Source organism: Echiichthys vipera (genome assembly GCF_963691815.1).
Source record: "Echiichthys vipera genome assembly, chromosome: 7".
Lineage (NCBI taxonomy): Eukaryota > Metazoa > Chordata > Actinopteri > Perciformes > Trachinidae > Echiichthys > Echiichthys vipera.
This window is the reverse complement of record NC_139832.1, coordinates 21,738,115-21,874,057: the sequence shown is the minus strand read 5'-3', so window position 1 is coordinate 21,874,057 and position 135,943 is coordinate 21,738,115. Positions and strand designations below refer to the sequence as shown.

The following is a 135,943-nucleotide window of genomic DNA, read 5'->3' as shown; positions in this document are numbered from 1 at the left end:
CCTTATTATAAAACCTGGAATGGAAAACTCAGTCTAGCTGGGAGGTTGTGTAAGTTTTAGACAATGTGTGCAGTGAGAGGCCTTTTTCCAAGGGAGGGTACTGTTCAGGGTGATGTAGCCTACTTTCTAATGCAAAAAAAAAAGTTTTAATTTCCTTTTTAACTTCCCTCCACAGTCACGTTGCTGCTCTTTAGGTTTCAAAAGGATTTTTTATTTGACTTACCTGATGTAACAACAGTGCACTTCTACATTTTGTTCCAGCAGGTGGTAGTGTGGGCACTACAGCCAAACCACCCTGCGCACTGTTGTTACATTGGAGCTGTAATCTCTTAGTAATGTTTTGGTTTGGTTCAGAAATGTTCTGAATTTTATCTCCATTTGGGAGATCAGCAGGTTCAGTGTTTGTCCTGCCTGTGTGTCCTAACCCTCAGTGCCAAGGTTATCATGTTCTTCCCAGGAAAAGCCACATTCTTGTCCGTTTTTTCAAAGTTTATTAGAGTTCTGGGAAAATGTGTAGCCTTCAGTAACCTTTTTCTGTTTCCTTGAGCAATGCACGAGGCATAACACATGGAAACACCTACACTTGTGTGCAAGTATAATAACACAAAAATATCATGAGAGCCGTCAGTTTGAACATTTTTCTTTAGCCAACATTAATGAGAAGTCTTCAAAGTGTTCTGAAAAAAGGAAATATGAACGACTACAATCCCATGACAACTGCTGATAAGGCCATGTAATGTGATCAAAAGCTCTAAATGCTAAATGCACCAACATTGAACTTGTATGACACTTGTAAAACAATTAACTATCTGAACCATAAATTAATTTATTCCTTTTTTATTAATTTATCAATTTATCAGAAACTGGTCATGGGATAGAACTATGACTCGGCCCGGGTCTGGACTGCAGACCGCCGTTTGGTGTTGTCTGCTCAAGCAAGATAGAAAGTCTTATTGCTGTTCCCCTGTCACCTGCAGGCCCGAGGACAAAGTCACATTCTAGGCCGTGCTGTGAGCACCTGTGATGTCACAGATCAGCCACCTCACACGTTTGGCTTTCACCTTGACCGCTATTCCGTAACCTTGTCTGTTCCTTCACCATAAATCTTAGCTGACCTTGCACCTGAGCCCCAGGGCCTGGTCTGTGTGTGCACACTTACACTTGACGTACAGGTGTTTGGCTACCCAGGTGGCGAATTATGGGATGGATCGAGACTCTCCCCTGCTAAGGAATGTTGGGAGGAGGAGTGCAGTGAGCGGCCAGGGCATGCTGTGACAACCTCCCACACTGAGCCAAACTCTTTGGCTCCTCTCCTCTCATCTGTTATTGCTCTGTTTCATTCTCCATTTTCTGTTCTGTTTTTCACTTCCCTGCTTCACCAGTGCCCTCTCTTCACCCTTCTCTCTTAACTAATCTCAACTTCTCCATCTTTCTCACTTCCTTCTTCCTTGTCAGTTGTGTTCTCCCATTTCATCCTCCCCTCCTCTTCATATTCCGTTCTGGCACTTTCCCGCTGATATGATGGTGGTTAATCTAAGCAGTATCCATGGAAATGCTGATTTATGAACATCTGTATATGAGTCTGGTATTTCTCATCTCCTGTCTTACATCTTGCTAATGCCTTTTCTTCCTTCAGTCATAAACCAGTCAAAATATGGCCTCCTGTCTTTTAAACATAACTGGCTCTGTTCCTTTCTGAAATTACTGCAGTGCCAGAAAATATGCAGAAAGTTCAACATTTCAAAATCCATACTAATGACTTTAACTGGATTATGAGTGCAGTGGCAAGTTTTCCTTTGTGCCATTGCTGCTGGTTAATGAAGCATGAAGTTGAACCCTAATGTGTTTGCCCGTGAAGTGCATAAAGCTACCTCCCAAATAAGAAAAAGCCAAACCAAACTTCTTAGATCTCCCTCTCTTGACCTTGGTTCGTTCACTCTTAATGTTGCTCTTCTTCCTCAGGTCTCTTTTTCTCTTCTCTTTGTTTAGCCACGCTGCGTGTGTAGAGAGCAATGGCATGTCTTTGCATGCAGCCCTTCCCCTACAGGAATGCAGAGCAAAGGAAAAAGAGAAAGAGGACTTCAAGGAAAAGAAACTGATGGGCAAGAACTAGAGATATCTGGTCCACCTTTTAAAGGGCTTGATGCATTAAAATTATCTCTAAAATGCAATGTATTGTCCAATCGACAAAGGTATGACAGCAGCAATGATAAAAACATTGGTGCTTAATGCAGAGGCTGTATGTCAGGAGCACCCTGCAGAGAGGAAGCATGAGCACCTCCTAAAGGCATAATAAAAAAGTCAAAATGTTGAACCGAGTCATTAAATACAGAAGTAGACTCCTGCTTGCCAAGTTTAATGCGGCATATTTTGGCCCATTTTTTGTCTGCACGTGCACAGACATATACACTAAACAGATGTTCCATACTATACAGGTCAAACATACTCAGAGATTTATGCAGACACAGTCCAGTTGCGATGGAGGGTAAAGAGGTGAAGTTGGTTCTGGGGTCTAGCTGGCTATTTTGCCTTTTCTAGAATGAGTTATTTCATTTTTTAAGAAGGGGAGGGTGGTAGGCCGATGTATGTTTGCAATTATATATATATATATAATATATATATATATATATATATATATACACACATATACAGTATATATATATATATATATATATATATATATATATATATATATATATTTAGCTGTGGCAGCAGAAACAGCTCTCTTATGTCCAATTGAGGAGGTTGGTATTGCTGGTGGGTCGCAGGGTTCAGTGTGCGCAATGTCTCCTGGCCCTGCTGACCTTTTATCTGGGCCTATAGAAAACTAAAGACCTTCAGTCTGCACTGTTTTCACTGGCTAAGACCTTACCTAAACTTACTACACCACTCCCACACACCCAGAATGCAGCGCCAACTGAAGGTCTTACAGAGCAACTTGAAACTGCTCTGATTTTTATTTATTTTGGTTTTTAACACGGTTGGCCACCTGAACTGTCCGTCATTTTGATCCTGTCAATGATTGGCTGGAGATTTGCTTTGGTAGGGCAGAGACTGAGCTGTTGCCAGGCCCCAAGGCGCATCTGCTGCAGTTGTGACTCATCTGCTGCTGGCCTGGATCAGTGTTTTCTTTGTCTTAAATAGGTGGAATGTCCGCTCACTTTCAGACCCAACCTGTTGGGCCAGCCATCCATCTCTCTGGGCATGTCCTATTCATTTGGACAGCGTTTCATGTTTTTATATGGCTCTTGTTGTAGTTTGAAGAGCAGTGTATCTTTCCCCGCATCAGTAGATGGTTAAAAGTTGCGACAGTTATGCTCCTGAGTTTTTAGCATACCAGTATAGCACATTTCTTTCAACATAGTACCGCCTCCTTACTGGTGCTTTATTACATCAACAATGTAATGATTTGAATGACTTTGCCCCCATGGTCTTTATTTTCCTTGTGTTATCTGTTGGTCTGATCAGTTATTTATCATGTGCATTGTTATTTAATCAGATAAATGCTTAACACATCTGGTAGTCGGGCCAGTGACGTCACAATGTTTCCATGAACTGCTCCTCCCCGCTTTTTAATGTGCTTTCTAATTAAATCTGGGCCTTTACTGTCTGTCTCCAGAGTGGGTGTCTTTTGATGAGGGTAGTAACATACTTGAAGCAGATTGTTGTTACTGATGAAAGACAAACAAATCAGTCTCTGGGCTTACATGGTGTCGCGTGTTCATCTAACTGAAATTTGTTATTTTTACGTACATTATAACTTTATAGTGAAAAAGAGTTAATTCTGCCCCAAAGTTCTAATGTAACCCTTAAAAATGTTTCAATGCCAGCCCAAGTATCCTAAAGAGAATTGCTTGTACTTTTTTCTCCCCCTTGAAGTGCTCTCTGTAAAAGGCTGGCGTATATGAAGTGTCAGCAAACATCTGGTTTGGTGAGAGCAGGTGGCAGATGAGTGATGCCATGTCTTGTCTGCATAGTGAACATGACTGTGACGTTAGCAGAGAAGAAAGCATGAAGGCTCTGTCCTCCAGACGATGGTATGAGGCCCTTGGTTTCCATCTACGTCAGACATTGCGTAAGAGGGTCCACCGAGCTGCACATCCCCTGTTAGCCTGCAGCATAACGCATAACAAAATACAGGTGTGACTGACCTGTATAACCAAATACAAGGCCACTTTAAGTTAAAAACCACCTGCTCTTTTAACTTCCATCCCAGATTCATTAAATAGCACATTGTCTACTCTAACTCAGCATTGAACGTAGAGGCCCGGGCCAAGCCCCAGTGATCTTGAATGGATGTTTTCTATTTTCAGTGACCACATGGATCTAATACTTGGAAGCAACTTAATGGAAAGTCCTCTGAGCACGGGATTTCCATTACAGCAACAAACTGCTTTCTCTTGGGTGGTCACAAGTAGCATATGAGTACTTAATGTATCAACTTTCTGATTAAGAAATATGTTAACAAAATTACAAAGCGGACCAGAAATTTGGTGACCATTTGTACAGTACAGTTTTCACAGGCACATTTCAGTTTCTATAAAAAAATATAATAATTTAAAGCATGGGACTTTTTATGCTCTAAACTATATAACATAACAACCTCACTGCAAATCACTCTCACACCTGGACACAGGTCCCTGTATCACCAGCTCAGCCACTCACCTGAACAGCCCCTGATCACGCTGCTCACTTATTTGTGCACACCCCCACCCCCCTCTTTGTACTGTTCTCTGTATTCTTTATGGCCCCGGCTCAGCAGGCAGATGCTATATTTAGCTCCAGGGGAAAAGTCAGTGCCCTGTTCTGGTCTCTCTCCCCCTCACCCCCTGCTCCTCACCAGCAGGAGCCACTCACTGGGCCCCTGGATCAGCCACCACCACCCACTAAACCCCTAGTATGGTAAAAAAGGAGGGCAGTCACTCGTGTAGGATGTGGGTGCACAGAGGCGCCTGTCAGACCGTCTCTCCCCTTTTGAGTCTTCCAGGTCATTTAATAGGATCACATTTAAACATATAAACAGCGCCTCAGAGGGTCCAAAAGTCCACAGTAAACATGTGTCTGCAGACACAAATAACATGCTCCCATACATACAGTCCTCACATACAACACCCTCACAATCTCTTCTATCTTCCTCAGTCCGCGACTTACACCCACCCACATATGAAGAGTGCACAGATCCCATAGATGTGTGTGTGTGTGTGTGTGTGTGTGTGTGTGTGTGTGTGTGTGTGTGTGTGTGTGTGTGTGTGTGTGTGTGTGTGTGTGTGTGTGTGTGTGTGTGTGTGTGTGTGTGTGTGTGTGTGTGTGTGTGTGTGTGTGTGTGTGTGTGTGTGTGTGTGTGTGTGTGTGTGTGTGTGTGTGTGTGTGTGTGTGTGTGTGTGTGTGTGTGTGTGTGTGTGTGTTACAGCAGCCAGCTGGTCCAGTATTTCTCACATCTGCAGCTCCACCTTGGCCCCACAAGTTTTGTCTGTGACAGAGAGGAAGAACAGACTTGTTAAAGGAGACGGTGTGACAATGAGAGGGAGAGGCAAGTAAAATGAACCAAGAAGGTAGGATGAATGTGTGAAGAGAACAATTGAGGAGAGAATAAGAGAGGACGTTTGTTGAGAGGCAATAATTAGAGGGAAGAAGGGCAGGGGACCGTAACACAAGCTGTAATCTTCTCATGAGTTGCTTGACTCCCAATGTTCATTTCCTCTTATTCATTTTGTGCTTAGGTGCTATATGCTCAGCTCTCTTGACAATTTAATTAGAATTCACATATTACTCTTCAATTACACTATATGAAACTTTTTAAGTTACCGCCTTTGGCTTTCAAACAGGAAATGTTTGATTCCCTTGCTGGTTCCTCAGCTTTGACATGTTTGAACAAGACATGACTGCTGCCAGCCTGTCATAGTTGGACTCCAGATGATGTTCAGAATCTACACGTGGAATGTCGCCCCACGGTCCCTGCGTGCACCAGTCCTCACACCGAAAGAAGGCACGCACCGTGACGATACACACGCTTTTAATTGCAGGTGTAAGCTGCATTGTAGCTGTAAACATGCTGAAAGTCACCGTAGCGTGGCATAAGAATTATTTTATCTAGAGTTGTATCCTCTATTCAGCTTTGTTCAGTCTAACGCTTTTCCCTGTTTTTCCATGTTTACTGGCACATTACAGTGCCCCGTAAAAGTATGGATACAAACAACACCGGTTTGGAAAAATAATCTTTACTTTTTCTGGAGCTTTAAACCAAATTTCATTAGCAAATCTCATCAGCTTGCTCATTTTCATTATTTGCATTTATAATGACAGTATATTTCTAGTATTGGGATGCTAAGAATATTTACATTTTAAGTCCAGTATCTTTACTGTAAAAGTCATTTTTATATAAACCTGTTTTATTGCAGGCATATGATGTAGCAACACCTTTTTATTCCATTGTAGTCCACGGTTACTAGCTGACCACCTGTTGCTACATTGTAACTACACTTCAGGGAGACGCATGAACCACGTCCACATGGGCAGACATTGACGTCACCACAGCCCGCCCAACGAGCCCTCTCCTCTCCTCTGATTGGACGACAGGCGGCAGAGAAGGAGGGCCTTTCTTAAAGTTGACAAAGTTTTTCCTTTTTGCTTGTGTAGCAAGTCGGAGCTTCAGCTAGATGCAAAACCTGGTGTGATTCGAGCTCACTACACCTGGATACTCAGAAGCGGAGATATTCTGACATCACATCTTTATGTTTTAAAACTATGGTCGGAGATTATTGCTCCTTTTCTGGAGATAAGACGGACATGCACTCTCAGAGAAACTCCAAAAACGGACTAAGTTGCAAAATGGTCCTTCAGGCAGTCGGAAAAGTACTAAGGTAAAACTCCGCTCTTACTCTAACTTGACAAAAGTGGTGTCTGCTCGTAACCTCGGAGACGAGTCTGTAAATGTGACATTTTTATATATTTGAATGATGGACCGAGAGAGCCGCATTAAACTTTACTTCTGTAAATAGAATATGTCGTATAATGTTGCTTTCTCCTTATCGACTGTTTATATTTTTTCCCGACGTCGCATTTCATCTTCAACGGTTTTATTACAGTGTTACAGACGTTCAGTTATTTCTTTATTTTTGGTAATGTTTATAAGCTGGAAACGTAAAGTTACGTTGTTGTCATAACGGTAGTTTATGTCTAAATATCTTTATATACAACCCAATTTGAAAGATAAGTAGCTTAGTTGTCTCCTCCCAGCAGTAATTACAGAAGTATTGGGACCCTCGGGTTCCGGGGTCACAGCAATTAACCAGCCCGTGGTGGTAGGGGACGTGGAGCCTGAACGCCTCATTCCTCTTCCTGCAGCTCTCACTAACAAGACTCAACAAGAGCAAGAGAAATGTGACACTGTCTCCTCATCTAGTCCAATACATTATTTAAGATGGCCTGTTAACGTTTTAGCATAGACAACCCAAAGAGAAAATTATTTTCATTTTGGGGGGGATATGAAATGGATAAAGGAGCATCCCACTGGCTACATTATCATCTGAAAATTGGGTGAAATAGACTAAACACTATTTAGGAATAGAGCTGAATGAAACATCTGATTACAATTGTCTTTTTTACTATTACCATGCGTTTGTATTTTTGCCTTTTTTTCCTCTTAGTGGAAAGCATTTTGACCTATATTTGATATGAAATGTGACTGAGCAGTCGTAAGACTTAAAGAATGCATGACCCAAATAGGAATGTGATTAACAGTGTGTTTGTGTGCCATACAAAGTGACACAAACAACAACCCCGGTCATGATTAATCCCTGTGGAGAATGGATGCAATTCAAGTGGAAATACCCATGTCACAGCGATGGCGAATAAGGCAAATATTTAACCCAGTTTACATATGTGTATTTACCCTGTATGTGTCATGTGCAGAAGACATGCAAGCATTATGAGTGTGTTCCTCCAGGGGACACACTGTCCTGTTGGTGCTTTGGTTTCCTCTTACCTTTCAAGTCTGGGGACAGGTGTGTTTTCAAGCAGCAGCCCAAAGGGTTCTGCATGCCTTGAAACTTATTGTCGTCTTTGAAGATGTGGAGAGTGATGGTGAGGTGAATCGCCACCATCTTAGGATCTCTTAACAGATTGTAAGCAGGATGTAATGGATGCAGCCGAGGGTGTTATTGTACAATATGTTATGTCTGTTGCAAGACCTGTGACAGGTTGAGACAAGTTCTGCTGCTCCTGTTTTACTGGGAACTCAACCGCCTCACTTAAGAAATCAGCTGGTTATCATGGAAAAAAATGCACCTTTAAATTATTTGCCTGGGAGGTACTACAGGACACAAGTTTGACATCTTGAGGAAAAATTGAACAAAAAAACTTCATCAAAGTTAACAAGGATGCATAGTTTGGGGTTTTATACGGGGCTGGGAGCACAGTAGATCTGTTTATAGCTCCACTCTCCCCTTCTATTGAATGGTTGAATGCCCTTGGCTTGGATGCAGGTATAAATACTACACTGGAAAATATAGCTACGACAGCTTTTAACAGTCCCTGAGAATAAATATGAAGCCGTGTGTATTTTTCAAAATTGTCTATTTCTTGCTCATATTGGCTGCTTGTAATGAGGAAAAAAATCTACACTTATCATTTGATTCAGTTACCGTTCAGATGGACTGATTGGATCGATCGGACTGTAGAGGGTCTCATATCCTATCCTTCCTATCGTGCCAAATCAATGTCCGGGGTAACTTCCAAGAAGGTTCCATTTGCCAAGTGCTTAACCAGCAGTTCGGTCTTATCTCAACCCAAAACCCCCTTTCCTGTCACACGTGCCTTGTGATGTTGATGAGGCTCCATTATAGTGCTGGTAGGGGTCCTTGCATACTCTGCAGGCCTGAGAGCCACTGAATAGGATTTAGCACAGGATGACAAGGGAAGTGGAGGTAGGCAATCAGCTGTGGTCAGTAGTTGAATTAGGTGTGCGTGTGTGTGTGCGTGTGCGTGCGTGCATCGTGGCTACAATTCTCATTTACTGATTTACAGTGCTGCCATTGATGCTACGGATTAAGTGGTGGCAGCTGTGTCTTTTTTGTTTTTGTTCCCTTATCTCTTCACTCTAGAACTAAAACTGACAAGTATTTGTGCATCTGTTCACATTTTAAAACTACATATCCAGAGCAGAGCTGACAGAGCAGTTACTGTAGACTTAAGCACTGCAAGGCAGAACCTCTGGTTTAGTCCATCCTTAACTCTGTCTCCTTTTAGCCCCGTAATGGCGGCTGTGGTTTTGCTTTGGTGTGCTCAGGCTGCGTGCTTTCTTCTGTCTGTGGTTTTTCAGGGAAAAGAGCCATTGAGTCTATTTAATTTGAATCCTGAAATAGATCAGGAGGCCAGGCTTGGAGAAAACTGATCCACCTCACCGAAGCTGCTCTTCTTACAAAATGGCAGAGTTTATCACTCAGTTCTAGACTTATCGGCTTAGATTGGAACAATATCCTGTTGCTATTGACGTTTTATTGCAGTTTTTTTAAACCCTGAACACTGAGAACCACACAATGAAGGGAGCAACTTCCTGACATGCCATTGATTATTTCTCTGACTTATCAGTTGGTTGTTTGAAGATCAGGTCAGCCAGAGGTGTTTGATTTCTCTTGTGTATCTGGGCAGAAGACCTCTGATTGGTGACGAGAAGCATATCTTTGTACCTTGGCGCGCCTCTTCTTGTTCCAGAGAGATAACAAAAACGTCCTGTAGCTGAGAGAGAAATCTGCTGAAAATTAAATTCTCCTCTGAGATGAAGATTTCAGATACAGTATCAGTTTACCCTTCCTAAATTGTTGCTTTTTTCAGTTGCATTCTAAGCAAATGTCCCAGGTCCCTAGTCATCTCAGAGAAGATGGTAGACTACTTTTGCCCATGCTGTTCACCCTCACAGGTTGCATTAACTGCATCCATATGACAATAGTTAGATTCCTCTGTGATTTAAAAGGCCAATTCAAGCAACAGTTGTGCAATATAGGCTTTGGCAAGGCCTCTGGTTTTTAAGTCTTAGCATGATCATCAGTGTTGATGGATCCATGTTTTGTTGTTGAGATGAAGTATGAAAAAAGCCATTAGCATTTTCTGAAGTTTTCCTCTTTTGGAGCATTGGTGTGTGTGTGTGTAAGTGCATAGAAGGAAGAGTGAGCTCTTAAGAAGCAAATTGGAGTATTTTAGAGAAAGCACTTAAACTAATTCTCCAGCATAGCTCTGTAATGTGGCCTCAAGTGATTCCAGGATTAATTGGAACCAGGTTCTGGTAATGAGACAGGCCTGTGGTGTACCTGCCAGAGGGCTGCTCCTCTTTACCCAAAGTTTATTCAATATTTAGCAAACAAGCCGTCAGCTAACATACAGCAGCTGATGTATGCGCCAGTGCAAGGCCAAAGAGATGTATGTCTGACACTTAAATCAAGACTGCGTGCACACACAAGGTCTTGTCTGACACACACGTGCTCGCACAAATGCACTCTCTCAGACCAGACAGGACTCGCTTCTTCTGGATTTTCTCGAGGTCTCTGCCGGGATCAGGCTTGTGACGCAGCTGTTGTGACCAGCTGGGTTAGCTGTGAAAAGGAAGAGTGCTTCACAGCCAGAGATGTCTGTTAGTGTGTGTATGTGTCCATGAAGTCACAGGTGCCTATGTGTGCAACATAGTGTGTTAGTTGGGCACTAGTTCTGTTGTACAAGAGGGAAGATGGTGAGTGAAGACGGCAGGGGGGTGGGGGAGGTGGCTGGGAAAAGTGAAAGGGTTAAGAGAGCGGCTAACTGACAGAGTTGAGCAGCTGTCAGGTCAGTCGCTTATCAGCTCTGTAGCACTGACCTTTGTTTCACCTGACTATGCAACCCTTTTTCCTTATTGTTTTTTTATTGCAGATGAACAACAAAATGTTTGTCTTACTGCTTCCTACCTTCACCGTCTACTTAAAAAGCTCAAAAGACATCAGTTTTGTGCACATGATTTTCTCATGGCTCCTTGTAGACTTGTGTTACTCCGCCAAGCTCGACTTTTCTGGATTTTGAGTCTGTATCAGAGACTGGTTCCTGGTGGTGCCAGGCTGGCTGTGGCTGTCTCCCTGGCTCAGAGACATATGCCTGGCCCTGGCCTCACTTCCCCTCCACTCCTGCCTTCTGGCCTGCCCTGATCTGTCACTGATCTGGTGAAGGAGAAAGAAGCATCTGCTGCCTTTTATGGCAAAGACTTGCCAGGGAGAACTTTACCAAGAACAGACAAAGCTGTGTGTGTGTTGCACGGAGACAGACTATGTACGTAAGAGGGGAGGAGTGCTGGCAGAGAGGAAGTTTTCATTATCCTAAAATAAACTAATGGCTCCAGAATTTCACCTCCCCTTACCACACAAATGTTCACAAGAGGTGGGGGAGGCGTTTGTATGGAAAATGATGAAATTACAGAGGGAAAGAGGCAGGAAATAGCTCAGTGAAGCAGAATGTTTTCAGAAGGAAAGGAAAGGGGACAGGGGGTTGGCGAAAGAACTGACTTGAACCTTTTACAGGAGCTGAAGGTTTTTTTTCTGAGGGGCTTAGCAGAGCCTTTGAAAAGTTGTGAGAGCTGATGGTGTCTGTGGAGGAAGCTCCTTCTTCGAGATAAGCTCTTTCACATGACAGAACATGTAGCTTACAGCTCAAAACCACACAGACCACATGAATCTGTCTGTGCCCTCATGAGCAGACCTCATGTCTGTTTTGGGGGGGAGGCAAACAGCGATACGGAGAATGAAACGCATGATAAAATGGGCATTGGAAGGAGCCTAACGTTAAAATAAATAAACAAATAAAAGGGAACCATCATTAAAATGTAAGACGATTAGAGGTCATTGAGTGAGGTAATTGGGAATCTGATGGGACAGGATGGTAATTTGGAACAGAAAGATGAAGGGAAAGGGCAGAAAGAGATGAAAGCAAGGGCAAGGATGGAACTGTGAGGCCTGAGGCCTTTGAGCCTGAACAATAGGCTGTTTGGACAGGTGAGCCTGCAGCCGGGAAGAGGAGCAGGCGGATAGAAATGCCTACAAGTATAAAGAATGACAAGATATTGAAAAAATAAAAAATTAAGAGGGAGGGAATGAAAGAGCAGAAACAGGAGAAAAGAGTTGAAACAAGCGCTTTTCACATAGAGATGCTGCAACAGCGCCGCAATAAAGGAATGCCGCGTCTTTGTTAATTTTAGGGCTGCCCCAAATTATAGGCAGACCAAAATTTCAGGAAGTCATGACACTCACTCACTGTCAGTTTTTTTTTTTAAGACGGCAGGTCCTCTAGACGTCGTGGTTAGACAGTTAATAATTGATAGCCAATCATGTAGGGAAAAACGTCTAAAATGGTTGCCCCCAAGAAGGTCACATGCAAACTTTGCAAGAAAATCTTCACCTATCGTCTATCACTTGTCCACAAGGAACATGACCTACCACCTAAACATATAAGTAACCTAGCTACCTGCCCATATTCCCACAGTTTCCTTGCTGAGTTCTTTCTGACACATTCAGAACTAAAATTTGAAATAATTTGCCGGTGTCATTAACAGGCGGCAGACTCTGCGCACTTATATGGTTATGATCATGTTGAATTATGTTATTTAGTCGCTGAGGCTTAACTAATGACCACTGGTCGACCAAGAGAATCCTTGGTCGGGGGCAGCCCTAGTTTATTTACATAGACCAAGCAAAGGCAGTCCAGTTGGGGTTTCACACAGAAAGACGGCATTCCCGACACAAAAGAGACGTCAGCTTCTAGTGTGAGTGCATGTGTGTTAGCCGATCTGCACTGTTCATCAACCACTCCAAGCCGACCTGACCCACAAACTTGTATTATATAGTAACACAACTGTCAGAAGAGAGAAGGACGGAAATGAACTGCAGCGCCACAGCACCCGTTGTGTGTGTGTTTGAGAGAGGGGAAGAGACTGAAGAGTATTGCACGCAATGTTTTTGTAGGTATTAATCACATAGGCTACTCTGAACGCTGCTTTGTCACTTTTTGACCCGTGTCATTCCGCGCTGCCGCTTTCCCATCCACACCGACGTTGGCTCTGTGTCTACTCTGTTACCGCCTTAAAACCGCAACACATCTGTCCCCCTATTCTGTCGCTGAACAGTTCAGCAATAGCCCTGCAACAAATAGGCCGTGTGAAAGTGACCACTCATTAATAATTAGCCAGCAGTGTAATCTGCAGTGTCCTTGGTTTTCAAATGAGGCCAAAACACGCCGAAGAGCTGCCAGAGCTGAATAACTTGATGAATCATTACCCAACAATTGAGAACCTGAACACTGTTGTATGTGTCTGTGAACGTGATTGTGCAAGTGTTGGTCCTTTCAGATCCCAAAGGCAGTTTACAGCTAAGCATTTCTCCTGACAGCTAAATTAGACATTAGCAGACATGTAAAGGGGGAAACTTAAACATTTACAAAGTAAATGGCTGCTGGCTCTGTATTCATCCGCATGTTGACATGCCTTCCGTTGTTTGCTGAGGTGGAAAGCAGGGCGATGCTTCCTGGAGAGGGGAATTAAGCTGCAAAGGGCTTTTGAACACTGTGCTCTGGCCAAGGGGCCTTGCGCCTCACAATCCTGTCATGTTTTATAAATGTTTATTAGTTCCCATGGATATAAGCTGGGCCTGTGTCGATCTACCTCCTCTCCTCATTCCTTTCTCCCCCTCTGCTCTCACCTCCCTTCTGCTCTCTATCATTTCTCTCTAAATGTATTTCTAATATCTTTGGCTGCGTTTGAATTGTGAATATCTCACAGAAACCAAAAGTCATTGCTTCTTTCTTGTAAAGTCCACTGTTAGTCGCAGCAGAGCCCAAGTGAAAGTGAGAAGGGTTTCGGCAGCTGCTGAAAAACAGTGTTTATGTTCCCCCGTCATTAGGGCTGTTAGAACAGCTCTCAATGGTCCAGGAGCTGGAGCTGCCGTCTTCTGGGAGTGCGACTGGGAAGGAAAGGGAAACGGGAGAGCCAAGAACACATGGCTAGATCATTGTGTTTAGACAGAGGGTGTGGAGAGAGGAGGGATGAGAACATGAAATTGAGGGAGTGCGTGCAAGAGAGGCGGAAATGAGGGTCAACAAAAGCACAATAAATTCAAGGAGCGAACTGAAACTCCCCTTTCCCTAAGCAAACCCAAACAACGGTAGCAGAGCAGAGATGAAGCGAAATAAAGATGAAGGGATGGAGTCATTACAGCGCGAGGAAGCCTCGGACACAATACTGGAGATGGGAGATTGTCGTGCAGTCGATTACATTAGTCCCAGATTGTCCCAGACAACTGTGCCTCTGTTTATATGTCTCACTCATGCATCAAGCCTTTCAACCTTTGACCCCAGATTGCACTGCCTCCACTGATGCAGACAGGGAACGGGGGCCGGGGGAGGAGAGGTTACAGCCCTGGAAGTGCAGGAAGAGTGTGATATGACATCCCTGTGCTAAATCTAGCAGTAGAAGTGCAAGGCACTGCAGACGGCTGTCTGTGGAAGCTATAGACCTAACATTAGGTCAGAGATCAGAGTTAGGGGTCAGGTACAGCAACAGAGGACTCTTTGTTTGGTCTGTTTACGTTGATTTGGAAGAGTTTGTAAGAGTTAAGAGATTTGGTTGTCTTTGTTTTACCTCTTGTACTTGAGTTTTACTGCAGAGCCAACTTTTAGCTCAGCTACCTTGATAACTGATTGGATACTATTTGTTTTACAGTGGCATCGTTTAGCAAATATATTTCTTCCCATTATTTACAGTGTCCAATTAAACAATAAACATACCATTTGCGCCACTTTTTGGCACTTCTGAAATCTTGCTTTGTAATTCCCTTTATCATTTATTGCCTGTATCGAGTCCTTTGCAGCTCTCTAACCTTTCCTCTTTTCTTCTGCGTTGCAGGAAGTCGAAGACGAAGCCAAATGGAAAGAAGCCTCCAGCAGAAGAGAAGAAGCAGTACTTGGAGCTAGAGTACACAAAAATCCGTGTGGTGGACTTTGACCTCAAGGAGCTGGTGGTGCTGCCCAGAGAGATAGACCTCAACGAATGGCTAGCCAGCAACAGTGAGTGATGGCTATGGTAGTCAATAGGATACATAGAGTAGCTCCAACTGTCAGACACTTGAGCTGATAATGAAGAAAACACTGCTGTAGCTACTAAACCTGCAAGCAATTTCACATGGTCATTGTTATAATGTGAAAGGTGCCCATTATCTTATTTATGGCATCAAAATTCTTCTCAGTGTGTGCTCCAACTTATTTAATATTTTCCTCAGGGCTTTGGAATTGTTTTTCCAAATCGGTATGCACTTGCCTGGAGATGACGAGATGCTGCTCCTGGAGCTGCAACTCTGACAGTGCCAAGCCCTTTAACATGATCCAGGCCTAGGCTGGCACAGCGTCAAGCCTGTTCCCAATAACACCACACCGCTTCTTTAAACACCATCCTTTACTGCCAGCTTCACTGCGGTGTTTTAACTCTTACTGAAATCTATAGTCGTCATTATGAGCATAATTTCTGGAGTTTTGTAAACTCACTGTGGCCTGGCTGCTTGATCGATCTCAAGAGACTGTTTATTTTGTCTACATCCCTGACTTTGTTTTGGTTACGTATCTAAACCAGGTGTTTGCGAGGGGGGAAAAAATATTTTAGAGCTATAAAGTTTTGTTAGATAAAACAGATGGAACTTGTTTTCACAAGTTAATGTGTTGAAATTGGAAGTTTTGTAAGCCGGCTTGTATCTACTCGTATCTTCCACTAATTGGGCTTTAGCTTGAACACAAACAATAGGGCTGAGTAATGTTTTGATTAAATAGTTTGTTTAACCAAATCAATAATGATTGGAGCCTTTTTCATTCTTTTTTATTCACAAACCAAAAGTATTTCCACAGGATAGTTTCCCAATTAGTAGCTACTTTATTGTGCAGGAAAAGAGCAGATGGGCCCTGTAGGGTTCCTGTGGAGCAGCACACCTTTTACATTGTCCTCTGGTTCTCTCATATAGAAGGAGAAATAACAATGAAAGTCACAGCCTTCCAGCATGATGCATGATTATCTGCTCAACATGACAGACAACCATAGTCCAGTTTTTAACAAATTGTAGCCAGATCAGTAAGGCTACTGCTCAGAGAGGTACAGTGCAGAAGCCTAATTGTTACTGAAATTGTTCTATAAAGGGTTGCCTACAGCATTCATACCTCCCATTATGATGAAATAACATTGGGACATAATAAGCATCAACAAAGGTCACTGGAACAAGTGAAAACATACAGGTATAATAACACAGTCAAGCATTACAGAAAATGACAGAAAAGTGCGGCTCGTACCAGTGTAGTATTTCAGCTAGTTATGCTTATGTTGACATCCCTTTGCTCTTAACAGAACTCCCATCAACGGTGAATGAACTTAAAGTGCACAAAGCTGTTTTTGCTCAATATGTTGTTGCAAGCTTTTAAGTAAATTAATTGTTTGCGAAGAGAGGCATACATTTAAGGAGGGTCACTGTACCAGAGAAACTCTTAAGTCTGCATATGTCGAACATGCAGAACATATGTTTTTGACTGTGAGATACATTTCTTCTCACTGAATTCAACCCAGATTTTCATAATGCCTTGTTTTGCAGCATAGAAGGCTGTGTAGGAGTTTCCCTTGTGGCAGGAATACCTGTTTTGGTTTTAAGTGACTGGAGCAACAACTTTGCGAAAGCTGCAGCCACCTCCCATTATTTTCATGTTTTTGCGAGGCTCACACGCTGTTGAAGACAGTGATGGATTATTGTGTGTGTGTATATGACTGTGATCGTCCCATCGATCACAGTGACATATACACTGCAGAATAGTACTGTAGGTACGTCCTCCATAGACCAACGTGGCATGACACACACAGTCCTCTTTTATTTTGTGGCAGTGTTTTAGTTATTCACAACATTATCGTACGAAAGTATTAGGATGTCCTCTCCATGGTTTATTCTTTTGTATTGTAACAAATAACACTGATTTACATGCTCTGAAATCTCTGTTTTCTTTGCCACAGCAACAACATTCTTCAACCTTATCAACCTGCAGTACAGCACCATCTCAGAGTTCTGCACTGGGGACACTTGTCAAGCCATGACGGCCTGCAACACGTAAGATATCTCCACTGCTTTTGGTTTATTCATTGCTAGCCTACCGAGGCCCATTAGTTTATTTATCAGAAATTGGTTAATTCATTAAGGGATGCTTCCCAGGTCACTAAGGGACAACTCACAACCCACTTACTACCTACACTTTACTTGAAATGTGCAGCATGCAACTTCAGTGCACTGCATGCAGCAAGCTGTTCCTTTACCTCAGAGCTGTGGTACATTAAGTATGTACATTGTTACTTTGTGACACGTGCGTCTGTGCTGCATGTTTAAAGGATAGATATGTAGTTTTTCAAGTCTAAGACTATTAGGCTTCAGCCGTCAGTTACACAAATCAAGTAGGTCTTTTTAGTAATTCATTCCCTCTTTATCTTAACTACACACAGCGAGAAAGCCACTCTTTTTAATTTTTGTTGAGTGTAAGTGTCACTCTGTCTATGTCTTGTTAATGCCTACTTAAGCTATGGAGTCCAAGCATGTTGTTGACCTGGGTTCAATAAAAACCTCTTAATCCATGTACTTAATTTCAACCGTTTTCTAAAAGTATTGTTCTTATGATACAAAATGGGGAAAGAAATAACAAAATATTTACACAGAAAAAATTATTAGAATATGGTTAGAAACTAGTGTGCATTCCGGGAGACATAGCTTCAACTTAAACAATTAAGCATCCACAGGTAGTCTGATCCACTTCCCAAGGTGAAGTCACGGCCAGCTGTAATTCACAATTGGTTCCAGTTGAACCCACTGCAATAGAACTGCAGAGCTGCTCATCTTGGATAAATCAAACATAAATCAAACATACAAAATGTAAATTATCCACAGTTTTATCTCTATTGTAGAAAGGCTCCAACACTGAGTTCTCAGGCTGTTGTTTGTGCCGTAAAACCCCACCAAAAAGAACGGTGTTTACCAGTCATGAAGATGCTAAATGCCACTCTCCATACTGACTGATAACATCATTATTATGGGAGAGATGCACATATTTGGAGTCAACAAAGAATCTGGTTATATGTGAATCCTTTGGATAGCTTTTATTTCCAAAGAAATGGGCAGACAAATCTAGATTATTTAGCTGTTTTAACCTCTGGACCTCAAACACTTCCAGTGCAGCTTCTGCATTAGGCTTAGTTTGTATGCAATCTGACCATTGAGCAGAACAGCAACAGACTGAAGACATAGATGAACCTGGTGTAGCTTCACCTGTGATCCCCTGTGTTTCTTGCTGCTATGCTATTGCTGCTAGGATTAATTGCTGCCTAATTAATTAATTACTTAATTTAAAAAAGGTGGTTAATTGCTACTGTGTGCAGTAAAAGCATACCTCTGCCGTAGTTAATGTTAAAGGATAATCATAACATGGAGGCCTATTCATGCCATGTTAACAGAAGGGAGGTGACGTGCAAGCATTTATATAACTAGTTTGCCCTGTCAGGGCGGGGTGCTGTCTTTCTGTGTGAGCCCTTGTCTTTGGAGAGAGGCCGACATTCTCACTCTGTATACTGAAGGCTGGAAAAACCTGATTACCCACACTTTTAGAAACCACAACACTCAATTCACAGCTCTCAATGCAGTCTAGAAGTGCAGTCAGTGACTTCAGTGACATCAATGACAAACAACACCATCATTGAGAAATGACAAACAGACTGTTTGACAGATTTGCTGTGAGAGACAAACTCGTCACGAGTTAACCTCTGTCAACAGTGGATTTTTCCACTGCTGTCAACTTAAGCTTCTGCTACTAACCCACACCCTGAGAAATGGAAGACGCAGATGTGTATTGCCCGCGGTGTGTGAAGAGTGGGGAGAGTAGTGCAGATTAACATGTTTTTGTTTGCACTGTCTATTGACCTGTGAAATGTCTTAAAAACACTTTGCTCCACTCCAGATTCAGTGAAAAATGTAAATGTACTTTTGTCGGATTTAAGTGCTTTAAGCTGCGTTTCTAAGGCGATGTCCAACATTTATGATTGTACCATCTCCACTGCCCACTGCTCGGCACCCCACCCTTTCCTGCCCATGCAGGACCTGGCACCCGTGCCCCCCTCTGTGGTGAAAACTGACTAATCCGCAGCAGCAGTGCCCCTGAGGGCAGAGCTCAGCACTATTTTTGGAAGAAAATGTTTCCATGAGCTATGGGGGAACGAACCATTTGGTAGCTATTTAGACCCATTTTGTGTGTGTGTTTTGTGGGGTAATGTCCTCACAGTTCATTAAGGTTGGGTTCTTATAACCGGCTCCAATTGGGATTTGGCTTGTAAAAGACAGATTGAGTGTCTTTATAAACCCATTATCTATATTTCCTCTTTAGCTCAATTGCAAACATTCAATCTATCTACCTGGAGTTAATTTTTGTTGTTTCATTGCTTACTAACAAAAAACATATATATATATATATATATATCTTGTTTGTCCCCACACTGCTACCATTCCCACCATAATGACATTTCATGATATGATGATTTCCTCATAACTTAACCCCACCCTATAACCTCCAAAAAACACTTTCTCTGAGATGACAGAGGAAACAGAATAACATCCGATAGATAAAATAAATAAATGAAAATAATACATGAAAATGGAAAATAGCATCAAAGTATTATCACATGGCTACAAACCCAATTCATCCTGTTGCAAAACAATTGTGATAAACAATTGACAAAAACTATAAAATAAGATTACGTTTTTAAATGTTACGTAAGCAAAAGCTTCATAAATTGGATAAAGACATTTTTAAAATGTATATTTGATAAAATCCTATCAAGCCCATGAACAGAAAGTAATCCATCCTCTGTAGCAGTGCTTTATACTGTATATGGTATAGTTTCATCATGTCTGGGTGGGTATGTTGAATGGAGAAGAACTAACACTTGTAGTTTAGGCAGTCTCTCCCACACACAAACACAGTCTAGTCCTGAGTGAGTAAGTGTATTGTAAGAGTCTGGCCCTGGTGCTGTGGTCAGTAGGCCTCCTCTTGCAGGGTCAGTTATGCGGAAACTTTACATTCCTCAAGATTTGTAATGTCTGCCCAACTGCCTCCCAGAACCACAATGCTAACAGTTGCACCTGCATGCACATGTATTCTTTTCACCATTTCATCATCTTATTAATTGACCTTTGCAGCTGGCCTTTTGTCTCTCTGGTTACCAATCCTGTTTCACTGCCTCCTCCCTGGTTAGCTCATTCATCTGTTTCTAAGGTGACTGCTGACCTGCTCACGTGACTAGCTCTGCGCTGCTGATCTGCTGTGTGACATTTCTTAACTGTAGACCGTCCTACAATTCAACTATTTGGGTCACCCCCTTCCGGAAACGTTTGATCAGCAGCGGAACTGAGAGGGGGGGGTCGGTGTCCTGTTAACTCCTGTAACAGAAGGGGATTTGGCCCAATTAAAGCTCCGGGGCACAGCATTCAGAAAGTCCACTGGAAACATGATATCTGCATAAGGATATGTCAGTATGAGACGGGTTGTAGTGTCACTAGACCGTATCTTCATTTAGCTGCGTGTCATCCAGAAAGTGAGACGTCAATGGGAGTATGGGTTTTCCCCAAGTGAGGAAATAGGGCCAGGTGACGCCAATTATGTCTCACACGTCACCTGTAGGTTGTTGTTCTTTTGTGTGTACCTTGGAAATAGACCTACTCCTTTATGTGTCTGAACAGCTCCTACTCCAACCACAAGCATTCTTTATAAAACATTCATTATGATTAATTGAAAGTCACGTCAGTTTTTTTTTCAGTTGTGTAATATTATCCTGTTCCTCAATGATATGTCTTAAATGCTGTTTTGCAATGATGCGTGGCAACAGGGATTGACATGTTCTCTTCGTCTTTCTCTTTGTAGAATATACTACTGGTATGACGAGAGGGGGAAGAAGACGAAGTGCACTGCTCCACAATATGTCGACTTCGTAATGAGTCTTTGTCAGAAACTGGTCACAGATGAGGAAATCTTTCCTACAAAATATGGTGAGTAGTATCCCTATGATGGTTTCTTGTCTCCTGGAATGAACTGATGTTGTGCTGCTGCCCCCTGCTGCTTCACATGGATAGAGGAAATGAGTGGAGGTCCAACAATAAACATTTGAAATAAATTATAGTGATACTATTAAGGGCGGGCGGCGGTTAGCACTGTTGCTCACAGCAAGAGGGTTCCTGGTTCGAATCCGGGCTGTGTGGAGTTTGCATGTTCTCCCGTGTCTGCTTGGGTTCTCTCCGGGTCCTCCGGCTTCCTCCCACAGTCCAAGGACATGCACGTGTTAGGTTAATTGATGACTCTGAACTGCCCGTAGGTGTGAATGTGAGTGTGAATGGTTGTCTGTCTCTGTTTGTCTCTATATCCCCTGGGATAAACTGGCGCCCTGTCCTGGATGTACCCCGCCTCACGCCCAGGTCTAATGTTATTCAAAAGACCTGGGGTTGGACTTTTAGTCATTAAATGATATGACTGATGATCTATAATTTCCTTATTGGCACACATCCCTATTAAAAACACATCAATGTGCCACACTGCGTGACATTATTTATTATTATTGATCAGCATTCTACACTGTAATTTCTGAATAGCAGACCACTGCCATTACTAACGGACTGTTGCTATTGATGCAGTTGTGATCATAGACTCATTTGAATCACTCATTTGACAATTTTTAAATGAGTAAAATATTTTTTAATTCAATATTTTGTGTCATTATCGATTTCTTTAGTAAGTAGCTGTGTAATAAGCGGGATAATATGGAGCGTCACTTTGGGCTCTAATTCGCAGTATTGACCGGCTCGCTCTACATTATCCCTTATTTTGAACATGCTCACTGTGGTTTATGTTGAGTTGATGGAAAATACTCCATCCTGATGCCGGCTGAAAATAGTCCCCAACAAATTCACTAAAGTGCAACGGAAATCACTCCGCTTCTTTTTCATCTTTAACTTTATCAGTTTCATACAGAAAATATTTAAGGAAAAGACTAACACGATGATTTCGGTGTTTCGCAGGATTTGTTGATAATATAAAGAACAACACCAGCCTTGACCTTCAAACTCCGTAATGGTGTTTCCTGTGCCTAATCCAGTCTCTCCTGTCTGATTTTGTTTCCTTTTTCCTCCCTTCAGGAAAAGAGTTCCCCAACTCCTTCGAGTCCTTGGTAAAGAAGATCTGCCGGTACCTATTCCACGTGCTGGCTCACCTCTACTGGGCGCACTTTAAAGAGACGGTGGCTCTGGACCTGCAGGGCCACTTGAACACTCTGTATGCACATTTCATCGTTTTCGTAAGGGAATTCAACCTGGTCGACCCCAAGGAGACCTGTATCATGGACGACCTGTCCGAAGTCCTTTGCACCCCTCCCCCGCCGCCCGCGCCCACCCCAGCCCCTTCCGCCCCAACCTCAGCACCCTCCCCTTCTTCACAAAACCATGTGACGGAGAGATGAGCAGGGGAAGCGGTGAGACAGCAGCCCGGGGGGTGATAGAAGATAAGATAGAGGAGAGAAGGAAAGACAGCCTGGTCCCCTACCTCGGTGCCAGCAGGACTTAGAGACCTTCCACTACCCTTATATTTCGCTACGACACCAACCAACCAGCCGGAAGGAAGGGGGGGAGGGTTTTCGGGAGGGGGGAGGGGGTTTGGGGTGGCAGGGAGGGGTTTGTCACGCCAGCAGGAATTGGCGTGAGCGTTCCTCCCAGGGGCAAATCCCTCCCATCTTCTCTGCAATTTAAACTAGGAACAAAAAAGTATGTGTATGTTTTATTTTTTGTTTTATTTCACTTTTATTTTTGTTGAAGTTTTATTCAGTTTTATTTTTTGTTTTTGTGAGGGGGGATGCAGTGTTTCCATTGGCCCTTCACCTCTCTCTATCCTCTACCTAACATACAGTACAGGAAGGGGGCTCTGCTTTGCTTCAACCTACTATTGTACAGTGTTGTTAATGTGTGGAGAAGAGGCGTCTCTGCTCACCTGCCGGCTCGTCCTTCCCCCCTCCTGCAGCGGCGGGAGGCGGCCTGCAGGTGCACGGCCACTACCCTGGCCAGTAGGGAGCCGCGTTACTGCCTGACGGGGAGATACTAGCCAATCACTGTTTGGGTTGTTTATGCGGGGGATGATTAAAGCGCTTCCTACTCAGGACCTGAGAGAATACGTCACTGCTGCCAGAGAGAAGTCACTCTCTTAAATTTCCATTCTCTATCCCCTGTTCACCAGACTGTCCTTCGTATGACAGATGTTGATGGTGTTTAACTACAGTATAGTCACATAATCACCCGTTGTACCTCTAACAAACATGTCCCAGAGTCTACCTGTAGAGGGCAGCAAACATGAAGAAACAGGGAGACAAAGAAGAAACTCTAAAGATTGTATGGTAGATATTTAATCTGATCAGAGTCGATACTTTTGAGTCAGACTGGTGCCCGTTTGAGGTTGAATCAAGAGTTGTTTGCTGGTTTTCGGCACAGCAGCAGCCCTGTGAACCACCACCAACACCCACTTCAGCAACACAGAAGGACAAAGACATGAGGTAATGTCTGCAGGCCCAGTGAGGCAGAGATAGAGACAGAAAGAGGGGTGGGAGTAGATGGTGTGGAGCTGCTCTGCTGTTTAACAGTCGCCAGTACTCCCAGTGCTAAACAAAAAAATCTCCACTTCTGATTTATTTGTTTTTACCTGTCCCTTTAAAGTTAGCTTTTTAAAAAAGATTATCAGAGGAAAACTAGTTCAGAAATAATAACAATAATGGTATCATTACACATTGTATAGAAAATGCACAGTCTGCTTGGACTTTACTGTACAAAGAATCGCAAGCGGGTTCTGTCAGACATAGCCTCTGTATGGAGGAGGATTGGGTTTATAATTCTCCTTTTTTTATTTATTTCCTTTTTTTGCAGGGTTCTTCAGTTCTGGCTCTCGTTTTTATGTATTTTAATTATTAACTAAGTTAAAAGCAATTTAATATTTTAAGCTCTGCGGATTATAATCTAATAAAAGAGAAATGCCACCTTGTCTCTGTGTCTTTTGTGTCAGTGTGTTTGTGTAAATTATGCAAGAGGAAAGAAACATGAGTTAACTGTGCAAACCTCATAAACACAATGCTGTTTTTAAAGGGGAACTCCAATAATTCAACACCTGTAGGAACTGTTGTGTAATGTCCTCTATGACTGGGGCTTTGTGAAGCAAAGAATCCTGATGGCATGGGGATGTCATCAGGGTTTGAGTTTCATGAGTACAGATTTGTTAGTTTTTTTTTATTTTGAACGTGAGAAAAGAAGTAAAAGAGAATAGAGTGATTAAAAAAACATTTTTTGGTGAATAAATAAACCAAAGTAGTCTACCAACAAAGTACTTGACCAATTTAACATGTCCATAAGGTAGTGAAGACTATACTTATTTAATACTACCCCTTCCCCCCACACTATGATTAATAATCATGTATTGACTTCCATTTTTAATATTTTACTTAATTTAATATTTAGACGTATTGCCCATTTGATGCATATTCATAAACATGCTAATACCTACATTTTCCCCACATTACATTATACATTATATGCGGTATGTATGTGTTATACATTATATAACACTAAACCTGTGTTGCCAGTTTGAAAGATGAAAACATGCATCGTGTGTTTTTGGTGAATGAATGTGATTGAATCATACTGGGGACTAAAAGTCAGGCTAGCTAGGCCCCTGCTGTTTAAAATGTATCTGTTGATATTGGTTTATGAAAGTTTATCGGGATTGGCAGAAATTCCTAAGATATGCCTGAGGTCATTTGGAAACTAACTATTAAACCTGTCCACCAGAGAGCAACGACAAGTGCATTCATCTGTAACATATCGTGCACAGCAGGCAACATATACATACATAACTAAATAGCAATAGGAATTTTCTAACTTTAAAATATTGATATCAGCTTCAAACTTCCAGTACCAATCCTCTAACTTTATGCAAAGGCGATGCTGAGTGGTTGGAGTGTGCCTTTTAAATCATGTCATTTGGTGTCTCCATCCACAACACACTTTACATGAAGCATTCTCCTTTATTGCTTTAAGATACATGAAGTCAGTCTTAATTAAATACATTAAAAAAAAAAAGATCAAATACATTAAAACTGGACTTTCTGTTCATCCTGAGAGCCAAGACTCTTTAGTCTTATAACAGTCACATCTCATCATCACCAGTGCATTCCGTCTTTGTGCATTGCCACACTGACCCTGAGTAAAAAGGCTGGTAGATGTGCGCATCTGACTGAATAGATAGTCGTGAAGTGGATAACTGATTACAGGTACACCGTCATAATTATAAAATAAATATTATTTTTTATATTTTGTCATTTAACTATCCCCAAACTTTGAAAATGACTTCTAGTATAAAATGCTTGCATGGACATGGATTACATAGATCACTAGTTCACTAAGTCTCCATCCTGGACCTGCGGACCGTCGCGGTGCCTCGTCGCCTTCTCACAGTCGCCCGCAAGGTGACGCCCTCGTTTAGTTTAAACCGAGCGATGCCACCTGCTGCATCCAGTTTCCTGGCGCTGCAGCATGGAGTCGGGACCTTCATGGTGTTACCGAACTTGGAGTAGTCCACCGCGTACATGCCGTCCTCCTCGGAGACTGTGGGCACGAAGCGCTGCCCCCACAGGATCTCCTCCGAAACGTAAGAGGTCCTGGCCTGCATGGTGATGCCCGTGGTCTCCACCACCCCCTCCAGCACCGCGATCACCTCGATGTCGTCGTGCTGCAGGTCAAAAGCGGACATATCGTACAGAGGGCTGTCCTTGTCGATCACATGACAGATGATGAGTGGGGACACCAGGAAGATACCATTGGTGCCCACTGGGTTGTCCATGTGGATGTCGATCTGGTCCAGAGGCACTACCTCACCCTCCTCGGTGGTGGTTCTCCTGACCACCTGCAGCCGCACGGAGGCGCTGATGATCATGCTTTTCCTCAGGTCCCCGATGCGGATCATGAAGCACAGCTTGTTGTTTCGGACGGAGATGACTGCATGCTTGCTGAAAATAAGCGTCTCTGCGCGCCGATTGGCCTGCGCTGTTTTCATGAAGATGCAGCCGAGCATGATGGCGTTGATGACTAGCCCGACGATGTTCTGAATAATTAGGATTATGATGGCAGAGACGCACTCCTCCGTGACCATCCGGCCGCCGAAGCCGATGGTCACCTGGACCTCTATGGAGAAGAGGAAGGCAGAGGAGAAGGAGTGGATGTCCGTTACGCACGGGACAAAGTCGTGTCCTCTCTGGTCCAAGTCGCCGTGCGCGAAGGCAATGAGCCACCAGATCATCCCGAAAAGGAGCCAGCTGCACAGGAAGGACATGGTGAAAATGATGAGCGTGTGGAGCCATTTTAAATCCACGAGAGTGGTGAAGACGTCCTGCAAGAATCGACCTTGTTCTCGGATATTGGTGTGCGCTACATTGCAGGTGCCGTTCTTGGCGACGAATCGGGCTTTCCTTTGTTTGGCCTTGAACAACTTTGGCTGCAGAACATCCTCAGCCAAACGTGTCAGCAGGTAATCCTCAGGAATGAGTCCTTTCCTGGACAACATAGCGATCCCATACTATGGACCCACAGCCTTTTGGCTTTGAAGGTTCGCCTGTGCCCTGCTGAAGGAAAAAGTACTCCCCTCTTTCCGGGTGCCTCCTCAGCTGTCCGGCGCAAGGAAGGCGTCTTGTTGTCGTCCGTTTTCTGGAGGTATGTGCGCGCCTCACGTTGCCTCCAGATCAGGCGCTTCACAACCGCGAAGTCCCAGGAGAAGAATCTTCTTCCAGCTCCGCAGCTGCCGCCGTCACTCACGACACCCACCGACCGAGCATAGATGCGCCACACCGCCCCGTCCCATTGTGAATCAACCCCACCGGGTGTGCGCGGAAATTCAGTGAGATGTGAAATGTTGATGGAAGGAGTATCATGGGCCTCTGAGCTGAGTTGGATCACCTTCGGGTGAGAAAGCAGGCTTTAGTGGCGCAGTCGCGTCTGTGCTGACTTCGCCACTTCACCACAGCTCGGTAACGTGAGATGGAGACGGTGTGAGGTGGAGAGGTAGCCTACTCCCCCCCTCTCGCCATCTCAGTGGTGCCCTTCCTCTGATTTTCAATGAGAATGCAGGAGTGGGCCCATTACGCAGCCTTAAGGCCACAGGCAGCTCATAGGCTGCTGAATATATAATGGGTTAAATATAGGGCACTCTACTGTAGATTATCCTCAGACTGGGCTATACACGTTATCGCCAATCAAAGTGTATCTATACACTTTGATTTCCATGAATAGCAAGTGAGCTGTTCAACCCAGATTTAGATTTTCTATTAAGATCCAGTCCTCCCTCTTTTTCATACCACCCATTGGAACTTTATTTTACAGCCATGCTTCTCTGGCATCCATATAACTTTCTAATGTCACATGTCAGTCCTGGCTGCAGTAGGTACCTGCTCCTCCCATTGTGACACCCCTGAGTATATGGCGATGATCACTGTGCTGTGTTTCTAGCTTTCTGGCTCCCTGCCTGTCTGGCTGGGTAGCATCGTGTATTCCTCGGCTCTTTTTAAACCTGTAATCCTCTGATGAATCATTTGTTTTTGTACAGGTCACAAGTCTCACTCACACAAGCACGAATAACGTCACATTAGTCATCATCCCAGTCTTTTCCCCAAACAACCCCAACAAAACACACACATGTAAATGATAATTTATGTTTTATTAACAAAGATTTTTTTTGTATGTACAAATATTATACAACATGGTTCAAAAATAAGATGAATATAAATCCCATAGGACAATTGCACTTTGAATGTCTTCCTCTAATGCTTTCTCTCTCTCTTCTTGTGCTACTTGTCTGCTCGCACAAAAGACGTGAAGACGCTGTCCTCCTTATCCAGCAGGGCCTGGGGCCTGTCGGACTCCAGGATGATCCCCCGCTTCATCACAATCACCAGGTCGGCATTCAGGATGGTGTGGACACGATGCTGCGCGGCAGAAGGGAAGAAATGACTACACTGAAGAGCCCAGAAAGACATCAACATCTCCAATCTGCACCTGTCACTAATTCAGACAGACAAATCCTAAAGTAGTCTTTTAAAAACAAAACTCAATGATTTATCACACATATGTCTCTTTGTACATCTGCTCAGTACATATAACAATATGAGTTCATAAGAAGGATATACATGTGTATATATATATATATACTGAACATTTATATATAAATGTCTGTCTGTTCTGGCAGTTAAATTAGGAGATGAAATAGAAGGTCTGGTTCAGGAAAAATGTCCAAATACCAGGGCTTACAGTAGCTTTTCCAAGTCATCTCAGGTTGCCCTTTCTTTCTCTTGAATAGTTTATGTGAAATAAGTAAAGAGTTATGACATTTTAATATTCATGGATGATCTTTTTGATTAGACCTCAAGAAATAACCGTAAGGATCCAAAATTGCCTTGGAAGTCTGGCATCAGCTCTGATTTCCCCTTTTACTTTTTCTCTTACCTTTTTAATTTTCAGCAAATTCCTACTGAAGTAGTTAGAAATAGTTTTGTTTGTCCTAGCTGCATCTGTTTCCTGCTTTATATATCAGTTTACAAGAACTGCATCAGCAGGACGAGGATCAGTGCTCTCAGGGAAATGGGAGAGCTGTAAACCCCTGGTGTGTGTGTGTGTGTGTGTGTGTGTGGGGGGGGGGGGTACTCACTGCTATAGTAACTACTGTGCGGTCAGCAAAGGCAGTCATCACCACTTTCTGCAGGATGCTCTCCTGTGAGGACAGGGGCAGAGGGAGGGGAAGTTGACTTCAATCGAGGACAAACACAAAAGTACACATGGGAGAAAAGAAAGAGACATCCGTGCGGCTAAACCCTGTTGAAGCTTATTTTTTAAACTTTCACATCTCTTGTTCCTCATCTTGATGTGCCTGACTGAACGCTCGACCGCGTTTACCTCGGGGGCAGTGCAGCTGCTAGAAATGTCGCTCTTTGTGATCGATCATTCAGAGGAGAGGGTCTTAAGTAAGAACGTTGACCCCCTCAGGCTCAGAGTATTTTCCCTCCGTTTCATTCATTGGTTCTGCCTCATGCAAACCTCCTCCACTCCAGCTTTCTTTTTATCTTCCTCTTTTTTTCAAAATGCATCTGTTAAAGGTGCTATCCGGGACCCAACTTTGATTAGAACACACTGTCACTCCCATAATGACAGATACTAACAGCTAACAACTAAAACTAAACTGATATCAACATTTTCTATTAATGTTCAGCTGAGACTCATAAAATTCAAATGTTCTATCTATAACTTTAAACTTCAGATATATGTCGATACATTTTTAGATGATAAAAGGTCAAAACACAGACTGGGTCTCTGGGCTAAGTGGCTTTCTCTTTGTTTCGTAGATGAAAATGACGTACAGTGTTCTGGTAGCCAAAACAAACATGCACGCACACACACACACACACACACACACACACACGCATGCAAGCACGCACACACACACACACACACACACACCGTTGCCATGTCGATGGACGCAGTGGCTTCGTCCATGATGAGGATGCTGCTCTTTCTGACGAAAGCTCTGGCGAGACAGAAGAGCTGTCTCTGACCCTGACTGAAGTTTTCTCCTCCCTCTGTCACCATGGCATCTGAAGGGGGAAAATATATACCAAAAAAAACCCATAAAATACATAAATATGAAAACATTTTCAGTATAAAGATGTACAGACTTTAAATGGCTGCTTTAGACTTAGACTTTAGGCTTATTCGTTTCCATTCATATCATCAAGTCGTAGTAAATTAACTGCTCTCCAGTGATGTGCCAGTTTCCCCTTTTGGCATTTTCATCTCTATTGACCAGTTAAATAGTACAGAGTAAGTCAGGAACCAAGGGGTAAGGAGAAAGGTTGAACCACTGTATTTGCAGGTTTATATAAATATATATATATAAATATAAAATAATAAAAATGCCCTGCATTAACATAGACTCCCTGCAGTTAACTGTGGTCTGCTACCTTATATACGTAATTTTACTTGAAATTAAAGGGCCATTGAAAATTAACCCCTGGGCTACAGATCAATATCTTAGTTAAAATTTGACTCCAATGAACACAAACCAAAGCAGTGAGTGGCTGAGTTTCAACATGACACACACCATCGCACATACATTTGTCACATCAAATGAAGCAGAAATACATCAGGTGACACGAGCCTTGGCAGTTCATTATTCCAGCAGAGTAGTCAGGGGTCTCTGTTGTTTTTATAAAGAAGTGTATTGGATGACAGAGTTAGAAATCACTGAGTGGTAAACTGTAAACCGACGGCAGCTAAAATAAGACACCGTGCAGAGGAGGGGAGGCCCAACGCATCAGCATACCAAGCATTCATGGTGTATGTAGGTTAAGTCACTTGAAGAGGAGCACAGGGCTCAGCTAATATCTGATCTGATGGTGAGACTGCTGCACTCTACGACTATCAGGGCTCCTGTGTCAGAGCTCGACGTGAAGTGATCTAAGAATAAAAGTGTGCAGGATCGGAGCAGCTACACGCAGACAGCAGCTCAGACGGAGTTAAAAGATTCATGTGTTCTGATACAGCTGCCTGATCTTTGTGATGAAACACTGGAGCAGCTGACAGGTGACCACAGAGAAGGAGTGACTGATATACTGTACACATCATTGGCAGTTGATGTTTATAATATACTGCATCTTTTGCACATCACAACTTTGCCTTGACATAATCTGTAGGCTACAGTATACCCTCAGAGCCTTGGTTTGGGTATATGCTAACATCAGCATGCTAACATGGAAACAATGATGTTAGAAATAAAGTTCATTTTTACCATCTTAGTTTAGCAAATGCTAATTAGCATTAAACAGCTGAGGCTGATGGGAATGCTCTTTGCAGGTCTTCGATCATGAATTGAAGCGGCGGCGGAGAGTTAGTAACATAATGTTATTGATTGAGTATTGATTAGATTAATATGGAATAGGGTTAGAAGTAAATAAACATGATGCTTCTTCACAATCTTTTTGGGACAAAACTTGCTAACGTATGTTGTACATATTTACAGCTTTTCTAGTTTTTTCTTTGTTGTTTTTTTTAACATATATTTACAGCATGTTTAGGTAAAAATAAAGTTCAATTCAATCCAATGCAATTCAATAAAAATGAGCTCCTGAGGGACCAAAAATGCCTATCATGGCAATCCAACAAATAGTTTTTGAGATATTTTAGACCAAAGTGAGGGACTGATTGAGGAACAGGCCGACATTAGTATCCCCATAGCCATGCTTCCAGGCTGGCTAGAAAAGAAGAAACTTCAGGGAGAGACACACACACACACACATTTTTCTCACCCAGGCCTCCTGGAAGTGATTTAACAACAGGCTTCAACTGAGCGATCTCCAGAGCTTCCCAGAGCATCTCATCTGTAGCTTTCATCTCTGGGTCCAGGTTAAACCTACACACACACACACACACACACAGAGTTTTTTTTAACATTAACATAAGATCAAATGTCATTCTGATCTTTCTAGCTCTTATTTATTTGAAGTAGTGTGGCTTATGACTAACGAACATTTCAATAAATGACAGTCAACTTGAGCTATATTCACACCACATTCATTTGTTGACCTATTTGAGCGGTCTCCTCTGCACTGCTGACACATCAAGCATGTAACATGTATTATAATTTTACATGATCTGGCTGACTGAAATATTTCAAAACTACAGTCTAACAGCATCACACAGCTTCCTGAAACTTCTCCTCGTCCGCTCTTTTCCAACATGACAAAGCTTTTATGGTCACTGCCGCTGAAATCTAAAAATAAACCCTCTTCGGTGGAGCTTTAAAAGGAATATCCTCTTATCTTCGAACCCTCAGGTCTACTCTTGTTTCAGATAAGTGTAGTGAAGTGTCATGTTCCTGGAAATGTTCTGCGTTGTCTTCCTTCCAGCGAAACTCGATTATCGACAAATCTAAACCGAGTCGTCCTGCTGGTTAAACTGATGGTGAGGTGAAGTGCATCGTACCGGATGGCACCGCTGAACAAGAAGGGGTCTTGCAGAATGATGGACAAGCGAGACCTGAGGGTCTGCAGGGGCAGCTTGGCGATGTCGATGTCATCGATCACAATCCTCCCTGTGAAAGAAAAAAACAAATCGCACGCAAACACATCACACGTGCAGCAGACTACATTACGAGAGCAGCAATGTTATTTCTTACTATGAGTTAAATGTAAGAGTTTACTGTACCCTCAAACATGTCCACCATGCGGAAGAAGGCCAAGGAGAAGGAGGATTTACCACTGCCTGTCCTGCCACAGATCCCCACCTGAAACCAAACAAGTCAGAATCATCATTATCACCGATATTCAATCGTTCGTTTATCATATTTTGCGATCTTTGTGTTTTGTTTCACAGGTTTACATAGTTAGCCTACCTTCTGCCCAGGGTTGATGTGCGCGTTGACATTTTTGAGGACGGGCTTCAACGTGGCATCGTATCGGACGCTCAGATTCTGGATCTTGATCTCTCCCTCTCGGGGCCAGCCGTCAGGGACCTGAGACACAGCTGAGACACACACAGAAACATCAGTGGATTCTAGTTTTCATCTTTTTTTTTACTCCTCATAATGGTTGATATTTGTTACCACTACATTTGTGATCATTGGAGCTTGGTTAAGATCTTTTTAAAGATTGCTTAAACCAAACCACACTGGAATCATGCATGTAGTGGATTACTAGGGGCCACTTTATTAGGCACACCTTGCTAGTACAGGGTTGGAAAACCCTTTTCCCTTCAGGACTGCCTTGATACTGTACTTTGTGGCATACATTCAACGAGGTGCTGGAAACTTTCCTCAGAGATTTTGGTCCGTATTGATGTGATGGCGTCGTGCAGATCCACCACATCCCAGAATGCCCTATTGCACATGTGTCAAACTGATCCAGTAAAGGGCCCCTGCCCTTTTGGATTGAGATGTGGTGACTGTGGAGGCCATTTGAGCACAGTGCACGTATTGCCATGTTTAAGAAACCAGTCTGAGATGTTTTGAGCTATGTGACATGCTGTTTTATCCTGCTGGCCGATGAACAAACTGTGGTCATAAAGACACCGTCAGCAGCAATACTCAGATAAGCTGTGGTGTTTAAACAGGCTGTTGATACAAAGTAATGGATCATTTCTTTCATGTTGTTTATGCCAAATTCCGACCCGTCACCGTACCATCTGAGTGTTGCAGCAGAAACCAAGACTCATCAGAGCAGCAATGTTTTCCAATCTTCTGTTATCCAGAGCCTGTGCCAACTGTAGCCACATTCTTGTTCCTAGCCTACCAGTGGCACCTGGTGTGCTGCTCTGCTTCAAGGTTCCATATGCTGTGTGTTCAGAGATGCTCCTCTGCATACCTCGAGTCATTAAAGCATTTTCACCCAAAGTACTACCGCTCACTAGATGTTTTTTCTTTTTTGGATTATTCTCTGTAAACACTAGAGATGGTTGTGTGTGAAAATCCCTATAAATCATCATTTTAAATATGTGATAAAACAAAATATGCCACATTCTCCATTCTTCTGTTTTGAACTAGCAGATCGTCATGAACATGTCTACATGCCTAAATACATTGGGTTGTTGCCATGTGTGGGATAAAGTATGAGCATTACGATACCCCTTTGGTTGACAATGATTAATGTGGAGTAGATGTAATCTAACCCCATCCTCCTGAGTGAGGAAGAAATCACGAAAACCTCAGACAAGAAACCGGATATGATTTTTTTTTTTGTGCAACTGTTGAAAGATGGTTTAATTTAAGAGGGAACTGAGACTGTGTTGCTTCACTCACTGAGAAGTCCCTCGTAATTCTCTGGTTCAGTTTTGAGCAGGCCGATAATCCTCTTGACTGAGCCAAGCTGTACTTCCATGTCTGCCAGGTTACGCACCATCCAGTTCATGTAGTTGGATACCTGATACAAGGAAGGAGGAGGAGGAGGAGGAGGAGGAGTACATACAAGTTGGGTTAAATGTCACCGTAGACACACACTTCATTAGCTCTGTGACGCATTTGTCAGGTAGTCCAATGTTTTTGTGCAACAGATAAGATCTAGAAGAATTTTCTCAAAATTTAATTCTACAGTTTATCTGAAATTGTTATAATCAACAAAGATTTGAGACACATGGATTTCCACTGGATATAAATGAGATATAGAGAAAGAAGAAAGTTTTACAAACATCTTGTAATATGTAGTTTATTTAAATACATTACCCATTTCTAAATAAGAACAAATGAGAACAGATTTTTTTCATTATGACATTTAAAGGTAGTTGTATATTTTGCTGCAAGAAAAAGAAAATGCTAATTAGCCCTATGATCCATCCCAAGATGTTCTCTATATGAATCTCACCATCTGCCTCCCACAAGTATGTAAAAGACAAGAAATGGTTAAACTACAGTGTTTATGTTACAAGTGATATTTTCAAAAATTTACATTTTTCGCCCATATATATGTATATGTTTTTATTATTCAATATAATGAGATAAATTCTTCTTCTTCTTCATAATAATAATAATAATAATAATAATAATAATAATAATAATAGTAATAATTACCAAACTGCGACAATTTCACAACTTTAACCGTATGTTTTAAAACTAAGACCACAGTGGGTCATATAGAGGTATGTATGACTAAAAAATATAATTAAATACACTAACGGCAGAACAAAACATTTTATTCTAAACTGGGAAATGAATATTAAATGTTTGGAAAGGTTTGGTAATTATGTTCACTACAGTATGTACAATTCAGAGCTAGAACGTGTAAAACCAACTATATTGTCCTTATAAAGTGAGGGAAAACTAGCTATAAAAGACACAAAGTCTCACCATGAGTGCATACGTCAGTCCCAGCCCCACCAGACCGGTGGACAGGTGGTTATAAAGAGAGTTAGTGATGGAGGCTACAGCTGCCACCAACACCACACAGGCTCCAATATACTCCTGCAGATAGACACAGTGTTAACTTTACAGCAAGACGATCATGCTCTTAAGGCCAATAAAATAAAAAAAGGTCCACCATCACAGATCTCTTATTGTCACACGAAAAAGCCAATACGCTTTGTGTTTCCTGCGCACATGAATCCATAAACATCTGAAGGTTTTTTTCTCTTCTGCTGCAGTGAAACATTAAAGCCAAATGAGCTGTGCGCCGCATGTAGCCGATAATTAAAACAGCACATGAACATACTGTAGAATGTGATGCTATTAAAGCAATGGAAAATTCTGTTTTTCAGGATCCCAACAGAGGGAGCCAGCAACATCAACAAAAATGTGCACCAGCTGCTGCCTGACAAACAGTAAACAGGACTGATGTGAATGTCAAAGCACTGAACAGGGGATTATCATCATTACCATGCGGACCTCCAGCCAACGGTTGGCTGCTGTGAGGAAGAGAGATGCGATGTTGTTGGCGTCAGTGAACTGCAGTAACCTCTGTCTGAACCTGGGCTCATATCTGCCGAAGGAAAAAGACACGTCTCATTTATGATGTACAGTAATCCTCTGCTGATATTGCTAGTTCAGTAAAGACAGCTGGACCTGTGACAATTACCTGAGGGCTCTTATTGTGGTGAGACCTTCCACTGTCTCAGAGAAGTGGCACAGTAAAGGGAGCTGGGTGCTGTCTTCCAACTGCTGCAGGTCCCTGACCAGAAGACAGAGGACACAGTGGAGAGGGAAATATCAACTGAAGCAAAGTTCAAATAATATCAAAGATCGTGCACTTGGAGTGGGGATGTCTGGTTTACCGGATGTGCACATGGATGGATGATGAGACAATGGGCCCCTGGGCACAGACATGTAAGAGGCCCCCTACACTGTCTACGTAGGAACAAGACACCCAAATCCAAAGACTCTTTTAGTTGTTTTGTAGTCATTTTGGGTCTCTTTGTGGTCTTTGTGAACTTTTATGTAGTTTTATGTTGTTTCTCATTGTGGTCACGTTTACGTCTTTCTTGTTTTGAGTCTCAGTGATTGTTTTACATCTTTTTTTTTAGTCATTTAGCATCTTTTTGTGGTGGTTTTGCATCTAATTTTACACATTTTATGTTTCTATGTCTTTGTTTTGTTTCTCTCTGTGGTTATTTTACATCTATTTTTATTTATTTTGCGTGTTGTCATCAGTTTTTGTCTCAATGTGGTCATTTTGTGTCTATTTTCAGATTTACCATCTCTTCGTGGTAGTTTGCATTCAACGTTGTGTATACATGGTCATTTAGCATTTCTTTAGCCCTATCCGGACGGGATTAGTGTTACGTGGGGACATGGGCTAAAATAGTTTTACCTCAGGACATCTGTAATATAAATGGCCGATTCGCACAGATATACAGAAATACCGGTCTTCTACCAGAGGTGGGAGGGGTTAGACGATTTACGCACATCACCTCCCTGTCGCCATGTGCATGCTACCGAGCTTCCTGATATCACAAAACTAACTAAACATGAAACAGAATTGATTATCTAAAAAAAGTGATAAGAGTGCCTCTTCATATATGATATGTGAAAATATCATATATCATTTATCATAAAAATATGTGAAAACTCCATATTTTGACGGGATATGATGGAATATTTACATACATTTTTACAGAGGGTCCTGTTCATAAGGGAATAGTTTTACCTGAGGTAGGACATTCTCCGTAATATTTACTGACATGGTGCAATTAGATAGGACTAAAATCTCTGGTAAAAATCTCCATCTCGCCGGACTCACCTGGAGGCCACCCGGAAGTATTTCTGGATGAAGTAGCAGGCGATGGCCAGCGGCAGCAGGGCAATGAGGAATACGGGGGTCACGTAGGAGATGACGCCCAGAGCGGACACACATAGAAGGGTGGAGCGGGAGAGGCACTCCAGAGTGGTGGGGATGTGCTGGTCGATTGTGTTTGTGTCTGTGGAAAACCTGTTGAGGATGCTGCCGAGCGGAGTTGTTTCAAACAGCCTGGAGGGATGAAAACGTTTCATTTCATTTAACAATCTAATCTGATTAATCATTTCATTTCAAAACGGCTACATTTTCCCAGATTACATTCGCCCTAAAATCCTTAGAGACCATAATTACATTTTAAAGATGTCCACATGTTGACAATAAGACAACATTAATCTGTTCAGGCGTGCTGTGCAGTCAGCTGGTTGAATGAATTATTTCATGTGAAACACTTTTGTTTATTTAGCTGTGTAAATGAGTGCATATACAGTAAAATGCAGGTGTGTTGTGCGCATGGAAGTGATGTCTCCTAGGTTTTGTGTAAGGAAAGCAGATGGTGCTCTGAGTAATGGGGCGAAAAAATGCTTTTAACTGAGTTTCCTCTATTAAATGATCTGTTTCAGCGCACACACACACCAACACACACACCAACACACACACACACACACACACACACACACACACACACACACACACACACACACACACACACACACACACACACACACACACACACACACACCTCATGGGGGCCAGGATGATCTTGTTGAGCAGGTCGTGGTGGAGCTCCTTGGCCACTTTGAGGCCGGTCCACTCCACAGCCACAGAGGTGGCCAGACACAGGACGATACACAGGCAGCACAGCACGCTGAACACTGATAGATACCACGAGTGACTGAAGGCACAGCCCTGCGAAGAGAGAGAGAGAGACATGACTGTAACTCTGGGTGTGTGTGTTTTAGAAAGTGAGAGAGAGCAGGGGTTTGCTTGTACTCTGAGGTTGGTTGTCTAATGTGACAAAAGCCATTCAAATGGTTAAACTTTTGTTTAGAGATATAGGTGTCTCTATTTCCCCCTCAATTTGCCCCCTACTGTATGTCTAAATTCTGTTTCTAACCTTGTTTTAGTTTGTAAGTATCCATACATGTTTAATTTGGATTAAATAGGTCAAAACTCAGTTAAAAATCTATTTAAATCAGGGCATTGATGTCACGTTGTCACCTTTTATCTTAGCTTGACATGCATTTTATTTTGGCAGTGTTCATGTGAAGCACTGGAACAAATCTGAGTATCCTCGACACAGACTGTCCCTGAGATCACAAGCCCCCAGCAGAGCCTGAGATACAGAACATTCAATAAACGTGAACCACAGTCTCCACCCCACACCCAATTTTAACCATAGAGGCGGCTGGAGAGATGGAGGGAGGTGATGAAGGCGAGAGGAGCAGTGTGTTCGGTGGAGCAAGCAGTATTGGTAGATTATATGGAGTAACTACATGGAGGTGATGCATTGTGGACTTGGATGATTGGACACTAAAGAGAAATGTGGCTATAAATCCCCTCTCTTTTTGCCTGAACGATAACTTTTGAAAATGAATTTTAAAGCAATAATTTAATGTTTAATGTGAAGATATAGTGGAGTAACGGTGTCTTGAGTCAAGAGTCAAGTCTCTCTGTGTGTGCCGAATCACAGTTTCTCTGTTGGCATGTTAGTGCCAGTGTGAAAAAAACCCCGGGATATCACAGAAAGTGGAACAGTCTGTGAGAGCCATGTGGAGGCAACCCCAACACACTTATTTCAGTATTTGGAGTACAGCTCCTTAGAGGAATGAAGCTTTTAATAGAATGCACTTCAGATGTACAGTATACTACAGTATTAAGTCGTGTCAAATCAATAAGCCTCAGAGGGCTTTACGTTCTGTATGGCACGTCTATGGTTAGACTTCCCTGGAATCCATTATATCAAACAATTATTTCATTTATGATGTGAAACTATGAATTTGCATTTTAGTAAAGTAAAATTCTTAAAACAGTAAAATTCTCACTAAATCTGGTATTCCTAACTAATAAAAGAAAACACACATGAATCTAGATGTAAAGTTACGTCACAACCAACATTGTATTACTCACAAAATGATTGACAGGTGATTTGAAACACCAGACCGTTTCAGTATTAGCAGATTGTTGTTTTGTTTACGACTTCAACATTTGGCTGGTGGACACAATTATTACTCTAAATTTAGAGCTTAAATGCTTCAATTGTGGATGTAAAAAAAGGAAAAAGGCACTTCAGTTGCTCATATAAATACAGACTTATCCCCACCAGAAACATAAAGAATTTCCACTTATGTAATCCTCTTTCAGTTCCTTTATTTCCAGACTCTAAAAGAGACAGAAACTCTGCAAATTAACTGTCGACTTTAAGTGAAGTGAGTATTTGTTTCTGCCTGTGCTGTCAGGCAGCGGCCAGGCACTTACATGCAGTGTCAGTAATGTGCCAGAGTTGTGTTTGATAGTAGAACAGGACTTCTGAGTGTCCCCCCATGGATTAATCTACAGCACACCGCAGATTAGATAAACCTGGCAAAAACACACCCGACCTCAGCCAAACATGCCCTTGGCTTTCAAGTGACAATCTGCTCTTCAGTATACATTCAGTGTGTGTGTGTGTGTGTGTGTGTGTGTGTGTGTGTGTGTGTGTGTGTGTGTGTGTGTGTGTGTGTGTGTGTGTGTGTGTGTGTGTGTGTGTGTGTGTGTGTGTGTGAAAGAATTGGATGAGAGATGACTGCACTCCCCGTTTCAACAGGAGGACACAGTGTCACCTCCCAGTCTTTAGCCTCTGTGTGACTGTTCGAAATGTGACTTGGCTTTGCAACTCATAGAACGGACACACAAGCAAAACAAAGACACACACACACACACACACACGCACACACACGCACATACACGCACACACACGCACACACACGCACACACACGCACACACACACACACACACACACACACACACACACACACACACACACACACACACACACACACACACACACACACACATACACACACACACACACACATACACAAATTGTTAATAATAGAGCAGCAACACTGGTCCTGAAACATGATGCCAACAGCCGGTGAACGGTGCAGCTTAACCTTCGCCAGTATTGATATTGTATTTCTGAGGTCGAGTGTGTGTGCAACACTTTCTTTCACATTCTCTGAATATGTGTGTTTTCTGCGTGCTTGTGTGAGTGAGTGCCTGTTAGAGAATATATTTAGGAAGAGGTCGCTGACAGACTGAACAATGATCAAGAAGTTTACGTATGTGACAAACTGTCCGTCACTCACATACACACATGCCTCTATCGTCATATTATTTTAGCTCATATCAGTCATGACTAAAAGCCTAAGAGAACATTTCTGCAGGTATTTCCACCAATCTACATGAAATGAACCATCTTTACATTTCCTAGCAGCCCTTTCTCTGAGACTCCATCAATGCATTTTTGTTGTCTCGAGCATGCAGATGAGTTCAGCTAGAGTTGCTTCAGGGTGCATTAGTGAACACTCCATCTGGAGCTGGCAGTGTCTGTGTTGATGTTTCAGGTCAGCTCCACTCAACTGAGACTCAGGAGATTTAGTGAGAAAACTGTTATGTAATTTAATTCCAGAATGGTCTCAGAGAGTGTTCGTTTTAAAAGGGCTGAAACCCTTATTTTCATAACCCAAATGAAAGTGCTTGTGTAGTCCTACCAACAGTCAAAACCTAAAGATATAGTTTACTATCACATGTTACAAGTTTCACAACTTTTGACCTCTAAACCTCTCAATTCGTCTTTTTTTAAAATATATTTTTAAGAACCAAAGATGTAAAAACAATCCAATATTTCACAAAAGTGCAGAGATATAATTAGAATTTAAATGTGTGTTGTAAAACCTAGCTTTTCCTCTTCTTCACTATTCCAATAATCATCAAATGAAGAAATAAACAAAGTCAATCTTCACTGAAAAGCTACAAGTAGAAAAGTGTGTGCCTTTTTTGAATGACATAAAAGATAGATTTATGCCCCCCTTAGGCAGTGACAATCAAGCAGGAACAACTTTGACCCTAAAAACAGAGAGGCCACATAACAATAAATCACCTCCATCAAAAACTGTGCCCTCCAGCCACTCACCTGAGCGATGGTACAGTTACGAGTTGTTGCTACAATTTTGGCTGTGATGACGTGCGACGTCCAGTGTGCCAGCCAGTAGTCAATGGCAACCATGAGGGTGTGTTTGAGGAGCTGTGACAGGAGGAGCAGGCTGAGCAGGAGGACCCCGGCGGAGGACAGGTAGGTGCCACAGGAGTGCCAGGGGATGGTGGCACGCTGACGCATTCCCTGCGACAGGTTGTCGTCATCGTCACTCTCTACAGATTCCTCTGGGATCAAGACAGAGATGAGTTAGAGAGAGTGTGAGATTTAATCAGGTTAATATATTGCATTTTATACCGTTAATATGTGACTGTGCCTTTACATATTTTACATAAAAGACTATTTCTGCATTTAACTGTGTTCTCCTCTGCTGTGACTCTCTGACATTTCTAATATTCCTCTTCCTACTCTACTCTACTTCTCCCAAGATATTCCATTGTCTTCTTTTTCTATCTTTGTCCTCTATTCTGACACAATTCTCAGATTTTGTCCTCCTGTGTCTGTCTCAAGAACCACTACAGGAAGAGAAGAGGAAAAAAATAACAGAAAGAGAGCCAAAGCAGTGGAGTAACCACAGAGAAAGTATGTTACAGGCTACAGCACCTATATTTATGTTCTTCAACACCAAGCAAATGCTCATTCCCATGAAAGGTGGGTTTTTCATATAGGAACCATGAAACACTGACTGAGGTTGCCGCAAGCTTTGGAGCATGAAGCTGCACGTGGGAGTCTACAAGATGGTGGCAGAGAGGAAGCAGGACAGTAGAAGAGCAAAAGAAATGACTGGCAGGACGTATCAGTCGACTGCTACCATCATCTACTGTGCAATCATGCTGGTATTGAGGAGGTTTAGAATAGCAGGGGGTTGATGAAAAAGTGGGGAAAAGTGAGAAAAAGAAACTGATGGATAATGAGATTCTAAGATGACGGGAGAAGCTGACACGACTGCGGTTTGCTTGCAGCGTCACAATGCCACAGACGTCTCTGTCCATGCTCTCTGGCCCAAACCTGTTTGATCAAACATGGGTGCAACACCTGATGCCGGAGCCATCGCACAAGTCCACTCAGGGGTGCCACCAGCACACGGGAGACAACACAGAACACAGATAAAGAGTATAGCCACTGCGCCTTAGCCCCTACCACTGCATATTCAACAGCAGAGACACATAAAGGATCATTTTCAGTGTTTAACCACAGCAGGAGGCTGCGAGAGGGAAGGTGGTGTCATATCTGTTTGCTGAGAAAGTCTTTGAGAAGCCAAGGCATGAGACACCAGACCCAGTAGAAGGATTTAACACCCATGCAATGTTTGCTTTTACATAGGATAGAAGAAAGAAAGAACAAGGGACAAGAATGATACGTGGATTTCTAGTCATTGAAATCATTGCAAACATTTTATGTTATCAAGTGTTAGCATTAAAAACAAACCAATGATCATGAATTTTAAAGGTTCCATATAATGCTAATTCTCAGGGTCATACTCACATTTTGGGTTTCCACTAGAATATGTTTCCATGCTTTAATGTTGTTTAACACATTGTTTTTCTCATTCTGTCTGTATAAAAATACACAGACAAACTTGATGCAGACAGTGAATAGCTCATCTCATCATTACTCACTCATCTTCAACCGCTTATCTGGGGTCGGGTCACGGGGGCAGCAGCTCTAGCAGTGTACCCCAAACTTCCCTTTCCCGGGCCACATTAACCAGCTCTAACTTGGGGATCCCGAGGCGTTCCCAGGCCAGTGTGGAGATATAATCTCTCCACTTAGCCCTGGGTCTTCCCCGAGGCCTCCTCCCAGCTGGAGGCCTGGAACACCTCCCTGGGGAGGCGCCCAGGGGGCATCCTTACTAGATGCCCGAACCACCTCAATTGGCTCCTTTCAACGCAAAGGAGCAGCGGCTCTACTCCGAGTTCCTCACAGATGGCTGAACTTCTCACCCTATCTCTAAGGGAGACTCCAGCCACCCTCCTGAGAAAACCCCTTTCGGCCGCTTGTACCCACGACCTCGTTCTTTCAGTTATGATAGTGAATAACTGACAATGATAACAGCCAATGAGAGGTGCTGTAATTGACGTATCATGCGCATGTGTCAATAAAGTTTCTATTCCAGTTTGAGCAAGACTGATGGCCTACTGTGTTTTTATTCCTCCAGAATTATGTTTTCGGTCCAGCACTGGTAGGCACGCAAGAATCGCTGCACAATTCAATTCTGCCAACACACCTTCTGTTTTAGCGCCTGTCTCTTTAAGCCCCATTTCTACCTGTATATAGTAAAGTTGTGACATCACAACTGTACAGGAGTCTTGACGGCCTGTTCAAACAGTTTCTGAATAAGGGCTGTGTGTAACTCTTTAGCTTGAGCCTTTTGATACTTTCATAGTATTTACGTAGCACCTTGGCCTGCTTTATAATATATAAAAAAAATGGAAATCTCACTTTAACTATATGGGACCTTTAATGTGATGTAAGAGCAAATAGACACGAAAGGAGAAGGGACATTATCCCTCACCTTTATCATCATCAGTATCTACACACATTATAATCAGCTGAAATCAAAAAAGGACTTACTGCAAACATAAACACATGTAATCAAGCTGTTGTTTCTTGTGACCTCTCACCTTCCTCATCCTCTTCGGTCCTGATGGCGTCTCTGGAGTACATGGCCCTACGCAGGTTCTTCCTCTCCAAATCTGTCATACTCGCCGCGTTCGTCTCCTGGAGGACACATAAAGAAAATCATGAGATTCTCCCCACAACACTAAAGACTTTAGTCTGGTGAGACATTTAACCGTCCATCCAAGCAGCACTGGATTGTTTGCACCTCTCCCGAATCTAAAAACTGTTAAATTAACATAAAGCAAAGATTTAAGGTTGTTAGGACTCATTAGCACTTTGAATCCAGTCCAGTCATTCAATCACCGTCTCAAACTCCTGGTCCTGTCTGTGCATCAGGGTTTTCCACTGCTCAAAGAGTTCTGGCTCAGAGTTCTGGATGTCTTTCAGAGTCCCTTCAGCCTGGATAGTGCCGTCTTTCATGGCAATGATCTATTTAAAAAAAATACGAGCACACAAAAGCAGAGAAGAGGAGAAGATATGCAATCATTAGTATTAGCTGTTTTAGTATTATGCACTCTGGGATCTTTGTGAGATAAAATGTCTGCATTCACAATGAAACAAATCAATAATGCAACATCACAAATGGGCATTTAATGTGACTATTAAAGTGTAAAAGAGTCTGTAAATATACCGTTCATCCAGGTGGTTAAGATAATAGCTGCAAATATCTCTGCATGCACGCACGCACGCACGCGCACACACACACACACACACACACACAGGTCTTACCCAGTCTGCATGTGGTAGATACTGCAGTTTGTGTGTGACCAACACCACCGTCCTCTTCTCCTCTTTCAGGAACTTGAGGATGCCGTCCTGCATCAGATGGTCACTCAGATGAATGTCTAAGGCAGAGAATGGGTCATCCTATAACAAAAGACATAAACAGATGTTAATAATTAAAGTCATTAGTAAGTATAAGTATTTCTTTATAACATTAATAATTTACAACTTAATAAGCAACAATCAAAGTCTGTAAATGAACCTCCCTTCGTTGTTATTTTAAGAGTTTGTACTCAAGAAGTCAGCTTCATCAGGGCTGCGCGGGTTTGCTTTGATTAGATTGGACTGACAGTGGTGCACAGAAACACATGACTTTGATTGATGGTTTCAGTCATTTTTCAAACAAAAACGCCCCAAATTCATTGGTTACATCCTTTCAGATTTGAGGCTTTTTTTTTTTATGACATCGGGCTATAACGTCAAAAACGAACAATTATTTACACTGTTCAAGAACCTGTTGACCATTTTCTAATTTATTAGTTGTTTGGTGAATGGTGAAAAACATCGATCAGTGTTTCCCAAAGCCCAAGATGGCGTAAACTAGAAAATACTCCCATTTAAGAAGCTGGAAACAAAGAATTTTGACTTTTATTCTTAAACAAGTACTTACATTTAATAGTTGACAACTAATTTATCTCTATACAGATCAAATATGACATTAAATTTAGTTTTTGACAGCTTTAGACTTCAGTCAGACAAAAAAGAGACTATCATTTTTAACATTTCAAAGACTAAACGATTAATTGAGAAAATAATCGGCAGATCCGTTAGTAATGAAGCCCTGGTTACAAACATGAGTGATTATCAATAACTGAGAGGCAGTTAAATCACTGCGGCAGGAACTGGCCTTTTCAAACTGTCAGTGGAAAGTTGCATTGAGATTTTCAGCCCTTGCAGCTAAGCTTAAGAGAGTGTGCTGCTATTTTTGTCACGTAGGAAGGCATTGGGAATAGAATCACATCTGAGACTTTGGTGAAGCTTCAAAAAACAACTTTTCACTGTGACTATTTATAGACTGTCTGCTAACAAGGCTAATTTAAAGGTGCAATGCGACAACAGAAATCGTTTGTTTGATCAAAGCTGCGTGTGTGAAGACAAGGACTCACCAGAAAGACCACATGGGTCTGTTGGTACAAGGCTCTGGCTACGCTGATGCGCTGTTTCTGCCCCCCTGACAGGATGATACCCTGCACCAGAGGGAAGAAAACTTGAAACTAGAAGGTTGTAATACAAAGAGGGTTACATCCTTAAAATGTGTCTGACACACGCTCCCCAGAGTAACCGCGGTTTGTTTCCTGCATTACTCGTGCATGAAGAAATCCAACATGACAGTGCTTTGGCTGAACAAGGTCAGTCCAGCTCCTTCCACACAAATGTCAAATCCTGGCTGCACATTAATGATGACAAATGATTCTTCAGTACAGTGGGAGCCACAGTGGGGGCTATTATACATCCAGAACTGGAATATAAAAGGCCACATTTCAAATAAAATCATTAAAAAAGATGTCACTGTGATACTGACCCGCTCCCCAATCTCTGTCTGGTCCCCCTGTGGAAGGATGTCGATGTCAGGCTGAAGAGAGCAGGCCTCGATGACAGCATTGTACCTGATGGGCATAAACGGAGGCAGAATACAGATGAGTACAGAGAGCAGCTGCTAATACCAGCCAGAAGGAAACTTTGGGCTCGTTATTAACCTCTTTAGGGTGACAGTCGAGACAGAAAATTCATTTGAATGCTACATATACCGTATGTTATATACCGTATGTGTGTATCTTTGTTGCTTCTGTTGACATGTATGCATAACACAACCCATACAGTTCTGAACAGAGTCACAATATGAAAACAAATAAATTACTTTCAGAAGCCACTGTGGTTTAACTTGAAAGATTTTGCCTTGAGCACTGAATCAGACTCGCTTCAACACACGGGCAGACACAGAATAAAGAGATTAGAGGCAGATTCATAGAGCACAAAGACAGAGTGGGAACAAAGTGCAGTCGATCATGTTCAGATTTAGATTAATTGCATGTTAAAATGTATCGTCATTTATGTCAATTCCATTTAGAACTACCCACATCACAGTCTTTAAACTGCAGTAGAAACAAAGCCACACTCAGTTGGACATGACAGGTTGATAGTGCTGTTGCTGGAGCTATGAGAACATGGTGACCTAAAAGTATGGGGTTACAGGCAAGAAAAGGTTGATTAATATTAATGAAGTTGGATATTCTTGGTCTGAATATAATAAATCACAAAGGTACATGCATGGATTTATGAATCCATAGTGCCAAATGACAATGAATATTTCAAATAAAAGAACTAGCCAAATCTTTTGGAGGACAGTGTCTGAGCAAGTCTCTCAGATGCATGGCTACAGTTCACAGTACGTATTAAATGCACCTTAACCCAAAAGCCTGCACTGGAAAAGGAGTTCATAGAAAAATATTGTATTAATGTGGCAATGAACTTATAATTATAAAATAAATGTTGATTCCACAATGTAATGGCTTTAGTACAAGGACTGCATTTGATTGGTTCCCTGCAAGCGCTGCATACGAAGCTCCGGGAGAGTGTACCTATGTTCCCGGGTCCTATGTTCCCTGCTTTGTATACAACTTTGGAACTTTGGACCTTTTTTTAAAAAAAGGTTGCGATGTTCCCCGCTGTTCAGAGAAAGGGTCCTTTGTTCACGGGCCTGTTATTTTTCCCGAAATCAGTGCTGAATTCCCCCGCCAATAGGACTATGTAGACCATGATGTAGACCCTAACACTACCCGCTAACCCTGACCCAGCCTTAACCCCTAACCCTAACAAAATGCTGACGGGGATCATTGGACCCGGGGAACATAGGGATGAGCCCAAGCTCCGGTAGGCCTCAGACGCCCAGGAAATTAAAGGCTATCGTTATTCTTCTTATCAATACAAAAGGGTGTTTTAACTTTGCCTTTATTGTAGCACAAAATTGGGGTTTCTAGTTTAAAGTGGTTGTTTCTTGCTTTGGACAGTAGTCAGGCTGCTAGCAGTAGGCTAGTCATCTTTCTAACAATATAAACAAGTAACCAATCGTCAGTCAGACTTGGTCTACTTCTTCATATGAAAATTATCAGATAGAAAATATGTTATCACTGTTTCCGTTTGTTTGGGAAAAAAGGCAGTGTGTCCTGTGTATTTGTTACGTAGCTCTAATGTTCAGTTTACAACCGTGCTAGCAGCTTTGTGAGTCTGTACTTAGCATGCTTACAAGCTCACAATGAAAATGCTGACATGCTAATGTTTAGTAGGTATAATGTTTGCCATGTTCACATCTTAGTTTAGCGTGTTAGCATGCTACAAGCAGACTATTTTGCTTGTTGACTAAAAATATAATGTGACATAAAAAGATTTAAATAAAGCCAAGCTATAAACACGGTCACACATAAAGGCAAAGCTGTAACTCCAAAGACAGAAATGATGTGGCAGGTGCAGACAAAATATACAAATTATTAACTTTAAAAGTTGAATAATGTGTGCTCCAACCGATTGCACATAATGCCTGCAAAAGCATGACTGACGCAGAAATGAATGTAGGTGCTAACAGCTTTCACCCCCAAAGCATTTTTTTTAAACACCTGGTGCTACAGCCCGAGAGTGAGTAAGGTCCTCAGGATATTACCAGAAAATAAACTGACAGCAGAACAGGATGGGGGGAGAAAGAGAGAGAGAGATGTTTGAAGAGAAAGACAAAGGAGACAGTGAGGAGAGGCAGCAAAGGTTGTCTCTACAATAACACACACAGCGGTCCATTAGACCCAGAGCAAGTCCAGCCACAAACATAAATCCAAGCAACTGACCTGGCGGAAAGACAATTTGTTGTTAGGATGAAAATTGTGAGTGTCAGTAAAAGAGGACGTGTACACACATGTTCTCTTTTACTGATAACCGTGAAGCGTGCGTTTGTGTTCATGCAGGTGAAAACAGCATGCTGCTGAGCCAGGAGTGAAACTGTAGACACTCTGCACAGCGATAAGACACCTTGAGCCCAGACAAATCCTGGCTCGAAGAGTCTCACTGTTAACACAGGTTATTTAGGAAGTCAACAACTTGCTTTTTTTAAATAACACAAACTATTGACTAAATCAGGCATTAACCTATTGAATTTACCAGTGGCCTCAGGGAGCAGGAAGATTACTGGCTCTATTTGGCTTAACATCTTGGCCTGACAACACATCGATTACTCTGTTACAATGAACAACTCTGAATGTCATTTTAAACGGTGTTCTTAGACAGCTAGTTTTACTGCCATGATTGGTGTCACCGTGACAGCACTCAAGCACCAAAGTGAAGTTCAGTAATAGATGTAAGGAAGACAGCTTACACACAGTGGTTACTAATGATAGAGTACAGTGTGAAAGGTTCTGTTCAATGTGGAGCACACCATCAGTTTGCACTGAAACTAGGATGTTGAAATGCAACCTGGACAAACCTACTACGTAATGCACTCCATCTATCTATCTATCTACCTAGTTACAACTAATGCAACATCTCATCTCATCTTCATCCGCTTATCCGGTGTTGGGTCGCAACTAATGCAACAGTCGGCCAATAAATCTGTCCTTTATAAAGGTTATAATGTTCAGTTTTTGCTGAGACCGTTTAAGAGGAGTTTATGACTTTATGGTCATGGTGCAGTATGTGGTTCTGTTGGAATGTGAACTAAGAAGTATTTCTGATATTTAGTTTACCACACTGATACTGTATCAATGGAAGTAGACTGAATGGACCTGAACTGAGTGAATTTGACGGGCTGTTTGTCACCTGTTCATCATGAAGAAAAGGTGTCTAGCAGCTCTTATTTTTTAGCATGAAGAACTGAACTGAAATGTCTTTTTACTCCTCTGCTGCCCTTTCCTTCATTAGAACTTTCCTCACTTTTGTGTGTGCATAATGAATTAAATGCATTTCTGGTTGTTGTGTGCTGGGGGCTTTTACAATGCCAGCCAATCCAAACCAGCCAAAGAATTGCAATGTATGTGGTTTCCCCATTTATCTCCTCTAATCTCTTGTCATCCCTTTACTTTTTACGATTTAAATAAAATAAAATCATAAAATGCCCAAGAAATCTCAGGTTAAATATGTTTTCACTACTTGTAACATGCTCTCATCAACCTACCTATCAGCAGCACCTGTGGAGAAGCTCCAGACAACAGACATAACTTTTGGTTTGGTGCAGGTATGATGTCTCACCTGGGTTTGATCATGGGCATCTCAAAGGTGATGTTCTCCACCAGTGTCGCGTTCAACAGCCAGGGCTTCTGGGAAGCGTAGGCCACAGCGCCTCTCTTCCTACCAGAGGTTTTAAGACACATACAGATGTGTCAAACCATCAGTTCACTCTGTTTAAATTTGACTTCTAAATAAAGTGTCGCACAGAGGTTAAGAAAATCTCTGGACCACAGGGACTCCTCGACCTCAGAAGCTGGTGATGCGTAATCAAAACCAGTCCATAAACAACTGGTCCAGAGATCATTAGAGACTGTGGTGTATTTGCCAAGTCAATATGAGGCTGAGGGTTGGGAGTAAATCTGTGAGCAGAGGGAATATCTTGTTCCTCTTAATATGCAGAATATTTCTAGATAAGCATGGCAATTGCTGTTTGGCTCTGCTGATAATGTGATGCGTCTCCATGGAGACCGCCTGGCGTGTGGCATGCTGTTGTCTGAGCTCACCTGATTTCTCCGTCACCTGCTGCATCTCTGTCTGTGGGACTGCAGAGAAAATGTCAGACACAAAAAAAAAACATGAAATAAGCAATACTGTTGCCTCTGAGATGAGCAGATTATTGACTCCTCTTTCATCCTGTAATGATTAACAGAAAGCAAACATACTAACCCGGATACTATTCCCTCACTATGGCAATCATGTCGCTGCTCAGCAGGCCAACCACTGCCCTACATGAACACATCTATCATTAGCTGTGATCTTATCCTTCCTAAAAATAACACCCAACCACCCCAACCCCCTCCCAATATTTCTTCCTGTAATTTGCTGATATGGAAATAAACATCAACCCCTTTGGACTCTAACATATTCAGTTCCCAGAGGATCTGATTCCTCAGTCTGAGATTAGGACGTCAACACAGGGTCTGTGGCTGGTGGGATGTTTGTTGCTGTTTACTGGTATCCTGTTCATCTAGTGTATGTCTGCCGCTGTACAGTAAGCTGGGCTATAACTTATAGAGGCAGGGTGTTTGAGGTGAGAAAAGAAGGATTTGTGTGTACTTCAGAACATGTTAGAAACATGCAGACTTATCAAATAAACAGAAAGATTGATCTGACTTTTTATTTGTAGTGAGGTGCCAGAACTTGAACCATGTGGTGAATATTTAAAGGGACTGCTGATGACAAATAAAATCATTTCGATTGTCTGATTAGTGCAGGGAAATTCAGTTCAATGAAATTAGTTGATTTCTTCCCTCTTGATTTTCACTGGCTTGTATGTTTTTGAGCAAACCCCTTTCATCCTGAGAGGAGACAAAGACTTACTAAGATGGACTGGGGGTTGAGGTGACATACAAACAAGACTGTCCCAAATATAAGTTTTTAAGCTTCTGTACAAATCAACAGCGAATATCCGGATATCTGTTGGTGGCGGCCGGAGAGGGCCATTGATGGTGAGCAGCATGAACTGGGAAGAAAACAGTCAGCACCGCAGCAGAGCGCACTGGCATCACACACAGCCGATGAATGTGTTTACTTCATTAAACTGCCTTAGAAACGGTACCAGGCTGTTACACTATAACAACACAAACCTTTTACACACATCAGACTGATCATTTATACGTGTCTTAGCCAGACATTTCTCCTTTCTCAGCTGAGATGGATGACACAGCTCTGCAGTGTTTCAGCACTTACACTGTATAAATTAGTGGCCTGCTGACTTCCTCTGCTCAGAACACCACTGGGAATTTCAGCCTGCAGCTTAATAATGCTATCAATAGACAGAGCTAAAGGTTTCCTATTTAGTCAGTGTCTGGTCAGGCAGAAAGACCCAGTGACAAGACACCAGCTGTCAAATGTTTAGTTCACATACTGCTGCTGCCAATGCAGGATGACATGGATGCCTTATTGTGTATGTGTATGTTTGTGTGTCGATCTGTCTTTAATCCAGAGTGAAATATCAGTACATGGCATGGCCAGTCGAGTTACAAATAGAAACCATAATCCACAGTGATAAGATAACTCCACTATTTGCGTTAGCTAAACCAGCGACAATTATGAACTGTCAACGGAGCTTTATTTGTAATAGGGATTAATAGTGTTCACTTTTGTTTAAATATTCATGTAATCCATGCTGCAAATATTGTTTTTTATGTAATCTCAGAACGTCATGAAGGTAAAAAATAAAAATGCATGATGGCACTGGCTGGTATGTTTAGATTTGGGTGCTTGAGCTTTTTTCCTTTTTACTCTGACTTACCTTTCATCTCCCTCAGACTCCAGGTTTGGCAGGCTGCATGAAAATACAGAAACATATATATAAATGGAAGTGTAACTAACAATTCTGCAATTGTTCCATATCAAAAGTTACAAAAATACAGTGTAAATGTCCATAGAGCAGGGGATATTTATGAGGTCTGGTTATGTTGTTTGAAAAGGCTTTAAACATATATAAACTCTTATTTTTAGAATAATTAAATGCCCCAAAGTGCATACACACACGAACATTACAATTCACATTCAGACTCCTAACTCTAAAATTCATTAAGATCTGATTGGCTGTTTGGAGCTTGACACATGCTCAGCAGAAGCTGGGGTGTATTTTTAGGTTTGCCAAGTTGGCACCTCTCTTGTCCAGAGAAGGTGACTCTGATCGCGTGTGAGTGCAGCCACAGAGCGAGGGCTGATTTACACCAAGTTACTGCAACAGCTTTAAGATCACAGCTGTTAGGAAGTGAACTGGTGGCTGACATTAAAGAAGCTCTGACATGTCATAAACATACACGTAAACACAACTATGTGTACTGACTGTGTAAAACTAAATAACTCTGGAGTGAGCGAATGTCAGTAACCCTATGCAGGAGGTGTTAAATTTAATTTAAGAACTATAATATTGGGTGACCACTTGTGAAAAACCTATCACATACGTATGTAATGTATTTAAACATAATGTTATGTACATTTTTGTGTTTAGTTGTAAATGCATTTATTTATCATTTATATATATTTAATATTTTTTGTTGACCATAAAGTTTTACTTTACTAATTTTTAAAGAGGTGAACAAATGTGACAGGAGAGGCCGATAAACCATAAAAACTCGTACAGTCGACCTCCTTAAATTAAAGTGTAAAAAAATAATTTGAATAAATATATACTGTGTGTATATATATATACAGTATATATATATACAATATATATATATATATATATATATATATATATATATATATATATATATATATATATATAAGAAAAATAGGAGATTCACAAAATAAGAAGAGCAATGCAGTACTGCTCAGGTGTCGATCATAAAATAAGAAGAAAGGAGAGAAAAAAGACATCTCATTAGAGATTGTTATTGATTGCTTTCCCCATCCATGCATCAAGGTATCACAAGAAATACATGGTTTTCTAAAAAGGAAGGAATTAATTTGTTGTGAATTCATTTGAGATTTAAGTTTGAAGGAGTTAGAAGTCATGAAGATTGTGGGACGGCAAGGAGCAAGAGTCCATAATCTAATCCATAATGTAAAGACCACAAAAAATGCTTTAGATATTATGTTACAATTTTCTGTCAAAGTCACATAATTTAACATTTTACAAAATGCATTTTGGATTTTTATTTTTCGTGTTGTAATTGTGTCACTTGTGAAACAAAATTCATATGTGTTTTAAAGAAGAAGCTCCGTAGTGAAAAATGTGGTGTGGTTACAATATAAAATGTCAGTTATCACATTGACTTAGGAGGGGTGGAGATTTCAGGGATAAACCGAGCCATTTCTAACAACACACAATGAAAACACTGCCTTGATCATCACCCAATGACACTTTAAAGACACTGTAGCCTGAATGGACAGCTGATTGTGTTTATCCTGCAATCATCATAAAAACGGGGTAATCATGCCGGAGATGATGACTTACAGCTTTAATCTCTGACTGGAGCAGCGAGGGCTATTTCCCCCTCACCTCAATCAACACCTTTGAGGACTCGAGGTTACATTAGGGGAGAATTCACAAGGGAGTCGTACAAAACAGTTTGTATCAGCAACGAGAAACTCAAGTCTAATCATCAAAGCCAGGCTGAGGAACTTCCCACAGTTTCTAACTGTCTTCAATTAACTTAAACGTCCATCGTTAAAACTTAAAGTCCCCTCCTGATGACAGGGAGTAATGGTGCATGTTCATTGCGATGACCACGCCTGATAATGACTGATAATGGACTTGGACTTGGATGGACTTGTACTTATATAGCGCCTTTCTAGTCTTTGACTACTCAAGGCGCTTTCACACTACTTGTCACATTCACCCATTCACCCAGACATTCACACTGATGGCAGTGGACATCTAATCTAATCAGTCACACCACATTTACACACCCATGCGCAGCACAAGAAGTAATTCGGGGTTCAGTGTCTTGCCCAAGGACAATTCGACGTGCGGACTGGGGGAGGTGGGGATCAAACCCACTCCTCCACTGAGCCACAGTTGCCCTATTCGCCAACAACCCCATAAAGAAGGTATTATCTTAACTTGCTTTTCTTGATTTATGACAACATTCTTTACAGTGAAGTGCACGTTTCACCCTCTGGTTTGGGAGACAGTTAATTAAGTTAGCAGGTACAGTTTGATGTCACAACCTCGCTATCAAATCTGGCTACTCTGCCCAGTTATGAGGCTCTAGACCTTCACTGCACAAAAGACATCCAACCTGCACTGCTTCGACTGGATACGGAGGTCAAGATAGAAATAGTCATCCACTTTAACGACAGAGAAATCCCAGACGCTCCTTGCTCTGTGCCATATTTGGATTGGGAGAGCAGAGGGACCATGGGAGCAGGCGGGTGAAGACGGGTGGTGGGTAGTTGCAGATTCCCACTGATTGAAATGACAGGTTGTGTCAGGGATGGAAATACGGTATTGGAAAGATGAGGCCCTTTGTGGCGACACACAGGTCTTATTTCAACAAAAACAAATACGACTTGTTCCTGATGATGTTGTCATACACTGCTGTTATTGTATTGGTTGTTTTTTCCTTTTTCCTTCAATGTAGCATACTGCCCCAAAGTTCAGAGAGAAGCAAATAAAAGAAGTGACACTACACTGATAATGAGGAAACTGTCAGAAAAAAAAACATTTGCAGAAAGTTAATACTTGATATTGGAACCAGTAGTTGACTGAAAAGTGAACCTAGTGGTGGGGTTGTTTTTGTTAACTGCTGTTTCCAAAGGTCAAACTGGAAACTTTGAGACAAGAAATCCTTCAAGTGCTCAGAAAAATGGAAACTACATGAAAAATGGGCAACTCAATCTTCTGAGGAAGATCATGAGATATGATTAAAAGCTCCAAAGCAGCTTTTAATGTCAATTACAATTGACAGTAAAAATAAATGATGAAAAATGATTATTATGATTCCAGATGGATGAGGAGGTTCGCATTGACCTCAAATGCCACACAGTGTGTCTTGCAAAAAAAAAAGTAAATTACCCTCCTGGGGAGACTGCTTTGTCAAGTAACCAAAATAGCGCCTATTGGTTGATTATATAAACACATGGAGCATGGTGACCTCAGGTATAGCACTGAAGACATGAACAACATCAGCTGATCAGTGACAGCTGACTCTAAGAGCCACCAATCACAGTCAAACAAGTCAACGAGGCCATCGTAATGAATCTGACCAGCTTTGATTGCTGTTTACTCCTGCAAGGCCCACGCTGAACTCATTCATCTCCTATTGCCTTTTGCTTTATGTGCATTTCTTTTCTCACTGATGTGTACATGCTGGTTTTTGTTCTGTGCTGAATGTGTTTGCAGACTCAACGTTCCTTCCATGTGTATCTGATTGAAATATAGCACAATAATAAACACTATGGAAACAGAAACTCATCTTAATGTGTCTGAATGCTTTAGGAGGGCAGAGTCCACATGACCGAACCAAAGTGTCACCCTGGGACACATGATAAGTGAGAGTGTTGGTCACTCGGCAGGGTGTACAAACTGACCTAATAACAGAGGGAGTGCAACCCGGCCCAAGCATCTGGGAATGTGTGAGTGTGTGTGTGGCTGCGGAGACCGTGATAATCAAGTAGTTGGAACTAAAGTTGTTGTTGACAAATGGAGACTGATATCAACGCTATCCCGGGGAGGTGACAAGCTACACAGATGTAAGGGATAGAGGCTAATGACTCCCAGAATGCATGAGGTGAAATTTGAGTATTCACTTTCAAATGTACTCTGCCTTTTCATTTCATTGCATATTTAGATCACATAAATAACAACACGCTGCTGGATATGGGCAGGCCTGGATATGGGCAGGCCTGGATATGGGCAGGCCTGGATATGGACAGGCCTGGATATGGGCAGGCCTGCTGCCTGTTGGGATACTTCCCCATCTGAATTCGACTAATTTTGGGTCAGCGGTGCATGAAAGGATGCTCACGTTCATCTATACTCTATCTATCACCACAAAAAATAAAAGCTGCAGTATCAGCCCCATTTCACTGACCTACAAATCCATTTATGTTATACTGCCATGTCATAAGGTCTGATTTTGATGCTAATTGTATTGCCTTGTCAGGGATGTAGAATGTATTGCTGCAAGAAAACCCATTAATAAAAGCTCCCTGACAGACAAATTATCAGAGAGGCTTAAAAAACAGGAGGCCAAGTCCCTCACAGACTGAGATGGGGAAGAAACAAATCCACCGGAGTGGTGTGGGTCTCCATGAGGGGCAATTCTTTTCAAATTAACCTTTAACCTTTGGATTGGATTCATTACAAGAAGTATACTACAGTACATGGATTTCCCTGAGGACACATGTATTTTATTGCTTTGTAATTGAATGGATGGAGAGGTGGCTGATGTATGGATGCGACTGTTGTATAGATAATGTTACTGAGTCCAGCACTTCCCTGTTCAATGTATTCTCATCAACAGGTTTGTATGATTTAGGATTTATTTTTATGAACATTTGTACATAAAAATTATATGACATTCTATTTAGCTGTGACCCATATGTGGTTAAGTTTAGGCAACAAGGGTGACAGTAAAGATAAGGTGCCACAGCAAATTGGTTAGATTGAGCGTTGACTTTGTACTTCCAGGACACAAACACCACCCCCCCGGTGAAAGTCCTGTGTTTTGGGACGCATCCACCATCCCGATCCTCCTCCCTCCCTATGTAGATTTCGTCACTTTTACAATGTCACCTGATTTCCTTCTTTCCACTGGATAATTTAAACAGGTGAGTTATATAAAAAAAATGTCCCTGTAAAGTTCTTATGGATGGGGAAATTAGCTATAGAGAGAAAAAAACGTTGTTTTTTTTTGTACCGAACTGAAACATGTTTACTTCTGCTGTAAGTTTTTGAAACTTCCACGTTTGCTTAATTTTATAGCCATGGAGGATGCCGCGTCGGGAAAACCCTTAAACGCACTTTTAAATATAGAATAGAATAGAATAGAAATACTTCATTGATCCCAAAATGGGAAACTTGCAAATATTAGATAATGAGAACAAACAATGATTAGCATCATACTTCAGCACCACCAGCAGCAGAAAAACTCAATCATTCAAATGCAAACAGTGATTAAGCGTTTTAACTGAAGTGTCAGAGTTGACTCACACAGACACAAAACCATAAACCTGTAACTGACCTGTTCCACGCAACTGCTCCTGATACTCTCTGCATCTCTCCCAGCGCTGCCAGCAGCAGAGACGATTTCCCACAACCCACCTGGCCCACGATCATAGTCAGCTTACCTGAGAGGTTTGACACGAAATGAAGAAAACAGTCAGGTGACAGAAGGATACTGGATAGAGAAACAAGGACAGGAATTGAGGAGACAGATTGTACATCTCACTGACGCTCACCAAAAGGAATCTGGATGTCCACATTTGACAGTGTTGGTGGTCCATCGGTCCAGGTGAAATAACCGCTATGTATCTGAGAAGAGCAAAGCACAGACTCATCCATATATCAAACAGAGAGAAAAAAGTAAACAGCAAACATGTCATCCATCCAAAATGATGCAAAGTGACAGTGAGGCAATAATTAGTTAATGTGGCCTCATTCTTATTCACTTTATGCACAGGAACGAGGACACTGGTGTGAATCACTGCAATTTAAACATTTCCACGCTAAATATAAAGCTCATTTCATGAAAATCTAATCAACAGCATCTCAGATACTAATAACAAATGTCAATGTTGCAAATCAGAGACATTTTTCAGAAGATTTTGAGATTTATTTGATATATAAAAATAGGCACAGTATCCAACCTTATGTAGATGTAAACAAAGGTCGGGGAATGCTATAGAAGTCCAAACATAATTCTTCTTTTAATTTGTCACCCAACGGTTGCTATCTATTTTAGATCATATTAAGTTAGTCCCATCTTTTATCTTTAAATGTTATTTGTAATAGTTTATGTAGATTTATTTTTGAGATCTCGGTTTCACACCCATGGCTATGATAAGCATTATACATGGTTTTAATGTGCTTTTTTGGTTCATATTCATTTTTAATTATTATCATTATTTTTTTGCATTCATTTCAATTACCCAATTAACGTGAAGCTTTTCTTAAACAGCTCAGTGTATTTATTAACACATTAACACACTGACCAGCTTTGCCTCAATATTCCCACAGTCTTTACAGAAAAAAAGTACTGTTTTCTCTTTTAATTGGAGAATCTCATCATTACACTTTCAAACTTCTTTTGGATTATTCAAAACCAGCAGAGGAATGTCAGCATAACAGGAACACCATACAATGCATTTATTGATTTTTGTCTCTCATGCAAGAAACAATCTCTAAAGGTCAGAACCATACCTGAAGAGGGTTTGCCCGTATTAGCTCAGTAGGTGTTATTTGAAATGAGTGACCTTTAATAAAAGGTCAAATGTTGAGAACTGTGAGCGCCATGTGAGCCGCCTCTAATTGTTACATCATCACTGCAATTTTGAGAAAACCTGGAGGAATGTTGCGTCTTGTTTCTGACTAGGCCAGGTGGCATTGGACAGAGCACGACATATCCTTTACTCTCTCTCTCACCTTGATACAGATGTCTCGGTCCACCTCCTGGTAGGGTCTGTCGCCCTCATGGTCCCCGTGTGAGCTGTAGTTGTTCCAGTCGTCCCTCGGAGGGCGCTTCCGGTTCACCACCTTCAGAGGCTTGAAGTGTTGGGACAAAGAGGACGATGAGGATGAAGGGAAAGGTTTAGAGGATGACTAGAGAATGGTTGTATAACATTAGGGGCAAAGGAAAAAGGGGTAAATGGGTGAAAATAATAGAAAGATGAGTAAGGTAAAGCAATACAGCCGTGCAGCAGCAGCAGGGGCTATAGTCAGAAAGCATATGTTGTCTAAATGAAGCCAACCCAAAAATATGTGTAAACATGTCTTTACCACAGCCTGATATCTATTTTGGTTGTGATTGCTGGAGCCAGAAGTTAACATGGCTCTGGGCTCCTGTTCGTCTCCAATCTCATCGCTTGAGAAAAACTCGCTGAGCTTCTGTACACTGCAGATACAGAAAGAAACAGAGAAAACCAATAACTGAGGAGTAAAAAAAGGGAATAGAATCAATACGTATAATGAGCTCCAATCAAACTGATGGATCGTGTATGCTATATTCAACCACAGCTGACATGCACACAAGCAACGCAGACTTGAGCTCACTTTTATTCATGTTAAGGAAACATAATTAATAACAGCATCCCTGCTGTTTACTGTCACATTGTTCATTCAGTGAAACAGACTGGAAAATCTATGTAACAGTTTGCTAAAAATTAGCTTAATTCGGCCGTCACACACCCTACATTATCTCTACATGTCTGAATGAAATCACATTTCTTTCTTCTACTTTGCTACCTAAATGAGAACAAATGCTTCCCAGGCAATCTAAATCGAATTACTAAATCAGTGCTGAATGTCAGATCTGACATTGGGACTCATTTCCTTCAATTTACTCTTGTATGCATCCGTTAAGTCTCATGGATTAACTTTCAGTATACAGTAGAGAAGTTCAGGTAACATGCCACAGTGAACTCTGTGTGTTAGAGCAGTGGATTCAGAGTGATGTATATCATCATGACAGCATTATGAAATCACAATTTATTTTTTAAAAGACACGGAAAACATTTACAATACTGCCTATTTCCCCCTCTATAAAGAGATATTTTCTCATTTTTAGGTGCGAAGATAAACTGAACCTACACTGCAAGCTTTTTATTATCAGTATTATTATTTCTGGAGTATTACAAAGTGTCAAATCACCCACAGTCCCAAAATAGACATCTCCAAGGATCACAGGCAGCTTCCACATTCAAGAAGGAAAAGCCACCCCAGCTAAAATAAAGCGCTTACATCAACATGGTTGTATTACGTAGCTGATCTCCTAAAGGATATAGAGAATGTGCACTTTTTTATCACCCCAATTCACTACAGTGATCATTTTCAAGACACAAAGATGGAGATGATTGGATTTAAACTAACACGCTGTCATCGCCTTAACAGTCTCAAGGAAAAGAGGGCGGCTTCATTGACTTTATGAGACAGCCTTAGAAGATGCTTTAATCTTTTATAATAAATGTAGAGATTTTGCATCAAGAAGGCCTAAATAAAGCCGAGAGTTTGTCATTCACAGAACAGCCTAATATGTAAAAATCACAACTTAGAATTTCATGCCTTATCTTATATGGAAAGTGAATATTTAGTGTCCCCCTCCAAAAAATTCAAACCCCTCAGACTAGAATGTTTTTTGGTACCAGGCCTTAAAAAGGGTTTAATGATGCTGTGAAAACGGCCCGTTTAACAATGAGAAATTGGTCTATTATCAAACCTGCCCCTGGTGGCCACTGGGCGAACTGTAGGTTTTGGTACTTCTGCATAGGATCAACCAGGAAATCACTGTGGAGGGGGTCTTGCTTTGGCCCCACCCACCATCGCTGCTTGTTCCGCAGTCAGTCGCTATCTGAAGCTAAAGTTCAGGCTCAGCGTCATTCAGACCCAGACTCTCTTGTGCAGCAAAATTTGCATCTAGCAGACATGTTAGAATGGTAAGTGTAGTGTGTAGTTAGTGTCTTTCATTTGTTTATGTTAGCTTATAAGCTTGTAACTGGCGGTGACTGACACAGCTACGATGACAGTGAAAAGCCTGCTCTGCAGTGACGGTTTCAGGGTTCTTTCTTTGCATATTAGACAGCACTTTGCTTTTGAGTCTTTCAAATACCAAATCTATTCCTATCTATCTGGATCCCAGGTTTTAGGGAAGTGCACATACATCTCCCCCTTAAGTAGAGGAATGTGAAAACACCTCTCTAGTGACACAAACTTGGCACAGATACAAGTCACTGTAGTTAAGGTCATACATTTTAGAGGACAGAAACTGAAGAAAGTCATATTTTTGAATGGAAGAGATCTATTTTGCATGTCTGCAGTAGCTCACATGAACCCTTTTAATGCCTTTCCCTTCAATATTAATGTTAAAATTTGTTCATTTCATGTGTGTCATGTCAGCAGATGTACATATTTTAACCTAAACTATGATAAAAAAAATCCAACCTGTAGTTTTAAAGCAAATAAAGTAATATTAATACCGTAGTTTTGGTTTGAATTTAAAACATTAATCATGTGTTTAAAACTGTGACCGTGGAGCATCAAACAGTGTCCGTATGTGACGAGTAGGGAATGAAATCTGGTTGCAGTGGATCAGAAACGTTGATATTCAACATATCTGTGGTTTGCAGAAAAGTACGACATCATTTAAAAAAGGCCAATGCCGACGTTTTATTCTGGTAACTACGTTGTTGTCTTTATTATTTATTATATAGTTATATTGAAAGCACTTTCAGGAGTCAGCTCCTGTTGTGTTTTAAATTGGCTATAGAAATACATTTGACTTGCCTTGACAGGTTGACTTAATGACTTGTGCAGCATTAGTAGTGGAGGGAGATATATCTGTAACCCTGCAGCAGCCTCATCACACCAGAAATCTTGACTGCCAGACTAATCGTGAAGCTAATTACTGAAACAAATTCCAGTGCCAGAGACAAGTGTACTTAAACAACAGGGAAATGAAGCACTTTGTTACGCGAACAAAGGCTGATCCAGTAATGCAGCTGGTCCATCTACTGCAGGAAAAGGTTGAGTGTTTCGTCTAATCATGCTGTTTTCCACCACCCTGTTTACTGTTAGTAGCCTTTCTGTTGATTTCAGAAATGTTCTAACCAATAAACATTCAAGTCTGTATTCTTTCTTATTAAAAGAAATCGACATAAAGGTGATTTATCTCTATTGTAAAAATATATTTTAGTTCTCACCTAACAAGAGCCTTGACGGTGGACCGCACCACGCTGGAGAGCAGGAAGAGGGGGGTGACCAGGATGTGAAAGAGGGAGAGAGAGGCAAAGGCCACAGCTGGGGACAGATCAGCGTCTTCAGAGATGTGAACATGAACAACAAATGTCTGCAGGATGAGAGGGAGGACAGAGTGGCCGAGGTTAGTGTCAAAAGCATGGATCTAGATCTGAACCATTGAACTGTTTGACTGGCTGACGGTCACAGAAGGCCCGTTCAAGGTTAAACCCCATCAAAGAGAGAAATTAGTCTTTTTTTGGCTGTCAGCATCACGCTGTTGTTGAACTTGTTCTGTCAAGAGTTTAATGGGCACTGTAAAATCAAATCAAAGATGAATCACGTGTCTGGCTTTTATAATGGTCCCTCTCCTCTGTATCTGTCAGACTTTTCTAATTTGTCTACAGCCTGGAAGGACTTCTATAAATACAGTCGAGTAGTTAGAGTGGTGCTGAGCCCTCCGCTGTGTCACTGTGAAATGTCACTGGACACACACACACACACAGGGGGAAAGTCAACAGGATGCTCTCTGCTCCGTAACTATTGGCTCTGTTCATAATTACAACAACAACAAGCCTCTCGAGTGAAGCATATTGAATAATGTAATTTCGTTGAATTAACGGTAAAACTATAATTTCATTTAAACTTACCGTCAATACAGCTGCGATGGGGATAGCGGCATTCATGAAAACTGAAAGTAGAAAAGAGAACGGGAGATGTGAAGCCGTTTTCCAGGACTATACCTTTTTTTCTATGGCTACCATGTATTCTCACCAAAAAATCAACTCACAGGTATTCTGTAAAATATCTACAAATTTGCTGTTTCATTTAAATGGAATGATGAATTACTGCCCATTTTTTTCTGTGGTTCTCAAATGAACCGTACTTTGTCATGAAGTATAGTTTGTATGATCTAAAAAATGCATGGATGTAAAGACAAATAGCTTGTTACTGCAGTGGCAGTGTCGTCTCAGCTTTGCGTAACTGGCGAATAAACATCCGTTTCTATTACTGTCGTGTAATTGTTCTGTTCATTTTCGCGGGGAAAACTGTCAAGGGTAAAATGATGATGGCTCACTCCTCTTATCTGTTTGCAACTATTGATTTTAGATTGGACAGAGTCTATTACAGGACTGGAGTCATGCAGACTTGAGTCCTCGTTAACCTGGAAGAAGATAAGGAGGACAAATAAGTAATGAGTGACCATATTAAGCAGTGGTGCGTAAACGGGAAATGAATCGAAGTAATATAAACTATGTTAGCCAAGTTACCTTCACATCCAGTCATTTTTATACTTATGCTTTGAATTATGAATGTTGACTGATTGTGGGGATTTAATAAAGTTGGAATGATAAAAGAAACATGCTAGTCAAGTAAATAGAGATGTGATGTGAAGCTGTGTGCCTTGTGTTCTCCTGAGGAAGAATCTATTTTTGCACCTAATGAGGAAGTTTAAATGTGAGAGAGCAAAGTTCAGTGTGTGGAGGAAACTAGATGCCTTACTGGATATGGATGTGTAAAGAGCAAAGGCCTGCAGGCTGGTGAGCTCTTTGACCCTGGTCTCTTCAACACTGTCACAGAAAATTCGTTCCCAGGCGTACAGTTTCAATAGCTTGATGCCCCGGAGCAGCTCATTGGTCTTCTTTAAACGTTCACTGGAGTATTCCTGCAAGTTGAAAAGGGAAACTTTGATTAAACGAGCTTAATCCGACACACCAAGGACAGATAAACCATAAGCGGTGCTGCCAGAGGGCGATACAAGTGTAATCACCTTTGCTTCCTGGGCTCAATTGCCAATACGAACATCTATAAGTCCTCAAAGCAAAGTGTTTTTCCCTGGCAGAAAATCGTGCTCCACAGCACAAGGGCTAAAGGGAGCAGTATGTTTACATTTGACTGGACTTAATGAAGAGCATTTACAGTACGTAGCAGTTAGAAGTAGCAGAAAGGCAAGATGAGCATATCTTGGGCCATTAAAAAACATTTTGTTGTCCTATTCAGATAAAAACAAGGTTATATCCCAAGGAGATAATTATGTGTTGAGGTGTCCTGTTAAGTGTGTGTGTGTGTGTGTGTGTGTGTGTGTGTGTGTGTGTGTGTGTGTGTGTGTGTGTGTGTGTGTGTGTGTGTGTGTGTGTGTGTGTGTGTGTGTGTGTGTGTGTGTGTGAGTGTGTGTGTGTGAGAGAGAGAGAGAGAGAGAGAGAGAGAGAGAGAGAGAAAGAGAGAGAGAGAGAGGCATGTTATAGCTAGTATTGACCAACACTGTTTGCCAAGCTCTGCATCATCTCTTTGAAACAGATGCAGCTCAGATCACCTCACACGTTGAGGATACTAACTACTTTAATTTCAACATGTGAATAGATTGTTGGTAAACAGGAACTCTGTTGAAAACAAGCTACTACTTTAAGTTTCTCTGTGATGTACTGGAATAAATAGTTCATAAATTCCAACATGATTTTACAAAGAGTCTGCAGCTAGGCTCTAAACTCTGGAAGGCTCTAATGCTCATTGCCAAGTATTTGACTAGCCACTAGTCTGGCTAAAAATAGATCAAAAATAGTCACAGGCAGACAGTACGGCATCTCTGTAAAAGAGCCAACAAAATTACTTACCAGGGTGCTCTTTTGTGTTTGGGAGAGCTTGGTGGCCACAAAGTATTGTACAGGAGCTAACACAGCGATGACGGTCGCTCCAATCAAGGCACTGATTCCCAAGAGGTAGTAGAGCAGGATCACCCCCACAATAATCTGGGAGTGGCACATGTAGAGAAAGAGAGCGAGACTATAGTAACCTTGTTGAGAGAAAAATCAGGAATACAAGATGTCCAATTAAGCAACGCTCCCCACTGACCGTATGAAAAACCGTATTACCACATTGTTACAAGCAATGACCTTGAGCACAACGACATCGGCATTCATACATGCAATATGTCATGCCAGTCATAAACAGTTACCTTTGTAACCCTTATTTATGATTTGTGCAAAGAGAATGAGAAAATGACAACATCCTTTAGAGACATCAATATTAAACTGCATTTACACTGTCTTTAATTTTTTGAAGTGAAGGAACACACAGATCAGCACATTTCTGCAAGGTTCTGGATTTTAACTTTGCTCCAACAGTTAAATGAACAATGAATTAAAATAAGGAAAAATTATCCATCCTACATATTTATAAAAGCTTTTTTCATCTTCCACATACAATAACTCTCTCTCTCTCTCTCCCGGTTTACAACAGAGATGAGTCGTGTCTCCACCTGTCCTTGGCTCCTTTCCAGCAAACCCACTGTCTTTGGCATCATACTGAACGCATGCCGTATTCAGGAATCCCCAGGACACATGCAACCAGATGGATATGGATGTGACATTTCACACTCACACACACTCTCCTTCATCTGTCACAGTGTGCCGCTGGGAGCGCGGTGGGTGATGGGCGGGAGAACAGCAGGATGTGATTTGAGTTCCTTTATAATTACTCTATAAAAAATGTAAACACCTTTAACATTGACTACTTCTTACGTATCAATCTTGTGTAACCATGGCAATTTAGCATGATAATATACAGTTGTGGAGCCACCGACGCAGTTTCTGTCAGCTTCTAACATGCTGTGAAAATGATCTAACAATGAGCACACTGTATGCTAACAGGGTGGCAAAATACAGTACAGAGCTAGTTACTGGAGAGAGATGATTTGGCAAACAATTCCTGTTATCATGTATTAGGAGAGGTGAAAAAAATGGAGCTAATCTCCCAAAATGTCAGTTCAGTCATTTGATTAAAAAACATGGGGATTAGAAGATGCTGTAACAAAGTGAGCCACAGAATACGAATGACGCATCTGAGATCCACGGGTAAACTTCAAAAGCCCACTGATGCGTCCTATCAGTGCAGGAGCCGAAGGCATAAATACTGAGCACAATGGATTTATTCACAGTTTGGGGGAGACAGGTGGGAACAGGTGGAGAATACAAATGCAGCTCAGACCTCCGAAGAACCATTAGCAGGTGTATACTGCTACTGAAGGGTATAAAACGCAGCCATAGCTAACTCGACATTAGTCATGAAGATGTTCAAGATCTCAAGGCTCCCATCCATTCTGAGAGCCATTCAAAAGAGCAGCTCATCTTTCTTTTTGAAATACCTTTACTCCCATTTTTTGGGGTTAACAAACTTTAAACAACAGCAGTAACAATACGCAAAGTTTGAATGACAGTAGGAGACCTGCCCTCCCTAAGGGGGCCACACCTGACTCTACCCAAGATTTTATTGTTCTGTTTTGATTTGTTTTTTCTGTTTTTTTTATTGTTCTTCATATTAATATGTTTATCTTACAAATGTTTTAATGTTTATATTTTAAAAAATAGCTAACTTTGAAAATCAAAATGTGCACTTCAAGGTGCTTCATGTGAATTTCTGCCAAGGGCCCCAACAGACTGTAGAATCGCATCTGCACAGAGGAGGCGGTAGTGTCACAAAGCGCTTGTGCGAGCATGAAGCCGGCACTTTGTATTTGGAGTAAGCAGTGAAATTTGGGCACAATGGCACAAAGAAAGGCTCTTAGGGAGCGCGAAAAGGACTTTGTCGTTTGTGAACGTCACATCACTAATGTTCAGAATGTGTGTGAAGTGGTCATCTGTCTTTATATGTATACAGCATGGTCCATGCCTTCAGAAACTGTCAAAATGTTACGAAAAATACAATACGGCAAAGGTTATCAGTAGGTGATTATGTCAGATTAAAAAAAAAAAGTATGTGGTGCCAACACAGGCCATAATAAATCAGAGGAAATATCAGGTGAAACAGAACATAATCTGTGTCATGGTTCTTTGATAAAGCATTAGAACATTGACTTTACTGCTTGTTGCAAAAACTGATTTCTGCTCAATAAAACATCGTCCACCAGCAACAAACTATTGTACGAATGCTAAAATATCATGTGTCTGATTATGTTTACATGTCTAAATTAATTCCCTCTTTTAATGACTGTTCTTTAAAGTATCAGTTTATACTATTAGTATTCAAAAGTCATGTTGTCACTTTCACAACAGCTGTTGTTCTTCTGAGTTGTGCTAGATATTTCTGCTTTCCCAAAGTTTTGATTTCCATGCACCTCCACTGGCATGCAGACATAAAAGAGAGCAGAGTGAAGAAATATATAAATATAGAATAGAATAGAAAGAAATAATGACAAAACATCCAATATCCAGCTGGTTTGGATATTGGAATTCATTGAGAACTGGTCACTGGGGAGAAAGTATTTTTATGAGTAACCAGGATGGTTGTTTTCAACTCCAGTTTCCCCTGATGAAGTATATATATATATAAATAAGAACACCTATTACACTGTACCGTGCAATCCATGGGACAACAATACAAAGCGTGAAGGTCATTGTTAGCAATCTGCTGCAGGGGATCCTTTCAGTCCATAACTCCCACGGGGGCTATAACACCTGACGCTCCTTTCTCAGCCTGTCACATCTCTGTATACAATCCTTTATGTCCCATATGATTGTGAAGTGAGCATTGCCCTATACTATGAGCCTGATGAGGAAAGACAAGGCACGGCAGGATATACTATAATAAAGACAACACGTAGCACAGCACACAACAATCCAACGAAAAAATGCACTTTTGAAAAATGTAACATAATAGAGCAACAATACAATAAAAGATCAATGTAATAACAGCAGTAATAACATGAAATTATACCATATGGATTGATAGCTGTGCGTTGAGGGATTACGACATAGCTGCAGAGCCGATGCACGTAGCTGACATATGCCTACTTGAAAAAGGTATCTAGAAGTGGTGACTATGGCTCTTACAGAGATAACACACAGGGACCGCAAGAACTCAATACTTGATCGAGACAAACAAGTTTCTTACCTGTACAGGCATGGCCCACAGGTTAGGACAGAGGAAGAAGAACCACATGAGCTGGTTGGTATCTATGGCAACCAGGTTACAGATCTGAGCAACCGTTAACTCGCCCATGGAGATGTTGGAGGTGCACAGGCGCATGATCTTGTTGTAGATTTTTGTCTGGGGAGAGGACAACCACATTCAGACTAATGCAGACAAACAGTAGAACCTCGATAAAGGGTTTTGGTAGAGAGAATTTCCTGTACCTGAATGGCCCCTCGCAGGTTGATGCCTGTTTCAATGGCCACATAGTAAGAGGCCTGTAGGAAAGTCCTCTGAAGGAGCAGGGCGAAGAAGAGCAACACAGCCAGCACATATGCATTCTCCAGAAACTCCTTGGAGGAAATGAAATAGATTCCCAGCAACCTCATCTGGAAGCACGCACAGATAGGGAGAGGGACAGATTGAGGTATCGACCAGTTTATTGTTACAAGTCAAGCACGGATCTCGGCAAGGTCAAGCACATGCTGCAGGATTGAAATTGACTTTTGTCAGGGATGACTTCCAGCTAAAATTGTTCCTGTTCATAGGGGAACCATATGTTTTGATCTATTATCTATCTCTATTTTAAAATGTACCATTCCCATGTCACAGCAGGCTAGAACATTGTGTGAAAATCAAACCAAAAGAAATGTAGCCCTCAGAGTGTATCAAACTGCAATGTGGAGTGTGGGCTGGAAACCAAATAGGAATGCGGCTCAGCTACAAGAGACGGATACAGTGTCTCCCTCAAAGATTAATTAATTCTGCATCAGGTAGAGATCATTCACCGGGAGGGATTCAAATTATTGATTAGAAATGTGCCTCGACTCCCCATCCACTCATCCTTTTTATCTGGTTTATGTCTCATTCCACTGCCATTAACACATTCACTCTCTGCAGAATAAGACCCAGAAACACTGTCCTCCTGTAGCCTTTTCATTTCAAATTAGGGCTGAGTGATTTGGCAAAAATCTTTTTATATCTCAATAACACAATATATCACAATATGGCTTTTTTAAATAATGCATATGAAAACAATCACATTGTAAAGCCTATTTTGCATACTGTGAATTAAATACTTGACAAATTAAAAGTGTTTTCTCATTTTATGAAGAACTTTAGTGTGAATGAACATAACAGGTTCAAGTGAAATTATAGAGAATATGTATATATTTATGCATTTTTTCTTTCTAGCTATAAACTGACTGTGTTTACATGCATGCTCACAAATACTGTGCTGTAAAAATAAACTTATATTGATATTCCGTCAACATATTTAACACCAGCTTTCCTGAGAAATTTGAGTTAGTGTGTGCTTTTTCTGAAAAGGATGATGTGATTCTATATCACGATATATGATTTCATCCTGATATGATTCCACAGAAAGACGATAAATTGTCAAAATCAATTATGGCTCTGCCCTAGTTCAAATTGTCACTATTTCACAAACCCAGGTCTATTTTCAGTCTTCTCTCCAAACTCCTTGTCCAAAGCATTTACTTTGAGTGATTGGCAAGTCTTTTAAACATTTTCCAATTAACTTGTGATATTCCACTGGCTCATGCGGGTTTGACTTTCAAACAAATAATTGAAGAGTTATTCTTACAAAGAGTGGCTGTCTGATATGGCAGTCTGCCCTGTGTGGATCTGAGACAGTAAGTCTCATTAATATTTGATAAGGATTAAATTAGTACACTATAGGGAGAGAGGGCATCGTCAATGTCTCATCCGACTGTAACAGTGACATTTGAGCGGCAGGAGGAAGCCGTGTGCCATGTCTGCTGAAACTGTCTTTGTCTGTAACATTTTGTTCTCTTAATATAACTGAAACCCAAACTTTACTTGTGGAATTGAAAATTTAGTACGTAATGTTGAACAAAAAAGGACTCACGTTGTTAAAGGAATGAAAGGTTGAAAAAAAAAACAGCAGGAAAGGAAAAACATATTTAGAGAAGCAGTTGAAGACTGGTTTGTGTTTGCAGATAAAATAAAGTTTGACTGCCAGATTTTGGAGAAACTTACAAAATTGAGGCAGAGAATGAAACATCAGCTCTGATTACTACCTGCTGTTGAAACATGTTATGTCAAATGTCATAAGGAAAATAGTAGGATGAAGATAATGCATTCTGGGTAACGGGGGGGGGGGGGGGGGACTAGATAAGCTTTTGCTTCTCCCGCTTTCCCTTTCAGCCATGTGAATTGTATGATTTAAACTAAGATAAAGTGTGATGATGACTGATCTAACTGACATGCCCGAAATAAATAAAAAAACAAAACAAAGATGAGACTATAACCACTATGATACTGCTATAATCATGTAAAAATCTTCAAATGTGTTCAAATATTCTAAACTCAAGGTTTACTTACTAACTCTTGAGCTTATGACGGTATCCCACAGCCTTCTTCAGGGATTGGAGTGCTTTACGGATGTTATCACGAATCACTAGCAATAAAGAAGGTGACATGCTTGGGACCTTTGTATATATTTTTAGAAAAAATGTTTTGCCCATTGAAAAAAAACAGTCACATTTGCTTATGAACCACAAACTATTATTCCCTATTTTGCCTTGCGCTGCGCTGCGTTGCGCTGCGTTGCGCTGCGTTGCGCTGCGTTGCGTTGCGCTGCGTTGCGTTGCGCTGCGTTGCGCTGCGTTGCGTTGCGCTGCGTTGCGTTGCGTTGCGTTGCGTTGCGTTGCGTTGCGTTGCATTGCGTTGCGTTGCGTTGCGTTAGGTTGCGTTAGGTTGCTCTGCGTTGCGTTGTGTTATGTTATTGTGTGCATGGCAGTACGGTCGATGCCTCACCGGCTGCTGAATGGTACCGTTATCCTTGCTGATGTGATGGACGATGCCAGAGATGCAGAGGGGGCCGGCGAAGCCCAGCAGGTCAGCCAGGAAGCGGAATGTGATGCTGAGGATGAGAGGCCTGCCGAAGGCTTTCCTTAAAGCCTGCCAGATGAACTTAGGGCCCTGGGGTGCTGTGCACTGAGGCCTCTGAGGGTATACAAAGAAAGTGGACAAAGGTGGAAATAGATCAGCATGCTGAGTGAATAGGGATGTTGAATGTCATTTGCTGAATACAGCTTATCAGCAGTGACATAATTACAATTATATGTATTTTAAAAGGATTTAGATTCTTAAAATATAGAAGAAGGTTGCTGTTTAAGGTAGGATTTGGATGGTTATATCTTTGCACAACAATGATTTCATCAATTTCTCTGTGGAGCTCAACTGGCAGCACAACAAAAGAAATGAAACTAGGTTAGACAATACAGCCTGCTAACAGAGCAAGAGAAAGTAATTGCTTGAACATAAAAGCTGAATCGACACCATAAGAATCTTTCCAGCACTGCAACAGAAAACGGAATTAGGTCAAGTTCGGGCTTCCATCCTCCCCACTGCTGCTGCATCATGGGATGTGGAGATAAATGGTGAGCTTCACAGTGGAGCTCAGTCAATCATGGTTAACTGAGTATAACTAATGATGCTGGAAAACCATGACACAGAGGTGCAGAGGATGAGGATTAACAGTGAACAGTGAAAACAAGCTGAGGGTTCTTAAATGACATCAAATGACAACAGAAAAACTTACGTCATTCAAAATCACTTTGAGAATGAAATAGGAATTAAATATTTTTAAGGCAGACTGGAGGAGCAACTGATCTTGATTTATAATATTCAAAATATTATAACTTCACAAACATCACAACAGCTTGGTTCAGTGAGTTAGCAATGATCAGAGGAAAACATCTGGACTGTCACGCTGCAGTAAACACATTTTCACTGTGTGTGTGTGTGTGTGTGTGTGTGTGTGTGTGTGTGTGTGTGTGTGTGTGCATCTCTGTGAACATGACTGAGTCATTCACAGAACTGTGAGAACAGACGTGACTGTTATGTGTCTCTATTTTTCCATTTAAGATCGTGCTGAACCTCAGCCTTCATACGACACAAGTGTCACTGTGCACGTCACACAAACAAACACACACACACAAACACGCGTACGCACGCACGCACAAACACACACACACATCCTTTATTTCTACCTTGGGTTCAAACGAGAAGGGAGAACATTTCATTCTCACACACGCGAATGAAACTTGCTTCCCATGAAGTGCATTGCTTTCACCCCCGCAGGGGTCGGGATGTCGACTCGTTCACAGTAGAATGGGAATGACCCGTCGCCTTCAGGCTCTCCTCTAAACGCAACCCCTCTCTCCCTCCCACCACCACCTCTCCACTGGGATCTCTCAATCTCTCTCATCCCTCGCTCCTGCCGGAAGGAAGTGGGGTTGCGTTCACACCGGTCACACATGCAACAGTGACGAATCTCAGTGACCTCCCAAACACTGGAAAAAAATGACCCTGTGCAGGAGGTCGTTCACCTTTCACCCCTGACACGTGCTCCAAAAGTGAGAGAGAGAGAGAGAGAGAGAGAGAGAGAGACAGAGAGAGACAGAGAGAGACAGAGAGGGAGAGAGAGAGAGAGAGAGAGATAGAGAGAGAGAGAGAGAGTGAGAGAGAGAGGGAGAGAGAGAGACAGAGAGAGACAGAGAGGGAGAGAGGCAAAAAAGAAACATCCCTAGTTTGGACTACATTGATAAGACTGGAAGAACACCGCCTTTGGACGAGAGCACTGTGGATAAATACAGAAGAGACATAGGTGGTTTCATACCTCTACCATACATAATGTCTGTTATCTATGATTTATGAATATCTGTACAAGCTAATGTATCCGTTTTGCAAAAGAAGAGGAAGAGCTAAAAATCATAAATGCTTCCTCCTATTTTAATTTATAGGAGAAGGTGTTGTTTGACTTAATTTATAAATGAGTAAATGCATATGAGAGCATATGAGGATAGTTACCTTTTCAGGCTATTTCGAATGTGCTTTTATATATTTACCCATAGTGACTTAGATGTTATCACACACCAGATCCTTGTTGTTGTTGTACTAAAGAGCATCCATCCAGCTATTTTCTATAGCAGCTTAGAGTCGTAGGGGACTCAAGTATCCCAGCATGCACCAGATGAGAGCCAAAGTTAATCCCACAACAGGGAGCCTATCATAGCAAGAGTTTCCAGTTCATTCAAACTGCATTTCTTTTGACTTTGAAGAGAAACGTACAACATACTTTTGTAATATGGAAATATGTTTTTCCAAATAAAAGGTGACTCAATGTGACTGAGGTAGAAAGTATACGCATAAGCATGCATGTTTAAAGGCAGTGTGCCATTTCAGCGTTTACACTATTGACTAGCCATCTCTGTGACGTCTGAATAGAGTTAAATGGTCCCAGTTCAACCAGAGCTCAGTCATCACAGGTCAGAGATCAACATATTTATTGAGAACAGCTGTATCAACCAAAAAAAGGTCTGATTCCCAGATCACTTCATGCGTATGTCAGATGGACCAAAAGACATTGGTTCTACAGTGCAAACACAGGATTTATTAAGACAGTTAAACTAACAAATGGGCTCAAAATAAAGTGAAGTGGGTCATGAGGAGCCAAACATGCTGCACTCCAAGCTCTTACATAAATCTCTAAATCCAAGTCAACACATACAGAAAGAGACAGCAGTTGCCTTTGATTTGGTCTTTCAATCTGGTTCAATCAAAGCTCTTTAACGCTTCCCTTCTGACGGAAAAAAACTAGAAAGTCATATAGAGAAATACTCAAATATTATCACTTGCTTTTTCCAGATTTTCTTTCCAACATGCAGATCATGTTCTGTCACTTTCTGTTGCCATCTGCACCAGTGACTCATTCATCCTCAGCTATTAAAGTGTAACTCTGGTGAAAATGGACGTATGAAGATAATTTAAGATAAGCCATCAAGACAGTTTTTTTCATTGATCACCTATTAACAGAGAAATCCCAGAGAGTCGCTAACAGCCAAACATGGCCAACACTGAGAATCTCGGGGCAGAGCGCTAAACTATTTTCGCCGGAGTTACACTTTAATTCAGCACCAGTGATGCGAGACACAGAGTGATGCTTTTGATTTCTATCACATCAGTTACAGGATATCAGATCAAACACATCTCCCACATTTGAAAAGATCGGGAGAAAATGTTGTATTGGTTATTATTACAGAATGAACAGGAGCCTTCCACACATGGTGGAAAATTGCGCAGCAAACACTCACGTTTTTCTCGGCGCACTAACCTTTTGATCTTCAAAGGCCTTGCGTAGCTTTATGTAGTTGGTGAGGGCTCTCATGGCGATGGGCAGTTTGCCGATGACCTTGAGGTCGATGGGTCGTCTGTGAGCAGCGGTAATGAAGGTGTTCATCCACCAGTAGGTTGCTTTGGACAACAGGTTGACAAAGGGCTGCAGGAAACGAACACCCAGGTCCTGGAGGTCCTCAGGGGGCTTCACCTCTGGGGGGTCAGCGAAACACATGTAGCGCTGAAAGGTTATAAAAGGGCAGAAGGAGAAGTTTGATTTATTATTCGGCGGTGTCATCTGCAGTGGCCTAAAAAGAGCGTGAAGATAAAAAAATCCAACCGACATTCAATGAAACATGAACATTATATGGAGATAATGATTATGATTTTCCTCATACTGCATTGGAGAGCTACAACATAATGGACATGACGGTTCAAAGCACTCTTATTAGTGGAATTAATTATAGCCGTGAAAAGATAAATGGTCTTCCTCGCATATGAATTACTGGTTGTGTGATGTCTCTATAGCAATTGATGTATCGTGACAAAGCTCAACATTTAACACTTTTACACTTTAGACAGAACAAAATAGAACAAATGTGATGCAGTGGAATTCAGCTTCACAATATATTATATGAAGACAGTGAAACAGAAGTGGCATGAAAGAAGCTTTATGGAAACTAGGTCAGTGACTGGCAGATGAATTAGCACAGAACACATCCAAATACTGGATACTATTTATAAACACAAATTATATTTATTTCATTTAAGGTAGTTCTCTTCATATCATGTTTTCATGCTTTTGTTTTTAAATTGTGATTTGCAAAGTCATGTTTTGTAGCGCATTAATTAGTTTAATTTGATTGAACAATCAGAAGGATTAGCCATTTCTGGTGATGGAAACCAGTCATAATCATAATCAAATAAAGAGATTATTGAAAATCACTTAAGTAATATGTAATTATAGCAATCCATTTATAATGCAACAACATTTTTTTGATTGTATCAACAATTGAATTCCTAAGACGGGACTCATTGTAAATGTACTGCTAAATTTAATTATTTAGACAGCAACTATCCAGTAAAAATACTGATCTTAAACAGACTGCAGAGTGCAAGGCATGATGGGAGAATCCCTTCTTTGCTGATCCCCTAGGTGAGTCAGATTCAATAACAGGTGTTTGCTCAGTGCAGAGGTTAACAGAGACAAACAGAGGGAAAAGTGTAGACCAGTCTGACATTATCTCCATTGTATTCAGTGGGGATTAGATCACTGAAAATGTCAGAAAATGTAATAATCAAAATGTAAAGCTCAAAATCAATTTTAAAGATGGTTGGTCACCTTTCAGCCACAGTTTGGAACAGGCTGGAACAGACATACACACACACACACACGCACACACACACACACACACACACACACACACACACACACACACACACACACACACACACACACACACACACACACACACACACACACACACACACACACATACACATGCGAGCGCACGCACACACACACACACACACACACACACACACACGTACAGTATGAGCCAGCTTGCAGCCTGAGGCTCTTATTATCGGTTTCATAAAAGCTGAAACATCTGGCCTTCGCCTTCAGGCCATAATCTTTATTTGTATTTGTCTTGAGAAGTTTGTTTCTTTGTTCCTTTATAAATGTGGTTTTAGCCATGCAATAGCAGCACAGCCTTAGGAATGACAATAAGCCAGAAGTATTACTGTGAAATTTTATGGATCAAACCAAATGGCTTAAGAGATCCCCAGACATTTCATCTAGTACTACCATGAAGTTTAAATGTTTTTTCTTGGTAAATTTCTCAAGAATTATTAAATGTATTGTCATACATTGTGTCCTTCACATTGAGAAGAAAGATCAAACATGTAGCATAATTGAATCCAATTCTATTTAAATCACCCCTGGGCATCTTTACTGATCACTAACCACTAGAGTCATTTGGGTTTCAGACTGAAAGTAGGAGAGGTGACTAACACTGAAAACAGGCAACATTCACACACACACACACACACACACACACACACACACAGACACACACACACACACACACACACACACACACACACACACACACACACACACACACACACACACACACACACACACACACACACACACACACACACACACACACACACACACACACACACACACACACACACACTCACTCTTCCCAGGATGACGTTGATCTCCACAGCTAGCAGGAGTCCATAGAGCAGCACCAGCAGTCCAGTGATGCAGTAGCGTAGCTGCCTGGGGCCGATGCCATGCTCGGTGTACTTGGCAAACTTGATGGTCTTCATGATGAAGGCCAGCACCCAGTAGATCAGCAGGGCTGAGGAGTTTTAGCCAGGATCAGAAAAAGACAGCAAATCACTGGACGAGCCAAAAAGTGTACGCACGCCAAATGTAATTTAATGTTTCTCAGTTTGTCTGAAACTGAACTCTGCACCCCAGACATACATCTTTTCCTATTTTCACCCTCCCCTTCTCATTTTTCTCCTCCCCTCAGATGTCAGCAGCATCACCTCAGCAGTGTGTCTGTCAGCTTTCAAGGTCAGCACCTTGAATCTACTGTATATAGCGAGTAAGTACATTCTTGCCTTTACTGCACTGAGGAGCTTTTAATAGTCACATCATGTCAGTTTAGAAGGTTTATCAGGTTAAATATTGAAAGGTTGATAGTGAAAACAGGGGAATGTTACAGTGTGGGGTTCCAGGTAAACAAGATCATTCGCTCTTTTACAGAGTTTACTTCTTCGGTATAAAGAGAATGTATACCGTAACAAATTGAGCAGTGGCAAAGACTCAATTTAGGAGATTAATTCATGTTCAAGCAATGATAAACTCCCTTCCCTCAAGAGGCTGACTGATATGGAGACTTAAAAGCCCTAGGCAGCTCAGGGTCATGATGGGAGTAGTGAGTTAAGCATCGAGAGCTGAACACAGATGAGTTAATGATGCGTGAGGAGAAGAGCAGTCGAAGAGAAGCAACAGGGCGATAATTGCAGAAGAAAACATGGATGCCCTAATGCATCTCTTTTTAACATGAAAAACACATACTATATCATTATGGGGATATTTTATCATAGTGTATTAATTCTCACAAGCCATGAAGGGTGCAACACATGCAATAAATCTATTCATGTTGTTAATCCAAAAAAACTGTGCAGATCTTTCACCAGACAAACATTTTTCTAATAAAACCGGATAATTAATATCTACCCAGAGAGGTAGAATTACGCTAGAAGATATTGCCCTAAATCATTTTCCAATCCTATCTGCATGTAATGAACCATTCATCTGACTTGGTTTATAATTATATCATCTTGAGGAGCTCATGCAATTTGAATCTACTGTTGGTCTCACTAAGAGTCGAAAGTATAGATCATCATCAGGAATGTTTTCACAAGATTGAATCAAATTTTGATGCTGAATGTAGATGACAAAGAAAACATGTGAATGAACAATACACAAAAGGATAGCTGAATTTAAGAATGCTGTACCTAAAAGTAGTTTGGGGAAGTTGGAGGTCTCAATGTTATGATAGTAGATAATAGAGGTGATGCCAGCCAGGAAGGCCAGAGCTGCAGGCATGTACAGGTGAAGATGGAGGGACTGGCTGAACCTGCAAATGAAAATCAGAGGAGGAAAAAGCACAAAATGCCCGACAAATGAGAGAGGCCCTTTAGCTTCAGTATGAAAAGACCAGTGAAGTGTTGAGTTGGAGAGCTCTTCTATCCACTTCAGTTACAATCACTTATGTGCAGTTATCCGCCTCCTGTCTGCCGAAATGGCTGATAAACAGTAATCCTGAGTTATTACTGAATCCTGTTATGCATGGACTACATTAGGCAACAACAGGATGCACAGGCGTAGGCAGAGAGAAGGAGAGGATAACTGATAACAAGGAGATGGGTCCTCTGTCCAGCTAATTCTCCCTGTTTCTTATGCATAAAACGTGTGATTGGCAAGTCATCATTACCACACTATCAAAGGGTTTATGAACTGTTGCTGAGTTTGAAGATAGAGGAGGTTCAAGCATAATAGAAATAGATACTTTTAGATTGTAGTACATATTTACTGGTTATGTGTGGTTAGAACGGCTCAGTAATAATTTTTCCTGCTAACCAGCTCAAATTAGCATCTGTGACAGCCATGTTTTTTTTTTTTAGCAACCATGGAAACAGCAACACGTTTGCTAAAAATGCTTCTTCTGTACAAACTATATGATATGTTAATTTAACACTTATGTCATCTGCGCTCTTGTTCTTGTTGGCCATTTTGAAAAAAAGTCATAGACGGAGCCAAGGATGAAGGCCAACGTCCCCCCTTGGTTAGCCTAACGTTAGCTTCACTTAGATTGCAGCTTCTTTTTCTCCAGAGTTTTCTTTTTTATGAAGCCTGTCATTTTAATCAAGAAAAAAATAATTTATCTGCGAGCAATGACAGATAATAAACAAGTCCAAGTCATGGCCACAGCTATAGACGGTAGAACTAGCTAGTTGGCAAATGCTAACTAATTTATTAGCTTATTAGCTATTTAGCATTTTGTCTGATTACAAATCAGTAGTTTACAGTAGCAGATATCTATTAAGTAAAGAATATGGCAGGGAAACTGTAACCTTATAATAGAGGCCTATATCACAAAAACAACTTATTTGGGTGTCTGGTTATTTATTCTAATATTTCAGCCAAATTTACTTTTTTAAGAATGTTTTAAAGCTTTTATGCTAATGCTATTTGTAAATATATGGTAAGTCAATTATTAACTAACCATAGTATAAACTATAGAAATATATCTTTAAAACGGTTTTGACAGTAGAAATATATATTTCATGGTCGGCATGAAACTGGACTCACTGGTGACGGTGGCAGGGAGGAGGACACTGGACAAACTGCTGGACGTTATGGACAATGCCAGCCACCCCCTGCACACCGTCATCAGCACCCAGAGGAGCCTGTTCAGTGGAAGGCTGCTCCTGCCCAAGTGTAGGACAAACAGGCTCAAGAACTCCTTTGTCCCTCAGGCCATCATCCTCTACAACTCCTCACTCGGGGGAGGAGGAAATAAAGAGGACAGAAGGGAAGGAGTGGGAGCCACTCACTGTGCAATCAATAACTACTCTTATATACCTGGACACTTATCTTCTTTTTTTGTACAATAACTTTATCCACCACTTAAGTGCAATGATTTAATCTTACTGCTCATTTCTGTCATATACAGTCATACAGATATTATGTTATACATTTTCTAACCCTTACCATAACTCTTTAACTAAGAGTTTATTGTTTACCGTTTATTGTTTTTAATACTTTCTGTATTTATTTAGCTAAAAGTTTATTGGTTATTTTATACTGTATTGTTATACCTCCCTGTGTTTTTGTAAGCTGCTGAAAATTTAATTTCCTTTCGGGAGTCATCCCAAAGGATCAGTAAAGAGAAGTCTAAGTGTAAGTCTAAGTCTAAGACTAAGTCTATAAACTTCAACATGAGGCTATTTGCTGCAGGCAACTTGGATCTTAGTGAACTAATACGCTGGTTTAGTCCTGTTTGAAATGGTGTTTTTCTGAACAGGCTTGTAGTATTGCAGGGTAGTATTCTCTAATGAGTCATTACTGAGCAATTATGGAGATGAAGTTGATGTTCTTTATAGTTAGTGTTCACAGAGAGTGTTAATTGCCACTTATTATTCACCTGCAGTTGTCCCCGGTGTAAAATAGCCTTTGATTAGATTGCTAACAGCAATACTCTGAGGAACGACTCTCCAAAATAACACCATTTTTTCTCATTGTTGGTTTTGTCTGTCAACATCGATTATTGTAAAATAAACAAAACCTAAAGGTGAGTAAAAAAGTAAATAATAATAGGCATATATTCAATAATGTTGTAAATTCTTGCTCAAAGCTAATAGTCACATCCTCACAGTCAGGAGTTCATGACAAAAACATTACTAACACTGATTAGTTAGTGTTAGATTAGTTAAATTAACATTAAACATACCCATCAGAGACAATGCCCTCTGCAATCTCACAGACCAGGATGAAGAGCAGGACAAAGGTGAGGAGCCAGCGCAGGTTGTGACCAGGAAAGTGAAGCCAGGTGCTGTGGTGGATGTGGACCTTTGAACTCTGGCTGCCCCAGCCTAAAGTTGCGACAGGAAATATGTGTTTCAAAAAAAATACCCTGTCAGAGATATTAAAATACAATAGAGACTTCGGAAATAGAAAGATAGATGAACATGACAAAAGCTGTTTCTTTTTTCTGGCTTTAAATCTGCACTAAAAAACAAGTGTTGGTGCTTTCTACTCCCAGTGCAGCCTTAAATGTCCTGAACTACATGATAAAGTGCTCAGATAGTGACAGCAGGGCTGAATGAAAAGTAAAAGGATGGGTCTGCTGTGGCTGGCCTTAAACCTCAATTCAATTATTTAAGCTCTTATTGTGTATAGAGCTTCTTTGTCCTTCATCCTTGGTCAATTCACTACGCTAGATGTTTGTCTCAGCTCAGACTATCATATAACAACGATTCAGTCATCAAAGTGCAATTAATGCCATTAATGCGAGTCACTGGTGTCATAAAACACATCTCTGCTGCTGAGATTATGTAAATGAGTCATCTGTTGTTGGCACCTTGTTGGACAGTATATCTGTCCGACAAGTGTTGGCACAGGCTGGAAATCTCACACTGACACATGCATGCACGCACGCACTCACGCACACACACACAGTTCAGTACCTCAGACAACATTTCTCACTTGTTTTTAATCAGTTTATTGACATTTGGCGAGAAGCAGGTAATCAAACTCACTCGGGGTTGTTGTTTTGACAATAGTTCATCAATGAATCGAACAGATTAAGTGATAATGAAAATAAGTGTTAGCTGCTGCCCTAACTGAGTTACAATAATGCTCCTCACTGACTGCTCGTCTTATAAAAGTGTGGTGGTGCATGTATCCACAGCATCCTCTTACGTTGGTAACCTTGATGAACTCATGAGCCAGCACTGTAATGAGCAACGCATTACAGCTGCAGGGCAGAATGGAGCGCAGAATAGAGATTATAAGGTGGACATAAAAGCTTTCACACCACTGAGGTTAGTCTCTGGTGACGATGTTGTTGGGCAAAGCAAAGCAGTACAGCTCAAGGTGACAATGCAGAAAGAGGGGCCAGGTTATCTCTGGTTATTATCCTCTCATTTCATGCATTTCCATGAGAGAGGTTTAGGTTTGACTCACATTGCCTTTTAAGTGTTTTTGCCTTTCCACTTTCAGTCTGCTCATTAGCATAGTTCATCTGAATTTCTTTGCACAATTAAAGAGGGAATGTGTTAGTATGTTAACACGCTAATTAGCAATAAACACAGAATAGTTGAAAGTCATTATAGTTAGCAGACATTTGGTCAAAAAATAAAGATGACATGATTAACTGGCTTGATGAAAAGTTAAAGGATCACCCGAGTGATTACAATTCATCTTGAGAGGAACATGTCTGCACCAGATTTCATGGCAATCCATATGATAGTTGTTGGGATATTTCAATCTGGACCAAAGTGACCCAACGATGGATGGAGAGACCGATTTTTCCATTGTCATCTAATAACACTTAAATAATGACAAAAATGAAACTGGAAATTGAAGTGTGTGAGAATAGCCTAAAAACCTTCAAATCACAGGTTAACAAATCATTGGAAATGAGGTACATGACATTTTATATGCCTGTGAGGTTCAAAGACAAAGAAAATGGAATGAATGTGTTTATCATTAGAACAACAGGAGCACAAAACCACTGTCAAACCAGTTGTATGAAGTTAAAAACGTTTTTTGTCCTATTTGAAAAAAGGTACATGTGCACACAGAGAGGGCGGATGATGAACATGCAGGTGCAGAAATTGTGCATCGACGCAGAGCTGTTGTATTACACGCTGATGATGACACTAATGGAATGGCCAGCAACCAGGAAGGTAAGCAAAAGAGGTGCAACCTCATACCAGCATGATGGCATCTGGTTTCTTCTGCAGTACATTCAACTGGAGTCACATTTGCTTGCTGCTGAACAAATGTCTCCTTATGTCCTACCATACTCAACAGACTCACATTTCTATCATTGACTATGGGGCAGCCAACACCTACAGAGATGGTAAAAGTGAGATTTTCATGTTGTTATATTTATAAAGCAGATTGAGGGGATTTATAAATACCACAAAAGTCTCAAAACGCTCAATCTACAGAGAAATGCACACACTATGTATTCAGAAAACAGGCCTTTAAACAAGCCGTCAGGACTTCTGTACGGTTGTGATGTCACAACTATACTAGGCTTAAAGAGCCACTACAGTTGTTTACGGCTGCAATGTTGGTGTAGAGATCAAGGTAAAGGCCAACCGCGGGGCCTCTGGCTATCAATCTAAACTGAGATTACCGTCTTTAAGTGGCTGTAGCAGGATCCCTTTTTAAGACTAAGTGAGGATATGAAAGTAGACGATCTAAGGAATCTATTGGTACCAAGCATGTCCAACTGGCATGGCCATTTTCAAGAGGTCCCTTGACCTCAAGATATCTGAATGAAATGGGTCTCCCCTTTACAGCTACAGTATATGCCCGCTTTATGATAATCCCAGACAGTTTGGGGCAAAAACCACCAGTTTTTCTAATGCAATGTAAACTTGTTATTTATTTATTCTAAAATGGTGTTTTTGAATATTTCTACATACAGTACCTGGGTCTTTAAACAGTCTTGAATGGTATACATTTTGTCTGACTAGAAAGCTGAGACTCTTGTGAATAGAATGAGCGCAACTTCATTCATGTGTGATGATGTTAGGGCGCACTCACACTTGGCATTCGTACTGTGCCCAAGCATGATGTCTAAAGTCCAGTTTGTTTCACCAGTGTAAGTGCAACTGTACCATGCATAGACACGGCTCGCTTCCCGACCCTGGCCCGGTAAAGAGAGGTATGAGGCTTTGGCACGGCATGGTTGCACGTGTACAAGAATGAGCATATAAGTCGGTCCTGACGTCAATACCTATTGACAGAAAATGCAGCCAAAGGGTTAGTGGAGGTCTGATGCTGCTTTACTTTCTCATGGTTATGAGAGAATCTTTTCTTTAAAAAAAAAGCAATTCTTGTAGAAATCTCCAAATGTCAAAAGGGTTGGATACAAAAGCACAGTTCCCCAAGGTCTGGGTGACTTGATGTGGTATGTTGGAGGGATTTTTGACAATTTTTTATCAATTCTCGAGTGGTAAAAAAAAAAAAAAGAATGATTTTGCACCCCCTTAAGGGACAAAGCGGGGTCTATGGTGGGTCTCTAAGGGTTAAAGTAGACATGAGTAGTGGAGCCAGAAATGACAAATGAATGTTATTCTGATGTGTGTGCACATGCACATACAGTACTTCATGCCACCTCTACATCAATCAAGTCAATGCCTCACATGAGCCACCCCAGTTATAAATATGAAAAGCCACAAGAGTGATATGGAGAACTCAAAAAAGTGTTTTTTTATAATTAAAGCATTTAAACATGTTCTAGTAAAAACCAAAAATACAAGTATGAATCTGAATATATGCCTAATATTGCCCCTTTAAAGTGTATACACACTATGGAAAAAAAAGCATTTACATGTTTTTTTCATTAGTCTGATACAAATAATCACTTGCTTGATAGTTCATTATTCACATGTAACAGTAAACAAATGTATAGAGAGAAAACTAAGAAGGGCACATCATCTGTGTGTGTGCTGGTTGAGTGATCTATGCATGGAGGTGTGGTGTGAAGAGGCTGAGATTCTCACCTCCCAGCGACACTCACCGATGAAGAGGATGGGAAAGGTGATGAAGAGAAGGAAGACATGTGGTACCACATTGAGCGCATCCAGGAAACAACCATTGTTGAGAACACCCCCGTCCACGTTATAGGCCACTGAGTTATTCTCATTCCCACAGAACGCCAAGGACATGGTGGAACCGGGACTCTGCAGGGAACCGGTTAGAAGAAGAAGAAGAGGAGGAGGAGGAGGAGGAGGGTCAGAGACAGAGGAGAGACAGATAGATTTTAAATAGAGGTCTCTCAGAGCATGTCACCTTTCGAAAGGGATCACTGATGGTATTTTAATTCCCAAAGTGACCTCCTTCCTGCTCCCTCTCGAATCCAGCTCCCGACTATCAGATCCAATGAAAGAGAGGAGTCAGAGGGAGAGAGGGAAGGAGGGAGATGGGGGTCAGAGGCAGTCACAGTCTAGTGCAGAAGCAGCTCTCTCTCCTCCCTGGCAGATTACGCTGCTTTCCCGCCCATGCTGGAGAGAAACATCTGTAACCCGTCCGACTGCAGTCCGGAGACATCCTTTTAAAACCGAAGCTTCACTCGGCGCTGCATAGCTCCACTGGATTGCATTCAGACACACTCACACACGAAAAGCATGCACACACAGCTAGATCAGCGGTGGCATTCTGCAGTGCACCTGCTATTCTTGTCTATGAAAGTCGACCTTGGAAGACGAGAGCAGAGGAGAAAGAGTGTGCAGGCGAGCTGGAGGACTGAGAGACACTAAAGGTAGGGGGGGCGAAGGCAGGAGGGAGCAGTGAATGATAAAGAGAGAGCGAGGAGAGAGAAAGTGGTACAGCTGTTGAGAGAACACTGCAAACGTCGTACACAGGTATGTGAAGCATGAGCAAGTGCTCTAATCTCAATCCCAATACCACATTTTCAGGAATTACATAACTCTCTACCCCTCTGTCGTTTATTACTCTGGTTGGCATTATATCTACAACAAGAAAAAGCACAGCAGTGACTGAATATCTATGCTGGAGACGTGAAAAATAGAGAGACATAATATATTAATGAATTCCTGGGACGAATGCACTGTGTGTCCGGTCCCACTGCAGCCAATGGCAGCCGGCTGGCTCAGAGGGATCAGCAAAGAGCCACATGGGAACAGATTTTTATAATCCATGTATCAACATAGACAGACTCATGGCCTTTTCTTACTGGTTAAAATGATTTATGTTTAATGTAATCCACGCCACGGTGACCTTCACATAATAAGAACATGGAGATGAGCTCAGATTTAATGAGCAGTTTACATGCACAGATACAGTATGTCTTTAGGTAGCATAAGAATACAATGAATGATAATGTATTCAACATTAATAAGTTGTTATCAAAATGTGATCCTAGGATTGCAATACAATTGAGACCCACACTTATAAAAGCAATAAAAAAATAGTTTAAAGAGACATTCCATTTTTCCCCATTTAAATGTCTGTTTGACTACAGGTTTGCATTCTGCATTCGACGATGTCCATTAAACGTCTCTGAGAGACACATTGCTGCTGTCATAGCTCTTGACATTAAAAATAAAATGTTAAGTAGTATGTCTAAACAATGACTGTAGATGCTATTTAGTTTTCTATTACTGTGCACTGTAATAAGCAGTGAAAACATAAATACATGTGGTGATCTCCTCATGTTTAGTCCAGGCAGGATGGAAAAAGGTTTTGATAGAATTGCACCAATGGTGGCTGAAAATGGTCTTCATGTTAGGAAAAACAGCAATAGACCTAAATGTTAGTTAAAATGTTGGATTGTTGGAATGTTTGGATGCTGTCATATCTCTTTGCAGAATATTCTGGAGTTTGCAAACCTGCAGACAGAACAGGCTTCTTGTTATTATACTATACTATATCTAGTATTTAAAAGAATGAAAAACACCAAAGTGTTATCTTTCAGGAGGCTGTTGGAGGGGAAATATGCAGGTTCCTTAAGAGACGGAGTTCCAGGTGCTTTATTTCAACACCCACCATGAATAGTCCCTACAGCAACTGCAGCCATGTCCTCTCACTTCCCTTGAAACACATTAATTATATTCTTTCTCAGAAGACCTTACGTACACCAGCTGACAGTAAACAGTCGGGTAATGGGGTTTTTGAATCGATTAAGCCAATTTCCTCAAACAACTGGAATCTGCTTATCAAAATGGCACAATAGATCACGGACAAACCAGATGTCATGTCAGCGGGGGTTCTTAACCAACTAAAACAGAATGGATTTCATCAGAAACATACTGCCAGCACCAGTGATGCTTTATCATGAGCTGTGTCTGCATTATTATATATTTTTACAGCCGGGGAATCTGACTGAGCTTTAGTTCTGTGGTGCCCTACATCACAGATAAGCACTGCCCATCACTGGATTGCCTGGGGAGACTCGAAGCTCCAGTGTGTGTAGAAAGAAAGAAAATAAGTGCAAGAGCACTCACAGAGACCCTCAGAAAAAAAAGGTTGGTATTATTGGCTGGTGGGGGTTACAGCAAGGATGAAGAACAAGGCATTCCTGAAATAGTGAAATATCAGAACAGCCCCAAATAGAAAATCTGCCACTGTTATGATGATTTTATCTGTGGGTATAAAGTGAGTGTAAGAGGTGAATTATGAATCATGCATTGGTCTGTGTGAATCTATCTAGATCTGCATGGTTCATATAGGCTATTCAAACATTTTTGAGTGGTGGTGGGTGTGTGGGGGGTCTACACGTGCTCCAACACATCCTATAGGAAATGCTTCCCATCTGGCTGTGGCAATGTGTTAACACAATATAGCAGCCCAGCCAGCAACACACCCAATACTTCACAGTCTCCCATAATTCGCCCCTAGAGGGGAATGAATCCCAGTGATGTATGATCACATTACAACACACATACACACACACACACACACACACACACACGCACGCAATCCTTAACTATGAATTAAAATGACTTGTACCATCATTAGATAGACCTTCATGTGAATCCGACGCAGGTCTGTAAAATGAAAACATGTCGCTTATGACCCCAGCGGATATTAAGTGTGTAACGGAGAAGAACTTCTTGCAGTCATCAGTACAAATGGGCACATGCCTTGCAGTGCAGCTGCTATTCACAGCGAGAGTATCAGTATCAAGCGTGAGTACAGGTGACACCCCCAGAGGCACTTACCGGTTTATATCGTGAGATCATTGTGTGTCCGCGGCGTTTCCCTGACTCCAAAAACACTCTTGAATACTGTCACATCCGTCTCTTGGATGCTGAAGAAAGAAAAGGGGTCAAATCTGCCAAACTGCAGTCTCTCATGTGTTCAGAGTTCGGTCGACTTCTTGCTGTCCCACTTTGTGTTTGACCATCCAACCGCAGGCGGCGGTTTAAGGGTGGAGGCAAGGCGCTGTCCACGGTGCTGAACCCGGGCACCGAGGAGGAGGAGGAAGATTAAGTAGAGCTCCCACCCAAGGCCACCTTTGGTCTCTGTCATGAACCGTCAACCGCAGGGTTACAGTAACAAGGGGACGCTCAACCAATCACACACCAGCGGTCGATGCAGCGCCGAAAGTCGCAGCAGACAGCAGTCACGTATGTCATCATGGAGCGGTTATATAACACAGAAGTGGTATGCCGCACAGCGAAGCAAGCGACACACATGAACATTACATGATGTATTATTTTTCTGTTTATTTAACATTTACATTTACCAAAAATAACTTTGATTAGCCTTTAGAATGTGATCTAGGCCTATCTGATGACATTTAGGTTCATTAAAAAGCAGAATTATGAACACAGCTCTGGCATTCAGTGAGGAGTTTGATATTCAGAAAGGAGCACTATTGCCCCCTGTGGATATTTAATTACAACACGTTATGGCTTCCCATGTCTGGAGGAAATTGATGCAGTGTGGAGGTGAAGGCTAGAGTGGAGGTGAAGGAAAGACAGGAGAGTGATATAATTTACCTCAAGCCACAGCAAATAAGGAGAATATTGTTCATGAACCCATAAAATTACCTAAAAATGGGAATAATGGGAAAACCCATATAACTTAGAAACTAAGGCTTTACATTGTGTCAGTCTGACGTAGAGTCGGCTTAAAAATGGATTTAAACAATGATAATAATGAGAAGATTCCTATTAAATGGACCAAACTGATACCAGAGATTAAATGAGAACCCATGAAAGCACACAAACCTACACCAGAACCTATATTTTGTTTTCCTGAAAATGCTTCTTTTTGCCCCCACCGCAAAACGGACCTGGTAACGTGACATAATAAAGCAAAGAAGAGGGAGCAGACAATCTGTATGCACAACAGAAACTCTATTCTGTAAGTGTGAGTAGTCCTTTATTTGTGCACTGAAAAGGCAGATTAGTGAGCTGCTATGGATTACAGTTTGTATGTTTGATCAGCCCTTTACTGACAGATGAGACACGTGTCATGGAAATGATCAGCATGGCTGTGTGGATCAGCATTAAGTCAACCACGTGCAGGCTTGACAGAGGTGAGTCTTAGCCAGCTGCTGAGACTAGAAGAACGTTCTGCAAGAGAAGAAAGAAGAATGAATCAACAACCTGTAAGATAAGAATGACAGTTACAACAAATAAAAGCTGTTAAAGCTGCTGTGCTTTGTTACTGGACTGCTAAGAAAGTTTGCATTAGGAAAACACTTTTTAAACTGCGCTTGCTTCAGTCACTGCACGTTAAACATAACAGACCAACACACATGCAGCACTTAGAAACACAACGTAATCAGGGCTTAAACTGAGCCCACGTTTTCTATTTTTTGAGGAATTGAAACTGCAAAACCCACTTCTTTTTAAACTTTATCGTAATCCACCCTAAAAATAACCCTGATCAAACTGTAGAGCATGTGATTTTTTACTATAGCAAAGGAGGAATCCTCCCGACAGTACCACCTGTGTCACTTAGTGTCAGTGTACGTCAGAACATGTAACAGTCCCGGGGAACAACATCAATCAGAACAACTGCTGAAGGCTGGCAGGAGGCCTCTGCTTTTATGTGTGGCCGTGACCTGACGACTCAGGACAATACCACAGAGGCCACACATGTACATATGTGTTTATATACGGCTCACTGGGTGGGGATTTGGCAGATATATAGTGGCATGGGTCATTGATCGTATTAGCTGTACATGTCTTTACTTGAATTGCACGGCTGCATCGTTGTAAAGCAATAAAGAAACTTCACCTCAATGCATTTTTCAAATAGAAAAACTACATACCGTATACGTTGTATGCATGCTAGCGTTTCTTGAAAATAGCCGAGCTGTAACCGCAATATATAAATCTGACAGTTTGACAAAGATGAGGGGAAACAAATACCAAAATACTCTGCTCGTTTCTTCTGATTGACAGGGAGACTGTCACATGTGCTCAAGAAAAACAAAAACAAATACCACACCAAAACATCCCCTCTGAGGCGTGCAGTGCAGAGGAGGTGTGAAGACTAGGTATTACCAGGACGAGGGTGAGGTAGGAGGAGAGGGAGGGCTAGTGCTGAAGCAGGTAGCCATGTCTGTACAGTGTTGCACTGCCTTCAAACACCTTTCTGTTCACAGTGGGACTGACTGATGCTGACTTAGGGCTGCATACACGTGCACACACACACAGACACACAAGCCACACTGTCACATACTGTACACTACTGGCCCAGATTCATTCAATGATGTCCTCAATTATCAAAAACAAATGCACCAGATGTCCATTTGAATAATGATACAAAAGACAAAAGGAAAATAACATAAACAAACATAACATATAATCAGGAATGCTTACACTTCATCTTCATATTCTTTCGGAGGGGAAACAGCAATCACAACATCAATCCAGTCCTAAAAGGTAAAAGCAACATTTTTTTCACTTTGCACTTGACTGACTCAATAGAAAATATGAAGCCTGACTGTATCTGCAGGTGTGACAACAACAAGCACAAACAAGCAATCAAGGTTGAAGGGGTTTAAGTGGAATCAGTAAAACTCTCTGCTGCTGTAGCAAGTAGGGTAAATAATATCTCTCCTTGACTCAAGCAATACATTTCATTTTCCTTTAATCTGAGTCCTACCCCTCCACTATGCCAGGCCCGAGCCAGAGAGCTTTGTCCCTCAGTCAATGTCGCATCAATCAGGATCTTCCCGTTCACAGCCATGAGCTCATCCCCCGGTACGACGCCACCTACAAACAGAAACATCAGAGATGGCTCACTGACAAACATATTTATTCACAACAGGGGCACACAGAGAGGAAGTGCCCGAAACCAGCTGCAGAGATAAATTTAGTTTGCGTGAAGAGACGCTCAAACACTTACATTTCTAAATCAACTCAAGTAAACCATAAGTAACAATGTATTGTGGACATACAACCAAAAGGCTGCATCCAAATTAGCTAGTTAACAAACGTGTTATATCTGAAATGTTTTCACTGAAACTTGATATGCCCTTTTTGCAGTGTTCATAGATTTAACTTGACTTTTGAATATGAAAAATGAACCGACCGTGCTTATCTGCAGCGCCACCTTCGTACACAGAAGATATCACCAACTTTCCCAACGGAGAGTCTGCACCTCCCTCAAGAACAATGTCGAGCTGTCCTGTCTGAAGACCAATGGGAAAAAAACATCAACACCATCATGTTTATAAGGTTCAAGTCAAGATTATACTTTAAAAGTGATGAGTGAGATCCCTCTAAAGTGAGCTATCTGAAGTGTAGGCAGAAGATGCGGTCGGTACCTTTTTGATTCTCAGCAGTCTTACGTCCCGCCCGTCTATCTGGTCCGAGGAGAACTATTAACAAAGACAGGATTGACGAGGGGAAAAGCACAACGCAACACTCTAGTTGCTTAGTAAGTGATAAAACAATAAATAAAGGTGTCACCATAAAGGATGGCTTTGCACTGAATACATTTAGGCTTGGCAAACAAACAAGACTTCTAATATACCCTTTGGGAGTTATTAATCATGGCTTGTATAATTTATGAAGAGAGGACTGCTGCTCTACAACAGTTCAGTAGTTCTTATCTTTCTTTATGGAAACAAACAGGAAATATATCTTATTTACATAGAAGCTTTTTTAATGAGCCTAACCTTAAATAATAACCTATATTTGGTTCACCATCAAATGTAAGCTTATATAGCTATTTACAAACTAGCAGGTTTGAATAACTTCCCTTGTGAACCCGCACAGTTAATGCAGTTATTATGTAATTTTTCAACTGTTAAATTTGTCTCAATCGTTGTATCTTTGGTTTGACATAATTCACAATGGCTGCCATGGGATGAAAACAGTTTAAAACCTTTAGGTATGTTAGCTGCTGTTAACTGATCATCATGTAGTGGCAGACACACAAGGTTTACAAGCAGGAACTAAGACCTGTTAGCTAAATACCACTTTCATTTTAATCCTTATTCTACCAACATATTTAAGATACCAACTGGGGTCCCTGGGGACCTATTAAAACCTCATAGACTGCAATTTAGTGCTTTCGAATCCCAAAACATTGGTTGTTTTTTTTAAAAACCCTTATTAAAAACAGAAACATAAAACAATTGTGTCATGTCATTAGGAACAAACTGACTGACAAAGTCATGACAAATCGGAATAAGTAAATCATTTGTGAGGTATGAAAAAAAAGTGTACCTCTAGGGTCTGTGGGCACCCCAGTTGGTAGGATGAGGCTTTAACTGCATTTCTGCATTGTTGTAGTGCTAACAAGATCAGGCATACAATACCATGGAGTAGGGATCAAAATCTTCCTCATATTTCTGAAACCCCTGAAAAGAGAATCAACATGCAATTCATTAAAACGGATCAATATGTCAACAGGGGGTTAACGAAACTAAAGCGTCTCATTCACATCTCAATGAATGTTAGCTGTGTAACAAGTCACCGAATGAAGTGCCGGTCAGATTTCCTTTGACAACCAGTTGTTGATATTATTCAGAATAAATGGAAACCATGGAGACACTCAGAGTCACCGATTCAAAACACTGAGGCTTTCAAATTCACGCACGCACACACACACACACACACACACACACGCACACACGCGCACACACACACACACACACACACACGCACACACACACGCACACACACACGCACACACACACACGCACACACACACACACGCACACACACACACGCACACACGCGCACACACACACACACACGCACACACACACACGCACACACACACACGCACACACACGCACACACGCACACACGCGCACACACACACACACACACACACACACACACACACACGCACACGCACACACACACGCACACACACACACACGCACACACACACGCACACACACACACGCACACACGCGCACACACACACACACACACACGCACACACACACACGCACACACACACGCACACACACACACGCACACACACGGACACACGCACACACACACACAAATCATTCCTAATCATCCCGACCAAAGACGAGAGCTATTTAATAAGGATGGAAGGAAACAGAACAAAGGACATCACATTTATCTAGCTACGATGACTCAGAGAGCAACTTCTTTCCCCGCAGAATAAACACACATTAATCTAACTCTTACATCCCCTTTTGTTGAGCACACACTCAACATTGGATGTGAAGAATGAACCCATATATGTTTTTATTTGTTGTGGCTTGAGACAGCTGTTGATATCAGCCCAAACAATCTTACGAATATGATATCTGGAATAATATAAACAGTATAATGATTTCTAATGATATTATCTGTCTCTACGCTTGACAGGAAGAAGTAAAACAGCCATATTCTTTACTTTTAGAAATACACACTGGGCGAGGAAGAGAAACATTACAACCACTTGGAGGGCTATGCCCCAGTTAATATCAAAACCAATAAGAGCAGTTACAGTTTTTTTGGATTGCTTTGACCTGGTTGAAGAAACTGGTAACCTCTCAGTCTTCATCATCACTCTCTCAGCAGAGCAAAAGACACCTCTTGCAAATGAGTTAACCCATTGTCATTGCTTTGACACACTTCCCGCAACCTTTTGCAAATCAGTTAACGCAGATGTCATTCAAGCAGTCCAAACTCCACTGCTTTAGCTGTGGTAACCAAACAGAACATACTGTATATGTTCCCATCTCTTAGACACTTCTTGACCAGTTTGAAATCACTGAAGCACCTGTTTGACACTGCTTCACAAAACTTTTCAATTTGCAATCAGTCTGCAGGCTTCCTCCATACTCTCCATTTTTAAATCCTATGGAGGAATTCTTCAGTGCATGGAGATTGAAGGTTTACGATCATCGCCCCTATGACCAGATGCCCTTGATCGATGCAATGACCGCTGCTGCCCAAGATATAGATGCAGAGGCATGCCAAGGCTGGATCAGGCATGCAAGAAGATTTTTCCCTAGGTGCATGATGAGGACATGTGGCCCATTCGTCAAGAGAGAATTGACTAGAAGAGATTTTTTTCTTTATTGTACAGAATTTTTATTTTCCTTATGTCTTACACAGTGATGGATGTTACTGTATTTTTTCTTTCATACTATATATGTGCTTTCTGTTGGAATATTTAATTTCTTAGCCACAATCTCAAAAAAAAAAAAGAATGAATACTGCATTCAATAAAATTTGAAAAATCATTGTATATGGTTCTGGAATATATGTTTTGCAAGAAAGCAAATTGGCACTGATATGTAAGCTGCTGACCAGTAATGCAGCACTGATTCACATTGAGAGCTGAATTTTGTATTTTGATGCCCCTTGTCTAATGACTGATTGGAAGCGCTTATGCACTTGTGTGCAAGTTGTGTTGTTTGAGGGCAAAATTTGCTTTTGGTCCATATCTTAAATGTTTTGGCGGAGGTAGAGCCTTTTGCAGGCAAAATGAGTCATTTTGACCGTTGGTGCCACGGTTTAGGCCTTTGCGTTAACAGTTTTGAAGAATGTGTATTTTGAGTCGACTACTGCGTCAAAGCAATCAAAAAAAACTGTAAATTAAAAAAAGCCCACTCATGCATACGCTAAAAGAACTGGACCTAAAGGCAGGCCAAGTAAGGAAGAGCCATCACTGAGGCTCCAGTCAACCATGAGGAAACCTGATGTGACTGAGAATGGAGTTCTCAGTCACATCAGGTGCAGAAAGAACAGGAGAAAAAGCACTCCAGAGTAATAATACATTAATAGAGCTACTGATAGGTATGGATTACTTGTTGTTTGCGGTTTGATTTAAAAGACGAGTTGAAAGGCACCATCCGTTTCAGCATTTCCGGAGGCTGAAAAACAAAACGAGGTAGCAGCTTTTAGGGTACAAATAAAAATAAAACAAACCCTCACTTGTATGCTGGAATTACTTCTATATATAATACATTGGAAAGAGTAAATTGTTGCGTTTAAATGCCCTCTCTGGTTGAGTTAAGTTAAGTTTCTTTTGCTTCTGAACCCACCCAGCAACAGGGATGGCTTTGGTGAGAAGTGTGCACCAGTAACCACACCCAACAGTGATGTTACAGTGTACTGACACACCATTGAGTACACTGCTACATCACAGCAGCAATTTGAGTCGACCACACTATACAACTCTAGGTATAAGCAAAGAGAATTCTTTCTAACAATAAATAAAAAATGTTAAATAACACCGTAAGCACATCAATATCATAAACATGAAGATTATTGGTCCAATTTACATAGTTAACCAAAACCAAGATATGTGTTGTGATTATATGAGATTGGCTCATACATATTTTAGCTTTGTCAACAAATCCCATGAAAAGATCAAAATGAATAAGACTGTCAAGACGTCCCTTTCCTGGGGCACTGAGACCCACCCCCATTGGTTCCTATTAAAGATACAATGCCTTACAAACACAAAAAGGTCACTAACAAATAGTTTCACTTTTAAAACAGCAGCTGGGCACTATAGTTTTTAAGCAAACAGGACACAATAGTACATTTGTTGGGGAAAATTTTCAGTCGTGGCTTGATAGTGGAGCCTGCAATTCTAATCCAATACACTTCAATACACCGTCAAGTTACTCACGGTCCACTAGCTGTTCGTTCTGAGTGTGTGGTGAGAAAAAAAATCTGGTGTTCATATGCAGCCCTGGCTCTGTAAATAGGAATCAAAGTGGCTTGGTTAGAGCCACGCGGCATGTCTGTACTTGTGTACAGGAAGGGGGAATGGCAGTGGATGTATAAAGAGAAAGACAGTGGGAGCGAGAGGAATGGAAAATCTGGCACATGCTAAGGTTCTGAAGGAGCACTGATGAGAGGCGTGTATTTCTTCTAATATCAACAGTTTTTCTCCAGAATAACAGACGGATTGTGTCTTGATTTAAAATAAATTACAGTGCACATATTCATTGTCATGAAGGAAGATGATTGATGTGTGTTTAATAGTTTTTGGACAACAATGAAGGTCCAATAGAGGAGCTTTTGGTCTTTTCTTGGGATTTGTTGATAATAAGAAAAATATAAACTATTAACATTCTCATCCTTAAAGTTCTTTGGCCCATTTCTCCAGGCTGAGGAAACACAGTAACCAACAGAAATTGGATGTAAGCACTACAGCATATGGTAAGCCACTCCTCTTTGATTTAAATATTTAAAGCAGCAGTGTAGACCACCCTGAAAAAGGTATACAACATGTCAGAGAAAAGTAAATGATTTATAGCATCCCCTCGTTCAGCTCCTATAGTCAAGGTGCCTCTCAGCGGGGCATTTCACCTTCCGGTGCTGCTCAACTGATGGTAGAGGGATGTGGCTGTGCTCTCAGGTATGAATATGTGACTCTATTAATGGAAGTAAATGCCAATGCTAATATGCCCAGTGTCATAAGAGCATTTTGATAGAAGGGAGAAATGGCTCCCCTGTGTGATCTAATAACCGTAGATTGGCTTTTCTGCTAAACAGCTGGAGGAGTCTGTAAGACTCACCACGACTGGTAAAAAAAGAGGCAGAGATTAATCCGCCACCCTCACTCAGATGATGGCCCACTGTGTCAGATGTCTAAATGCTTTGTGACCTTATTACACTGAATCAGGGAAGGTTTGTGCAGGGAACAGATGATTGCAGTGTTTTGTGTTTCATACCAGAACGTCAGACCGGTGTGCAGATCTGAGTGGATCTGGTCTTTGGGTCTGAGACTGCGGAAGCATGACGGGTTTAGACATGACAGGGGCCATCTGGCGCCTCTGGTTGGGGGGACTAGGAGCTAGTTGCTATTGGGGAACAGTTGAGTATAAACAGTTTGTTCATTAAATAGTGGTAGGAAATGGTAGGAAATGTATAAAAATCATAATTTTAACTAAAAGTGGAAGGTGAATTTGCAAAACTCAACATCAGATTTGCACAGAAGAACACTCACCAAGGAGGTGCTTGAAGCAGAAATATGACTGGCATGGGAGGTGTTTCTCATTACCTGAACCACAGTGAAACAAAATGAATAATTCCACCCTCTGGCAAAAACAGTGCACTGAAGGAATATCAATGCAACACACTCCCAGGCACAGCCCAATTTCCTCAGATATCACAGCACTGCCAAGGTTTCAATGCATAGCCCGCTAGACAAAGTGTAAAGGCCCAAACAAACGTGAGCAGACATATTTAAAACCAAAAAAATCATCTCATGAGGAAGAACATGCTGCTGCCATCACCACTACATACCATGCAACACGCCATTCTGTATATCAGTCCACGCAGCTACAAGGCAGACATCGATAACTAGCTGCATTGTTGAATGCCTTTTCCCTCAGCTAGAAGTAAATTGTAAATCAATGAATACCGAATCCTGTCACACTAATGCAGTGTTTTGCTCTATTTCATGCATAAAACATCCCAATATACAAAACATGACATGCACATAAACCTAAGCATTAAAAGAAAAATGAGTCATGCAGCCTTGAAAATGCATTAACTCTAGGAGCGTTAGCGGTTGAAATAAGGCAATAATACGTAAGTAAGAGTAAAAGCTAGTCCATCAATCTCATATGAGAATTTCTAACCTTTGGACTAGAAGGGTAGGACAATTCACTGGTGTTGGATGAGTAAATCCCTCCTCTTGGGAGATAGCCTCCTGTCTCCCACTCGCTCCTGTGATCTGGAGGACTGGGAGAGTGTTGGAGGTGATGTTGATGGTGATGATGCTGGCGATACCCACTGAGGGCTCCGACTCGATCTTCTGAGTGTTGTGGGGGTGGTGGCGGAGGGGGAGGCGGAGGAGGCGGTGGCGGAGGGGGTGGCGGTGGAGGAGGCCTTGGAGCAGGCTGAGGGGAGGAAGGAGGCCACGAGGACTGAGACTGAGAAGGATAGTGGGAGGAAGGTGGGCGAGGGGGTTGCGGATGAGTGTGAGGCTTCGGGTGAGGCCTGCGTCCCTTGTTGGTCAAGGTAGACGGGGCGGGGGGAGGTTTTCTAGCGTTGGGTGGAGATGGAGGCCGCCGCTGGGGGGATGCTCGAGTGGAGGGAGGAGAGTAGTTGGGTATTGTGGGATTCAGTTTGGGTGAGGGTGGAGGGAGAGGCAAGGGAGGGGGAGGCTGGCTCGTGCTGGGCTGGGTGGGGGCCAGCCTCTTAAGAGGGCCCCTCAGGCTCTGATCCACGTCATCCAGGTTTATGTCATCCAGATCAGTGGTGGCCAGGTGGAGGCCGCCAGGGAAACGCTTCACCTTTGGCTCCGAAGCAGGAGAGAGCGGCGGGGAGAGCTTAAAGTCACAATGACATAAAAAACGACTTATTTCACCTCATGTGCCAACTCTCCTATTGACCAATGAAACAATTCAGGCAATTACCGGGTGGTAAACGCACATCCATACATCCTCTACAGCAGACTATAGTCTCATTCTGTGTTCTTCTTTTATTCTACATGGACATGTTATCGTTTTAAGACACATGTTCTACGGTCACTGGAAGAAGAACATTTGGGCCAAAACAGTGTCATGTCTATGTAGAGTCAAAAAATGGGAATGATCTTTATAAGGAGTTTCAAAATTCATAAAAAATTCCCATTTTTACACATCTCCTGTAACTTTTTTTTTAGTTATAAGAGCAGGCAAAAAATAAATACATAACTACTGCCTCACCATATGCATTATATGAATCATTTAACTTGAAAATATTGTACCCATCTAAGAGAGAGAGAGAGAGAGAGAGAGAGAGAGAGAGAGAGAGAGAGAGAGAGAAAGAGAGAGAGAGAGAGAGAGAGAAGAGATAGTGCCTGAATTCTGAACCGTCCTTCCCCACGTCATTTCACTATGTCAGGGGAGGTTGCCTTTACGCTATTATCATTAATGCTATGATACTGCATTAAAACTCTATTAATCTTCTTGCAACAGTAAAAAATGGCTTATAACATCACAAGAAAACATTTTTGGAGAGCTCTGAGTGCAGAGAGGTTTTGACAGAGGAGGTCTCACTCTGTACCTCCGGGGATTCATTCTCCACACATGATATCTGCTCCAGCCGAGTCTGACAAAGACGCTCCACCCAGTGTTGCACTTTCTCTGACTCCTCCAGGTCTTCTCTCTCTGTCTCTGAGACCTGGCACAGTGGCAAAGCCGCACAGCATCAGACAATAGGAATTAGCCACACGCACGCACATTTAGCAAGTCTAGAAGAGCCGCACGACTAAATCATTTAATCCACATTCAAGTTAGCAGAGCACTAAACTAGTGCGCCTGCTCTTCGGATCCAACAGAACAGAAGTATAACGGAAGTAGCGTCGATCATCCGAGTAATTTCAAACGTGGAAACTGAACTTTTTTAGCTCCATGTGCCACTGAGCAGCTTTCATAACATTGAACGGGGCTCCGCCTCTTTACTGAACTGTATCCAGTGCTCTGAATACATCCATGTTTCAGACAGAGGGTGAATACAGGTATATTCAGACAGACAGTATGAGAAAAGTCATTTGTTTTTTTAACATTAAAGCATGTAAATATGTTCAAGCAGCAACCCAACTTAAGTATGAAACAGCAAACGACAGCCCCTCTTCTCATACCTCCTGAACCAGCCGATTGATCTTCAGTTGCTTCTCTCGTTCTTGCATTTCTTCCTTCTCCTTAGCGAGTTTCAGCTCAAATTCCATCTCCTTCTTGTTCTTTCTCTGCTCCTGCAGTGTGTCCGTGTTGGATACTTTCTTCTTTTTCTTCTTCTTTTCTCCTTTCTGAGGTATCATTAGTTTGTCAATTCTTTTTTTTTTAAAAGCAGGGGAGAGACAAATCTGCCACTCCAAACCACACAACATGGCATGCAGAAATAACTAGTGACACCACACTTTGTGTGAGTTATTTCTGAGAACAAAAGCTCTGATCTCAAAAATGTAACAGCCACTTTGAAATGATGACATAAGAACCGCTTATCTTTCCTTTGAAGCCACTCTTACACCACACTGAACTCGGGCAGCTGACAGTACCTTGCGGAGAGACGGCAGCTTTCCCTCATATCGATAAAACCAGCCAAATGCTATGGATGGAGATGAACACAGGTCACTCTCAAAAGTTTCTTATATTAGATCCAAGGATGAAACACTGGCTCGGCTAACTGCAAGCGATGTGTCTATTTGAAAAACCATTAACATTACATTAAAGAACCACAACACAGCACTCAAAGAGAAGAAGGTAAGAAACAGATTAAGCCTGCTCCATTCAGGCATTATGAAAAACAACTACATTTAATACTAAAGATTAAAAAAACTGTGATGCAGAGACAGCTTTCAACAGCTGGATTTTGGTTGTGTATCATTAACTTTCAGCAGCATCTAGCAACTACATCTCCAATGGTTACATTTTGGTTGTCAAAGGAAATCAAGCACTAATCTGTGTGTACGCTGGTGTGCACAATCATCCTCAGACAACAGTTGTGACAATGACAGCTGAGGCTCCAGACTCACTTGTCTGTCCAGTTCTTCCTCCTTGTCTTCCTCTGAAAAGGAGCTGGCTTCTTCAGCTTAGACAGGCCATAAACAGCAGCACAGCACACAGAAGTGACAGAAACACACAAAGAGAGCGTGCGACAGAGAGGACGGGAAATAATGTGAAACCAAGGCAAGAGTTACTTCTTCAACTCTGTGGTTCCAGAAGAAAAGTAAACGTGTAGGTTCAGGAGTAAATAGGATTCATGCATTTCAGGAAGAATACGATTGCTGGTGCTCTTACGAGAACTCTTGGCCTTGGTGGATTTTGTCTCAGGTGGTGCAGGTGATGGGCTCTTTGGAGGGCGGGGGCTCTTAGGGCTCTTGGGCCTGTCTTTGGCTCCCCAGTCCTCCTCCCAGTCTCTGCTGTGCTTCTTCTCCACCGCCTCAATCCTACAGAGGATGTCAAAACAAGTGAGAGGTGTAAGATATTTTACATGTGCCAAAACAATACCGAATTGGCACTTTATGGTCAATAAAAACACAAATGAGTTGCATACTTCTCCATCTCCTTTTTATAGCGCTCTTCTTCCTCTGCAGCTTTCTGAGAGATCTCCATCTTTCTCCTGTTAAAACACATGATGGATATGCAAAATAAAACCCAGCATGCTTTCCGGCAATAAATACAGAATATATGACTTCAATGTACTTCACGTTCAATCTAGTTTATTGCTTCTAGTGAGAGAGTCAACCCTGCAATATGTGATATGCACTCCCGTTATTCATCCCCAGATATTGCTGGCATCAAAGTACTGCTAAATCTGAGCGTGCCCTCTGAATTTACAAACGCAAGAAAGGAAATTCAAATGATTTAGTGAAGTGGACATAAATCTATATAGTGATGTAACAACAGAGCAATATCACAAGGTCCTCGGTGAGATGGAAAATCCTGTTTACACCTGATCTATGTACATGCATGTTGTGACGCATATGTCTGCATGTTTGTTCACACATGATAAGCGCTCTGTTCTCTGTTGTGTTGTGGTGTAAGGAGATGCACTGATCTGAATGCATTTAAGGTATTTGAATTTGGGGTGACAGTGAAGGTTTAGATCTACAAAGGAAAATGAAATAACCAAGCTACTGTAAATGCAGAATTTGGCACGGACTGACCACTAAAGGCTGCATCTAAAATGCATAGAGGGACTTTTGGAAAAGGTCAAAGAAATGTCAGTCGACACCGTTGCTATTGAGTGATGTCTTTTATTCTCAGATTGATTTTATATTGGTTTTCCCCTACCTAATTAGACAAGCTGATCCTTCCAGCTCAAAGTGGATTTTTGTGTTGAGATGTATCAAAATGTCAGCCCATTTCCATGAACAAACACCTGCTTCAAGTCAGTAAAGCCTTTATATAGGTTTTTTTCAGTTAGTGATCTCAATTTCAAAGTGAGGATGCAGTAATTTGTTGGGTAGCCAGAGTTGAAGCTACTTAATTTGTAGAGCGACTTTAGAGCAGAGCATGCACTTTAAGTTTGAAAGTGTGTGTATATCCACAATTTTTTTCATCAAATTAATGTCATTTCATATTGAGTTAAACCATGTGTGGATACATCAAGTGATTTCCTAAATGGTCTAATTTAATGTGAAAGAGGCTTTTGTGCTGTTCACTCACTGCTTCTCCTTCTGCTGCTGCTCTTTAATGATTTTGTTGGTCTCAAGCGCCACCCTCTTCTGGTGCATCAGTTCCTGCCTATCCAGCTCCCTGCGGGCCTCCACTGCCAGGCGCTCCTCATCTGTCATAAACAGCTCCCTGCCCTGAGAGGGTGACAACAGCCAGAGACAACAATCAAGGAAAGGCATCGTGTACAGCAGAGGTCCTCAAACTTTTTGGCTCTTGAGACCGACGGCAGGGAAGAGTTTTTGTTTGTTGGTTGTTTTTGTCACATTACATCTTTTAAGCCTCACTCACAACCTGAGAATCATCGATCGTAGTATATAATTACTATATATATATATATATATATATATATATATATATATATGTGTGTGTGTGTGTGTGTGAAATACACACTTGAAATACTGTATTGTATATGGTCCCAAATATTAGTGTAGCAGGGTTTCCTGTTTATGTAAACATGAATAAATAGATGCATGAGACAGACAACAGGGGAAAGAGTAAATAAGAGGGGACTGCTTGTCTCAGTTACACAGTCGCCGTCACTGAGTCCCGAGGCAAACAACCTGCTGAGTGACATGATTGATGATAAATGTTGCCCCTGCAGACAGCTGGGCTGAGGTGCAGGAAAGGTAATGCGATGTCCTCAAAACCAAATTGGTATATTAACCGGTGCGGTGTGGGAATGCAAAGGGAAAAAGCAGCAGTGTGTTATCACACCCACAACAGATGGTAAGAAAGTGTTTTAGATTCTGAGAGAAATACTTTTCCTTTGGTTTTTCTTCTCAAGCGATCACAATCACTATATGCACAACTATTTGTGCTGTTGTTTTGCCATCACCACAAGCTTTACATTATTATATTTTTCTTTGTGTTTTATCATATTTGACTGGTTAAAAATGCGACAGTACATGAGAAAAAACATTAGAGTTATGATTGAGCAGCAAAATAGAACATACTATTAGAATGCTCTTTAAATTATCATTCTTTTCTTTCACACAGTGCAAAGTGTACTTACAGCTCCTGTCAGAACAGTAATAGTCAGACTCCTGCTGCTCTTCAGGACTCTCACTGCCTGGGAATATAATAACAGACATTTTAAAATACTGCCCTCAAGATGTATTAAGATATATTTAATGAATAAAATGAAGGGCAATACATTAACACCTGCTTAGAAAGACGTGATCTGTGTGTGTATGTGTATATATGTGATATTTGTATTTATCGAGGTGTGAAATGATCACAGATTCCAGGCTTTGTTTTTCTCCATCACCTACTTAACTAACAGTCTGTAATAGATTTTTTTTTCTCTTACTGCAAAACCATTTTGGCTGGTTAAATGCTAATTTGGCGGTGTTTGTTCTGCGACTCAGTGAGCTAGGTGCAGAACAAAAACTGCCAGTGACACAAGCACCGTTAAAACAAATGTCCCCCTGGTGCTGTGGGTGCTTTGGATAAAAAGAACAAAATGTATAAATTTGTATGTCTATGTTAAATTAAAAATAAAAATGATTTTGGACTCCAGTCGCCATTATTGCAAGTGGACAAATAATTAAGTTCAACAACATTCACCTCTTTGTGGTCCGCATTGGTGAAATCCACCCCGTTCACCTCCACAATCTGGTCTCCAATCTACATTGGGATAAGACAGATGCAGTTCACAAGAAGGCGGAAATCCGAGTCTCACAGTTTCATTTCTTTGAGCAATCACCTCCAGTCCAACTTCTGCAGAAAGGGAGCCTGGCTTGACGTTACTGATGTAGATACCAGGTTTCTGGGTTGGGCCACTGGAGATGCTGATACCCATACCCTTGGTACCCACGAGGCTGAGGAAAACCTTCTTCTCCTTGATTTCTTTGCCTCCAATGGACGCCAGGCCTGCAATGCTGTTTTTTTTCTCCTAGGGCAGAAAGTCCAAAGAGTCCATAAGTTGTCTGCTGATGTGATACAACTTTGGAAATTGTAATATGGCATGGTGCAAAAACCATATATGTCTCCTACCCCTGACTCCGACACAAACTGGTCAACAAACTGCCACTTGAGGGGTTCATCTGAAGAGCTGGAGGAAAAAAAAAAAGAGGGGGAATGAGAACACAGAGATCACTGCAATGTCTTTGCAGCACATTTACAATCAGCAGATAGAAACTATATCACCATTATCAATAATCTTACCTTTTCACTGGAATCATCCCCACATCTGGACAGATGGAAAAACCACAAATGAATTCATATAAATGATGCCTTGGATGTGAAACAATATTCATTTTCATACACATCAATCAAATTACTGTTGTTGGAAAATGAGTTTCTGTTTGACGTACGCCTGACTTTGAGCGACACAATTTTCTTCGTCTTGATGAGACTGATGACCTCTTCGTGGATACAGGAGGAGATGGAGTAGCCATTGATGCGCACAATCTCATCACCAACCTATAAATCAAAACAGGATAGGATATTATGGATGACACCTTCACTTTCAATATATCAAGCCAGATCAGAGATGGAGCTATATAATTTACATCCCTGTCTGCTGAATATACCAGCCAAAATATGACTTATTTATATGATCTGTGTTACGTATTTACATTTTGATGTTTTTTTAGCCATTTACATATCTGAGCTTAACTATCACCCCTATATGTCAATGTCTTGTCATGTATAATACATACACACACAAACACATGCATACACAGTCTATTTAATCTGCCCTGTTTTATCAATTAATTTTATTTAGCTGTGTTAACTTAGATTTAAAATCCTAACCAGTGACGGGGGTGCCAATTAGCCTCAACTAGAAAATGCATCTGTATTCCAATATCTTTTTGCTGACGCTTGCAGTCATTAATTAAGGGGAAGCACCCCCAGATCAAATGATCTTCCAACACGTATGATGGTCCCTGTTAAATAAACAAATTAATAATAACTATGTCATGACAAACGTTATTTCTGTTATTTAATTTCCATCTGGGTGAAAATGGACCATTACTGACATACATGATAGCTTAAAACATGGTGCATTACCCCACCTAGTGGATTTGTGCGTTATGTCAGACTTATAAGACAGAGAGAGACAGAAAATGAATTTGACTACAACTACGATCTACATACAAACAGCTTTTATATGGAACTTTAACTAAAATCAACATTTAGTGTTTTAGGAGTATTAAAAATGCAAATGAAGAAAATACAGTTCACACACATGCATACCTGAAGGCCGACATTCCCAGCTTGACCGTCTTTGACAATCTGTGATATATAGAGACCACTGCCAAACTCCAGCCCCCCTCGGACACTCAGACCCAGCCCATCACGATGTGTGCGATCCAAACGCACCTCTTTCAGCTTCCTGCACAATTGAGAGAGAGAGATATATACAACAGGATATATGAGCCGTGTAAACTTTTGGGGAGAATACAGATATCACGGTATAGCTAAATCGTCATGTAGGGTGTTTTTCTTATCGTAAGAACATATCGGGCACAGGCCAGATACACAACAGTACCAGGATATGAGTCTAAGGTGTACTCACCGTGACCTCTTGGGGGTGAGCAGGTCATACTCCACCTGGTGTTTGAGTGGGATGAGAGGTCTGATGGCATCAAACAACGGCAAGCGCTTCGGTTCGTTGATGACGAGCTTCAGGTCCCCCACCAACACTGTCAAATCCATCGACCTGAAAGACAAGACGGGCAGACGGTTTTGAGTTTAAGTTTTTTATGTTTTTTTTTCTACCTTCTGAGAAGATACAAGTAAAAGATAATAATGTAGAGTGAACAGCTCTACAGGATGATGCAGGGTCTTGAATCACACCGAAGAGATTTAATTGTTATTTAAATAACAGACCGTCAATGCCATAATTGAGTTTCAAAAAAGCTTTGTAGTAATACAATACACTGATTAAGACCAAGAAACTTTCAAGATAGTACTTACAAGAAATAGGGTTTGTAGTAGAAATATAGTATGTACTGCAGTTGTACTAAAACAAGAATAAGAAAATGTTCTGGCATCTGCCAATAGATGCTTATTAAACCTTAAAGTTTACTTTAAGCTGGTCAAACTTCGTTGCTTTATTTATTCGTTAATTTATTACTATGTGATAATGTTTTTCTGTTAATTAATTCTACATTTAAAGTGTAATTCCAGCGCAAAATCATCCCATGGTCTTTTTCAGCACTTACATTCAACAAATAAGTCATCGAGACAGTTTTTGTTTCGTGTAACTATTAACGGAGCTATCCCGGAGAGTTGCAAACAGCCGCACGTGGCTAACACTGATTAGCTCGGGGCATTACGGTGAAGGCATTAAAACGGCTTTAACCACTTATACTTCTAAAAAAATAACACCAAACCTCTGCCATAGCATGACAAGCGTCCTTACACATAAAACGAACTGCCAACAACGTAGTTAGCGAACCCAGAGTTTATTAAAAGAGTGTTTTGAAGACTTACCAACTGCCCGCGGTACCAGCTCCGCACATAGTAAGTCCATTCAAGTCGATTACCAAATGCAATCCAAAATGAAGGAGCCCATTGATGATTGGTTTTGTATGTAGGGATACTTATCATGCTACTGCAGAGGTTTGGTGTTATTTTCAACTGTATTAGTAGTTAAAAGAGCCATTTTAATGCCTTCACCAAAATGCCCCAAGCTAATCAGTGTTAGCGACTATTAGCGACTCTCCAGGATTTCTACGTTAATAGTTGTCACACAAAAAAACTGTCTCGATGGCTTTTTTGATGTATGTAAATGCCAAAAAAGACCATGGTATGATTTTGCGTCGGGATTACACTTTAAAGGGAATACTACAGCCCAAGGATTCCTCCACTCCAGAGCAGAGTAGAATATAATTCTGGGGGAAACATTCAATACTTGCATTGTTTTGGTATGGACATAGTCAGGCTTTATGACACACTGAATGGTCAGATTTAGAGATGCTGAATGTGATGTAAAGCATAAGTAATAACAATGGCCTCAGAGGATCTTATCAGAGTACTGCACGGATTTAGCACTGCACTCCTACGGCCAGGTACGGTCAACACTTTAAACATACTTTGACTTGTCAATTAATGGAGTTCCCCTTTAATACTCAGTAAACGTATACAACTATGATATTTCTGCTGATGCTTATGGAAAAAAACAATCCAATCTTCTTTGTATCACAATTCAAAAGGAAGACAAAAGGCAACAAGAACAGCAGTTTAAGCAGCAAAGCAAAAGCTACTGTTTAAAATCTGTCCACCCGGCCTCCACTTTAAATTATTAATAAGTCCCATTTCAGCCCTGTTTGGAGGACGAACTTAAAAAGAGCTTTTGTGAATAACTGGCCAGGCTTGTCGGGGCACAGTGGAAACTGATCAGAGGCTTAACCGGTGGGGCCACAGAGCTTTGGCTCTGTACAAAGATTAATTGAAACCTAGACCTGTAGCCCCTCCAGTGCATCCCCCTCCCAGGCCCTCTGAGAACAGGCTGTTATCAGAAACCCCGATGGAGCAGGCAATTTAAACCGGCTGTTTGTGTGCATCGGAAATGAGTGTGACAAGATAAAGAGCTTTTGAAAGCTAAACATGAAAATGTTAAAAGTAAGTGAGGCGTCAGTTGAAGTTGAAAATACATTTGGACTTAATTTCACCTGCAGCTAATGAGAGCAAACAAGAACAAATGCAGCTTTTTTATCTTAGATTAAACTGTCTTTTTTATATTTGTATATATGCTTAATGCCACATGGGCTTCATTTATAACACTGTTTATACATTCTGGCTCAAAGTGGTAGTTATTTAAGGAGACAATCCATTCAATAACCATCAACATTGTCTTCATTTATGAATATACAGGTGTGACGATACAGATTAATGCATAAAAAAGAGACAAAACAAAAAGAAAATAGAGCTTTCTTGCAGGCACAGTTTTAAACCACACTGAGCAGTGACAGATGGTACTCACTGGTGATACATGCGAAGGACATCATACAGGTAATCCTTCTCTGCTTCATTTTCAATCAGCAACTCCACCTGCAAGAAAGTACAAACATCTGGTGCCATCCTTCTTCTCACTGCTGAATCGTGAAGAAAAGTCTGCTCACTGACAGACACTGTACCTCTCTCCTGAGGTCCTGTCACCACCACAGGGGGGTGACCCATCAGCGTAGGACTGTGTGTGTGTGTGTGTGTGTGTGTGTGTGTGTGTGTGTGTGTGTGTGTGTGTGTGTGTGTGTGTGTGTGTGTGTGTGTGTGTGTGTGTGTGTGTGTGTGTGTGTGTGTGTGTGTGTATGTAGAAGTCTAACAAACCTGATGGCGGCTCAGCTGCAGCAGAATGGTTTTGAGGAAACGCTTCGGCCAATCACTGATGTAACACATTTCACTTGTTGTCCAACTAAATCTGTCCTCAACTATAAGCTGCACGCTTTAAATCAACTTAAGTCGCTTTTTTTTTGTTTATTTAAGCAGAGTGGTAGAGGCTCCTTGGACAAAAGCAGGTGTAATGGACAGCCCTTCCTTAACCATCACACCACTGGGAAGGAATAATGGCAGCACAGCTGAGGAGAGGCTGCAGGAGGAAGGGCTGCAGTGTCGTCTTACATCTCAGACACAAACAGAGGTGAACATTCACACCCAACAGTCTCATACACACACACACACGCACACACACACGCACACACCTCATCTAAAGCATTGTGTAGTCAAAGATAAGTCTTATAGAGAGGAAAACACATTTCTGTACCATTTGGGTTTAAAGAAGGGCTGCAACTAACGATTATTTTCATGGTTGATTAATCTGTCAGTTATTTTTTTGATGAATCTATTACTTGTTGGGTCTATAATGTGTCTGAAAATGGAAAAATAATGTTGATCAGTGTTTCCCAAAGCCTTCGATGACGTCTGAAAATGTCTTGTTTTGTCCTCAACTCAAAAATATTCCGTTTGCTGTCATAGAGAAGGAAATAAACCCGAAAATATTCACATTTAAGTTGCTGGAATCAAGGAATTTTTACTTTTTTTCTTAAAAAATTACTAAAACGATTATCAAAATAGTTAGCGATTAATGTAACAGCTGACAACTACGCGATGAATCGTTGCAGCTCTAGATTAAATCGTTGATATGTTTCCTAAAAGACACCATGGTAATTGTAAATATAGGACTGCACTACATGGACCCTGCTATGAGGGCGTGCATGACGTGCTGTTTATGACTGTCATAAATTTATTTTGCTCTAGGCAGTGAGGCACAGCCAGCCACACCTGCAGCTTGAACAGACTTTGGCACCATAAACCAATAAGGTAAGAGATCACTGGTCAGTCAGGGACCTATACTAAAAAGTGCAATGTCTAGTTAAGAGGTCCAGATTGTTTTTAGAGAATACAAACCAATATAACTGTATATTGCAGTACATACAACAAACCCCCAGAGAACAAAACACCTTGCACCTTTAAAATGACTAAACACATCATAATACAATTCTCCTGTGAATGTATGTACACTTTCAAACAAACAGAGATACAGTGACCATGATACTGTCCCCATAACAAACAAAGCCTGATTGTGCAGTGTTGGCCCCTCAGCCTCTAATTAAACCCGTAAATTGTCCCATCTCTTCCGCTCAGCTGCTCATCTCTGACACGGTCTAAATTATCTAATGCTAAGATGCCCTTTGTGTAGAGCCTGCAATATGCCACACTGCCTGCCTGCAGCCCAGATGGCTGTGTGACGATCCCTAACATGCTCTGGGGCTGAAACAGCCTAAAACATATCATGTTCCCTTCCTATTGTGTTATGTTTAACCATAGTATCATTTGTGCTGAATTCACAAATGAAAATAACATTCATTGTATCTTGGACCTCAGCTGTTTGATGTTTACCTGATACAGAAAGGGTGTCCTCTAATATGACTGCTAAGCTCTAAAAGAAAATAGATCCACTGTAGCCCAAATATTGCTTATAACTAACAAGAGATCTGCCCATTAGTACCATAATAGCTGTTGTGGGGACTTTAATGTCTAAACCCTATAAAATTAATTTAATCCTAGACAAGAAAACAAGTTATTTCAGTTCATTAATCTATGAATAACTCGAATCATTGTGTTTATTCAGGCTATTTATAGGCTAATTAGTGCTGATAAACTACCGATACATTATATTTTAACAATGAAGCAGCTGCTATATCATTTCTCATCTGTGTTTTACTTACATACACTTTGCTCTTAGAAAATTATCCGTTTGAAAAGACATTTTGAATGATTTTACTATTGTTTCTTGTCTGTCTCTTCCTCTGTCACACAGGCCTGTGCCAGCGTAAAGTCCCACTGGACGGGACACCTGAGCCAGTCAGGTGACAACCAGGCAGAGGGTTAAAAAGGCAGCTTTTTAAGTTTGTTTTTTGAACAGAACCATAATAACTATGTTTATATCTTACCTTGTGCCTGAATTCACGAGCAACTTTCCGCTCCATCGCTGAGAGACAGTAGCAAACGGACCCAAGAGCGCACTGGAGTTTGACAGGACTGGTCCAGGGTCAGTAGACAAGATACTTGTAGTAAGATTAGAACTTCCGGTTAAGATTTTCACAGTAAGACAATCATTACAGTCGTTGGGGCAATAACTCCGACCAAGGTGAATATTTATAAATATATAGCGTGTCTTACTCTCAGGAGACACTTGTGGCTATGCGAGAATAACTGTGTATAATTCTTGTTCACGACACATTCTCAATTCAGCCCTTTAAGTTGAAGATATAAACTTTACATTAAATTACATTTCATTACTACAACCCAGAAAAAGTTCGAATTAAGTAGGCTAAATAAAACTGCATATGTGCCGGATGTAAGTACTAGTACTTTTTCGTTTTTATTTTATTTTTATATTTTATATTTGCTGTTGAATTAATTCAAACGTTCACCTTTTGTTTTTCAGCAAACTTGAGGAAACTGTGTACAGTTAGTGCGTTGATCTCCAAAATATCTGTACTACAATTACAGATACACATTTGAAACAGATACAACTCGCTGGACCCACAGAAGAATGCTGGAGTTGTATCCAGAAAAACTTGGTTGAACAATTTAAATATACAAAAATACAAGGTATACAATAGACAGCACGATGGTGACATACTTAATAAATAAGTCAAAGAGAGTACAAAGAAACAGACAAAAAACAGACAATTAAATAAATAATACTAACTAAAAATAAATAAATAAAAATAGATTCAAACAGGGCCTTCTGGGAAAAACTTTTCATAATGACTCAGTAGGGTATTACTTTTTTTTATTACTAAGATCAGAGATTTAAGCACAGAAGACAGCTCTAGCAGGAAAGGAGCAAATTTAGGTACCGATTTTGTACATTTTTGTTAGTGAATTAAGATTTTTGCGTATATGATAACAAAGTTCATCAGGTGTTCAAGAGTATTATCTTCTGGATTAACATAGTAGCAAATAACATCTTTAAGGATAGTGAGTAGACAGAGTTAGCAGTATCAAAAATATTAGATACATCATCACTCCAAAACTTCTTAGATATATCACAATAAACAATTCTGTATTGATTTTACAAAAAGTGCAGGGGGTCATCAACATCTATAAACTTAGCAATGATACTCCTACCTGAGTATATATTATGCAGTATTTTAAAATCTACTTCTTTAGCCTTGTTAGATATGCAATATTTGTATGGTAGAAGCCATGCTCTGCATTTATGTCCTCTATTAAGGACCTCCAGTAAAACTCTATTGCATGTTTATTATTACACTTTCTATCTGTATATATTGTTATATTATTATTGTTTTATATTCACTGTAACTCAAGTGTTTTTTTACAAGTTGAATTGCAAAATAACTCTACCTTACTAACTGCCACATAAGTGACGTGGTGGGGAAATATCAACATCAACTTCGCTCCAGTTTCCCACGAAGAAGAAAAAGAGGCGGGAACTTCCGGGTTTCAAAAGCTCGATAGCAACGGACAACAACACACCGAGAGGAGATAGTGTGTTTGGAAAGACTCTGGGTATGTAAAATGTATTAGTGTGTTAGCCAAAATCGCCTGAAATAAATGTACTATTTACCTTTGTTGTTGTACTGTTACGTGCTTTCTTTATTTTCGGTAAATCTAAAGCTTCATCAGTATATCATGGAAAAAAGATAAACGTTGTGGCATAACGTTAGTAGGAATGGACCACAGTCTATTAACAGAGCAAGTGTGTATAAAATCACATCTATTTTTTACATTATATATATAGTAACCTTCCCCACACATTCTAATCCAAGCTTTGTCTGTGTGGCCTTTTGTTACAAAAAGTATGTGAGAGTTACAACAACAAACCATATTTGCTGTGTTGATGACAACCACCATTTTTCTCACTTTTGTTTTCAGTGTTGTCTGCTGGGATGGGATCTCCAACAAAAACACCACACAGGTATGATCAGGAGGACGGACATGTTTTTGGTCTTCTGTAGCACTGAGAGTGTTGTGAGAAATATGTTATGGTTTTGACTGTAATCGCTCTGAATGATGCTTATGGCTATGCTTATTTTGCCAGTCTGGTCTTATACCACATTGATTTAATCTCACTCATGAAGTGGGTTCACATGGTCGGGTAATCATTAAACATTCCATAATTCAATCATTTCTTGCTGTTTCTAAAAAATTGCTTCCGTAATGTACGGAATATGTTATGTTAAAAGATAGTTTTTACTGCAGAGTCAACATGCGTACCCCTGGTCGAGAGCCTGACTCCCCACTTCCCCCCATCCATGAACGTCTGGCCTACCTGCGTCCCTCAAGGGAGCTACTGGAGTTCTACAGACAGAAAATCGCCCAGTTTGACGGAGAACACGAGGAGCTGCTGCAGATGCTAGAGAAGTATAAAGGCATCACAGAAGACCAGGTGAGAAACAGCTTGGAATCATATGTGACGTTGCTTTTCACATATGCAAGAGTATATTCACCCAATTTTAACGGATCCTCTCTCTGTCCTGGATATCCTCTTAGCATAAACTACAGTGGGAGGTACGACAGCGTGAGGGAGAGATTTCAGAGCTGCAAAACGCTCTTAGTGACATGCAGGCCTACCTTTTCCAAGAGAGAGAACAGTCTCTTCGGCTTTATGCAGAAAACGACCGACTAAAAATCAGGTGGGTGCACGTTTGATGATGAATCCAGCAGATATTTAAACATCCTCTACAACATGTCTATTGTATTACTTACCTTTTTTTTTTTTATTCTTTACATGAAACGATCTAACCTAATTCACTGTTGTATAGAGAGTTGGAGGACAGGAAAAAAATCCAGCACCTTCTTGCCCTGGTGGGTCCTGATGCAGGAGAGATCACGTATTTCCATCGGGAACCTCCTCACAAGGTACATATGCTTACTCCGTCATAGACCTTTCTCACAGTTCAACTTGTCAGGTACAAGGTACAAGTGATTACCTTAATAAATGCTAATCGGAACAGAAACATTTTTAATGTGTTTAGTTACAACTATTTTACCATTTATTTGCAGTGAAAAAGTTTGACTAACCATTAAACCATTCCTGATTTTTGTTCCACATGTAAGAAAACTGACTAGCTTGCATGCTGTAAGAGGGCATTAAAAACTGCGATTTTATGTTTTCTGGCCTGCTTCTTACTTAACCATATGACTTGTTGGGCTGAGTTGTTTGACTAAGATATAGCTCTAACAGTGGCTAAAGATGTCTCCACTCTCCACAAACGTTTGCATGCAGCATATTTGAATGACACAGTCACACATCCTAGTTTAAATAAAACTAAAACAAAGTTTTTCTCTTCTTTAATTTGAGTTTATTACTTTATTTTCACTCTTACTGTGAATTCAGTCTACGCCAGTAAAATGACTAGAGAGAAAATCAATGTTTTAAAGACAGCTGTAATATGTGATGACTACATTTCAGGTCACTGTCACACAGAAGAACTCTGAGTCCAGATCGGAGGAAAATCTCAATCTCAGGCCAATTAAGTCAAGACCTGCTGCCACCAAGAAAGGTTTGAAAATGCCTTTTCTACATGTATTATGATTGAAGGAAGATGTGAATGAGCTTATTTTTCTGTTCTGTTGAGTTCTTTAAAGATATCGACACTCTATTGTGTCTAAAAAAAAATAGTCTGGTCTGGTACTCTTTTTTGTTAGGAGAAACTCAAACACAGAAGGCCTAAGTGCTCCTGACAGACTCTAACATTCTTATTCCATGTGTGTTTAAGCAGAGAGTAGCCGGAGAACAAAATCAGCAGACGGGGTAAATGGAGAGAGCCTGGAGCAATACAAGAACGATAACCAGACGCTGTTACTGCAGGTAAATCTGGGTGTCCACTTTTTTAATATATATATATTAACAAGGGATTTAAACTTTTCCCCCCTTCTCCTGTGTCTACGGTTTTGGTTACGATTGCACCAAACTAATATATTTTTTTGCTTGTGTTTCCAGGTGGATGCTCTGCAGGCTCAAATGGAGGAACAAACCCGTCTGGCTAAAGAGCAGGTTGAGTCTCTGATGGAGGATCGACGGATTAAAGCAGAGGAGGCACAGGCACAACAACAGAGAGATCAGGAGCGAATCACAGCTCTGAGTGACAAGTGGGTCTGCGTTTTTAGTCGTTCACCACAACTGTACTACCAACATCTGAGGATTTTAGGAACGATGCTCTTTCAACACCCTCATTTTTGTGGAAGACAGATTATGACTTGTTATAACTCCCACTTCTTCTCACATTTTGAAACCTCAGGCTCCAGCGAACGCAGAACCTGTTGTATGAGAGCACCAGAGATTTCTTACAGCTAAAGTTTGACACACGGGCTCATGAGAAAGGCTGGATGGCGGAGAAGGACCGGCTGCTGAGGGAGCTGGACTCCTGCCACAACCGTCTGAGGAAGACTGGGTCTGCCGGTGCAGAGCCAGGCCGAACGTGGCAGACCAGCAGCAGCACAGCTCTACTCCTCCCGCGGCCTCAGCCAGAGTTACAGCAGACGCACAAGGAGGAGCTAAAAGTAACATTTGTCCTTTTTTTATTCTAAAATAACTTAAAATATATCCATTTTGTAGAATAATGTATTGATAACCATTTCCCTTCATATAGAATATCAAAGCTCTTTTTGTTTTGTGGTGTTGTTGGAATTTATTTTTTCTTACCTTATTTAACTTAATCTGTCATCAGGCCATGCAGGAGGATCTGAAGCAAGCCCACCGTCTGGCAGAGATGTACAGGGAGCAGTGTATTACGTTGGAGACAGAACTGTCCCAAATCAGAGAGGAAGGGGACGTGGGCAGAGAGATATTTAAGGTACCATCACTGGACCGACGCTTATGTCTGTAAAATCCTCATACACATCTCTGATTCACTGCACATATTTTATATCGTTCCTCCAGTTTCTTGTGACTTATATTTTTATCTTTCTACATCTTTGTGTGCAGGAGCGTTCAGACAAAATGGCCAAGCGTCTTCAGATGATGACTCAGCGTTATGAGGCACTGGAAAAGAGGAGGGCCATGGAGGTGGAGGGCTTCAAGACGGACCTGAAGCATCTCAGACAGAAATTCAAAGATGTGGAAAAACAACTCCTCAAGGTTAAAAAAAAAAGCTTTCTGAATATTATATCTTTTTTTCACTTAATTTTCGTTTATCTTCAGGTAAATATTATTTTGTAATTTCATCACATCAACAAGCATGTTTTGAGCTTTTTTTAATTTTAATCATGAACACAGAAACTATGTGATGTCAACATATCATAAATGAATTATTACCTTTTTAAAGAAAACAAAACGAGAAATGATATCACAATTGTGGCCTCCTGCCTTTTATACTGCTGTTAACATTTTAACTGTTTAATCTTGTGTAATGTATCCACTGTTTCAGGCTACTCTGAATATTGGGCCCAACCAGGACTTAGCCATTCTACACGAGGTACGTCAGACCAATGGCAGGACAAAGAAGGTTCAGGGTGAGCTGATGGCGCTGAAGGCTAAGATCTATGGACTGGAAAACGAGCTAAGATTTAGCTAAGGACTGGACCATGGTGTCTACTGCCTGTCTATATGTGGGGTTTATCCAGGTCACATATGTTATGTTTGTGCTTCTGTGTTTATTACTGCAACTTGGACTGAATGTCATTTTTAGTTTGTACTTTGGAATAATAAAGATATTTTAAACAAATGAACACCCACAGTTATTGACTGAATGAATTCTGCCAACAGTCATAGGCTTCTTCACAGCAGACATCAGGAATTGTCATAGTAGGAAGGACACAGGTGTTACTAATACAATTAACGATGGATCTGTTCAGAATCAAAAATACTTAAATAATCCCAGGGGGAAATTGTTTTTGTTTCAAACTCCAGCTATACAAACAACATATTTAACAGCAACAGTATTATACAGACAACATATCTGTAAAAAATGAAATATAAAACAGTATATAGTGTGTATATGTATAAAATATAAAATTTACAATGGTTATATAAATATATATAAAACATATACAGATCAAAAGTACTGTACTAACTCATCAAGTGTCCCACTAAGCCATGACGGTTTAACAGTGAGTCAGAATGCACTGTGTTTACATCTGTGCTTTTTCTAATGTGACATTAAGATGTCAAATTAGGATACCTAGTAAATACTTGGTAATTACTGCTTTAGTAACATATTAGTACTTATCTGTGTTAGCTGTAAAAACAGGCACCACTTCCATTATTGAAATAGCTTTGTGTCTCAATTTGTTTTCTTTATAAATCAAAGTGTTTCTCTCGTTTATTTTAGCTGCTGTTATTTTGTGAAAAGATAAGAACAAAACAAGAATACATGTTTTATGAAAATTAAATAAGTTCACTTAAGATAGGCATTGGTCAAATGCAGGATTGTAAAAAATGTATCTTGCCACTGCATGTCAAATATCCATACAAGCTACAGTCATAGGAGAAGCTACACAGTATAGTTATTACTTTATTATAGTGTATAGCCAATCACATGGCAGCAACGATCTGCTGCAGTTCAAAGTGAGCATCAGAACGGGGAAGAAAGGTGATTTAAGTGACTTTGAACGTGGCATGGTTGTTGGTGCCAGACGGGCTGCTCTGAGTATTTCAGAAACTGCTGATCTACTGGGATTTTCACGCACAACCATGTCTAGGGTTTACAGAGAATGGTCAGAAAAAGAGAAAATATCCAGTGAGCGGCAGTTCTGTGGGTGCAAATGCCTTGTTTTAGCCAGAGGTCAGAGGAGAATGGCCAGACTGGTTCAAGCTGATAGAAAGGCAACAGTAACAACAGAGCATCTGTGAACACACAACACGACCTACTTTCTAGCATATAGGGAACAGCAGCAGAAGACCACACTGGCACTTTATTAAGCACCAGGTATGCCTAATAAAGTGGCCGGTGAGTGTAGTTTAACAATACTCTAAGTTTACGGTCTAAAAAAAGTTAATTTCAGTGTGGTACGCTAGCTCACTGTTTTAAAATACCTTTTGAGGTGTAATTTTAGTAATTAAAAAATAATATGTGCATTCTAGTATATAACAATCAAAACATATTTCCATTGTATTACAACCCAAGTGTAAATGGAAGGTAGCCTACAGTCAAATCATATGAAATTAAATATATAACACAAATGACAAAGGCAGTCAAAGAGAAATTTGTAAATAAACAATGAAATGAAATAATGGCAAATGTGCTAATTGTCAGTATAAAAGTTTACAGAGTTTAAAAAGATATAAACGATAAAGGTGTATAAGAGTAAACGTATGATATATTTAATACATTTACAAATATGCATACACTGCATTTCCAATAAATTGCGATAATTTTAACAACTTAATTATTAATATTAGCACACTGTAGACTCAAAATATATTGTATTACAGAATGTCTGTTCCAAATGTAAATGCTAAGGCTGAAACCGCTGCGGTTAAGTTTCAGTTGTAAAGTGAGTTCAGTTTCATTTCTACTCCAAACACGAACTCAGCGTTTCCGGTGGATATGCGGCTCTGCGCATGCGCATCGCTAGTCATCAGATGTTGCTGTGTGTACTGTCTGATGGCAGCTACTCTAATGTCAGCATGAGCAGAGAGCGCAGAGTTCAGTATTGACTCTCACCGTTTCAGACACCATGACCCATTTCTCCAGTCGTAAGTAGACAGTTAGCTTTATTTCCTGTTATTATCTCTTGTTTACCCGTCGGCTTTTAAACACAAGTGCCTGGAGAAATGCAGAGAATAAGGTCTTGGAAAACCGGTTGGCAGCTGCTGAAATCAAGCTGTGAGGGAGCAGCAAAACAAGTAAACACCTCGACTTCGACCTCACGGAATTATAGCTACGTAAGTGGATGCTTTTTTCAAACTTTATTAAAAATAGAAGTGAATGAAGACAAAGTTAAGTCATCCACTTGTTTAAGCTAAGGGCAACACACACACACACACCTCACATTTACAACCTCAGTTATTACTATCTCATTCATCCAGTTCACTCATTAGTGACTTATCAACTCCAATAAAACAAGCTGTGTCATTTATATACCCTGGGAACAAAGTCTCACGCAGTTCCCTGTTGTGTATATAAGTGACATGTCGACTGCTCAGACTGTCACAGCAAGTTAATGAACAACAAAGCCATGTTTTCATACAGCACATGTGCCACCACTCTCTGTCCCAGCTCCCTCCTCAGGGCTCCAGCTCCTTCGGGCTCCTCTTTGACATCGATGGGGTGCTGGTGCGGGGCAGGACGCCGATACCCGAAGCAAAGCAGTGTTTCAGGAACCTGGTGGACCGCAATGGGAAATACAAAGTGCCTGTGGTGTTTGTTACCAATGCTGGAAACTGCATGAGGCAGGCCAAAGCTGAGAGTCTGTCACATCTGCTTGATGTGGAGGTAAACTGGACACTTAACCATTAAATCATCCTCACAAGTGTCCCCAGCTTGCCTTGTCTTTTGTTTTGTTTTGTTTTTTATCCCTTGACAACAATCCTGTTTCTCAGGTGTCTCCAGACCAGGTGATGCTGTCCCACAGTCCTTTGCGAATGTTCACCCAGTTCCAGAAAATGCGCGTGCTGGTGTCAGGACAGGGTCCTGTGGAAGAGGTCGCTCACAAGTATCCTGTCTTTAATCAGGGACTCTGCATTTCTGCACTGTCTGGATGGTAACCTTAAAAGTGTGCACGTTCTGTTTGTTCAGTGTATTTTAGTTCATGTTCCACTTTCTTATCGTTGTTATCAGTATTTAATCTTTGTACTCGTTGCTCCCTTTGCTGCCTGACTGTCTCAGTGAGGCCCTTTCACAGATTTCTCTGGGAAGAGAGACTATCTGTGATTTTTTTGATAGACATAAGTATTTCCTTCATTTCTGTTTTGCTGTGACTCTTGCTCATGTCTTTGACTTTAACCCACCAAACTTCAGCCTGGGCTTTCAGGATGTTGTTACCATAGATATGCTCAGGGAGGCATATCCCCTTCTAGATATCGTAGATCAAAATAGAAGGCCCAAAGACAGTGTAAGTAGTAATAATATTAAAGCCAGTTTTTGTTCAGTTACAAATAAGTGAAACATCTTACCAATTGTGTATAATGTCTTACAGATTCCCCCCACTAAAGGCTTACGGCCGATAGACGGTATGTTTCCACACGTAGTTGCCATAGAAGCTATAAGCCTGATGCTAAGTGATTAAGAATTTATAATGAACACAGGTATGGCTGTCTTTTATGTTATTTCCTTCTTGGCCTGTTTGTTCCTACAGCTGTCATCTTATTTGGTGAGCCAATCAGATGGGAGACCAACCTCGCGCTTATCATTGACGTGCTCCTGACAAATGGGAATCCAGATAATTCCTGGAGTTCGATGCAGTACCCTCACATCCCGGTCCTGGCTTGTAACATGGACCTGCTGTGGATGGCCGAGGCGAAGAATCCGAGGTATACAGTATGTGTGTGTGTCAAAAATACACACATCAAAATGTACATCACACCCTGAAGCATTATTACTATTGTTATTACACTGAATGTCTCTGCCTCATAGGTTTGGTCACGGTATGTTCCTGGTGTGCTTAGAGAGCCTGTACAAGAAGGTCACAGGCTACGACCTGAAGTACGAGGCTCTGATTGGTAAACCCAGTGTGGTGACTTATAACTACGCTGAGCTGCTGATAAGACAGCAGGCTGAGAGACTTGGCTGGACCACACCTGTGAAGAGGCTGTATGCTATAGGGTGGGTGACTCAGTGATCTCAACACTCAAGAATCCTGCTGAGCTCCTTTTGTCGAACACTGTGTGTGATTAGGTGTAAGAGCTCCTTTTAATGTGTTGTCACTCTATCGCTTTTTATAGTGATAACCCCATGTCTGATATATACGGCGCCAACCTCTACAACCACTACCTTCAGGCTTCTCAGCGCACCAGGACCCAGATGCAGGCTAAGAGTGGCAGAGGAGGTGTCGATCCTTTGGCCGAAGCTGACGTCCTCAAAATGACATCGGCAGAATTAGGCGGAGCGTGCAGCAAGTACGGATCAGAGGAGGACCTCCCAGACGGGTGCAGCTCCATCCTGGTGTGCACAGGAGTGTACAGCAGAGACCAGGAGGAGCTGCCCTCAGACCCAACGCACACTGTCACGGAGCAACGAATCTTCCACGGTCACAGGGACTTCCGCTTTGACCCAAACCTCACACAGCCGTCCTTCTTGGTGCAGGATGTGAAGGAAGCGGTGGAGCTGGTCTTTCAGCAGGAAGGCTGGCCTCTGGAGTAGAATAATGAGTGGCTTTCAAACTCAGGCTTCATCTCCCAGCTGTCCAGTTAACAGCTGTAGCGGCCCTTAACTGGTAGTAGCAGAAGCTTTATGAGTTGTTTTTTTAACTAATCTATGCGCCTGATAATCAGGGAGATGTAGCTGTTTCCCTGTCTCCTTCTTACAGATTTTCATAAAGTGCCATAGAATAAGCTGCAAAATGCATAAAATATGCAGTTTTACACTAAATATAGGAAAGTTTTAACTTGCTAATGCATCGTAGTGTGTTTCAAAGACTTTTCATGAACAACACACACACACATCACTGTTTCTAATGGCTCTACAACTACCTACATACAGTATGTCAAGGACAACGTTTTGGGACGCGTTTTCTTGCCTTTGTTTGACACAATCTATATTACTGTTCTCTTTTTTAAACGCACATGGATTGTTATGAAATCTTGGTGTTGAGTTACATACATTTTTACTACAGTCATACTTTTATCGATCGTCTGTAAGGTCACGGATGAGAGTTGAAACGTAGTTACACCTTAAACTGTATAATGTTCGGATTAATCCAGAAAGAGTTCCATAATTATCTGTGACGAGACATATTGTCCAGAAGAAGATGGATTTATTACTTACACAACCGTCTACCTAACAGGGTCATCTTGCCTTCCCAAAGCATACCTGTCCCCCCACCAGGTCTAAACTAGTCCAGTTCTGCTGTTTGTTTTTACTTTCATATTTCAGCTTGATTTGTTTTTTTAAAGAAAGGGTGAACGTACATATAACCACTGATGCTGATGCGATTAAGATGCCAGGTTTCACTTTAGTACCTCATCAGTTTTTTATTTTTTCTATTTTATTTTAGCCTCAATTAAGAACAAGGTAATTCTATTTTAATTTTATTTTGTGAAATTGTCAGAATGAAGAAGTTGCTATTTTTCTGTCAAACTATGAACGTAATGAAAATCTATGAATGGTTAATGTCAATTGAAGACTTTTATGGGATAGTAGATGTACTGACAGTACTGAACATTTCTGTAGGTGCTGGTTTGTTATATTTGTAACTGACAGGTGTGTGTATGTAGGTTTTGCAGGTGACTTAAATTGTTGGTTAAAACTGTCTGTGATATACTGAAAAGGCCATAGTGACTCAAAAGAACAATTAAAAAGAATGAAAGACACAAAGTTGTCAAGTGAAAATATTCTGTGTACTGTAGTACAGTCTTAGTACAGAGTCCTCCTACAGAGGTGTGGTGTGTAGTGCTGGAGTGGCTATCACATTCAGAAGCAGTCACCCTCTGAAGAATACAAAATATGTTAAGCAACCACCCTTTAAAACCTCTGTTACTAATTCTAAAACCATATAAATATTAAAAGTCAATATGTACAAAACTTTCACACACACACAATGCAACAAAATGCAGTTTCCTCTAAACACTATTTTTCAAACATATCCCTGATATAGCCTCCTCAGCACCCACACTTTTTATCAGAAGACACAGAGTTATGTATAGAGTGGGAGCTATTACTCAACATGAATTGAGGTGAGTCTTGGGAAATCTCGTCTATGATGGTCATGCCGTTGCGTGCTAGCAGCTCCCGGGCCATGAGGACGAAGGCCGCCTCAACGTTCTGGGCTTCCTTGGCTGAGGTTTCCAGAGCAGCCAGCGCACCGTTGTTTTCTGCCAGAGTGCACGCATCCTCGAACAACACCTGCCTCTGAGCTTGAAGGTCTGACTTATTACCTAAAAGGATGAACAGAACAGGAAGTGTAACAAACAAAGTGGACCAGGTGTTTCCTTACATAATATAACCACTGATGGTATAGCTATCATGTAATTTAGAGCTAAATGTTGTTTTGAAAATATAGCACTAATCACTTGGCAGGTAACACAGAACAACTCTATCATAGGGGCAAAGCACCAAAGGTCATCGCAATTTGAAACTTTCTTAATCGTTTTGTCTGTAAAATTACTGAAAATTATGAAAAATGATTTCACAATTTACCAGATCCCAGTGCGATGTATTGATACTTCTTGTTTTTCGCGGATCCACAGTACAAACCCCAAAATATTAAATCATATATGACAAAGAAAAACATCCAATCTTCACATTTGAGAAGCTGGAGCCAGATCATGTTTAGCATTTTTGCTTAAATAATGACTTAAATAATTAAATAATGATTATCAAAATAGTTGTATAGTTTTCTGTGGATTGATATATCATTTAAGGTGTCAGCCCCAAACCAAAAGATATTAATTTTACGATTATATGAAAGCTGAAACTAGAGAATGATTGGGGTTTATCATTCAAAAACAGTCAGGAACCACTGGTGTATTATGTCTTACTCTCTAGCAATATGTTTTGGGTTTTACTGACCAAGATAAAACCAGTTAATTCCACTCTACCTACCAATGAGAATCAGTACCACGCTAGCAGCTCCAAACTGCTCCACCTCCCTGATCCAATGGGAAACCGATTCAAATGTGGTGCGGCGTGTGATATCATAGGCCACCATGGCCCCATGGGCACTGCGGTAGTAGCTCTGTGTTATGGTACGGAAACGCTCCTGTCCTGCTGTGTCCCACACCTGCATCTGTAATGACAACGCACAACACAAATGAATCCAAAATGGCTTAAAGCAATTCTTACCTTTTCTTGAGCACTCAGCGCTTCCCTCCAAAGTCCCACCCCTTTCCCCTGCGAGTAGATAGACCAACCCTGAATTCACTAGTAGGTTCCACTTTAACAGGCGTTCCAGTGCACTTTGTCTAGTTGGAGGTCCGAAACTTTGGACTTCCCATGGCACGCAGGAACGCAGCAGGAACGCAGCAGGAACGCAAGTGCAAGTGAAACGGAGCGACGGATGACAGGCAGGAAGCTCGGCAAATAATTTTATTTGGACCGAATAAAATGATTGGTCAGACTTTTATCAGAAATATATGAAAACACCGGGTGGATTTCTTTTACATTTTAGTGTGCCATACACTTGTTAGGAGCATTTTAAGATTACAAAAGAAAAGTGTAAAAATGGTAAGAAAGGTAAGAATTGCTTTAAATGGTTACAAAAGATGTGTTAAAAGTGTTATTATAAAACAGGTTGAGATGTGATATAAATACTATGAAAGTATTAAAATGCTCAATCCACAGAGAAATGCACTCAGCCTGTATTCATAAACTACCTTTAAACGCGCCGTCAGGACCTCTGTACAGCTGTCATGTCATAACTATACGTTTTAGAGGTAGAAAGTGCCGCTACAGTTCTGTTGCAGTCATTCCACTGCTGCAATGACCGCGCAGAGACAAAGAAAGCGCAGATGCAGAAGACATGGAATATTATGGGACCTTTAAGTATTTACAAAACGTACATAAGATGTTAATCGGACATGATGTGAACTCTGATAATGATCAGTCCCTTTTGAACAATGCTTGTGTACACAACCTCCAACGAATTAGCATAACAAGACATCCATGCAGTTAACAAATGATCACACCCAGAAAGCTAACAGACAGATGATGTCATGTTCAGAAAGCAGTAAGCCACTCCTGTTTCTCTAAAGGAAAACAATACTGATCAACTGAAACAAGTAAATGGAGTGTATAGAGTAAATACTGTTTCGTTAGTATATGGCCTTTAGACTGAGAGTAAATACAGACACATCTCACATATCCATGGGATAGCCTATATATATATACCCATGATCAAATTTCCTGATCCCTAATGTATGTGTAATTGATTGTGCATTACAAGCTGTAAACTATGAATGTGTCAGCTGAAAACTTATGAATGAACGAGTGCACCTACCTTCACCTTCTTGCCATCGATGTTGAGGGTTCGAACAGTAAAGTCGACCCCGATAGTGTTTTGCTGCTTTTCGATGAATATACCAGACTTGAAGCTCTGAACCACACAGGTCTTCCCCACATTTGAGTCCCCAACCAGGACGATTTTAAAAAGAAAGTCGAAAGAGTCCTCAATCTCCGGCCCCGCAGACTGCATGGTGAAGGGAGGAATATATACACAGAAAACACCACACTGAGACTGAAACACTAGATCCAAGACTTCTGTGCCTCTATGCAACAGAACTGGTTCCTTCCAAGTTGTGTCAATAAAAACTGAGACTATTTACAGTAACAACCCATCCCAAAAAAGGGCAAATCAGGTTTATACCAGCTGTTGTATAGTAGCTCCAGGTGAATATGTGTGATTTGCGGGTAAAGTTGTCCCAGTCAGAGATAAAAAAAGATCTAAGAAAAACACTTAAAATGATGAATAATCTCACTCTTAAATCCAGTTTTTATTCCAACAGCTTGCTTCTTCTGTCATTTATAACATCACAAACTCTACTCAGCAAAAAATCAACTTCAAAATCAACTTAATTATCCCATAAAAGAGGATTCAAATTCCCTTTTTCCTAGAAGTATAAGTCAGAATCCAAAAGATGTGTTCCTTCATCCTGTGCTTGTTTCCATGTCTACGCTACACTATCAGGCCCATTCTTGTAGTCTTAAACACAAGTTTAGTCTGCACTGCTGCCCTTTAGACTGTCAGTCTCTCTGCCCTCTGCACCTCTCCCCCCTCACTTTCATTCTGAGACTATTATAGACACGCCTCCTACCTGTCTCAGTAGGTGTGATCTCCAACTGCCAGCCCACCTGCACCACTGCATCTTGGGATATGGGTTTTCTCAGGTGCTGTAATAGAGCACAATAGCTGAAAAGGCAGAAATAAAAGTCAATGACCTGAAACATTGTTCTTAACCAAAAGTACTAATTTAGGCATAAACACATAGATGTGATAGGGTTAGATAGAGTTACACATACTGAGCTCTGGCTGTTTTGATAACTAACTGGTTGACTTACCATTTTAATAAGACCAGTTTAGAGTTTGAGGTCCACCAAGAGCCAAAGTGCTGGAGGCTAACTCTGAACAGAACCGTGTGTCTCAATGAAGACATCTTTTGCATACACAGCTCAGTGTGCAAATATCCCTTAGCAAACAGCTTCAACTGCTCCTGCATTTTAATTTCTCCTGTTAGAGTGTAAACACTTGACATGTGTCTTAAGAGCTGTCCTTTGGTCCCAAGAATGTTTTTTGGACTTTAAAAAAAAAAGCCCTTCACAATCTGTCCCCTCGCTGACTACTGTCAAGTAACACATTCCACAGCACTCAACACAAAGTGGTTATGCGTAGCATAAACATGAACAAAACATGACACATTGAAAAGATGTAGTTAAAGACAGGATAATCTAACAAAGTGTAACCGAAATCTCTTTACCTCAGGCTGCAGACATTGATTTCACAGTGAAATGTTAACAGAAAGAACATACTGCTCTGAATCTCTCTCTCTCCTTCTCTCTCTCCCTCCACCCCCTCACTTGTTTTGTCGTCATCTCAGCCCACAGAAGAACAAGGCACAGCTGGACACAGAACAATGTGTGAGTGTACGGGGCACTTGACCAAGCTGGGTCTATCTTTGGCTGTGACCACCAGACACCTTCCTTCTGTTGTGTGGTCGATGCCTTGTTGAATGCAATCAAATGTGCTTTTCTTGAACATTTAGTGATGGCACATATAAGACAAAGACAAGGACACAAGGAGTAAATAACTTTGATAATGTCTATTTTATGTAAAAAGCAAAACAATCCAATTTAAAGGATCAAACAACAGACTCCATGCTTTTAAATGTCTAGCCATGACAGCATGTATGCTAGGTATTATTATGGTATGAAAGCTGACTCAAGAACAAAATATCAACATCCTTGTAAAATCATGTAAAAATCCCATAAAATTCAGACTCAAAGAACTAATTTGAGCTAGTGCATTATTACCAAAGCTCTCCCGTGTACACCAATATGACAAAACAAAATACATATGGTATACCCATGTGATTCAGCAGTGCCTCAGTTCAAGAGGAGGAGTACATGAGCAGTGATGAAATCACATTTGAGCCGTAACTAAGCTACTGTATCAGTCATGGACGTATGCCTGCTGGGTCATCTCCTCTGCAGCAACTGTGCTGCACCCAAAGAGTTTCTCAGTCTAAAAGCGGTGCTGGAGCTTTGTTGGCATTTTCGTTGTTTCTGAAGTTTCTTGCCAGATGTCTTATTCAGTGATGTTTCTGGAGGAGGGATGTGAATCGGCTTCCAGGGGATTGGATTATAGAAGCTGGGTGATGGGTAGGACTTGTCGATGGGACCTGCAAGAAATCAAAGCTGATGGTGATTCATGATACATAACAAATATAAGTTAGGGAAATTAAACTAATAAGCTACAATCACATTTGATGCAGTCTGAAGCCAACATAACGAACCGTTGTATTGCTTTTGCTGTAGATTTGATCTATTATATGACATCAGTTTCTCCAAAATGAATAAAGCCTATAATTCCTAGATGACTGAATGACCTTACTTGTTGGGTAGCCAGCTGATTTGGGACTCGCTCTGCATTTTTCAGTGTTTTTTGCCAGCCAGTCCTTAAAGTTCTCCTCTGCCCTCTTGCGGCGCTCTTTCTCCTGCTCCTCCTTTAGGGCAGCTTCCTCCTGTAGAGAAAAAAATGATCTCTCAGAATCTATACAAACAACATTAAAATAACATTTAAATTTAAAAACATTTCATTAAAAGCAGAATAACAATCACAGTACTTTTCCCTTCTTTTCCATTTCAATTTTTTCTTGATTCTTCTTCTGCAGCCAGTCTTTGTACTTTTGTTGAGCTTTCAGTTCAATCTCCCTCTGTTTCTCCCGCTGCCTCTGTATTGCCTCTTCCTCTTTGCTCAGTTTTAGCAGCTGCTTGTGCTTCTCCTGGGATTGTAAGAAGAAAACAAATAACAGACATGTCAATATTGGATAATGTAGCATTACTGTGTAATTAAACAAAACTCTGACAAATTACAGTCAGTGCGCTATGGTGCTTTGTGTAGTGTTACTGAGTTTAAAGAAGCAGTTGACTACCTGTTCTCTTTTTAAATGAAGCCATTCTTGGATCTTCTCTTCAATAACAATCTTTTTCTGTTCCTGCTCCCTTTCTTGTTGTTCTTTTTTTTCCTTCCGTAACCGCTCCTAATTCAAGCAATATAAAATGTTATACTCTGAGATTCAGAAAGTGAGGTGAAGTAAGAATAGTTTAGAAATAATGGGTGAAAAACTATGACTAGCCTTTCAGAAACAGAAAAAAGCAAGAGGAACATGAGGAAAGTAACCACTGCTGTAGTTGCACAATGATATAAATTATAATTAACTCTAGCTCGCCTCCTCTGTTTGTTTTTCAAATTTGAAACGGTCTTCTTTGGCTTTGTTCACAAGCCACATTTCCCATGCACTGAGATTATGTGATCCTCCAGGCTCCGCTGCTGCATTCAACAACTGCACTGAAGGTGATCTTGGTAGCTCACATCTGTAACAAAAGCAGATTAATAATTAGACACACGCCACGGTACACTTATATAGTGTCTGTCTGAATCATGGAGTCTGCAGTCTGTGGTCTTTGACTCAGAATAAAAAGGATCTTGGAAGATTCAGCAGTACCTGACTGGTGAAACTCTGAGTCTGGGGGTGTCACTCTGCCTGGGTGAAGTGTGCGGAGCTGGACTGGACTCTAGATCTTCATCACTGTCGTAACTGTCATGGTAGATGGGAGAAAGTAGGGAGAATGTGTCTTCATCGTCAGACAGGACCCCGTCGTCCAAGCCCTTTGATGTGTGCAGAACTTTTTTCCCCTGGCTAGTCTTGACAGGGGTCGAGCTGAAGCCAGGGCAGTCCGGCATCCTCCTCCCAGACATGGCTAACAGATGTCTGTTGAGAAAAACACAAAGTCGACACATGAGAGTGTTTTCCATAATGTCTCCGTGTTGTCTGTTAACTAATGTCAAACACACATAAGCAGCTTTTCAGTGACACACAACACACACACATAACTAAGTAGTTGGTGCTCGTGTCAACAACTTGGTTTAACGGTTAGCTGAGTGGAGCTAACGTTAGCACTCTGGCCACTAAGAAGCTAACGGAACTGTGTCACCAGTCGGACAGTTTTTTTCTAAATTCTATCAAACTTTCTGTTGAACCTACGAATATAAATGGTGGTGTAATGTTTTGCGTCAATTTAATGGTGTAAAACTAAGGTCTAACTTCTTATATCTGTAACCAAATATTGTTTTAACGGCCTAATTTATCTTTGTTTTAACAAGAGTGTTCAAAAGGACGCCGGTCCGATCTCCTCGCCGTAAACACTGGGAGCTGCTGGTCGTCCACATTAACGTCATGTTGCCTAAACATCCCGGACCGTACTTCAATAATCTCAATAAAATGACATGCTTTAACAGCTCCAAAATACACCGTAAAGTCTTCTTAGTTTCCATTTTTAATGTAATGTAACCACCACCTGAGCTGCTCAGGCTGAGCGTCGCCCAAACGTCCCCGCTGCTTTCTCTCATCAACGTCAGTTTTCTATACTAAACTGACATTTAAATGCCCGTGTACAAATACGAAACTTCACTTGTATATCCTTAGAAGTGCGTAAACGAACTCTACTTGCACTTCGTATGCGATCAACTAGTAAAAGCAACACGAAAAGACCCCGGAAACTGCTGCAGACCAGATCCGTCCGGATAGGGCTAATACCAGCGAACGGCGTCCGACTGGTGATGCATATAACTGTTAGCGATGATTAGCTTCTACCAACGTATACATGATTATGTTAGCTAACTCCAAAGTGAACGCGTGCAGTATCTCTGGCTTTCTCGAAAACATTTCCCACCTTTGTGTGTATATTTGAAGATACGTGTCGCTGTTGTGATCCTCTTTTCTTTTCTTTTCTTTTCTTTTCTTTTCTAACCAACGCTGCCTGGAACTGATTTGCAAACAACTTTTTTTCCCATGATACAACACGCCCCCACGCTCAACAGAACGCTGCTTCTGTAACCATGGGGACGCTGGACGCTTTTAAGAGCGTACGTTTATGGCGAGCGGTTTAACATTTAATAACTACGTCACATTTACCATTCATGTGTATTGAGCTTTCAATTATAGATATTCACAATTGCATTTTAGATATGTAGAATGCACATTATGGATATCTGTCATGTAATTCATACTAGGAAAAACTCCCATTTCAGATATTTACCATCCAGTTGTTACAAGTCATAATTTTAATTTCAGATATCCCAAATGGAAAACCATTGCATATATACATAATGTCATTTTGACTATCCAACTAGTAAAAATGTCAGTACGGACATGTGCAACTGCAATTGTACAGATCATCAATTACAAAAATCCAGAATGTTCATTCTAGATATCAAAAATGTAGATAACTATAATTGAAATCCCAATACAGAGGAATGACAAAAGGGACATCATTTGTACCAGTAAGAATTTCATTGTGGATATCTGAAATTATCATTCTGACTAGTACAGCTCCAATTTAGACTCGGAGAAATGGTATTATGGATAACTAAAATGTAATAACAAATAGAAGTGGGATTCGGTTAAATGTTAAAACCACTCAATACGTTTGTCCCTTCAACGTGTTTGCATACGTGTGTAATTGTCTACATCCAAATAGTTGTGTTGTCTTGACCTATTTTTATATTATGTATCCAACGCAGTCTCTTCATATGTCAGAAAATTATACAAATGTGATTTTTGTAAATATTATACTAACTAATATATGCCATATTATAAAAAGCTGATGTAGGCCTATATAAAATGCATTTTCTATATTATCCCAAACTTTCACAGATTGTAACGGCCATACTTATGCACTATAACTCAACTTTAACTCTTAAGTATTTTGATTTGGATTGTAGCCTATATTTCATATTTTCATACATGAAAGGTTCTTTCTTTCTAGGCCCATACCTGAATGACTCTGTACCTGATTGGTGATGCAGCCACACTTTCCTTGATGGAGTCAATTGCAATAACTCTCTCTCTCTCTCTCTTCAATTTCAGCCTGATTACAATTTGACCTCCAATTAGGAAGGCTTTCATTGGATTTATAGAGGCTAGACTTTTTAAACATCTGAAAATAATATGTAGGCCTACATAAAACAACAGTGTTACAATACAATTAATAAGCTAGGCCACTAATTCCTTTTTGAATAGCGTGTAAGATGCTAAAATAAACTGTAGCTCATGTCTCTTCATGAAAAAAAAGGACGAATAATAAGATGACCCAGCTTAGTCCACACCGAGTCGAGGGTTGTGTTACACTACCTACGTATATTTTAAACTGATTTATTTGATCTTATGTTGGCGATACATATTTTGTGAAAAATGGGGGCATTCATTCCAGTTTTATCTTGTTCAGTACTGGCCAGAGCTGTACTTTTTGGTTGTGCTTCAGAAATTCAGTTTACTCCCTATACTGTAACAACAGGCAGTTATTGTTTACCTAGCAGCTCTGATCCAGTTGGAGTTAACCTGCCCCTGCACTCTGTCTCACTGCCACTTTACATTATCAGTCTAATTACCAGCAGGCATTCCAAAATGAGCTTGTACACTGAAGCGTTGCTTTCACAAAGACATGTGGCATTTTAAGAGTGTTTCTGCAGCACTACATTGATTTGTTGTCTTGTTTTATGTCTTTTGATGCTTAAGCCCACTGCTTAGGCAATGGTGTGTGTCCTTCAGTTGTTGATTATCAATTGATCTGACTTTGTCCATTGCATGCAATTAGTTTCTGATAAATGGGATTAAAGTTGGTGGAAGAAGCACTCTGATCTTTTACTTCAGTAAAAGTAGCAATACCACAGTGTAGAAATAATCAGTTACAAGTAAAAGTCATGTCTTCAAACTCTAGTAAAATTAAAGTACAGAAGTATTTGCATGAACTAGATTTAAAGTACAGAAAGTAAAAATAATATTTATGCAGAATGGCTTGTATAAGAATCATGTATGTAAATGGTTTATAATTAGTGCATTTATGTGTTCATTACTTTAATGTTGCAGCTTGTTAAGGCGCTAATTGTAACTATTTTTCATACATCATAATGTATTTGTTGATTATGCGATGTATTCTTAATCTGCAAAGTAACTAAAGCTGTCAAATAAAATAAGTGGAGTAAAAAATGTTTGATTGAAGTATAAGAAGTATAAGAAGTAGGATAAAATGGAAATATTCAAGTACCTCAAATTGTACAGCACTTGAATAAAGGTTCTCGGCTACTTCAAGTAATTAATCAAAAAAACAACAACCATGTGTGTATCTTATTGGTAATTATAGAAATATTTCTGTGATTCTCTCTACATCGCTCCCATCCATCACTCCTCCTGGATACAATTTAGTATAATGTGTCAGATCCCTGTGAGGCGTCCACAGTTCTGAGTAAGATCATGACACAGGAGGAGAATTAGCCACCAGCACGTGCGGAAAGCAGATAGGTGTGTCAGATCCTACGTGTCTCCAGAGTCACACCAGGGTGAGGGATTCCAGCGCCTTAGCTGCTCCTTCTCCTTGAAGGGCAGCAGTTTTCATCCAGAGCTCCGTGTGGTCCGTTACTGACTGTATCCAGTCAACCGAGCAGCCCAGCAGCCAGCTCGCTGCCCAGGTGGTATGGTGGCAGGAGACCTTCAAAGACTGCCAGAGGGCAGAGGCCAACTGCGTAGACTCTCCCAGGCCCCTCGTCCAAACCTTAAACCACCAAGGAAGTCCCGCAAGAAGCTCCAAGTTATCATCTGCGTGCTGCTTGTGGAGCTGTGTGAGAGATTCACTTTCTTTGGGATTGTATGCAACACAATTCTCTTCTGCACGGTGAAGCTGGGCTATGATAACTACCTGGCTGCGACAGTCAACCTGTGCTTTATCGGAGCCAGCACCCTGACCCCTGTTCTGGTTGGGTGGTTTGCAGAGACCTGCTTGGGAAGGGCCAAGGTGCTCTACTTTTGCGCTTTCCTTCATTTCTTTGGTAAGACTAAAGGTTTATACATGTTGTCTGATGTGATGAAACACGTGATAAAACTATATGATTTGTTAAAAAATTATTCAGTATCTTGGCCGGTATATTTCATTTATAATGTAAGATTAGATGTAATGTGGGATCAAATATGCCAACTTAAAAGACACAATATTTATCTGAATATGTGACCTGAACAAATATCTGACCCAATTAGTCATTATGAAGAGTGTTCGTCATTCTGTTAAGGTGCTTAGTCCTTGCTCTGCTTCTGAGAAGTCACACTCTTGTTTGAAATCGAGCTGCGATTACATGCCATGACCTTCACCTGTCATCATGTTTTCCAGGTACAGCCATGCTGCCCGTGGTGGCATTCCCATTCGAAGATTTCTACATTGACACTCATCACATGACGCACCGTCTGGAACCTCGGGAGCAGCAGATCTTGTTCTACACCGGCCTCCTGGCTGCTGCACTGGGCATCGGCGGCATCCGGGCCATTCTCTGTCCCATGGGAGCCTACAGCCTGCAGTGCTACAACCAGCACCAGCTCCTGTCCTTCTTCAACTGGTGGGTGGGGTTGCCATCCTAATGCAGTCACTGACTCAGTTAGTTAGTTTAATGATCAAACCCAAAACAGTCCATCGAAGTTCTTTACAGCTCAGGTATTATATCTAAGGCTCCGTAAATGAGGCTTGGGTGGTGGGGGAGATCATTTGACAAAAAAATTGATCTAAAGATGGTGCTAGATAAAAATAAATAAATAAGGGATCACCAAAGTTATTACCTTTAGGGGAACATGAATGTTTCTACCGGATATTGTGAAAATTCATTCATTGTAAAGATATTTCACGAAAAAAACAAAATGTTAATCATTGTGGCACAAGAGGTAATGTCAGAGGATCCCCAAAGTCAGTGGGATTTATCTTCTGGGGACCATGAATGCCTGTATAGAGTCTCATGGCAATTCATACCATAGTTGTTGAGATATGTTGGTGTGTGTGGACTCAAGTGGTGGCCTGACCGTCAGTTAAAAGTCACGCCACTAGCCACTAAAACCGTGTTTGAAATGGAAATAATGTATCCATCTACTTTTAAGTTTTTCTGTGACATCTACAGTCGGTCTACCCATAAAGGAAGTGAGTGTGATATTTGTTTTATTTACATTTAGGTTCTACTGGTTGGTCAACCTGAATTCCACTATCGTGTTTCTGGGTATTGCTTACATCCAGCAGTCTGTGGCTAATAATCTGGGCTTCCTTATCCCCTTCACCTCTGTGCTGCTGGCTCTAATCGCCATACACATGATGCGGAGCAAACTCACCTACAAACCCAAGAAAGGTAACATACTGTTAGGCCTATTTTAAAAAAAGGGGGACATAAAATGATTCAGTTCTTATAGTATTTAGATACACCACATACAGTACCTGTTTGTACTGGTAAATATACTGTATACACACCACATTCATTTGTCACTTCCCCTGTGTGTTTGTCATACTACAGGTGGATCATTGTTGACCACACTGGGAGTTTTCTTGAACTCTATCAAAATGTGCTGCCTACACTATCGTCACCTGAGTGGAGATGTGGGATCTTGGCTGGATCGGGCCAAGGAGAACAATGGTGGTCGTTACAGTGAAACACATGTAGAAAACGTCAAAGTCCTGGCCAAGCTTTTCCCTCTTTATGGCCTTCAGCTGCTTTACAGGGCCTGCATCACACAGGCAGGTCACTGGGAATATAAGGGGTTTTTTATAATGAAAGAATGAAAAGGCATCATGTCTGTGTTTTATCATATGCAGGGAGGCTAAGAATATGTTTCCTACAGATTCCCTCAAGTTACTACATACAGACAATGAACTCAAACCTCCACCTGAACAACCTGCTGTTGCCCATCGGTGCCATGAATGTGATCAGTATCCTACCTCTGCTGCTCTTAGCCCCGCTGATTGAGTGTGTGACGACGTTCTACCTCTCCATGGAAAAAACTCCTCTGGCGCCTGCAAAAGTCATCAGTGAGTATTTCTATGTGCACACATGCACACACCCCACTAATGCACACATTATTCTAATGCCTCTCTCATCCTCCCTCTTTCCTCCTGTAATCATCCTGCAGCCTCCTCTCTCATCACCCCTCCCTGTCCATCCTCCCCTTCCAGCTCTGGGCCACGCGTGTGCCACTCTGTCTGTCCTGGTGGCAGGTTTGTCTGAGCTGCAGAGGAAGGCATACCCTCTGGTGGAGCAGACCCTGTCTGGGAAAGTTCTGCAAGTGTCGTCCATGCCATGTTTCCAGCTGGCTCCTCAGTACGTCCTTCTTGGTCTCGCAGAGGCTCTCGTCACTCCTGCATGTGAGTAACAGACTTAACCATCATTTCATTTCATGCAGGTTTTACATGGTGCATCTTGCCCAAAACTTCTGCTCTATCAAATTAGCACTAACTAACCAACACAAGGCCGTTGACTTCCCCCAGGTCTGCTGCTGCTCTGTATGTTACGAATTGGCAGCAGGAAAGACAATCAAACATTTTTGCCGTCACTTCCTTTCCGGCAGGTTCCCTCATATCTTTCCAGCTGACCCCGAGCCACATCAGAGGGATCTCCCTGCACTTCCTCACTCTGTCCTATGGAGGGGGCTGCTTTCTTGGGGCCTTCATCATTCAGCTGGTGTACTTTATCTCTGGAGGTAAAATGAGGGCATATACTTTATTGCATGCTTTTTTCCTATAACAAATGATAGTCCATACTAGAATTTGATTGAAAAACACATAGATTTTCAGCATATTATGTCACTGGTGCTGATATGACTACAGTGTTACTTGTTTACAGGTAACTTCTACCCAAACACACTGCATGATGAGAATCTGGAGAGATTCTTCTTCCTCCTCGCCACTCTGATGGCTGTAAATACCCTTGTGTTTTGGAGTGTGTCTCACAGGTAGAGTATTATCTCTTACTTCCTGGACAACAAGGTAGAATACAGGTTATTATTAGATTATAAGTTTTGTATAATGAACACTGTCATTCTCACTGATGTTGTGCAGGTACATAGACCTGAGTGTGCAGGGTAAAGCATTGACCGTCAGCCCTCTGGCTGAGAAGCTGCTGCATTACAAGGCCTGCCTGCAGTTCTACGACACTGTGGATCGCTCCTACACAAACGCCTCCATTGAATCTATTCTATAATTGAATTTATGTCTTCACATTTATCTCTCCTGTTTGTGGCGCTGGCGCTGCATGTTATTATATCAAAATTTGTGAAATTGTGGGCTGAACTGTGTAAATGAAGTACATGGGATGTACATAATGTTTTTACAATCAGTGTAATAACAAAATGTAGTGTTTGTTGAGATTGACTGTGGACTGTTATTTGACATACTGTATATGCGTGGCTCATTTTGAGATAACATCAAATGTAGAACATAAAATGTAAACAATAGCACATTCAATCAAATAAAGGATATATATATAATTTGCAAAGTATGGCCTTTTATTTGAGTCTATGAAGCAAAAGCAAAAATACTTGTTTAACAATTAAAAATACAGAATAAGCATAGCGGCAGTTACAATCATCAAGAATTTAAACACAACAAACCTTAAATTGCTTATTTCCATTGTGATCCTCCAACATACAACAAGCAACACGACAAAAACATGAAACCCTGACACAAGAAAAAACACAAACTACATGTTCCAGCTCTATTCATAATATTAATTATGCAGCACGTTACTGAGAAAGAACATATTTGAAGATGAATTTTAGGCTTGAACGAAGATTATTCCATTGTGTAGCATTAAGAACAGAATAAAGAGATGTGTCTTAACCATTCAGTCTTAAAAAGTTTATTGAACTACATCA

The 135,943-nt window shown here is 41.1% G+C and overlaps 9 protein-coding genes across 13 annotated transcripts in view; 4 read left to right on the top strand and 5 right to left on the bottom strand.

Annotated features, from left to right (window-relative positions):
- mob2a (MOB kinase activator 2a) overlaps nt 1-22,746 on the top strand; it is a 59,912-nt gene extending 37,166 nt beyond the window's left edge. For 3 of the 4 annotated variants that reach the window (XM_083916746.1, XM_083916745.1, XM_083916744.1), the window contains exons 2-5: nt 14,906-15,066; nt 17,036-17,129; nt 20,974-21,098; nt 22,239-22,746. In XM_083916746.1, coding sequence (XP_083772872.1) covers nt 14,906-15,066; nt 17,036-17,129; nt 20,974-21,098; nt 22,239-22,558 — 700 coding nt within the window. In that variant the 3' untranslated portion in view covers nt 22,559-22,746. Of the gene's footprint in view, nt 1-6,638; nt 6,861-14,905; nt 15,067-17,035; nt 17,130-20,973; nt 21,099-22,238 lie in introns of those variants that run through there. The other variant, XM_083916743.1, reaches the window with a different exon arrangement.
- A 1,595-nt stretch (nt 22,747-24,341) lies between these two features.
- On the bottom strand, nt 24,342-27,106 carry kcnj11 (potassium inwardly rectifying channel subfamily J member 11). The gene has a single exon (XM_083916742.1). The coding sequence runs from the start codon at nt 26,689-26,691 to the stop codon at nt 25,531-25,533; it is 1,161 nt and encodes a 386-aa protein (XP_083772868.1). The 5' UTR covers nt 26,692-27,106; the 3' UTR covers nt 24,342-25,530.
- Nucleotides 27,107-27,967: 861 nt separating this feature from the next.
- abcc8 (ATP-binding cassette, sub-family C (CFTR/MRP), member 8) lies at nt 27,968-87,151 on the bottom strand (the record flags this gene model as incomplete). Of its 2 annotated transcripts, none has more annotated exons than XM_083916740.1 (39): nt 27,968-28,105; nt 28,825-28,887; nt 29,631-29,764; nt 31,475-31,578; nt 32,151-32,259; nt 32,373-32,451; nt 32,560-32,690; nt 33,961-34,081; nt 35,002-35,115; nt 35,527-35,629; nt 35,726-35,818; nt 36,887-37,114; nt 37,623-37,789; nt 41,059-41,306; nt 43,704-43,800; nt 44,005-44,130; nt 44,431-44,568; nt 45,591-45,671; nt 46,007-46,091; nt 49,711-49,809; nt 50,193-50,231; nt 51,944-51,976; nt 57,339-57,444; nt 57,556-57,628; nt 58,739-58,915; nt 59,093-59,207; nt 62,008-62,153; nt 62,692-62,732; nt 63,545-63,707; nt 64,654-64,788; nt 67,928-68,083; nt 68,170-68,334; nt 70,748-70,936; nt 74,109-74,351; nt 76,322-76,488; nt 77,660-77,781; nt 80,158-80,299; nt 83,968-84,130; nt 87,131-87,151. In XM_083916740.1, 39 exons carry the CDS (start codon nt 87,149-87,151, stop codon nt 27,968-27,970), a joined length of 4,854 nt encoding a protein of 1,617 aa, XP_083772866.1. The 2 variants fall into 2 exon arrangements, with proteins under 2 accessions (XP_083772866.1, XP_083772867.1); XM_083916741.1 differs by having other exon boundaries at nt 58,739-58,858.
- A 2,313-nt stretch (nt 87,152-89,464) lies between these two features.
- On the bottom strand, nt 89,465-109,945 carry ush1c (Usher syndrome 1C; the record flags this gene model as incomplete). Its single annotated transcript, XM_083916928.1, has 27 exons — nt 109,881-109,945; nt 107,414-107,481; nt 105,002-105,145; nt 104,680-104,818; nt 103,794-103,902; nt 103,645-103,669; nt 103,474-103,531; nt 103,184-103,372; nt 103,045-103,104; nt 102,491-102,547; nt 101,470-101,612; nt 100,355-100,420; nt 100,099-100,247; nt 99,770-99,889; nt 99,357-99,406; nt 98,943-99,107; nt 98,366-98,482; nt 96,955-97,647; nt 96,318-96,371; nt 96,043-96,171; nt 94,162-94,227; nt 91,699-91,740; nt 90,700-90,753; nt 90,465-90,564; nt 90,036-90,145; nt 89,750-89,805; nt 89,465-89,558 (listed from the first exon to the last, which is right to left on the bottom strand). The coding sequence occupies exons 1-27, from the start codon at nt 109,914-109,916 to the stop codon at nt 89,465-89,467; spliced, it is 3,093 nt and encodes a 1,030-aa protein (XP_083773054.1). The 5' UTR covers nt 109,917-109,945.
- Nucleotides 109,946-111,424: 1,479 nt separating this feature from the next.
- Nucleotides 111,425-115,526, top strand: ccdc77 (coiled-coil domain containing 77). Its single transcript, XM_083916883.1, has 12 exons — nt 111,425-111,468; nt 111,835-111,877; nt 112,162-112,348; nt 112,453-112,595; nt 112,725-112,821; nt 113,375-113,465; nt 113,685-113,773; nt 113,906-114,054; nt 114,204-114,465; nt 114,633-114,758; nt 114,890-115,042; nt 115,332-115,526. The coding sequence occupies exons 2-12, from the start codon at nt 111,849-111,851 to the stop codon at nt 115,476-115,478; spliced, it is 1,473 nt and encodes a 490-aa protein (XP_083773009.1). The 5' UTR covers nt 111,425-111,468; nt 111,835-111,848; the 3' UTR covers nt 115,479-115,526.
- A 2,030-nt stretch (nt 115,527-117,556) lies between these two features.
- hdhd5 (haloacid dehalogenase like hydrolase domain containing 5) lies at nt 117,557-121,340 on the top strand. Its single transcript, XM_083916884.1, has 8 exons — nt 117,557-117,790; nt 118,125-118,340; nt 118,448-118,560; nt 118,866-118,959; nt 119,044-119,077; nt 119,203-119,377; nt 119,481-119,669; nt 119,789-121,340. The coding sequence occupies exons 1-8, from the start codon at nt 117,680-117,682 to the stop codon at nt 120,204-120,206; spliced, it is 1,350 nt and encodes a 449-aa protein (XP_083773010.1). The 5' UTR covers nt 117,557-117,679; the 3' UTR covers nt 120,207-121,340.
- Nucleotides 121,341-121,455: 115 nt separating this feature from the next.
- Nucleotides 121,456-124,864, bottom strand: rab19 (RAB19, member RAS oncogene family; the record flags this gene model as incomplete). The annotated part of the gene is made up of 4 exons (XM_083916891.1): nt 121,456-121,939; nt 122,607-122,790; nt 124,000-124,188; nt 124,814-124,864. 4 exons carry the CDS (start codon nt 124,862-124,864, stop codon nt 121,665-121,667), a joined length of 699 nt encoding a protein of 232 aa, XP_083773017.1. The 3' UTR covers nt 121,456-121,664.
- Nucleotides 124,865-125,876: 1,012 nt separating this feature from the next.
- On the bottom strand, nt 125,877-129,058 carry ccdc34 (coiled-coil domain containing 34). The gene is made up of 7 exons (XM_083916887.1): nt 128,949-129,058; nt 127,721-127,987; nt 127,445-127,589; nt 127,148-127,255; nt 126,839-126,997; nt 126,607-126,736; nt 125,877-126,394 (listed from the first exon to the last, which is right to left on the bottom strand). The coding sequence occupies exons 2-7, from the start codon at nt 127,972-127,974 to the stop codon at nt 126,192-126,194; spliced, it is 999 nt and encodes a 332-aa protein (XP_083773013.1). The 5' UTR covers nt 127,975-127,987; nt 128,949-129,058; the 3' UTR covers nt 125,877-126,191.
- Nucleotides 129,059-132,442: 3,384 nt separating this feature from the next.
- On the top strand, nt 132,443-135,270 carry slc15a5 (solute carrier family 15 member 5; the record flags this gene model as incomplete). The annotated part of the gene is made up of 8 exons (XM_083916886.1): nt 132,443-132,657; nt 133,259-133,428; nt 133,591-133,811; nt 133,916-134,102; nt 134,247-134,435; nt 134,639-134,770; nt 134,914-135,022; nt 135,129-135,270. The coding sequence occupies 8 exons, from the start codon at nt 132,443-132,445 to the stop codon at nt 135,268-135,270; spliced, it is 1,365 nt and encodes a 454-aa protein (XP_083773012.1).
- Nucleotides 135,271-135,943: the final 673 nt, after the last annotated feature.

Coding starts and splice junctions, on each gene's coding strand:
- ccdc77 (XM_083916883.1), top strand. CDS start 111,849: ATGGGATCTCCAACAAAAACACCACACAG. Junction 112,596..112,724: donor AACGACCGACTAAAAATCAG/GTGGGTGCACGT, acceptor ACTGTTGTATAG/AGAGTTGGAGGACAGGAAAA. Junction 113,466..113,684: donor ACCTGCTGCCACCAAGAAAG/GTTTGAAAATGC, acceptor GTGTTTAAGCAG/AGAGTAGCCGGAGAACAAAA.
- hdhd5 (XM_083916884.1), top strand. CDS start 117,680: ATGCAGAGAATAAGGTCTTGGAAAACCGGTTGGCAGCTGCTGAAATCA. Junction 119,078..119,202: donor AGGCTTACGGCCGATAGACG/GTATGTTTCCAC, acceptor TTGTTCCTACAG/CTGTCATCTTATTTGGTGAG. Junction 119,378..119,480: donor GCCGAGGCGAAGAATCCGAG/GTATACAGTATG, acceptor TCTGCCTCATAG/GTTTGGTCACGGTATGTTCC.
- kcnj11 (XM_083916742.1), bottom strand. CDS start 26,691: ATGTTGTCCAGGAAAGGACTCATTCCTGAGGATTACCTGCTGACACGT.
- ccdc34 (XM_083916887.1), bottom strand. CDS start 127,974: ATGTCTGGGAGGAGGATGCCGGACTGCCCTGGCTTCAGCTCGACCCCT. Junction 126,998..127,147: donor TTCATTTAAAAAGAGAACAG/GTAGTCAACTGC, acceptor TTACAATCCCAG/GAGAAGCACAAGCAGCTGCT. Junction 126,395..126,606: donor ATCAGCTGGCTACCCAACAA/GTAAGGTCATTC, acceptor GATTTCTTGCAG/GTCCCATCGACAAGTCCTAC.